Below are 121,896 nucleotides of genomic sequence, written 5' to 3' on the forward strand. Positions count from 1 at the left end.
CCACCCTTGCAGGAATTGTTATACTCACTCTACTATTTGCAGTAGAACTATATACTGTAGCACCCTCAGGGTGGAATATCAGAGAATCTCAATTACTGTAGCATTTTGCTTAATTATTATCCTCATAGCAGGAATAATGGTTACTAACAGAAAATAAACATGAGTGTTTTACTATCACTAAGTCTATTAGGACTTTTTATTGGACTAATAATATATCACACCCTTTAGCTCCTACAATATCCACGATGGCCCATTTGTACAAGACTAATTGTTGGGTCTGTCCTAAGTAGTTCACTCAATTCAATGACACTGAGGAATCTTACAGTGACCCGGAACTCATCGTCTTGGGGTTCCCTTTATTGGCTTTACCTTTAACTCTTACAGACATATCAGGCATAAATGGGACATGGTATGGGAGCTCTTTCAACTGGGTGACTAACTCCTCTCAGGTGAACACTCCACCCACAGTGGCAAAGAACACTCTCTCCAAACATAAACTTCACACCCTCAGGCTGGGAAAAGTTGACCAAGTAATAGCAAATGTCTCCCTCTGCTTTAAAAGTAGCAGGAAAGGACCACACTTGGGATATCTCAGATATTGTAACATCACACTCGTAATTGCTGACAGTTCAAAAATTTGAGGAGGAGGGTGCAACAAGGGTGACCTAAAAGGATCAGAAACTCTAGTTGGGGCCTTTCAGAATCTAGCCTCTCCTTCTGGTTGGAAGTCCCAATGGGAGTGGCATGCTCTAAATAACCATCTTGACTATAATGTAAAAAATAACACATGGGCCTCTCCAAACATGCTCCCTCATGGAACTCGAGACCCTTCTATAATGTTTGCTAATAGTAGCAGCTTACAGATCTATGGGCAAACTAGAGACATCTGGAATGACAGCCCTTGCCACAAGGATTATCTGAGATACTGGCCAGGGCATCTTATGTCTCTAATTTTTTAAAACTCTATTTGTCAGGTGGACCCTTCTCACTTGACATGTCAAATTCCAAATGGCTTCATAAATGACTATCCTAAATATGGTTATTCTTATCCTAAGGATGCCCCTATTAAATGTAAAGAAGGAAAACTTCTAAGAAAAATCTGCCAATGTAACTGTCCCTTCAAGGAACAGGACTATATTTTCTTTATGGCTCCTGGATACACTTAATCCTCACAAAACTTTAGAAGGGAACTTGTACTATAGTTGCACGAGTTACTGACTTTTTTTTTTTTTTTTTCAGAGGGATTTTTGCTCTGTCACCTGGACTGGAGTGCAGTGGCATGATCTCGGCTCACTGCAGCCTCCACCTCCCAGGTTCAAGTGATTCTCCTGCCTCAGCCTCCTGAGTAGCTGGGACTACAGGCGTGCGCCACTACGCCCAGCTAATTTTGTATTTTTAGTAGAGAGGGGGTTTCACCATATTGGTTGGCCAGGATGGTCTCGATCTCTTGACCTCGTGATTTGCCTGCCTCAGCCTCCCAAAGTGCTGGACTCACAGGTGTGAGTCACCACACCCGGCCCCATTCCTGACTTATTATTTTTGAATTCTACTGAGATGGCAGCATCATCAGGGAATATCCCCAACTTAGACTCTTTTCTAAAAACTGCACTATCTCAAATAAACCGGACAAAGAGATCTATCATTTCTATGTCCTCATATAGAGATTTAACTGAAAGGGAAGACTGGGGAGGGCATCCACATAACAATCCCATCTTTAAAAAACCATGGATGGGAAATTCTATAGCCAGAGGTACAGTCTGGTTTATGAGCATCCCTTTCCTTAAAAAATCAATACTTAACATCTCTATTATGATGCAATGAGGAAGAAAGGCAACTATAGGGGCCATAGAGGCACAACAGCAATCTATAGACTCTTTAGCCTCAATAGTAGCACAAAATAGACGGGCCTTAAATGTCCTTACAGCTGAAGTAGAAGGTACCTGTGCACTTTTAAATGAAATGTGCTGCTTCTGAATTAACACCTCTAGTAAAGTAGAGGAAAATCTACAGGTACTTAAAGATCAAATTAAAATTATTGACAGACTAAGGGAAAATGCAGGCTTCAGCCCCAGGTGGCTACAATCCCTCCTTAATGAATTCCAGTCTTCTTTATGGAATTGGTTAACCCCTTTATTAAGCCCCCTCTTGCTTATATGTCTTGTATTAATATTTGGACCTTGTATACTCAATACTGTATCTTGAATTGTTTCGTCTTGCCTAGAGGCAGTCAAACTCCAAATGCTGCTGCAAACCGAACTATGCATGGATGCGCCATTCTTCCAAGGACCTTTAGATCAACCCCAGGAGGAGCCCTAGTTGCTGTTCCCCATTTGATGCCCCTTTTCAGCAGAAAATAGCCAGAAAGAGTCATTGCCCAAAACCCCCTAACAACAGTTATGGTGACATCTCTTCAGAGAGTGAATGTTATAAGAGTTATTTAAAAATTGTTTTAGGCAGATAGAGAGGAAAAGGGGTCCTTGGGAAGTTGTTTTTCTTTTAAAGGAGCTCCAGAAACATTTCTTGCCTAGCAGAAAAGCCCCAGCTCTTAAAGACTGGCTGGCAAGCTTTATATGCAAATGCCGGCCATTAGAAACTGGGTCCACCCAAACATGGCAATTCTTGCCATCTTCTTCTTGTCCCCACATGTGTCTGGCAACATGGCCTTCCCCACATATCCCCCACATGTGTAGAACATCATGGCGCCCTGGATTTGCATATTAAAAGGCTAGAGTGGGAGGGCCAGTTTTTTTTGCAGGCTACTTGAATGACATATCTGGTCAAACCTCTGGGCCCTATGCCAGTAAGAACCATATCCTCCAGCCTCCTCATATAACTGGCTGCTTGCCACACTTGGGGTTCCCTTTTTTGGCTTGGAATCCCCCTCCCTTTGTCCCTGTATAGGAGGGCCTCTTCCTTCTTTCTTACCTCTTAAATTTTCCACTCCTTAAAACCATTCCACATGTATCCGTGTCATTTTATTCAAACCAGCATGAGATCGAAGACCCTGGTGTTCCTCCAGTCATCGGAGTCATATCATTTATATGTAAGAGTATTATTATTCATTGGATAATAAATATTTAATTTCAATAAGTATCTCCTGATACTTGTTTGGAGAACCAGAAAAAATGTGAGTACCCTCTCAAAGACAAGACTAATAATAATTTGTTTATCTTTCCAACAAACATCCATTAAACACCTACTATGTGCCAGAGGCTTTTCTAGGTTGTAGTAAAACAGTATTTTAGTAAACAAACAACCCCCCTCCCATCAAAAAAAAGAAAAAATGGAAAAGAAATCTATCTTCAAAGATCTTTAGGTTTTGCTCATTAATTTGTGATAAAAATTAAACATTTGTGAGAAAACATCACAAATGTGTGATAAAACATCAATGTTTGGCACACTATGTTAAAGGTAATGAAAGGGTCACCTTGATCATGATTCATTACTTCCCCTCATGGGCCACACGTGGCCTAGACATAGGGAAGGTACTATTCCAGTGTCTACCATTGAAAACAACTGGCAAACTAACATGAGCTAACTTCGATTTGTAGGCTCGAAATTAAAAGATGCATTTAATGATTTGTCCTCCAGTGCTTCTGTTATCTTTTGGCATTTATGAGTTAATAAGCTGCTATGGTTTCTGCAAATATAACTGGCAGTAATCCACAAGTGATTGAGTTAATTAAGCATAACAATTGTCCAGAGCTAAGACTAATGAGAAGGAAGAATTCTAATGAAATGATGTATAAGACCACAGAGCTGCACCAAGGAGTGTAGACAATCTGGAAATGTTTCCTCAATAGAGTGTGTGCGTCTGTGTGTGTGTGTGTCCTTTTAATGTATCATCATTCTGTAAAATATGGCGGCATATTCCTAACGTTTAGAGTAATGGAAAATATGTTGTTAGAAACTTAGTCTTTTCCTATAGCTTGACTGTGGAATACTCTCTGATGCTTAAATTCAGATATGATGAAAACATCTTCACAATATGAACACCCTCTTATTGCTAATTAGAATCTCTTGATAATAAGGGGCACTGATGCTGATGCTAAGGTTACATTGTTTTCTACGTATGTGCTATGCTCTAATGAGTCCAGCTACGAGATATTTGCTGCATACATCCATAAGTGCTTACTGAGTGCTAGATCCCGGATTAGTATTCTTTCCCCTGGTGTAAGCGCTAGCTAAAAATAGCCTTTAAACTTCCTGGGGAATAGAATTATAATCAAACATCAGGAGAAGCAGAAGTTCAAGGATATGGGCAGTGAATTTGCATGTCTCATATCCTAGTAGTTTGGCCATAGTCCTTGACAGTTTTCTTTCTAACGTCGTATTTATTTCCCCACTTCTACTCAGCCTTACAGTGATTCTTATCTCAACATGTCTATTCTAGAGTAATCACTATTACATTGTGTTTCAAACCACACAACTCTTAAAGACATATTTTATGCAAAGATAGAAGGTTTCAGGGGTTACAATATCTCTGGATAGGGAGATAAATATTACCTATATTATTCTCAAGTCTTGATGGAATGGGACACAGGTATGAACGTGACGGAAGAAAGAGATGTCATTGTAGTGTTGAAGGATCATGTGGAACGTCACCGAAGATTAGACTTTTTTGGAAGTATCTGTGGAATTATAGCTTTGTTGGTATTGGGACCAATGCCATTGAAGCGTGAAGTTTTAAGCCATTGCTAATTAATTTATTATTCCATCGACAACTGTTTAGCCTATCTCCTCAAGGAAGAATGGTCCAATGTTTACAGACTAGCACTGAGAGTGGGGGTGCCCTGCACCCAAATCTAGGTTCTGCCACTGCCAGCATCATCTGTGATCCTGGAATAAGATATTTAACATGAGAGCACGCATTTCCTGATCTTTGTATAAAAAGGTGTTGTTGTGATGACGTGATCAGTGATTGAGACATACAGGTCTCTGCACTTCAAAGAATAATCACTTAAAGATTACAACATTGTGACATCCTCTAGCTATAGTAGTATGATGGCATAATAGAGAAGCATATCACCTGAATGTTATTTTGCCTCAATTATTTTCATAATGGAAAATGATCATCTAATTGGAAAAAAGAGTCACTTTTTTTATTATTATTATACTTTAAGTTCTAGGGTACATGTGCACAACGTGCAAGTTTGCTACATATATATACATGTGCCATGTTGGTGTGCTGCACCCATTAACTCGTCATTTACATTAGGTATATCTCCTACTGCTATCTCCCCCCTACCCCCTCCCTACAATAGGCCCCAGTGTGTGATGTCCCCCTTCCTGTGTCCAAGTGATCTCATTGTTCAATTTATTCTAATTCTAAACATTGAAACAGAATCAGTTTGTTGTGTATGACTTAAGAGATTGTCTGGTAATATGTGGTTGAAAATTAGAGAATAGACCACTGCAAAAAGATGACAGCCCAAGATAGAACTGCAGCACTTCCGTGACTTCACATTGCTCTGATACCTCTGAACCAGGTCAGGCCTTCCCTAGATGACCACAGATCTTTATGCAGCAAAGTCTAGAAGTGGAAATGCTTGCTCAAAACATAAGAACATTTTAATTTCTCCTTTTGAAGTTATCACCCGAATGTGTAATTGTTTTATGGGCCTATGTGTGTTTTTTCATTTAAATAACAGTTCGTCTACCTAAGAAAAAAAATTCTCTAAAGAAAACTGTGTGTGTTTAAAGAAACTAGCATTCGGCAGCAGCACTGAATTGACAATCTGTTTTGCACAAATTCTAATCAAGGGACCCATTCCTTGAGGGAGAGGTAATAGAATGGTAAGGTGTTTGGGGTTCACCAATCCTGCATACCAAGATCAGGCTAAGAACAGCTTTCATTATGTTTCTTCTCAAATCTTCAGAGCCTCGTGTTAGCACTCCTCAAACTGGATATCATGATCCTTCATACTTGCATGCATTCCTCCACACTATCATGTCCTATTCTTATAGGCTTTTCAGACACAAACACAATTCTTCTGAAATCCGCTGGCATAACTTCTTGATGTGAGATGTCCTCCCCATCTCTTTCCACCAATCCAAACCCTCACCTTCACCCAGAAACCTGCTCTAACCAGTTCAGCCTACACTGAACTCACTTTGCTAAACTGCTATTGCACTTGTTTTCTGTGCCACACACGCTATTGCTTAGTCACTTGCTCTCTTGTTTGAGTATTTAGCAATTTTTCACACGGACATCTCTTCCAAGTTAAATATTAGGCAGAAACATTTATCCCCTATTCCTAACTTCTACACAAATGGTCGTAACTAGAGAAAGCCTCATCTTTCCTCATGCCCTCATCCTCCATTCACTCCTCCCAGACTGTTCTCTTCATTATGGCAAACACTCCTGTTGATGGTTCTCTTCATCATGGCAAACAGACACTCAGCATGGAGATCTGTCTTGGCCAGAGCATGCAGATCCTCACTGATGATCATTGTGGTATTGGGATTATACCTGAGTCTCAGCAGGGAAGTGATATTCAACTGTGTTCATTGTGAATCATCAATGCTAGCCCTCACACTCATGCATTATGTTTAAGTTCAACTGTTGGCTGGTAATCGATATGTACCTCATGCATTACTTTAATAAAATGTATTTCTAGATTATTTTCTAGGATCATTTACAAGACAGAAGAGATTTAGATAAATAGACAAGTGTTTCTTTGCTGCATAATATGGCCAGAATAAATCAAATTTTGGAGAACTGTTGGAGTTGTGATTGAATGTTCCATGAATTTTCAAGAAGTTTATTTAAACATTTAAGCATGTCTGCCTTTTGCAAATTCTACCAGAAAATTTAAGGAATTCTTTACATCTTCCAAAGTGCCTTGGAGTCCCTGACAATATTGTTATTTCTCAATTGGCCGTATATGCCACTCACCTAAAGCTCTGCCTTGTAGCTACATGTCAGCTGTTGAGCAGAGACACGAGATACCCTGTTATTTCACATCCAGGCCCCTTAACAAATTTCTGCCCACAGGACAAACAGGTATATTCTGAACAAATAATAAAAGGAAAATCGTCCTTACTTTAGATCCAAGTTACATTTAAAAAGAAAGAAAGAAAAATATTTAGCACCTTACAGCCTCTAACTTCCTCCCTTGAAGTAGCTTTCCCACTAATGAATTTCTAGATAAGATAACAGTTTTACTAATATAAAAGACTTAGTATAGAAATTGAGGGATTGGGTTATGGCTAGATCTGCCCACTAAGACAGAAAAAGTGAACTGGTTAGCGCATTTCTTGGAATAGACTAATAATGCAAATGTTGTCAGACCCCCCACATCCCCCAAGGGGACAGCTATGGGATGACAGAGCAAGGAACTTGGAGTGAGATCAATGCTGAAGGCTCAGCTTTATGAACCAGGGCACACTAGCAGCATGCAGTGTGCCTCAGAGAATATCACAGTGTGCTGGTCAATGCCAGGCTAATAAACTCTAAGTTGAGTTGGCAGCTGGGGTGACAGGTACAGCCACACAGGAGTCCATAAGTACAGAGTAACACCAAAACTTCCCTGGAACAGCTTAAGTTCTTCCTGAAGTCTCTGATAGTTCAGTAACTAGAGCAGAAAAGGGCCCAAAAGCAGGTGAATCTACCAATTTATTTGTGAGGAGTAGGGAGGATCAGACTCATAAATGAGGTGGGATAGGAAAAGCAAAACTTTCTGATGCACGTTTTCTGTGTACCTGCTCCTTCCACACCTTCCATGTATTACCCGGGCAATTCCTACACTGACAGACCAGGACGCTATTATTAGATTCTCTTAGGTTGTAGACATATAGCATCAAAATTGCTAGTGTTTTTCTTCTCTTCTAAAACATCAAATATGTAGAACCATTTTGGAAAACACTTTGACAGTTTCTCTTCATTTTAAGTATACAGCGTATTTACCATATGATCTAGCAATTCCACTCCCGTATATTTACCCAAGAGAAATGAAAACCTATTTCCACACAAAGACATGTATGTGAATGCTTATAGAATAGCTAAAAATTAGGAACTCCCAAGTATCCATAAATATGTATGGATAAACACACTGTGTATAGCTATACAATGTAATATACTACTCAACAATTTAGAAACTACTGATAAAATAAATAAATAAAAACTACTGATAATGCAACAATATGGATGAACCTCAAAAGCATTATGCTAACTGGAGGAAGCCAGACTCAAACACTATGTATTAATTCTTCTTGACTGTGGATACCACTCCCCTAAATCTCTGCCTTATAGCTACATGTGAGCTTTTGAGCAAACACCAGATACACCTTTATTTCCCACCTTTATCCACATCCACGCTCTTTAACAAATTCCTGCCCACGGTTCAAGAAATCAAATGTGCAGATATAATTCCCTTTATATGACATCTGTTTGCAAGACTGAAGTCCCTGTTATCTTGCTGGGATTAGTTTAGTTCAGCCCACGATAATCTCTCTTTTGATTAACTGACAGTCAACTGATTAGAGCAATTCACTGTCACTCAAGAGGGAGGGTATTGATTGTAGAAGGGTGTGCGTCATTTGGGAGTCATTTTAGGAGTCTATCTGCCACAAATAATTACTATAAAAGGCTTCTATTGTTGTATTACTCTTTCATATGCATCAGTGTAAGTGTAATTAGTAAGGGCAACTTATTCAAAATTTAAGTGCATGCTGGACACCATGGCTCAGGTCTATAATCCCAGCTACTCCAGAGTGTGAGGCAGGAGGATCACTTAAGCCCAGGAGTTTGAGGCTGCAGTGGGCTATGATTGTGCCACTGCACTCCAGCCTGGGTGACAGAGCAGGACCCTGTGTCCAGAAATAAAAATGTAAGTAAAGAATATTTTGTATTTTAAAAAGATAAGTTTAATGAAAGAGTGTACATATTGTATTACTATCAATTATGACAATATGCTAATTTCTAATAAAGGTTAAAAATGAGAAATAATAAACACTGTGAAGATACCTGCAAACTTCAAGTAGATTTTTTTTAACTGGATATAATACATTTAGAGGAAAAAGGAAAACAATTCATATGCTGAAATAGGTTCTTTATATCTGTTTTATCACTTTAGAGATGAAGAGACTGGGGCTCTGAAGGGCTGAAAAGCTTTCCTAAAATCACAGAGCCAATAAGTGGTGGCCCCAAAAATAAAAGTTTTAAACTATATAACATATATGAAAATGAGACAAACAGATTGTGTGATATATCTCAAGAGTGCAGGACTCTATGTCTAAAGATTTGGGTATACTAAGAAAACTTGCATTAGGTCCTCAACTTTTTGACCTTCATTCTCTTGGGGTTCAAGAGGAATTGCAGCATATGTTTTCTCACCAATATGTAGAACTAATGAAGACATATACACAATGATGTTGCAGATGGAGGTCAGCATGTCACCTTCCTTACTGACAAAGTCAGTACTGGAGAGAGTGGCTTAGGTCTACCAGCTAATAGTCCCTACCTGATTAGTGCAGGCCTTGAGACAGTCCACACAGGGGAAAGCCAGTGCTCTAGGACAGACACACTTCACAACACCTGGGTGAAGAGAGCAGAAAGAGACCTATATTTGTGGACTTTTATTCGGTGAGTTCCATCCACTAGAGAAATGTGGTCAATGGCTGCACCTACCAAGCAGGCAACTCACTCCATTACCAAGGAGAATAGTATGGATCAGGGCAAGAGGCCAGGGGTACTTCGAGAAAGTCTTTGTTTCAATAGGAAGGGGGGTGATAATTTAAGTAGGCAAGACATTGTATGATATACAGAGAATCTACTGATCTTATTTCCAACAAAATTTGGAGTATTTTTCTCTCAATTATGAGGATAAAGTTCCTGACATACATGACTCACAGGGTTTTTTATAAAGCCAAAGACAAGGGAAGAAGAAGGTATTACTAAACTGTAAATATCACTGTTAATTCAGATACCATCATAATTCGCATACAAGTATCTTGTGAATTGAAAGTTTATGTCCTGTCACTTGGGGCTGCTTCCTCTGCTATATAGCTTGCTTGCCTTAGCAAGTTCCTATTCAATATGACAAATTATATAAACTCTCATTGAATGGAAACTCGCTAAGAATAATTGACATGTTAAATGGGAAATAGCTAAGGAAAATAACATTTACTGGGAAGCTCCTCTGTGCCAGGGAAACCTGACACATGTTATTCATTGACCTCATGGCTGTCCTTAGGCATTAGAGAATTCCTTGGCTCCTGGGGTCATACCCACGTTCATACAGCTAGTGAGAATGAAATCAGAAAATGCAGATGCCACTGGATAATTGGTTTGGGATGATTCTGAGCCTTTGAATTTTTCTGACCCTGGAGATTAAGAATCAGGAATGCTCTATGTAACACATCTTTACAAAGAGTCTCTTTTTTTTTTTTTTTTTTTTTTTTTTCTTTTTTTTTTTTTTTTTTTTTTTTTTTTTTTTTTTCTTTTTTTTTTTTTTTTTTTTTTGAGACAGAGTCTCACTGTGTCACCCAGGCTGGAGTGCAGTGGCGCAGTCTTGGCTTACTGCAACCTCCACTTCCCAGGTTCAAGTGATTCTCGTGCCTCAGCCTCCGGGTAGCTGGGATTACAGGCGCACACCATCACGCCCAGCTAATTTTTGTATTTTTAGTAGAGACGGGGTTTCACCATGTTAGCCAGGCTGATCTCAAACTCCCAACCTCAAGTGATCTGCCCACCTGGGCCTCCCGAAGTGCTAGGATTACAAGAATGAGCCACCGTGCCAGGACCCAAGGGTCTCTTTAAGATCGATTTTTAATTATTAAAACCCAAATTAAGCTTCATTGCTTTGCCTTTTTGATGACTTTGAATGTAGCAAATATCTTTCCAATGAGTAAAAGGCAGTTCCATTTTTATTTTTTTATCACTGCAGTTGATTACTTGCAGAAACACAGGCTGAATTAATTACTAAGTATTTCACTTACTCCAGGAACTCTCTCTTTGTAAATCATTAGAGAAGTAACTATGACACTCTGATGCTCAATTGTGTAAAGGTACATTTACCCTGATTCTTTTGTGTCCCATAATATCCAACATTTCAACAAAGAGCATTATCTACTTACTTTATTAACATACATTTTCTTCCTATGAACACTTCCAGAAACCAGCTGCTGCCCAAATAAAATTATTAAATCCCAGCCTGGTGTCAAATATGATTATTTGTTACAGACTAAGTGATAATGGTGGTATGAACTGCAGAGTCACACTTTGAAAACTGCCCAAGAAACTGTATGATGTGCAGAGAACATGTGTTTCACTAGCTATCTTTAGTTTTCAACTGTATCTTCAGTTAACACCATGTACTGATGTACCACACGCTGTGCTGGTCAGAGTATATGTACTTTCTCTAATCTTCACAACCACCCTGCAGTGTAGCTATCATTATCCCCATATCTAACACAAGTAAACCAAGGCTTCATGACAGTAAATGACTTGCCCAATGTATAACTCAGGTGCACTGTCCTCCTCTTGCCTACCGCCTGAGTCCATTCAGGCTGCTATAACAAAAATACCTTAGAGTGCGTGACTTAAACAACAAATATTTATATCTCACAGTTCAGGAGACTGGGAAGTCTGAGATCAAGTTGCTTGTAGATTTGGTGTGTGGTGAGGGCCTGCTTCCTGGTTCACAGACAGCTGTCTTCTTGCTGTGTCCTCATATGGTAGAAAAGGGTGAAAGAGCTCTCTGGGGTCTTGTTTATAAGGACATTAAATTTACTCAGGAGGGCTCCACCCTCCCGAACTAATTATCTCCCAAAGGCTCCATACTTCCTAATACTGTCACACTGAGGGCTAAGATTTCAACCTATGAATTTTGGGGGGAACTACTGAAGGCAATCATTTATCAATCTTACCTTACATACTTGAAAGAGGCATTTTTAATTGAAGAGGGTAGGAGTAGGAGCACACAACAGGGGCAGATAGAAGAGGGAGTGATGTGCTGCAGAGAATAGAGCCCATATATAGGAATATGTCCAAGGCATGTGCTCAACATTACAAGATCAAGAAATAAAATGATACGTCATTGGGTAGAAGCTGGGTTTTGAAAGATGATTTGGATGTGTGCTTTCTTTTTTCTTACTCTTGTTACTTAATTGTGTGGGCTAGGAAGCAAGTCCAAAAATAATAGCTAAAACCTTATGGGTGCTCTTAAAAATCAATTTAAGTAACGTAAATAAACTTCTGCTGACCAATTCATGTGGTAACATAAAATTTTAACTTTAAAAAAGGACTAGTTTTACAAAAATATTTCACCTTCAATCAAATCTCTTTGATGAAAATCACACATTTGCCAACCCAGATGTTATTTATATATAAAAATACACATAAAAGTGCAACAGTAGGTATTTTAATTTAAATAGGAACTATTTTATAACCTATAACAACATGGATAAGAAAGTTCCTTCTCAAGTTTTCCTGGTTCGTTTCCTTTGTAATACTTTGTAAAGTGCTAGTTTACATTAAAAAAAGCCTAGGATTTCAACCAATACAGTTTCACACTATATGATCTTGGCAAAAATGCTTTCATTACTGACTGAAAAAACACAGAAATAACATGAGGCTAAATGTTAATGGTATGGTAAATTGGCATGTTGTTACATTGTGTGAAATGGCAGCGAAGAATGTATTCATTCCTTTTAGAATGGTTAGTGCTTAAATAAAAGGCCATGCCCAGGTTACCTGATGGGCATTTATTGTGTGGGGGGGGGAAAGAAAAGAAAGTCTGAAACCTATTTGGGCTTTATGGAGAGCTAGGAAACTTCCCTATTCATGAGAGGATGGGAACTCAGAGTGCTAAAGAAGTGCTGGAGACACGGGCGTTTTGTCATCTCCTCTGGAGCCTGCTCTCTCTTACTCCCTACTCTGCTGAGCACCCCACTCTCATGATCCAGCTTCCCTGTCAGTTCCTCCCTCTAGTCTCTGGTTATACACACAGAACCTGCTTCTACTGCCTTCTCTGGAAATCAAAATGACCAAGAAAGAGAATGTGACTGAATTCATAGGCATCATCCAACATGGAGCCTTTCTGTTGAACAGAGTTTTCAAATCACATCACCTCACAGGCTGCTGGGCTCTGGTACATCTAGACTATGCAGAGTTGCTTTGGGGATAAGAAAGTGTTGGATCACACAGAAGAAACTGCTTCTGGCCACTTTATTCTAAAGGGAAAACAACCATGTCAAGTTCTTTGCCTTGCCTCTAGTTCAGCTATATAAAGAAATGTTAAGAGAGTCAAAAATGAGTAAAGATAGGTCGCTGCCTTCACAGAGAAGACAGTTTCAAATTATTAATAATAGGCTTTGAGTGGAATGACATTTAGGTGTCTTCACAGGAGTTTTACATTGTCCTTCTACCTTAGCTAATAGAGTCTTCCTCCCTGAGCCATACAGCATGTTCCCTTCTCAGGGAACTTGAAATTAAGTGTTCAAGTTAAACTTTCTTCTTCTCCTTGACACAGGGGGGATGCATTATTTTACAAAGAGATTGCATCAAGTTTACATGTTAAAAAGAAAACATCTTGGTCTCAGATGGCTTATAAAATAGATACTAGAAACCAAAGATTTTTGCAACCAACATAACTCTCTGAAACTAAAAAAGTAAAAACAAATCTCATCTCTAAATTCACTTAAATATCCTTCAAACAAATCAACTAATTTTTGTCATGTTGCGAATTAAATATTCTCTGAGAATGTTTACCTCTGTCAACAAAATAGACCTCATCAGTCTTCACCTCACATCCGAATGATTATTTTACATCCAGTGCCACCACTAAACTGCAAGCTCCTTGAGGCTAGGAGTGGCATCTTTCATCTCTGCAGCACTGGTTCTAGCCAAGAATACATGTTCAATGCATGTTTTTTTGATTGAATGAGTGAAGGTCTTTCCTGGATTTAGTTGCTTTTAAAAGTGAATGTCATTTGGGCCGGGCGTGGTGGCTCACGCTTGTAATCCCAGCACTTTGTGGGGCTGAGGTGGGCAGATCACCCGAGGTCAGGAGTTCGAGACCACCCTGGCCAAGATGGCGAAACCCCATCTCTACTAAAAAATACAAAACTTAGCCAGGCATGGTTGAGGGTGCCTGTAATCCCAGCTACTTGGGAGGCTGAGGCAAGAGAATTGCTTGAACCTGGGAGGTGGAGGTTGCAGTGAGCCCAGATCATGCCATTGTACTCCAGCTGGGCGACAAGAATGAAACTCCGTCTCAAAATAAATAAATAAATGTCATTTGAATTCTAAACAGTAATCGACGTGCATTTAGGCTATTAGATTTCAAACAAGTGCTAAAACAAAGATGACCGTCACAGGAACAATCATTGAGGTGTAGAAGGCAGACTGCAAGGAGTAAGCAGAGTTAGTGTGAGGTAGCAGTGAGTGGTGTACAACTTCTCAAAGTTCTGTAATAGAGTAACTAAAACAGAAGTTAAAGGCATAGGAAAAATAAGGGGTACTTTTTGGAGAAAGAGTCAGCCAAAGACAGGAGAGTGATGGATCAAGAGTAAAAAAGAACCATCAGAAATGGCAGTATATTCTCTTTTCACTTGTCTGTCTTTTAAATTTAGAACAGTTGGTTCTTTGAATTGGAGAAATTTGAAAGCATTTTGATAGTCAAAAAAAAAAAAAAGGGCAAAAAAGACCCTCTCAATGTCATTAAAATCAAAGTCTTTAAGGTGGGGCTATTCTTATATGCAGTATAATCACTTATTTTTACAAACAACCTTGAATCTACTATTTCGATGATATAGGGACAAAAATACATAAAGTATATGAAGTGTAATTGCTTTCAAATAAAAAGCTTTTAGTGCTACTTTCATTTGGAAAAAAGCGAATTATATTCTGGAATATATTAAACTATTTCTAACTTAAGCCTCCACCTCAAAACTACAAATTCTGAGATGTAACAAAGTATTGTCAAAGAATAACATAGAAGACATTTAGGATTCAGATAAAGATGTTCGTGGTTGAACTCCGTTAGTCCCAGTGGTCCTTCCAGAGTTTCCTCTGCTCCAGATTATGTGGAAATTTTAGACTTAAGTACTTCACAGCCCTCTAGTGGCCACTGCTCACCACTACAATTTAATTTTGATTCATCTTGACTCCAGCAATGTCCCGGCAAATACCCTCTTCCTCCAACCACATGAGCAGGGACAATTGTTACAGCACCTTGCTAAGTGCCATATAAGAGCAGACAATGTGCTAAAGGTGAGAATTCATCAAGTTAAAAATTTCCTCCACCCTGGCACACATATTTTGGTAAATCTGAAATTTTTTCAATGCAACAAGCAGCAAATAACAATCAGGGCGGGCCAAATTCAAGACAACTAACTCCAAGGATGCGCTAAGGGACATTACTACAGCAATATTATCTCTCCATAACTTTTATTTTTCAGTTTAACAAACCAAAAAAAAAAAAAAAAAAAACAAGATTTACAAAAAGAAAAAAATTCTTTCAATAGGTGAAAACATCAGAAACAATTCCTAGGCCAGCAGCTACTGATTTACTCATATATCTCACTTTATGGCTTATCTCTTTCAAGACACTTCACTTGGCTCTCTACTTATTTTTCTTCTCTTTTGTTTTAGCCAAAGACATCAGAATACATGTTCTAGAACATAAGTATTTATTTATTCATTTATTTATTTATTTATTTATTTATTTGAGACAGGGTCTCACTCTATCACCCATGCTGCAGTGCAGTGGTATGAGCTTGGCTCAGTGCAGCCTCCACATCCTGAGTTCAAGCGATCCTCCCACCTCAGCCTCCCGAGTAGCTGGACCTCCAGGCATGTGCCACCACGCCTGGCTAATTTTTTGTATTTTTGGTGGAGACGGGGTTTTGCCATGTTGCCCAGGCTGATTTCGAACTCCTGAGCTCAGGCGATCCACCTGCCTCAGCCTCCCAAAGTGCTGGGATTACAGGCATGAGCCACTACGCCCAGCCAGAACATGTTTTCTTTGGGGTATAAATTGGGGATGGGAACATTGTTCCTAATTTTATCATTAATGTAATTCTTTGTGTACTCTTTTCCTTTATGTACCTATAATAGACAAAAGTTGTAACTATTGCCTAGAGTAAACGTTTTCCCTGCATTTCAAATATCTTTTTTAGTTGACATGCCCTAGTTTATACATCCACTCCCTCTTATATTAGGTATTCGTTTGTAGTGTTTTGCTATTACAAATAGTATATTACTTAACAATTCTAAAACTGTACCTACTTGTGAACATTTTAGTTAAGCGAATGCCAAAAAGCTAATCAAGCTTAGGGTATATTGTTACAGAGTATTCTGGACAAGAAAACTACTTCTATGTCCTAACACACACTTCCATGGCCCAGAATAGACTTAAATTGTAATAAACTTGCCCAAAACCAAGGTCTCATCCAGCTCAGGATGATGAGGCTTGACCAAGCATCCTTTCTGGAAAATATTCTTTAGTCTTTCAAATGACAATCTCTTAAATCAATCAAGTGATGTATTGCATGGGATAGTCTAACAGTGCTCATCACATATAAACACTTAATAAATGTCAACTACTCATGCCTGTAATCCCAGCACCTTATGGGGCCGACGCGGGCGAATCACAAGGTTAGGAGTTTGAGACTAGTCTGGCCAACATGGTGAAACCCTGTCTCTACTAAAAATACAAAAAATTAGCTGGGAGTAGTGGCGGGCACCTGTAATCCCAGCTACTCAGGAGGCTGAGGCAGGAGAATCACTTGAACGCGGGAGGCGGAGACTGCAGTGAGCCAAGATCGCACCACTATACTACAGGCCAGGTGACAGAGTGAGACTCGGTCTCAATCAATCAATCAATCAATGTCAACTATTGAGATTTTCCATCTTGCATTTCTTCAACATTAGTGGTGAACTAAAAAGGAAACAAGTAGGGAAAGTTTGGAAGCAAAACTGACATCTTGTCCTACCCCATTATGAGTATGTCATATCACAACACACAGTGAGTGGCAAAAAACTAACACTTTGCTACCTATGATGACTCAGAGTCATCTCATCCAGTGCAAGACCACTAAATCAATTAAACTTTGAGCATTTCCTGAAAGTTACTGCAACCCTAACAATGTTATGCCTGACTGCAATCTCTACAGATATACCATAAAAGCACTATAAGCTTGGTCATGTTGGGAGGAAAACATTTCATCTGTCAACTTAGATCTGAGCGGTCTAGGGCCTGTGAATTAGTGGAAAATACATGAACAGGAGAAAAGTTTATTCTCCATGCCTGAGGGAGCTCTATAAGGAGTCACTTCCCAAAGAGCCAGTGGTAAGGGTTTATATACCAGCTGAGGCTTCAGTGAAAAAGTATAAAAGGTTCTGATAAGACTCATTTACACAACTTTATTTTTTAAGGTCACATTTGCAAACATCTATCACCTCACTGTCTGGAAACTCCCTCACAAGGGGTTTATGATAACAGAACTCTTGGACAGCTCTGCTTTCGGTCAGATAAGGCTTCTTTCCGCGATTGTTTGTCCACATGTTTTCAGTTTAAAGGAATCTTTATGCCTTTCTGGTGGTGATATGGTTTGGATATTTGTCGCCTCCAAATCTCATGTTGAAATACGATCCCCAAGTTGGAGGTGGGGCCTAGGGGGAAGTGTTTGAGTGAAGGGGCAGATCCCTCGTGAATGGTTTGGTGCCATCCCCATGGTGATGAGTGAGTTCTGGCTCTGGTTACTTCACATGAGAGCCGGTTGTTTAAAGAGCCTGGCACCCCCCCGACCCTCTCTCCTGCTCCCTCTCTCACCATGTAAGATGCGTGCTCCCCCTTCACCTTCAGCTATGATTGTAAGCTCCCTGAAGCCCTCACCAGAAGCTGAGCACATGCCGATACCATGCCTATACACTCTGCAGAACTGTGAGACAATTAAGCCTCTTTTCGTTATAAATTTCCCAGCCTCCACGTATCTCTTCATAGCAATGCAAATGAGCTAACACAGGTGGGTATAAACTGGGGATGGGAGGTGGGTTGTTCGTTCCTTCATTTGCCCCATTTGAAACTTCACATGAAGTTTCACAAAGATTGGATCATTTCCTATGTAGAAAAGACTCATATTAGGAGTTGGGAGGTAACAGAAGGTAATGAAAGAAGAACATAGATTACAACAGAGAAAAATCTGAACACACTGGTCCATATTCTGTTGAACCAGTCTCCCAGTTGTGGGAATAGGTCGGTTCATCAGTTAATTGGACTATGCCTTGCCTAGTGTAGAATCTTGACCTTTCTTTTTTTTTTTTTTTTTTGAGACAGAGTCTCGCTCTGTCGCCCAGGCTGGAGTGCAATGGTGCAATCTCTGCTCACTGCAAGCTCCACCTCCTGGGTTCACGCCATTCTCCTGCCTCAGCCTCCCAAGTAGCTGGGACTACAGGCGCCCGCCACCACGCCTGGCTAATTTTTTTGTATTTTTAGAAGAGACAGGATTTCACCGTGTTAGCCAGAGCGGTCTCAATCTCCTGACCTCGTGATCCGCCCACCCCGGCCTCCCAAAGTGCTATGATTGCAGACGTGAGCCACCATGCCCGGCCAACCTTTCTTTTTAAATGATATAGATTAGACACAATTTTTCCTTTCTAATTTATATAGAAGTCGCATTGTTGCCAGTGATTGTACAAGCTCCCTTCTGGTGGGCAGTCAGCATATCTAGGACACAATTTTGGAGTACAACAGAGGCTACACTGCTAACTTGTAAATGGCATGCTTCCCAGTCTGTATAGTGGCACCAGATGCTTGTTCATTACTTTGGAATGCTTAGGATTGTTCTTTCTACATCATACATTGCCAGGCTTTGGAAAAGCCTTTTCATTACTTAGAACTTAGGGTTGCAATACACAAGTGGGTTGTCTATGATGTTTCATCAGGTTTATCTACATGGCATTAATTTATATATAAAAGAGCCCCAGTTGTAATGTGGCTAGTATTCAAAGTGGGGTATCTGGTAAGGGAAGGCACCAGATATCCAAGTTCACATTTCTCTAACCACTTAGGTAGGAATCTTTTATATATCTTATTGCCACATAAAAATGAGACCAGGTCAGGCACAGTGGCTCACGCCTGTAATCCCAGCACTTTGGGAGGCCGAGGCTGGCGGATCACTTGAGGTCAAGAGTTTGAGACCAGCCTGGCCAACATGGGGAAATCCTGTCTCTACTAAAACTACAAAAATAAGCTGGGCATGGTGGTGGGTACCTGTACTCCCAACTACTTGGGAGGCTGAGGCAGGAGAATCGCTTGAACCCAGGAGGTGGAGGCTGCAGTGAGCCGAGAGTAACAGAGTGAGATTCCGTCTCAAAAAAAAAAAAAAAAAAAAAGAGACCAGTGTTGGTTTAGACAAGGTCATAGTGGAACCTGTGAACAACCAAATTGGAATTCTGTGTCTTTCACAACCCTTATCATCAATCATGTTGGCATCTGCACATCCTCAATTCCAGTGTGCTTCTGTTAGGCTATGAGGGTAAAACAGGTTGTGAAACACCTGACAGAGAAACCCTTTAATTTAGACTTGGTAACTATAGAAATGTATTTTATTTATTGACCAAGTTAAGGTCCATCTATCCAACTGTAGTCACGGGTGTTGGTCAAGCCAACTAGGGGAACACTTGAGCTATTCCATATCCCACTATTTTTTCCTACAAACCAGGAATATTATCCTGTAATCTGATATTCACTCACATTGAAATACTTAGTTATAATCCAAGTAACAAGGACAGTGCAGGGTTGTTTAGTGCCATCTGTGAAGCCAAACCACAGAATTTGCTAGCAATACATTTTTGAAATGTTACCCAGAAAAGGTCCAGTACTCTATTTATTTTCAATGTAGAGAGATTTCCTTCCAATAGTCTTACTTGGGTAAGTAACAGACAAACAGAGAGCCAAATCATGAGTGAACCCCCATTTACAATTGCTTCAAAGAGAATAAAATACCTAGGAATGCAACTTACAAGGGATGTCAAGGACCTCTTCAAGGAGAACTACAAAGCACTGCTCAATGAAATAAAAGAGGACACAAACAATTGGAAGAATAGTCCATGCTCATGGATAGGAAGAAACAATATCGTGAAAATGGCCATACTGCCCAAGGTAATTTATAGATTCAATGCCATCCCCATTAAGCTACCAATGACTTTCTTCACAGAATTGGAAAAACTACTTTAAAGTTCATATGGAACCAAAAAAGAGCCCGCATTGCCAAGGCAATCCTAAGCCAAAAGAACAAAGTTGGAGACATCACGCTACCTGACTTCAAACTATACTGCAAGGCTACAGTAACCAAAACAGCATAGTATTGGTACCAAAACAGAGATATAGACCAATGGAATAGAACAGAGCCCTCAGAAATAATACCACACATCTACAGCCATCTGATCTTTGACAAACCTGACAAAAACAAGAAATGGGAAAAGGATTCCCTATTTAATAAATGGTGCTGGGAAAACTGGCTAGTCATATGTAGAAAGCTAAAACTGGATCCCTTCCTTACACCTTATAGAAAAATTAATTCAAGATGGATTAGAGACTTAAATGTTAGACCTAAAACCATAAAAACCCTAGAAGAAAACCTAGGCAACCATTCAGGACATAGGCATGGGCAAGGACTTCATGTCTAAAACACCAAAAACAACGGCAACAAAAGCCAAAATTGACAAATGGGATCTAATTAAACTAATGAACTTCTGCTCAGTAAAAGAAACTATCATCAGAGTGAACAGGCAACCTACAGAATGGGAGAAAATTTTTGCAATCTACCCATCTGACAAAAGGCTAATATCCAGAATCTACAAAGAACTCAAACAAATTTACAAGAAAAAAACAAACAACACCATCAAAAAGTGGGCAAAGGATATGAATAGACACTTCTCAGAAGAAGACATTTATGCAGCCAACAGACACATGAAAAATTGCTCATCATCACTGGCCATCAGAGAATTGCAAATCAAAACCACAATGAGATACCATCTCACACCAGTTAGAATAGCAATCATTAAAAAGTCAGGAAACAACAGGTGCTGGAGAGGATGTGGAGAAATAGGAACACTTTTACACTGTTGGTGGGACTGTAAACTAGTTCAACCATTGTGGAAGACAGTGTGGCAATTCCTCAAGGATCTAGAACTAGAAATACCATTTGACCCCGCGATCCCATTACTGGGTATATACCCAAAGGATTATAAATCATGCCGCTATAAAGACACAAGCACACATATGTTTATTGTGGCACTGTTCCCAATAGCAAAGACTTGGAACCAACCCAAATGTCCATCAGTGACAGACTGGATTAAGAAAATGTGGCACATATACACCATGGAATACTATGCAGCCATAAAAAGGATGGGTTCATGTCCTTTGTAGGGACATGGATGCAGCTGGAAACCATCATTCTCAGCAAACTATCGCAAGAACAGAAAACCAAATACCGCATGTTCTCACTCATAGGTGGGAATTGAACAATGAGATCACAGGAAGGGGAACATCACATACCAGGGCCTGTCGTGGGGTGGGGGGACGGGGGGAGAGACAGCATTAGGAGATATACCTAATGTAAATGATAAGTTAATGGGTGCAGCACACCAACATGGCACATTTATACATATGTAACAAACCTGCTGTTGTGCACATGTACCCTAGAACTTAAAGTATAACAGAAAATTTAAAAAAAAAAAGCTTTTGTTCATCAAAGGACACAACAGTGAAAAGGCAACCTACAGAATAAGGGAAAATATTTGTAAATCATATATCTGATAAGACGATAGCATGCATAATATATAAAGAACTCCTACAATGCAACAATAAAACAATCAAATTACTCTATTTTTAAAAATGGACAAAGCAACAAAAACAAAAATTGACAAGTAGTACCTAACTAAACTAAAGAGCTTCTGCACAGCAAAAGAAACTATCAACAGAGTAAACAACCTATGGAAATGGAGAAAATATTCACAAACTATGCATCTGACAAAGGTCTAATATCCAGAATCTACATGAAACTTAACAAGCAAAAAACAAAGAAGCCCATTAAAAAGTGGGCAAAGGATATGAGCAGACACTTCTCAAAAGAAGACACATGCAGCCAACAAGCATTTGAAAAAATGCTCTACATCACTAATCATCAGAGAAATGCAAGTCAAAACCACAGAGAGATACGATCTCATATGAGTCAAAATGGCTATCATTAAAAAGTCAAAAAATAACAGATGTTAGTGAGGTTGTGGAGAAAATGGAACACTTAGACATTGCTGATGGGAATGTAAGTTAGTTCAGCCACTGGGGAAAGAGGTTTAGAATTTCTTAAAGAACTTAAAAGTGAATTATCATTCGACCCAGCAACTCCATTACTGGGTATATACCCAAAGAAATGTAAATTGTTCTGCCACAAAGACACATGCACACATATGTTCATCATAGCACTATTCACAATATCAAAGACATGGAATCAACCTAGATGCCCATCAGCAGTGGACTGGATAAAGAAAATGTGGTACATATACACCACAGAATACTATGCAGCGATAAAGAAGAATGAAATCATGTCCTTTGCAGCAACATAGATGCTGCTGGAGGCCATCATTCTAAGCAAGTTAATGCAAGAACAGAAAACCAAATATCACATTTTCTCACTTATAAGTGGGAGCTAAACATTGAGTACACACGGACACTAAGAAGGGAATAATAAACACTGGGGCCTACTTCAAGGTGGAGGGTGGAAGAAGGGGGAAGGTCAAAAAACTACCTATCAGGTACTATGCTCATTTACCTAGGCGACCAAATAATCTGTACAACAAACCCCCATGACACACAATTTATCCATGTAACAAACCTGCACATGTACCCCCAAACCTAAAATAAAAGTTGGAAGGAAAAACAATAGGCAAAAGACTTGAATAGACATTTTTTCCAAAGATGATATATAAATGACCAACAAGCATATGAAAGGATGCTCAACACCACCAATCATCAGAGATGTACAAATCAGAACCACAGTGAAATGTCACCTCACACCCATTAGGACATCCACTAAACGCACACACACACACACACACACAAACAAGTGTTGGTAAGGATGTAGAGAAATTGAAACCCTGTGCACTCTTGGTAAGATTATAAAATGGTGCAACCACTATGGAAAACAATATGGAATTTCCTCAAAATATTAAAATTAGAACCACCAAATCATCCAGCAATCCACTTCTCGGTATTTACCCAAAATAACTCCAAGCAGAGTCTCAAAGAAGTATTTGCATACCCATGGTTACAGCAGCATTACTCATGACAGCCAAAAGGTGGAAGCAACCTGTATCAGTCAGAATTCTCCAAAGAAACAGACATATATATGATACCTATGCATCTATGATATAGATATATCTATATAAATATGAGACATCTATATATAGATGATTAGATATATAGAGATGAAGTAGATACACAGATACCATATGTGAGACATCTATATAGAGAGACATTGATATACATATGAGACATCTATTTATCTATGGGATTGATATATAGATATCATATCTATATGAAATAGGTACATAGAGGAAATTTATTATGGGGATTAGCTCACATGATTATGGAGGTCAAGAAGTCCCACAATATGCCATATGGAAGCTAGAGAACTAGGAAAGTTCATGCTGTAATTCAGTTCAAGTCCAAAGGCCTGAGAATCAGGGAAACATACAGTGAAACCGCAGTCTGAGTCCAAAAGCCTAAGAACCAGGGAAACCACTGGTATAACTTCTGGGGTCTGAAGGCCTGAGAACCAGAAGTTCTGATGTCTGATGGCAGAAGATGGATGTCCCAGCTCAAGGGCACGGGGGTGGTGGGGAGAGAATTGGTCCTTTCTCCACCTTTTTGTTTTGTTCTGGCCCATCCACATTGATGAGGGCAGATCTTCTTTATTCAGCCTGCCAATTCAAATGCTAGTCTCTTCTGGAAATAATGTTTCCCCGGCTATCTGGGCAACCCTTTGCCCAGTCAAGCTGACACATAATTAAACATCACACAACCCAAACATTTGAAGAAAAATGAATGGATAAACAAAATGTGGTATATACATACAAAGGAATAGTCTTCATCCTTTTTTAAAAAAAAGAAAAAAAGAAAAAAAAAGAAATCCTGACGCGCTACAACTTGAATGAACCTTAAGAAATTATGCTGGCTGTATGAATGTCTTCTTTTGAGAAATGTCTGTTCATATCCTTTGCCCACTTTTTGATGGGGTTGTTTGTTTTTTTCTTGTAAATTTGTTTGAGTTCTTTGTAGGTTCTGGATATTAGCCCTTTGTCAGATGAGTAGATTGCAAAAATTTTCTCCCATTCTGTAGGTTGCCTGTTCACTCTGATGGTAGTTTCTTTTGCTGTGCAGAAGCTCTTTAATTTAATGAGATCCCATTTGTCAATTTTGGCTTTTGCTGCCGTTGCTTTTGGTGTTTTAGACATGAAGTCTTTGCCCATGCCTATGTCCTGAATGGTACTACCTAGGTTTTCCTCTAGGAGTTTTAGGATTTTTATGGCTCATCATCACTGGCCATCACAGAAATGCAAATCAAAACCACAATGAGATACCATCTCACACCAGTTAGAATGGCGATCATTAAAAAGTCAGGAAACAACAGGTGCTGGAGAGGATGTGGAGAAATAGGAACACTTTTACACTGTTGGTGGGATTGTAAACTAGTTCAACCATTATGGAAAACAGTATGGCGATTCCTCAAGGATCTAGAACTAGATGTACCATATGACCCAGCCATCCCATTACTGGGTATATACCCAAAGGATTATAAATTGTGCTGCTATAAAGACACATGCACACGTATGTTTATTGCAGCACTATTCACAATAGCAAAGACTTGGAATCAACCCAAATGTCCATCAGTGACAGATTGGATTAAGAAAATGTGGCACATATACACCATGGAATACTATGCAGCCATAAAAAAGGATGAGTTTGCGTCCTTTGTAGGGACATGGATGCAGCTGGAAACCATCATTCTTAGCAAACTATCACAAGAACAGAAAACCAAACACTGCATGTTCTCACTCATAGGTGGGAACTGAACAATGAGATCACTTGGACTCAGGAAGGGGAACATCACACACAGGGGCCTATCATGGGGAGGGGGGAGGGGGGAGGGATTGCATTGGGAGTTATACCTGATGTAAATGATGAGTTGATGGGTGCAGCACACCAACATGGCACAAGTATACATATGTAACAAACCTGTACGTTATGCACATGTACCCTACAACTTAAAGTACAATAATAATAAATTAAAAAAAAAAAAAAGAAATGGTACAGTCACTTTGAAAAACAAACAAACAAAAAAAAAATTATGCTAAGTGATGTAACCGGCAAGAAAAAACAAATACTTATGAACGCATTTATATGAGGTAATGTAAGTAGTCAAATTCATAGAAACAGAAACAGTAATTACCTGGAGCTTGGGAGTAGGGGGAAAGAGGAGTTACTTAGTTTTGCAAGATGGAAAAAGTTGTGGAGCTCTGTTTCACAACAACACAGTTACACTTAACACTACCAGATTTTACAATTAAATAATGGCTAAAATGGTAAAATTGCATTATGCATTTTTTACTTCAAAAAAGCAGAGCACTGGTTGTGTGTGTCCTGCCCAGAGTCTGCAGCTGGAGTACTCTGAAAAGGAGAGCAACTACAACCTCCCACAGCTGACTGCAGGAACCCATCGCTGCCAAGCCTGGAGCAAGGGCCGCACCCAGATGGCCACCATCTGCCTCAACAACCACGAAGTGCACAGCTGTAAGAGTGGGGCCAAGTGGGCCAAGGTGCCCGAGCTCAAGGAGCACCACGGGCAGGTAACAGGCATCAACTGGGCCTCCAAGAGTAACCTCATCATGACCTGTGGCACAGGCCACAAGGCCTCTGTGTGGACGCTGATGGACTGGGCGGGTAAGTCCACACCCACTGCCTGCTGTGTGTGCTGGGCCCACAGGACAAGTTTGCTGTGGGTGGCAGCTGTGTGTTATCGCCATCTGTTATTTCCAGTGGGAGAATAACTGGTGGGTGTGCAAGTACATCAAGAAGCCCATTGACTCCACCATCCTCAGCCTGGACTGGCATCCCAGCAACGTGCTCCTGGCTGATGCCTCCTGCGACGTCAAGCACAGGATCCTCGGTATACATCAAGTGCGTGGAGGAGCGGCCGGCACCTCCACCATGGGACTCCAACATACCCTTTGGGGTGCTGATGTCTGAGGCCAGCAGTAGGTGCGACTGGTACTCAGGTTGGTTTCTCAGTCAACAGGTGCCCTACGGCCTGGGTCAGGCAAGACAGCACTGCGTGCCTGGCTGATGCCAACAAGAGGAGGGCCTTGCAACCCTGGTCCCCAGCTTCATCACAGAAGGCACCTGGTGGCAGCAGGCCACGACTGCTTCCAGGTGCTGTTTTACCCTGGCGCTTGGTGGGTGGCTGGATGGACGAGGCCAGGTAGAGCTCCTAGGGTGGCTTGCCACCCGCCAGACTCCAGAGCCTCAAGCGAGCGGGAGGGCGGCAGGGCCCTGGGAGAGGCCTCCACTCGCTGCACAAGCACAGTCTCAGCCAGGTCTGGCCCAGAACCACGGTTCTGCACCCCAGGCATGCCCAGCGCCTGAGCAAGGACCTCAGGACCAAGTGACCTGCGAGGAGCACTCTGACCTCATCCCAGCTAGGGAAGGGACCCCAAGGGGCTCGGGGAGGCCACGGCTCCGGGTGTGACACGAAAGTTCCTAGGGACCAGTAGGAGACCCCGTGGGCGCTGCTTCCGCGGAAGGCGGGAGGACAAGTGGGGAGCTCTTCTTACCTGTTCAAGGAACCTGTGCCTTCTTCTTGAAGAAATGCTTTCGTTTACCGTAGAAAAAGAAAAGAAAAAGCACTATGCTGGTGATAAACTGCTTCGAAGCATAAAAAGGTCATTTTCAAGGGAAAAATCATTTTTAAAAACTCTCCATTTTTTAAAATATTAACCCAGGAATTTTATCAGATAATTTCTCTCCAAGAAACCTGTGGGTGGATGGGGACTGGAGAGCTGGCTGCCTCCCGAGCCACATCCGCTCCTCCCGCCCAGCACGAGAACATGGAGGCAGCGACTGGGCGCCCCGCAGATCTGCCACCTCCCAGTCTCCCTGCACAGCTGGCCACCAGCCCAGCCACCTCTCAGGGCACGCTCTACCCAGTGACCCTCGCCTTCCCTTGCATGAACCCAGGCAGGGGATGGGTCTCCTGGCTTCGTGCCCACAGGTGTGAGTTCCTGTGGGACGGAAGCCTCCCCTCGCGTAGGGGGACCTTTGGTCCCCTGGAGCACGGAGGCACTGGCAGAGGAGAGCCCTGCCCATCCACAAGCTCGGCCAATCGCAAATGGAAGAGGGCGGGACTTCTTCCTTTAGTGCCCTATCAGAAGAAGAAGGGCAATGCTGCTTGCCCATTATTGGCTGAAATGAACTGTGGGTTTACCTAAGTTACGGATTCTCCAGTGGTTAACCAGGAAGAGAACAGAAGAACAGAAAGCGACACTGCCAGGCCAGATGAAGCAGAATAGTCTGGAGGCAGGGAACCTAAGGCCGATTCAGAGTGACTCCCTTTGCAAGCACCCTCCTCCCTTTTCTGCATGGCAGACGGAAAATTTAAAGTATCTCTGATTGACTGCTTTCTGCAACCAGACATTGGCATAGGAGTGTAACTTTGTAACTTCACTTCAGCCTCTGATTGGTTGCTTTCCACAACCAATCAGATGCTTGCATAGGCTGTAACCTTTGTAACTTGAGCTTCTGATTGGTTGTTTTCCACAACCAGACTTTTGCATAGGGTTTAACCTTTCTAACTTCACTTCAGCCTGATGGGTTGCTTTCTGCAACACATCAGACTGATTGCAGGCCACTAATTCATTTACACAGGGTGTACACCAAGTAACCAATGGGAAATTCCTAGAGGGTATTTAAACCCCAGAAAGTTCTGTAACGGGAGCTCTTGTGCCCCAGTGCTCCAACCCTGTGGAATGAATGTACTTTCGTTTTCAATAAATCTCTGCTTTTGTTGCTTCATTCTTTCCTTGCTTTGTGTGTTTTGTCCAATTCTTTGTTCAAAACGCCAAGAACCTGGACACCCTCCATCAGTAACACAGAGACTAGGCTTGCAAGACAAACTCCATTTCCTTTTGTTGTCAATTTCTTCAAGCAGATTCAAAACTAAGTTGAGTAAGCAGATTCTCAGTTTGTTAAGATTTCTTTATTTACATTACAAGTCTCCAAAAGTTCAAAGCAGTTATCTTTTAAATAACGTATCAATCATATAAAATAGCTAGAACCAAAGTAGAGAAATATATACAATATAATACATTAAGTACTTTCAATATAGTGGCATTTTTCATATTAAATTAAAAGAGGCTACTATGATTTACAATGTCATTTCTCTCGTTTAAAATTCAACATGTCAAAAGACAATGTACATTTTTTACAAAACTGACACAGCAGTATTAAAACTGCTAATGATTGTAGTTTTTATTTTTTCTATAATACATTGCACCTGTGTTACAAAAACAAACAAAAAAAAACAAAAAGGGATTGCACTAGATGGTTTAAATACTGCGTAAGTCAGTATATTAATACTTGAGGAATAATGAATGGCTTGATCCGTTTTATGATCAGGCTCATTCACAACACTTTTCACTCTTCAAGCTCAGCAAACTCCTACAGATAATTACTTCCCTTGGCAGTTTTACACAGGGTCACTGCAAATGGGTAAAATGTCATGAAGCTGATGACCACAAAGTCATCACAAAAGCTGATGTCAATATAACCCTAGTATTTACAATATCTAATAACAGCTAAAGCTAGAAAACCACTCACTGCTAAATCATGGAAAAAATTATAGTTTGTAAGAAATTTTGAATATAAAGTATTCAATAAACTACAAAAGAGCTTGCAACAGCTTATTCCCATTATTTTTCTTATGTCAGAATTAGAAAAAAGTAAATCCTTCCTATTTTTTAATAAGTTTTGATGGCATCAAAAAGCTTCACATTTATAAATAAGATTTTTGTACAAAGCAACATGTTACTGACATAGTTTTCTCTTGCTACTATCAATTATTCTTGGGACTCATATTGTATGTTAAGGAAGGAAGTATTAAGATTTCTTCCTCATTCCTAAATTTTCAGAATTAATATACTCTAGGCCTTGAAGGAGAGGAAAACAGCCATTCAATATTTAACACTGAGTAGTACAGTATTTGAAATATCTCGTATCTATGATAGTGGCCTAAACAAGAGCAGCAAGGGACCAGACATACAGTTCTACCACTCAACAGAAATAGTCAAATTTTACATTTCCCCTTCATTAATGTTGTCCAATTTTAAAAGGAGAGATTACCTTTGCAAGGCAGCAACTACTGTTTCAGAATGTATTATATTGAAAATTTTTGCCACAAAGTTACCTACTAGACAAAAGTACTTTAAAACACAGTTGTTCAAGCCATGGGCAAGGAAAACAAAATCAACAGGACACATTATTGTCAGAAGCCATTCCTATTGAGCATTCCTGCTATGCACATAGAATTGAAACTAAAAGAAACAACCTTATTGCACCTAGTAGGAGACACCTTATACTTCAAGCGTTCATGACTAGGGGAGTACAGGAAATGGACAGGATAAATAACACTAAGTATCCTCACAGAAAAAATGAACAGAGACAAGACACTGTTGGCATTTTAAGTCAGATACAAAATCCATTGTTCCTGGACACAAAATAAGTGAATAATGTTCCACATTTATTTTTTTACTTCTGTACAGCTCCTTTACTAGTCTTTGATTTCAAAACTAAAATCCTCAGTGTTTTGTGTATCTTTAAAAGGCACATACACATTTTTAAAAGGGGCCAAGCGGAACTTAGCATCACATTAGTCATAAGTCCTTGGTCAAAACAAACCACATTTTTAATAAGCACCAAATACCAACCTACTGCCTTCATTCTCTAAAGCAAATTTTCTATAATGTTCCTACTCAAGTATTCATCATACTGTGTAACTGAACTTGTCCAGATTTCTTATTATGTGAAGGCTAATGTGCTATTATTATAGGCAGTCCAAAAACAGTGAAATCCTTACAACTTTATAAATCCCTAAATTATCCTTGTTACAAAAAGAAGTCAAGAGGAAATATTCTGGGGTTACAGTATTTCCTTAAAGATAGTTTACTTCTTCTGATCACTTTTTAAACAAAAATGCTATTAAACAAGAAGTTCCTTACTAAGAACTTTTTTTTTTGTTTGTTTCATTTTGTTTTTTTGAGACAGAGTCTTGCTCTGTTGCCCAGGCTAGAAAGCAATGGTATAATCCCAGCTCACCGCAGCCTCCGCCTCCCAGGTTCAAACAATTCTCCTGCCTCAGCCACCCAAGTAGTTGGGGTTACAGGTATATGCCACCACGCCTGGCTAATTTTTTGTCTTTTTAGTAGAGGCGGGGTTTCGTCATGTTGGCCAGGCTGGTCTTGAACTCCTGACCTCGGGTGATCTGCCCGCCTCGGCCTCCCAAAGTGCTAGGATTATAGGCATGAGCCATCGCACCCAGCCTATTTCTTAACATTTCTTAGCAGTCAGAACTAGCCATTATGTAGAAAGTTGGAAAGGGGATGTCCAAGTGGAAATTTTTTTATTTTATAGATGCCACTAATAAATTGCTGGTTATACTGAAAAGACACTTTGCCTCTGTGAAAAAAACAAGTGTTTCCCTCTCACTCAATTTCTTGGATTGGGCCTAATTTATTTTATATTTTAAAAATCCTTCATTAATAATTATTTCATTAGGGTTTAGTAACTACAGACTCATTTACTAATGATTTATTATGATACCCTGAAAATAGAGAAAAAACCCTAGAATATGAGCATATGCAAGTAAATGCAGTTTAATATATCAATTGCACAAAAGTTTTAAACAAGTTTTAAAAATATCGCAAAAAGAAGGCTTAAAGTTAATGGCTGTAGCCTCCTGTCATCTACAGAGAAAACAAAATTTTAAAAACATAAAACATACTCAAAAACAGGCAAGCTGGAAAGATAAAGAACATGACAGGATTCTCAGTTTAAGTCAAATTCCTCAATAAAACAATAAATGCCCACGTGTTTAACTGGCCATTAATGGAATAAATCAGAATTTTTGTAAAGGTTTCAGAAATTCTAATAAGTAACATTAAATTATTACAGAAAAACACAAAACAAATTCAGCAGCTCTACAAATGCTTTCTAAGTAGAGAATGTATTAAATGTGATGCCAGGATAGTCAATTTATGAGACATTGTTTTCTTCTTAAAACAATTAAGCTAGCAAATTTAACCCATTTTTTACCCTATCTACTCATCTCCAACTTTAGCCCTTTGAAACATGCCTGTATTTTAGCTTAAGAAAATTTTCACGCCACTTCCCAACCTATAGACAGCTAATCCACAGGTATCAAAAACCAAAGTGCAATTCATGGGAGTTTTTACCATTCCATTACAGACAGTCTAAAGAGCCACAGAACTGAAAAGCCTTTGTATACAGTGGTGAACACGATGAACAAATAAAACATGTAGCTTATTTTTGGTCCTTTGTTCCTGTCCCCTTTTCCTTCACAGTCCATTTCAAAATATGCGCTTGATTTCAGCAATTCAGACCCAAGCCTGTCCAGTGGTCTGGTACCATTAGGAAATACTTGTCCATTGCCTCACAAAACCTAGTCCTGTATAACTCCGGAGACACCACTGTTGGCATTTTACCTAAGATTATGAAAGAGAAAAGGGGGGGAAAGCTGTTAAATGATTGGGCAACTGAAGTCAACTGACCATGTTCTTTCATATAAACTGCCATAAAGACACACATGCAGAAGCAGTCTAAGTGAGCAGCAAAGGTTATCTGCTATGCCACATGGCATGGGACAAGGTCCTACCTGGTAGGAGTTTCTGTTTAAAAAGACTAGCTCCTGCCTAGAGATGAGAGATGTCTAGAAGCACAAATGAGGCTAACAGTGCTTAGAGAACTTGGAAGTCTCAAGTGTTAATTAAAGACAATCTCTTATTCAGAACATCTGGCTTTTTAAGAAATCTTTTGGAGAACCTCTGACATTTTAACTCAAATGTACACCCAGTATTTCCCCACCTATACAATTCTCATTATTGTTTGGTCACTTTAGAAATGACAATGAAATCAATGATAATCACTTATTTTTTACAACTAAAAAAAAGAATCAGTATCCACTTTTAAAATTTTAACTGATAAGAAATATATGTGAACAATTTAAACAAAACAAAAATTCTGCTCACCTTGTCCGCCTAAAATTCCTGTTGATTTCACAACCATCTCAAGCTTTTTGTCCCATGTAAATGTTCGAATATAATCTGGGGGTAGAAGGAGTGAAATTAGCAATAAAGCTATGTTAATAAATATAATCAAATGACAATAGCAATGACTATTACTACTACTTCTATGACAGTTAACTTTTACTGAGTGCTAATAATGTGCCAAGTGCTGTGCTCAGGGTTTTCTCCACACTAACTTGTTTAATCCTCACAACAATCACAAAGGGCCTCATTTATAAGTGACTTTTTGAATTCACATATTTTTGGTAAAGATAATGAAAATGAGGAAACTGAGTAGAAGAGACTAGAATAAAAAACTGTTATTTGTGAAATTTCAAATGAAAGTTTGTGAAAATATTCAATAAGCTATTAGACCAAGTTCAACAGAACCTTTAACATTTGACTCTGACTTCAATCATGATATATAAGTAGGATACTCATTGACTTACCTATAATTCCAACTACTAGCTCATTGCTAGTATCATCTCGCCCAACCAGCAAAGAATAATCTATAATGAGGTGGCTAGAAAGGAAATGGGAGTCACTATGGATCGAGGTTCTCAGCACAGCTTTGGAATGAGAACGAATGTATAAAGGGTTGTCTCGAACCATCTTTAGGAGATTTTCATCTAGCAGGACCACATCACAACTCTCTTTTCCAGTGTCAGTTTTTACATTCCGATTCCTAAGAGAGCCCTTCAAATCAAAAACCTAGGAGAAAGAAAATGCTTTGTCACTCATGTATGGGTTGCCACAAATTAGTTAATGTAAGTAAATCAAAAAGGCAGAAAGACTCCTTATAGTCAGTACCATTACATACACTCCAAAGTTTAACTGAAAATTGAATCATAAGTTTTTAAATGCATGTTGATATCATTGTATAGTACATAAAATACACAGTAATATAATTCTATCATTTAAAATTAACACCTAGGTACTCAATTACTGAAACATTTCCGAAATACACTGGCCAATTTAATCAACTTTAAGATACATTAACAAGTAACTCCAGAAATATATCATTGGATCACAAAACAGTGTTTAAAAGAGAGACAGAGAGAGATGCAAATAGTCTTAAGAAACAAAGTTTTGATACCAAACTCTGGACACTTACTTACAGCAATGTAGAAGAGCATAACATAGGAATATTTGGGTGGTAGGAAAAGCAATGCACTCAAAGGACAGGGGACTTGAGTACCAGGACCAGTACAACCTGTAGTATATTCTACAGACCAATGCTGGTCAGTTGCTCCTGGCTCACTACGACATTAGGGAACTAGTGCCAGAATATAAATCAATTACATTATTAAGTATATTATTTAGTTCAGCTGACATTTTTCTCATAGAAGGTGTTCTCAGTGAAGAAAGCAGTGCACTGAATTACATTCTAGCACACACGTTCCTTATCTCATCACAGACTACAAACAGTTCAAGGACTAGCTCTTTGAAGAGTACTGTTTTAGAATCTAGACTAACCTGAGTCTAGGAATAACTGAGTGATTTTGATTAAGTACTTAATTTCTGTAGGTGTCAGCTTCTTAATCTTTAAAAAAGATGTGGGAAGTAGATCTGCCTTCTTATTCTACCAATTCTGTGATTCTAGAATATTGGATATGCTGTATTTTAAGACCACCCCACAAGAATAATTCCTCTTCATTCTTTCTCCAAGGCTGAGCAAGTCAAAAGTTAAATATGGGCTAGTAACCAAAGTTAAATATTTACTATAAAATAGGATGTTACTCTCTGATTCACTGTATTTAAGAACCAAAGGTACAAAAGGTTCCAGTAGCTAAATGCTTCACATAGTCCAATACCCTTACCTGTGCCATCTTTCTCCCATAGAAAAGATTTTCCATGACAAGGAGATCTAACTTCTTCTCAGTGTTGTTCTGAGAGTTCTTATAACCAATTCTGTAAACTCCAAGAATTTTGGCCAATGCCGTGGGCCTCTAATCAAGAGAAGGTCAAAATAAATTCTTATCAAAAAGGGTTATTTATAATTTAATACCAATGTAAGGATTATCCATGTAATAACTGAACATAATTTTCTATTAATATGACCAGAGGACTTTGAAAAAAACTCAAACTCTTGAATCTCAGAAGTGAGTATACCAGCAATGCCAATAAAAATATTAGATCCTTAACATTCTCCCAAGGAATAATCCTTCAGTTGATCAAATTCAAAAACTTCATTATGACATGTAATTTCCCCCAAAACTATGCAATAAACCATGATAACTTCAAAAAAAAAACCCCAAAACTATGTAACTCTTTCATGATTCTAAGATGACAGTTGGGTTGGGGTGGGGGGCACTGGTGGCTGCTCAATGACAAGTGGGCAAACCTGGGCCACTGGCTGCCTCTCTTTCTAGCTAAAGGAAGTATCCCCTTGTTTCTCAATACATGTTTCAGTCTCAGCAAAATTACCAAGTACTGAATGTGCAGCTAATTTCATCCAGTCTTAATGTCTTAAGTGATTTTTTTATATAAACTAATTAAAGGCAACTTGCTCAAGATCATTTGGTTCCTCACTAACAAACGCAGGAAATACAGAGTTTAAGATCTCTGAGTCCTATAATACCTCAATAGCATAACAGAGATCGATTCCTGTCCTGCATATATCTTACCACAGAGAAAACTGCCATTAGGACTGTTACAGTTTGGATGTTTGCCCCTGCAAATCTCATGTTGAAATGTTATCTGCAATGCTGAAGGTGCGGCCTGCTGAGAGGTATTTGGGTCATGGGAGTGGAACCCTCATGAATGGCTTGGTGTCCTCCTTGCAGTAATAAGTTCTTGCTCTGAGTTCACACAAGATCTGGTTAGTTAAAAGAATGCAGCACTTCCCCCCACCCCCAACCCCACTCTCTTGCTCCATCTCTCACCATGTGACATGCTGGCTCCCCTTGCCCTCCACCATGCTGGCTCCCCTTGCCCACAGCCTGCAAGCACCATGAGCCAAATAAACATCTTAGGCCGGCGCGGTGGCTCAAGCCTGTAATCCCAGCTGAGGTCAGGAGATCGAGACCATCCTGGCTAACACGGTGAAACCCTCTCCAGAAAAAATACAGACGCTACCAGCTAAGGCTTATGCTTTGTGATACACGGCCTGCAGCAGCGACTGCACTCCAGCCTGAGCCAAATAAAAAACATCTTTTCTTTTCTTTACAAATTACCCTGCCTCAGGTATTTCTTTATGGCAACACAAGAACCGACTAACAGAAAGACTCAGGATGTGAAAAAAGCCACCAAACTTTGATTACAGACCACGGTTTTAGATTTCTACCTTTTGTTGAACAGCATTTGTAATATAATTGAAGTAATGTGGTGCAAAGTCGAGGAAAGACTGGACTTCCAGACGAGGCATTTGCTTCAAAATAAATCTATCATCTAAAAGGCAGAAATTTTATGTGTTTACTCAATCACGATATATATTGTAATCTATAATACATCATTCCAAAGATCCTAAATGATTGGGTTGTTTTATGATTTTAAGGGAAATTTTCTAATGTCAGTGAAAATTTTCATCAGAACATAATTCTCAATGAACTGAAGGGATCTATGGATTTATGTAGTCAAATATCCTCTACTTTTGTCAATAACACATCTAAGTTCAGTTCTAGAAGATCTACTTTTTAAAACTACCAAACAAAACTTTATAAACACCTGTTAAATCTAGTAGGTCATAGTTATGAAAGTTCTTATTAAGCAATATCCTTCCTGCTGCATTTTCTGAGGGAAAGAGATGGAGACTACTGAACCAATCAATAAACAATGAGAAAGGCTCACCTTCAGTTGCATAGAAGGCAGCTCCTGATTTGCCTCCCCGGGCCTGCCAGGGGGATGAGTGGGAGAGGGAACGAATGAAATCTTCCTCACTGCTGTCCAGAATCACTTCACGCATCTTATGAAACTCTCCCGCATAGTAGAGCCGACAGTAAAACTTGGCATTAGCATCGGAAAATTCTATAAACAACAGAAGTTTTTTAAAAAAGCTTTACGACTCAGAAAATATCTTCCTCCTCCGCTCCCACATCCCCTGCCCTGGCCAAATACAACCATTTAAGTTTCTCCATGATGGCATTTTGCATGTTAGATCCAAATCCGTATTTATCACAATTTTGTTAAAGTGATCTTCAGGGGGAATTAAAGAACATCATATGACCATCCTTACATATTTTCCAAAAAAAGAGAAAAGAATGAAAATCACACACAAAAAAAATATGACTGAGTTCTAATTTTACTCTTATTACCTACCATATTAATATCATTGTACTTTTAGAGCAATGCTTAATAAATATCTTAAAATGTAATGTACATACTATTCTGGATAATACATTTCTGGCACCCATATACACAATTCTAAATCCAATTGTCAAAATTCTGTGGCTCTAGATTACATAAGTAAATGTTTTAACTATTAGAAATGAAAGCAGGCCGGGCGCGGTGGCTCAAGCCTGTAATCCCAGCACTTTGGGAGGCCGAGACGGGCAGATCACGAGGTCAGGAGATCGAGACCATTCTGGCTAACACGGTGAAACCCCGTCTCTACTAAAAAATGCAAAAAACCAGCCGGGTGAGGTGGCGGGTGCCTGTAGTCCGAGCTACTCGGGAGGCTGAGGCAGGAGAATGGCGTAAACCCGGGAGGCGGAGCTTGCAGTGAGCTGAGATCCGGCCACTGCACTCCAGCCTGGGCGACAGAGCGAGACTCCGTCTCAAAAAAAAAAAAAAAAAAAAAAAAAAAAGAAATGAAAGCATAATTTACAAATACATTATGCTTTTGATAAAATTTCTTTATACATTAAATGTATATTTTACAAACTATAGATTAAATATACCTCACATCAGCACACAGACTTAATATTCATTTCAAGAACTGGGACATTTATTCAGTATGAAGCTAGAATTCTCAAATAATAGAGTTGGCTCAACTGTAGTCCCTCTCCCCAAACCAATGATATAATATCTCATACTTACGAAGTTCCACATGAGGATTTATGAGTTGTTTCTTTTGTGTATCTCCTCCATCTACTTCATCTAAAAGGTTTAATATCATTAGTAAAGCCAAGGTTTTGAGTAATTATCAGTTCATTTTGTCCTTTCCTTTCTCCTTGATGTAACAAAAAAACTTAGCAAATTAAAAGCAAAAATATCCTACTCAAGTCACTATCAAGCAAGCATAAGATACACAATTAAACTGTCTAAATAATTACAATAAAAATGTTGTGTTTTTGGAATTTCAGTTTTTAAATTAGAAAAATAGAGAATTTAGGTTGAATACTTTTTCTTACAACTGAATGATTCCTACAATGGCAATATAGTAACTCAGTTCTTATACCAAGAACTTCCATGGCTTCTTCATTATGACTATTTTCCCCATGTGTGTAGAATAATGTTTCCCCAATCGTTTGCACTGCTTTATCATGTACTAAGCTATATAAAATATGTATAAAATATTATTTTATAAAACATAATTTTAAAACAAAATTATATACCAGTTATATAATATATAACTTTATTATTAGCATATAACATATATAATTATACAACATAATTAACATATAATACAATTATATATTAATATACTTAAAATATATTTTTATACATAAAATATACTAGAATCTATGTCAGAGCTATTTTTTTAATATGTTACTGACTTGCATTGCAAGCCTACTACTTTCTGTTTAATTATTAGAGATTTGAAATACATCTTAATATCTAGAAGAACAAATAGTCCCCTAAGTTTCACATTTCAAAATAATTTTTGAAGCATCTAGGCCTTCCAAGGATGCCATTATAAACAGCTACAGCCCAATAGCAAGCAGCCTATAGAATACAAAACAGGTATCTTAATTACTAGTCAAAGTTTATTATAGCAGTTGTTTTTTTTTGTCTGTCTGTTTTTTTGAGATAGAGTCTTGCTGTCACCCAGGCTGGAGTGCAATGGCGCAATCTCCGCTCACTGCAACCTACACCTCCTGGGTTCATGTGATTCTCGTGCCTCAGCCTCCCAAGTAGTTGAGATTACAGGCATGCGCCACCAGGGCCGGCTAATTGTTTTATTTTCAGTAGAGATGGGGTTTCTTTATGTTGGCCAGGCTCGTCTCCAACTCCTGGTCTCAAGTGATCCACCCACCTCAGCCTCCCAAAGTGCTGGGATTACCATACTGGGCCCAGCAGTTGCTATTTTTAAAACTACTAATTCATAGACTAACCCAGAGGACACCAAACTATTTCTGTATAGAGACAGAGTAAATATTTCACTCTGAAAAAGTTCCAACTACTCAACTTGCCAATATAAGTGAAAGTAACCAGATGATAAGTAAATGAATGGGTGTTTTCTCAATAAACGTTAATTTACAAAAAGAGGTCATCACAGTCTGCCTATTCCTGATCTAAACCTATATCCAAACACAATGAGGTAGATACACACATGCATACATACACACACACATTTTTTTTTTTCCACACTTTATTGCTCAGGCTGGTCTCAAACTCCTGGCTTCAAGTGATCCTGATGTCTCAGCCTCCCAAAGTGATGGGATGATAGACATGGGCTATCTCACCCAGCACTAGACATAATTTTTAAATGTCAAAACGAAGGGCAACATAAATAGCTGCAACTTTACAGGGACTTGAAAAGAAAGAAAACATTTGAGTATATAATATGAGTTACATATTGAGACAGATGTTTTTACACGTGGAATGTCACATCCACCTTGGAAGACATTGTTTTTGCCACTTTACAGGTTATGGAAACTAAAGATTTCTGATTCTACCACACAGTACACGATGGCAGTGAAATCTGAAACTAGTTGGACTCTCCCAGTGCCATGCTTTTTCCACTCTAACACACTGACAAGTGAGAACAAAAGGAATGCCACAGTTTCAGCACTAATAATTATCTATTTAAGGCTGTAAGAAATATATGCAACTAAAATAAAAAAATCAAAGCCTAGAATAAGCATATTTATTCTTCTTTAACACACCTTGAGGCTCAACGCCTTGATTCTCGGTTCCCTCCTTGCCCGTCTGCCCAACCTGGTAGTAAGCACTATCTGCTCCACGTAAGGTCTCTCTCTTCTGGGAAGAGAGATCAGGGCTTTTCCCTGCTGTCCCTCTGAAGAAGGACAACATTCCAGAAGCCTTTTTGGCTAAAAATAAGAAGTTACATATTAATTTTAGTACAGGTCACTGCAGATGGAAAATAAAAATTTTCAACTCATTTCTTTATTAGCAGTAACCACTATATGAAGTTAATCAATCTGAGTAATGCAGATACTTTTGTTTGCACATTGTCCCACATGTTGTTACTTATTGTTCCACATGTTGTTTTTGCATAATCAAGCACCCTTTTTAACACAAACCACTATTAATAAAAACTTAAAAAAAGATGGAGGGTTAACACTCAGCTAGATGAATATAAAAATATGGGGAATTATCTAGAAAGCCTTTCAAAAATATCTTTCAAAGGCAGTCACAGCTTAAGCAACAGGATTAAATTAGGGCTGAGTTCTTACAGTACTGCAATATAGTTAACTAAACGAACACAAAACAATTTCACAAGCTACAAGAATTCAGTTAAAGGTAACATCTTTGTGTCATTTGTGTTCCTACACTCCAACACAGGAAAAGATAAGATTTCCTTTTTAGCATCTTTCAAAAAAGAAAAAAGGCCATCAAACAGCCAATAATTTACTAAAGCTTGCTCTATACTTTTACTTCTAGTTTTGAGCTTCATTCATTATACTATTAATATGATTCTAATTCTTGCAAATTTACCATTTACAAAATCACAGAAAATGTCAATCATAAATGTGCTTACTTGGGTAACAGACACTAGTATTGCCTCCTTAATATCCACTCCTACCTGGTTCCCTACTAACAGAATGCCAACTTGGGGGAAGAGGGGAGCGGGGTGGGGTGTGTGACTATGTGTACAGCACCAGGAAAGGATCATGATTTGTATAACCCAACTGGGACAATGCTGCTCCCTACTTTCTCTGTCTCTTTCAGTCAGGAGTGGCCATGAGCCCCAGTTCTGACCAATGAGATTAAAGGAAGAGCCTCTGCTTTCCTAATGAAAGAGAACAGCTGCAGTTTGCAACACCCTGGTTTCTGCCTCAAATTCAAACAAAAATGGAACACTTTTAATATGAGGAAAACTTAAAGGAATCATAGAGAAACTATTCCCCTAACGGTGTAACAATGGTGAGCAGCTAAACAAATGTCAGCAACTGCCAACCTCCAGGTTTGGTTATGTTAGAAAAATAAGCTGTCATTTGTTTAAATCCTTACAGTTGAATTTTTTGTTACTTGTAGCTGAATGTATTCCCGACAAAGTCAGAGAAACACAAATTCAAATCCCAGCTTCACCACTGTCTAATCTTAAGCAAGTTACTAAATCTAAATTTTAACTTCCTTTCTGAAAAATAAGGATATGTCAAATAATTCTTACTTGGTTATTAGGGGGATTAAAGGAGAGAATGCATGAAAATTTATTTTCATAGTGCCAGTAATACTGTAAAACTAAAAAGGAAAAAAAATGTATCTTGCATCTTAGGTTGTATATTTTAAACTGAAAGCTCTTCTAGGAAGCAGATCCTCCTTTTTGCATAGACCAAAGAGCTTCTAAAAGTTTCCAATCCAATACCTTGAACTTACATTTGAGATAAGAATCAACGAAGAAAAGCAAAACACCTATAAAGAGGACATATAAAAATATCTAAATTTATATTTCAGAGATCAGAAGTAGTAAATCATTGCCAGACGGTACTAATTTGTTTTTATGTATTTTCTTTTTCAAACCATAATTATAGGTAAATCTAATTATAAATATTCCTCCATGTGTAATCTTACTTGGTTGTGGTTCTGTTTCTGCTGTACGGTTTGTCTGTCCTCCACTCATTTCAGGTAATCTGATAGGGCTGCTACTCTTTGGTCTGCTATCTAAAGTACTAAAATGAGAAAAAAAAAACAAGGAAAAATTAGTTTTATACAAGTCAAACAGAAAATAGTAGGTACTCTACACTAATTACGTTGTATACTGATTTACTTCCTACTTAACCCCACCTACAATATCAAAAGTCTGATTCATAATTTACATAAACACAGGCTAGAACACAGAAAAAAAAGTCTGAAATATCTAATATCTACTAGACTGAAAGTGAAATGCTGTAACTATAAAAATATATGGAGGAATAAATTATGTTTCCCAAGTCCATTAACACTATATCAGCACCCATAAATCAAACAATTACAGAAAATATCAATTCCTTTCTCTCACACTAGTTATCGCAATGATGATTCAGATAAAATTTTATCATGTTAGTAGAGTTGGAAACTCTATTTCAGTAAGAATCATAATAATAAGCATGTGACAATTTCTGTCTAAAAGTCTAAAATACTGAACATGCCAAAAGAACTGGTTTGGATTTGGTTTTTGAAGTATTAGGACCTTTACTTATTATAAACAATTCACAGATACTTTAAATTGCCAAGTCAAGCAGTAGCTTACCAATTTTACAATTTTATAAAAATAAAAAATAAATACCAATTTAGTTTTTAAATAAAAACATTTTTTCATTTTTTTCAAAAATGTCATTAAATCTGAATATACATTTAACTGCTATTGCAATTATCATAAAACTGCATTCTAAGGGACTGTTTAGTTCTTTTGCTATATTTGAGCTTTGTTGTCTCAATTATTGGCTGAATGAGTGCCATTATCTGAATCCTAGAAATTTTTATGCTGATAAAATGCTATAATAAAACTGAAGTACAAGCATATAGAAAATGATAACTAAATTAAAATAGTTTCTACTCAATCATGAATCACCTATTTGTTGGAAGCCCTTCTTCAGCACCGTTCCACTGAGTCGCTTTAGACAATTCCTCTAAGGCATTTCGGTATTCTTTACAACTTAGGGTAAAAATAGGTTGAAAAATGTTAAACATTAACTTATTCTTTAAAAGCAAATCATATGCTTTACAGTAAGTATTGCATTATAGAAGCACAATCATTATAACTTTCCATAATTAAATAATTTTGGTTAACTAACAAAAGCAATCAAGTAGAAGCTTCATGAGGAAGGTCAATGTCTTCATAGAAGGTAATACAAAATATGACCCACTGACTCATCAATCAGTATCAATATCCTCAACAAAGATTTTAAAAGCCTATTTACTAATATTTACATCAAATGACTTCAGGGACTGAACAGGTAACTTAAAAGTTTGAAGCCTCAGTATTTAGTACAATAGAGAAAAAAATAATATGAGAGTGCTTTTCTACTTAAAGTACTAAACTTTAAGGGAAAAAAATGTTTAATGTTCTATTAACAAAAAAGAAAAAAACAAAAACAAAAAAATCTGACTCTTAGACTAGCAGTCTGGGAGCCCTGCTTTAGATAGGTCATGCAAAAAGAGAGGCATGTTAGGATGTGTTATTTTTCTAAGACATTGAAAAAATATCTCAACTAGAATCCTTACTTCCTAATGGTATAAAAAATACTTTTCTCCAGCCTGGGCAACAGCGTGAGACTCCGTCTCAAAAAAAAAAAAAAAAAAAAAAAAAAAAAAAAAAAAATACTTTTGATTTGACTGACTCTCCTACCTTTCTTACCTATTAATATATTATGACTAATAAATAAAGTGAGAAGCTTATACTATGTTCACAGAGGCCAAAGGCAAAGGTTAAAAATGTATCATATGGAATCCTATCAAGGAAAAAATTCCTCATTATCTACATAGTAAACTCTAAACTCCATAAAGGCAGAGGCATGTAAATCTATCTTATTTACTCCTGTATATCCAATACCTAGTATATCACATTTTGTAAACATTCAAATATTTGTTGAATAAATGGACTCCTTGTAACCACTATCTAAAAAGAAAAATTAAACATTGTAATGCCTTCCAGTGGGAAAAAATTGCTTTAAACGTCTTAGATTCTACTTAAACTAAGTTCAGTTACCACCAAGATATTCTTAAAATTTAAAAGCTTTGCCCTTTTAGACATACTATATATATTTTTAAGTGGATATATCTTTAAGATACATAACTGTATACACTAAAAAGTCAGAAATGTCTACAGAGTAAGGCATAAGAACAGCATTACAGTAGTACCTCCTCATCCATAGTTTCACTTTCCATGGTTTCAATTACCCCCAGTCAACAGCAGTCCAAAAACATTAAGATATTTAGAAAGAGAGAGAACACATTCACGTAACTTTTGTTATAGTATATTGTCATAAAACTGTTCTATCTTGTTATTGCTGTTGTTCATCTCTTATTGTGGCTTGGCTAATTTATAAATTAAACTTTATCACAGGTAGGTATGTATAGGAAAAAACATAGTATTTACAGGGTTCGATACTATCTGTAGGTTCAGACATCCATGGGGGTTCTTAGAACATACCCTCCATGGATAAGAGGTGACTGCTGTTTTCTAAGCAGAAAAATTTTACCTCGTATGTAGAAAATGAGTGAATGGTACAAAAAAGATATTCAGACTGTACAAGGCAGGATGTTCCAAGTACTGTGTCAATAAGTAAACTGAGGGAAGGGATACAAGGGAAAACATATTTTAACAGAATGGATAGAGGATTCGAGGCTCTGTAAATAACTTGCCAAGTCAATTTAGTTATTAGGAGCTTACTTAGGAAACATCCTTTACTCCATTATTTGGGTACAAAGAAGATTTTTATGGACAAAAAGAACAAGCTGCCAGGCGTGGTGGCTCACATCTGTAATTCCGACACTTTGGGAGGCCGAGGCGGGTGGATCACCTGAGGTCAGGAGTTCAAGACCCGCCTGACCAATATGGTGAAACCCCTTCTCTACTAAAAATACAAAAATTAGCGGGGCATGGTGGTATGTGCCTGTAGTCCCAGCTACTCGAGAGGCTGAGGCAGGAGAATTGCCTGAATCCAGGAGGCACAGGTTGCAGTGAGCCGAGATTGCACCACTGCACTCCAGCCTGGGCAACAGAGTGACACTCTGTCTGAAAAAAAAAAAAAAAAAAAAAAAAAAAAAAAAAAAGCTACCATGACTAAAGAGCATACATTTTTACTTATATTTAATTATTCTGCTTTATATGAAAGATTCCAAAAATAAGGGATTAATAGACATACATAAAATACATAGATATCATCATAAGTCAAAGTCCCATACCTGAGAGCAAAAGCAATGATGGAGCTGGGTTCCTTCTCACAGACTGCAATGGGCACTCGTTCATGTTCGTACATTAAATAGTGTTTATCTGGATCACTATGAAAATTTTTAAAATACATAAGTTAACTAAGTACTGTAGAGTTAAGAATATAATTAAGAAAGCCAAAATGTATGCATATATGATAACTTGAATCATTAAGAAAGAAAAAGATATCACAAGAAAGTTTTTGAAGGCAATTAGAAAATTATCAGAATTAATCAGGTTTCAAATCAGAGGGTTCTGCAATAGTCACTCCAAACAAACCTCTCCATACTGCCAAGACTCTGGCCATACTAACCTCAAAAAAAAATCTACAATCAACAGCAGAAGTCTAAGATATTTTGTTCCATTATAAGGTAGAGAGAAAAAGTCTTCCAGAAATTGTGGAAAAGACATACTACTAGTTCAATAATAAACAATGCAACACAGCCACTCTACCATTATCATACAAAAAACCCAGTGTAGCTCCATTTCCACTTAAATTTTGCTCCCCTGACTCCGACCCTAACTCACCCAGGCACTGTTAGGCACAGTCAATTTTTATTTAGGTGCTATTTACTGAACACCGAACATGCCAAGGATACAATATGAAGAAAAACTATTTTTAAGGATCTTACATGTGTGAGATGTTAACAATATAATGGTGAAAAAAAAATTGGCACCATAGAGTTTATAGTGTAGTGGGGGCAAAGAAACAGACAATTCTATAAATAAATAAATATAATCTCTGTATAAATATATAAATATTTAGAGATTATAATAAATATAATCTCTATAGCTCTGGAATTGCTATAGAATGAATGTTTATCCCCCCAGCCCCCACAAAATTCCTATGTTAAAATCCTAACCCCCAATGTTATGGTATAAGGAGGTAGGGCCTTTAGGAGGTAATTTAGGTCGTAAGGGTGGAGTGTTCATGAATGGGATTAGTGTCCTCATAAAAAAGATTGGAAACAGCTCTCTCAGCCTCCTTCCACCACATGAGAACACAAAGAGACAATAGCAATCTACAACCCAAAAGAGGACCCTTGCCAAAACCCAACCATGCTGGCACCCTCATCTCAGACTTCTAGCCTCCAGGACTATAAGAAATAAATTTCTGTTGTCTATAAGCAACTCAGTCTATGGTAATTCATCATAGCAGCATGAACAGACCAAGATAGGAATCATAAGAGCATATAATAGAAACCTACTATGACTGGAGCAGGAGGTAAGGGGAGGGTCTAGTACATTCTTCTGAGAAAGAACAGGACTGAATGATTAAAAAAGAATGCGTTTCACAAAAAGCAGTTTAGAGAGAAGAGAAACAAATAAAAAGAAAAAAACTATATTAAAAAAAATTAAAAAGGGCCGGGTCCAGTAGCTCAGTACTTTGGGAGACTGAGGTGAGCAGATCACCTGAGGTCAGGAGTTCAAGAGCAGCCTGGCCAAGATGGTGAAACCTCATCTCTACTAAAAACATGAAAATTAGCCAGGTATGGTGGTGCACACCCCCAGCTACCTGGGAAGCTGAGGCAGGAGAATCACTTAAATCTAGGAGGCAGAGGTTGCAATGAGCTAAGATCACACCACTACATTCCAGCCTGGGTGACAGAGTGAGACTCTGATTCAAAAATAAAATTTAAAAAATAAAAATAAATGTGAGAGCATGAACAAAGACCATAACATAACAGGGATCCCAGCCCAATCAAGAAACTCATATATTCAGGTCTAAAGTAGAGAAAAAAGGGAACTTTTATATTTTACTATCATGTAACATATCACATACTGTACTGAGAGTCCTAACTGTATCTTCCCAAAGATTATGAGCTCCTAAGAGTGATGGCTGTTCCTTACAAATCTTATTCTACATCATAGGGCACTAAAATAGGCACTAAATAAAAGTTTAAATACTGACTGAATAAATACATCAGTCAGTTAATAAAAAAGCAGAAGTCCTTATTAACAAAAATGTCCACTTTTTGGATACACTTGCTCCATAACAAGGGCAGCATTTGAGAGCCACATCGGTCAACCAGTGGAAGAAAAATAAACTTTCACAGGCAGTCAAATTTGAGGGAGCCCCATACAAAAAAGATGACATGAAAACTTGGACAAGTCACTATAGTTCATCATCAGTGCTAGGACAATGCCATGTCCCCGTAAATCATTAGACGAGTAATACCAACCTCATATATTACCAGCAATAAGTTTTTATAATTATTACATCAGTAGATACAGCCATGTATCTTTGAAAAAAGATATACAAACAAGTGTTTCCAGAACAAGTAATTCAAACATTTATAAGTAACATCGGCTAGTGCTTTCTTTATCCATTCATCCACTGTTTTATAATGATTATGTGTTCTACAAACTACATTGTATCAAAAGACATCTCTTTTACTATGATGAAATAAAATTGGGATTGAAAAATCATGCATCAGATAAATATATTAAAATACGCAGCAAGTAATTAAGGAAAAATAATCCCCCTGCTAAGAGCCACTGGTTTTAATAATACTTACAAAGGAAATGGAATAGGATTATAGCTATTTCCTGGAAGCAAATTTGCAAAGATGGCTTTCATGGTTGACTTTTCCTTCACTTGGCTGTCTGTGGATCCCAGCAAATGCCCATCAAACACATCTAAAATGAAAAATAGTCTACTTATATATTAATATTCAGAGAGAATAAAAAATATAAGCTGCTGACTTTGGTTCTTTTCCTTTCTGGAATATGGACATATGTATACTATACCAATAACAGTTTAAAATTTCTGATCAAGGGAAAAGACCACTATGGGATAAAACAGGTAACAACAGTGACGCATACACAGCATTGACTCCAAGGGACACCTGTTTTTTTAAACATCTCTGAAGCACTGTGGCTATTATACCTGAGTTAAATAGCAATTTTAAAGTTAATTTCAAAGTTTATACTATAATTTAGTAGTCACCGCCTAAACAGAAAGCAAGGCATGAATCTGTTATCATGAAGCAAATATCTGTCCTTAGAGAAATGGTTGTAATTCTCTTATTTTCGTACAAAGCAGTAATCATGTGCCTTATGAAACCTAAGAAAGGAAGATCCCCAGAAGGTAGATGATGATAAGTGACATTTTGATACTAAGATATTTACATGTCAATTAATGTAACTAAATGAAGTAACAATATGATAATAAGCTAAATCTAAAAAACACTTTCGGTAAGTGTAAACAAAACTTCTAAGGGATAAGAGTCTTATGTCAAAGAATCAGCAGTTTTTCCTTCTTGGTGACACATGTAAATCAATGATACATCTTTCAGTCTTAGATTCAGTGAAATATGGTAAAAGTGACTTATCCTCTACCTTCAGAACTGCTGGCTGTATCTAGCTCAGGGGGCCCTCCTACTGACTGCTCAGACATGACTTCAGGTGGCGTAGGCAACTGGAGATGAGTAGAACTGGTGGAGCTCTGGCTGGACAAAGTTGTTAAGAAGCGATCCTCTAAAGAAAAACACAATCTTAAATGAGTCATTTACATACATATTAAGTCCATGTCTACCTAATGTTTTTTAAATGCTCATTCATGTTCCTACTTCCTAAAAGGTAAAATTTTCACTTTTTAAAAATCATCTAGCTACAAAAGTCATGTAGCTCATGTCATAGAAATGGACACAAAAATCCGGAAAAATTATGTATGACTTGACTACAATCAAATCCTGGTAGCAGTACTGCAACTGTCAACCAAGACTGACTCCTATCCAATACACTATCCATTATACCACAATGCCTACCTAAATATTAGTTTTTTAGTTTAATAGAGAATGAAATTAGGACACTGTGAGAAAGGCTGCACGCTTATTCTGGGAGAGAAAAAACAATTATAGTAGAAAAATGCCAAGAATTAAAAGTTGAGCTCCTGGTTCTACAGTCCATGTAAGTGTCCCCACAAAGTTTCTATGATGACACCAAATTATTCAATGAAATATTGTGAAAGACATCTTAAGTCTAGACAATATTTTAGTGACATTAAAACTGTAAATTAAACTTTACAAGATTTTTGCAATGAAACCCGAGGACTGACTTTGTAATAAGCAAAACAAATTCAATTTACTTTTTTCTGTTTTTTCTTCCCCTAATAGCAGCCTTCTTTATATTTCATGTATTTCTATAACCTGATTTATCTTATTGCAATAAACTGTATGATAATCTGATAGGATTACAAGTGCTCTACAGGAAGGAAAGAAAGTCTATGAACGACAGAATCAGAAAAACTGCTCAAACAGTTTAAAACAACTTATACAATAAGAAATTTCTTTAAATCCAATGGCAAGTGATCACCAGACTCAGGACCAACCTTTTTCTCCATTCTGAAGTCCTGGAGAAATATTCCGTGGAGAGGCATCCATCGCACTTACCTGTAGAGAAGTAAATACTTTATTCTTATGGAAAACAAGAAAATCACATTCAAAAAAATTTTTAATCAGTGAATCTTAAACTTTTTGGTCTCAGGACCCATTTACACCCTTAAAAATTACTAAAAACCCCCTTAATATTTTTAATTAGCTTTTGTTTACCTTAAAAATTTTTACCTTATTAGAAATTAAAACAGAGAAAGTTATTAAATCTGCATTAACTTATTTATAAATAAACTCATTAATATAAGTAACCTATTTAAACATGCAACATACCGTACACACTATCTACCCTTTAGTCACTTAGTAGCTGTCCTGGTTATCAGATCAACCATCATAGTACGGCAGTGCTTATTTTCAAGTAATCCTTATTTTAATGGTCCCAAAGCGCAAAAGCAGTGATGCTGGCATACTATTATAATTGTTCTCTTTTATTATTACTATTGTTAATCTCTTACTGTGCCTAATTTATAAATTAAACTTTACCATAGGTACACATACATAGGAAAAAAACAGTACATACATGGTTTAGTACTATCTGCTATTTCATGTTTCCACTGAGGTGTCTTAGAACATACCCTCCTTGGATAACGGGGGACCATCCACTGTAAATATTAAGGGCAGTGCTACAGAATTTCAAATCAACTTCAATCTTTCAAAAAAGATGATCACCTGTTCAATAATTTTGTATTTTCAATTCTGTATCTAACTACATGTTTACACTACTAGCTTTGCAGTTTCTTCAGTGAGCAAATGGAAAGGCCACCAGAAGTCTGTGCTAGTCATTAACAGCTCCACACTAGTTGGCAAATACCAACACACAGATCTTCAGTAGCCTTAATTCTTACTCTCACCTAAACTTCCTTTTTGTCTCACAAACATCTGTGTGTTTCTACACAGTTGTTTATGAGACAAAAAGGAAGAATTCACTATATATTACTAAATAACAAAAATATCTTAAGTACCTGGATCCATCATTCCATGAAAATATTCTACAAATACTACACACTGTACAAAAAGAAAATACTCCCTCAAAGCCCTCATGATATCAGAACATGAAGCCCTTATAATAAGCTGACATTAATTCATGTGAAACGTGGTGTCATAGGCAGAATTCTAATATGGCCCCAAGATTCCCAGCCCTTGGTGTATACACATCTCTTCTCCATTAATCACATACACATTCCCTGACTTATGATGGTCTGACTTAAGATTTTCCAACTTTACAATGTCACAAAACCACTATGCATCCGGTATGCTCCTCAACTTATGATGGGGTTACATCCACATAAACTCATCATAAATTGAAAATATTTAAGTCAAAAACATACTTTTGTATGTTTTCAACTAATGATGAGTTTATCAGAACATCAACCTCTCAGAAGTTGAGGAGCATCTGGACTAATTTAGGTACTTCTGTAATTTTGCAGATGTAATTAAGGCCCCAAATCAGATGACCTCAAAATAGGAAAATTATCCAGATGGATCTGATATAACCACATGAGTCCTTAAATCTGTGTCTATAGATCAAAGACAGAGAAAGTAAGTGATTCGAAGCAAAAGAAAGGTTTGACACATTGCTGTAGGTTTTGAAGATGGAGAGTACTGAATGGCAAGAAATGCAGGCAGCCTCTAGGGGTTAAGAATGGCGTCCGGTGGACAGCCAGCAAGAAAACGAGGACATCAATCCTACAACTAATAGAAACTGAATTCTGCCAACAACCTGAATGAGTAGGAGACCCTGAGTCTCAGATAAGACAGAAGCCCCAGCCAAAATCTTGAGTTCAGCTGTGTCAGATTCTGAGCAGAGAACCTAGTCATGCTTGCCAGTCTTCTGACCCACAGAAACCATGAAATAAATTTGTGGTTTTGGCCAATGTTTCGGATAATCTATCACCGAGCAAGAGAAAACTAACACAGTTGAAAAAGAACTGACGCAGTTCAAATACCTTAAGAAAAACCTCTTATTTAAGCACAGAGATTTTAAAAACACCCAAAACTGCAGAGTATAAAATAAATGAGGACCCTATTATATACTCAGAGTATCCACGACTTTCCTTTGTAGCACTTGCTGTCACCATGATGCCACCCCCGGTGATGCCAGCAAACTGTAGCTTTTAAAAACATTTCAAATAAATAAATTATAACCGATCATTTTATTTCAGGTTATAACATAAAAGTAATCCAGGTCACAGTTCCTTGAAACCTCACAAATTCAAAATGGAAAACCCTACTGGATGTCATTACTAAAGTATGTATTAAACTATCCCTGCTAAGTATTATAAATGGAACTAACTATATTTTATCTATTAAGGACCAAAGACAAGATTACACTTCACACCTTGCTTTCTTCCCCTTGTCTCAGTCTTCCAGGACTTGGAGGAACTGAAGGTCTCTTTCTACCCTTTTCCTGTTGGAAAAGGTCCTGCAACCTGTGGCCAAAAGCAAAACAAAACAAACAAACAAAAAAAAAATATATATATATATATATATATGGTTTGTTTCTGCACCTTGAGTGCTGTTTATAAATTTTCTCTTTACAACTTTGAAATCACAAAGTTTTCCTGTTTGGATTAACCATAGTCTTTAAAGTTATATATAAATAAGAGTAAGTTTTTGTCATATCTAATTAACCAGGAGCATTTGTTATCGACCATTCCTATCGACTATAGTTGTAAAAAAAAGAATAGCAAATTATTATAAAGAAAAATACTTCTAAAAATAAATATTGAAATAAAGGCATAAGATAAATATATCAATATATTTGAAATTGCTGGCCAAAAACCAACAGTGACTCATGGCATACTACTTCAGTTAAAAACAATTCAACAGCACACACATCTGAACAACACTGTTTCAAATTATATTAGAAACAGTATCAAAGGCTCTTCTCCTCTTTGGTTTTTACATCTTCACAAACTACCTAAAATATAGCACATACATTTTAAAATATAAAGAGGAAAGGAGGGTGATGGAAAACAAAAGCTTCTTTAACTTGAGCACAAAATGAAACATCCATAATTAAAGATTTGTAAGTTGTAAGATATCATATTAGAACAAATGTAGCAATAATATTAAAGAAAACCAGATTGCAAAATCACACCTGTTATTCCAAGCTTGCAGCACTTCACAGAGACTTTGTTTCTTGGCAATGAGTGACTCAAAGACCGACTGTAGTTGCTGAGGGGTATCTACAGAGGAAGACATGAGCCTTGCTTGCATCTTCTCAATCCAGTTCTTGAACTCGCCTTCTTCCATCTACAAGGAACAGAAACAATTTCCGGAGACAGAGACCTATACAGACATGCCCCAAAATAAACTTCTATTAAGTTAATAAGTAACTTTTGAATTTTCTACCAAAGAAATAAATTACCTCTTTCTGTGCAAAGATATCTTCCATTTTTTCCTCTCTTGTTTTACTAAATGTATCAGTTTTCAAAGATGCAAGTCTTTCATCAATGGCAAGATATACCTGTGAAACTCTAACAATAGAGAGAACATTGAACACTTTAGAAAGAGTGAATCAAATTTTCTATTTCACATAAATAGAAAAAAAAGTTGTGCAAAACGTAATTAAAATAATGTTTTACCTAATTAAGAATTACATACAGTTTTGCAGAGCAAATAAGACCTAAAAGGATGTACTTCAAAATTTTAAGTTGCTATGTCTAAAAGAGTTTGGCTTCTTTTTTATTATTTTTCCATAAAGTCTACAATTTTCTTTTTGTACACCACGCATGCATAGCATACAGTTAGAAAAGCTATTTACATTTTCAAAGAAAGTAAAATGAACAAACCTGATACTTTAAAATAGCTGTAAATAAACAAAAAAAAAGACGATAAAAGAAACTGAACTTACTTTTGAAAGAAGTCCTTCAGATCCTGAAGAAGGGACACTTTTAATGGGGCCTGACGCTTAATGAATATTTTGGGGAGTGGAACACATACTTCAAGAAGCCGAATGGGAGAATAACTGACAGAAAAAAATACAAGGACCAATAGAAAATGAAAAATAATTTAATATCTTGAATAGAGCTGTATCATGATGTTCAACTAAATCCTATGAGGCATAAGAGAAAAAGTTTCTATAAAATGGCATTTTAAAACAATCACAAAGATATTAAAGATAATTTTTAGCTCTTACAATAAATATCCTCCCCAATTCTGGAGGGATTGTATCTTTCATTACACTGTAGTACCATCATTTATCCCTTGAAGTTATCTTTATCTGCTGTAAAACCAAAAATGATGGCTATAAACCATCCCTATTAATAAGGAAACTAAAATACCTACATCTAATTGTAGGCATTCAGTACCTCTCCAGCTCCTGAAGATTCTTCATGAGTCTTTTGTTTCCTTTCCACCTGAGGGTTTATATTGACCAACAAATGCTACAACCCCACTCCCTGGCAAGGCCCAACATGCACGGTTAAAAGCTCTTGCTTAAAAAAGGAAATAAGCTCTAATTAGCAAATATCTCCTGAGGGTCTATTATGCGCCAGACACTGTTTCAGGTGCTGAGGATATAACATTAACAATTCCTGTTCTCCTAATTCAGGAAAAACAAGATTCAGGTAACAAATAAAACAAATTCAAGTAACAAAACATATCAGAGGTTCTGTATATGGAGAAAAATATAGCAAGAAAGAGAAGCAGAGTGCTAGGATGGGAGAGTGTCAGGGCAGGTGAAATGTGAGCAAAGACTTGTAAGAGGCAAGGAAGCAACAAGCAGGTATCTGGGAATGAGCAATTCCAAGAGGAAGAACAAGCACAAGGCTCCCAGGCAGGAACCTACTTGACATACCTGAGGCCCAGTCAGGAGGCCAGTGGGGCAGCAGCAGGATGAGTGAAGAGAGAGTAGTAGGAGATAAGAGCAGAGAGGTCCTAGGCAGCCAGAGCAGGTAGACTGAAGGCCAGTAAATGGACTTTGGCTTTTACTCCAGGTGAAACAGACACCCTTTGGAGTGTCGAGAGCAGAGGAGTGGCCTTAGCTGACTGCCCCTTAAAAGAACCACTCTGACTGCTGTGTTGAGAAGAGGCTAAAGGGACAAGGCCAAAGGGAGACTGGCTAAGGCCAGGTGAAAGATAACAGAGGCTCAGCCCAAAGTGGTAGTGGTAGAGGTGATAAAACGTGCTCAGACTCTGGATATATTTTGAAGGTAGAGCCTGAAGGCTTTCTCAAATTATTTAATACCACAATGGCAACTATCAATTCTTTGAACACAGACTTTTGGTTCTAGAAATATGTGGTTATCTTTCTGATGGTTAATGTCTTGGCAAACATTCTGACAGACTTTCAGATGCCATCAGATGCCAAAACAATGGTTAAGAGTTAAGCCAGGGCCGGACATGGTGACTCACACTTCTAATTCCCACAGTTCGAAAGGCCGAGGCAAGATCATCACCTGAGCACAATTCAAGACCAGCCTAGGTAACAATGAGATCCTGTCTCATAATTTTCTAAAATTTTTATATTAAAAAATTTTTTTAAAAAAGAGTGAGGCTGGTAGTAGATCGACTAGGGTTCAAATCATGACTCCATCACCTGAAAGCTCTGTAAGTGTTCAGATCGTAAGCTCTGTAAGTGAGGATAATAACTATTTCGTAGGGTAAAAAGTAAATAAAATAATACTGAAAGTTCTTAATACAGTCTGGTCCTCTGCATTTATAAGTGTAGAAATGGGGAATCCCACAAATTAATTCAATCCAGTAACAAGTGAAAATGTTAAAAAATTCTTAACGGATTATAAGATCTGAGATCATGTACAAGATTCCTAGGATTTCTTACCTGAAAGACGCCACCATCTGGTTATAGGAGAAATACTGGTGATAATCATGATGGATGGAGTGACCACAGGGCTCAGCGTTGGCTCTGCGAGTATACTGGTGCCCATAAAACCTAAGTTCAAGGTATTTTGCAAATGACATAGACCAGGACTCATTGGAAAGAGCAACAACTGGTGTTACCTGGAATTCAGCAAAAATAGTTTACCTAATCACATATTGAGAATCTCTTTTTAAAAAATTAACATTTTCTTTTTTTTTTTTTTTTTTTTTTTTTTTTTTTTTTTTTGAGACGGAGTCTCACTCTGTCATCCAGGCTGGAGTGCAGTGGCATGATCTCAGCTCACTGCAAGCTCCGCCTCCCAGGTTCACGCCATTCTCCTGCCTCAGCCTCCCGAGTAGCTGGGACTACAGGCACCCGCCACCACGCCCAGCTAATTTTTTGTATTTTTAGTAGAGATGAGGTTTCACCATGTTAGCCAGGATGGTCTTGATCTCCTGACCTCATGATCCACCGGCCTCAGCCTCCCAAAGTGCTGGGATTACAGGTGTGAGCCACCGTACCCAGCCAACATTTTCTTTTCTAATACAAATGTAACATATACTGACTGCAGAAAATTGAGAGAAGAATGAAAAGTTCAAAGGTGGGTGGAGTTGGGGGTGGTAGAGGAGAGCAGCATCACCAATAAACCCACCAACAACATCAGTATACTAGTATATGTTCACTTTCGATGTATTTTACTATACATATATAACACACACACACACACATATACATATATACATACACACATGGACATGCACACAGCCAGTACATTTGTAAATAAAAACTCCTATAATTAGTTTCATAATCTTTTACTTAGCAATATATCGTGAATATTTGCCCACATAAAATATTCTTGCACAACTTTTCAAATGGCCGCAGAGTATCCTATTAAATGGACATGTATTTAACCAATCCTTATTGATGTGCCTTTAAGACATTACAAGTTTTTCCATACTGAGATGATGTTCTGATAAACGTCCTTGTATATACATATTTACAAATATCCACAATTATTCCCTTGGGATAAATTAATAAAGGTGGGAATTGGTAGGTCCAAGGGCATAAACATTTATATGGTCTTTGATAATTTTTGCCACATTATCTTCCAAAACAAGTGCACCAATGTATACAGTCTCCAACAGTATTTAAGAATATCAATTTCCCCCACTTTCTCATCCAATCCTAGGAATTAGAATTGAAATTTTTGAAATGTAATCCCATAAAGAAAAAATTTTAAAGAGATTTTACTGGTTTTCTTTGTGCTTATTTGACTACTAATGAATAACATTTATTTGTACTAGTAACCATTTGCATTAAATTGCATTGTCATGTCCTCTGCCCATTTTTCTATTACCATGGCTTATAGAAATTTGATATTACATATATTTATGGTTAGTCATATATGTTGTATTTTTCCTTGACACTGGAAGTTTTTCATTTTAGTGTAACAAAACTTACCTTTTCCTTTCTAGCATAAAAAAACACAAGTTTTTGTTTTAAAATAAAGTGCATATAGCAAAGCATGTAAGTCATAAAGATCAAATTTAAGTTATTCATTTACAACGATGGTCAGTCTACCCAGTTAACATATTCTACAACAAACTATTATCAGCTATCTAATAGGAACTAAAGTCTGTAAGAACAAGTATGAAACTAAGACTGAGAATTGCTAGAAATAATTTTATGTCTATATGTTTGTTGATGCAGGTGCAACTTTGATTTTGCCCTTCTCTACCACTGATTAATGTAGGTCATGCTATTTTATATGTAATTCCCACATGTGCCGTCCAAAAGCACACTTCAAAATAATCCAATTAAGGCCAGGTGCCATGGCTCACGCCTGTAATCCCAACACTTTGGGAGGCTGAGGCGGGCGGATCACCCAAGGTCAGGAGTTTGAGACCAGCCTGGCCAACATAGTGAAACCTTGTCTCTACTAAAAATACAAAAATTAACTGGGCATAGTGGCGTACACCTGTAGTCCCAGCTACTCCAGAGGCTGAGGCAGGAGAAGAGCTTGAACCTGGGAGACAGAGGTTGCAGTGAACTGAGATCACATGACTGTACTCCAGACTGGGCGATAGAGCAAGGCTCCATCTCAAAAAAAAAAAAAAAAGGAAATAACCCAATTAAGGCAATGAGTTAAATTTGGAACATTTTATCCAGATTGCAAGCAGTCTGGATAAAAATCATATATTAAAAAAAAAAAAACAATATTGGCACCAAATATTTGCCCCAGAGTTAGAAAAGTAAAGAAAGGCACAAAGAAAAAATAAAACATGTGCCCTTTTCTCAAGAATGTACATAAAAACCAGTAGACATCAATTTCAACATGGTCTCACCTGTATGTGGACAGAAATGTTGATATAGGCTCAAATCTGTTACACAAATATCCTACTATACTGCAGTTATTGCTGTACAAATCTGTCTCCTCCCCTAGAGAACAGAAGTCATTCCTTATTCTTTTTTTTTTCCTAGGGCCTAGCACAGTATCTGGCACATAAATGGTGCTAAATGTTTGCTGAATGAACAAACATAATTGAGAACTGTCAAGATACAACCTCAAGATACTTTACTGTACAAGGTGCTTGTATTTTATTTAATGACTGATACATTCCTAAGAAGAGATCTTCAAAAAACAAATACTAGATTGAACATACAGCAATGGGAGGTAAAATAACAATGATAAATAGAGCTCAATGACAAATGACAAATCCAATACAATACAGGAAACCTTGCCCTCAAAAAAAAACTATACAAATAAAGAAATAAATGGCAAATAAAATATAGTAATACGGTCTATTTACCTGTTTGCAGATTCTACACCAGGAATATGTAAGAATTGTATGTTGATATCCAGGTACTGGAGAATCCAACTCCTTCAGGATTATCTGTACACAGCCTTGGCCATGAACAAAGCGCCGAATGTGATGTACCATGGGGGTATCACAGAACATGCTTGGACACTGATAAGAAGGCCTTTGACAAACAAAAGAGCCCTTCTCATATTAAGCATGAAACAGAAATCAGAACCACTGTCAAAGTGCAGCATGACTAGTGGGCAATCTGCACAAGGTACTCATGCTGCTCTGGGCCTGCAGCTGAACATTCTGTCTTCAGCTATAGCATGGTGACGGTTTCCACTTGTTAAGCACCTTCTATTTGCCAAACAATTTTAAAACATTTCCTTTTACCTTCTGACAATTCTGGGGATTGTTATTCCCTATAAAGGGGACCAGTAAAGAGCTTTGTCATGTAAGTGGCGAGTGATGATGCTAAGACTTAAACTGAGGTCTAGATGATTCCAACATTTTACCTCTCATTTGAATCACTGTAAAAAAACAGGTATCTGAAAAATGTCGAGGGTAGGGTAATTAGATGGGCAGAGATATGAGGAATGTTCTGGATAAGAGATCTCAGTCTAAATATGAAATAGATTACTTCTTTGAATTATATACTCTGATATGCACCATGAAAGTGAGGATTATGTAACAGTCACCTGATATCCAACTCATGTTTACATTTTAGGTTGAAATTTTCAGTGCCAAAAATGTGTAATGGAACAGAAGGAAGAAATATGTTCTTACCTGAAACAGTATCTCTCTAAAAATATTCCTAATGTAAGATCATTCTTTCCATAAAATTCCATTGTTACAATCCTAAAAGAAGAAACCACCTCTTGGAAACATAAGAATTACCATGCACCAAAGACATTTCATGAGACCACAAATTATAATTACCTATTAAATGTATGGTTCTTTCAATGAAGTATTAAAGCAGGTAATGTTCTTTGTTGTTATGAAGCAGGTTTTAGCTCATCCAATAAAACAAGTTTAGACTTGCCACACTATAGCAATTTTTTCACTCCCAATCCACTAGTATCTTATGAAACTAATGAGGATGCGTAAATTATAATATTAATTGAGTAAAACTGATTTGAGTTAAGAAGAGGTAACGGTTTCCTTACAAAGGCTTAAGCCCTGTCAACACAAGGCGGGACTCCTGTCTCCTACTCTTGACCATGCCTTTACTGAGCACAGAAAACAGCAGCTCTTGCTAAAGTGCCAGTTCCTTTTTATCTAACCTATAAATGCTCACAAGACTGTCTGGCTATATAACTGCTGAAATCCACATCTTATTCAAGCCTTGACCTATAAACTCCCAGAGAAAATTCCTATGGGCTCTGCCAGCCCCAAGTCTGCCTGCTGAAGCTATACTACTGGAAGAAAACATGAGCTCACTGTTGGAAATAAGTGTTTCAGGTATCCAAAATTAAAACACAGAATATGTTTTGGCATGGAAACAGTGCCCCCAAAAAAGCAGTTATGTTCCATAGTACTTTTAAAACTAAAGGTGAACTATGTAATGTAAGGCTATGTACATCTGTGTGAGGTTTTCATGACAGTAATCTGAAACAAATAATTTAAAACACAAAATATACTTCAGTTTTTATCAATCTACTTAAAATTAAGTTTTAGACTAAAACCCACTAATAATGCAAAAGGTTGACTGCTTTTATAAAAATTATGCCTGAAGGAAACCTGCCTAAATTGTACATACTATCATCAAAATGCTTCTAAACAAGCTTTTGTGTGTCAACTTTCTCGCCTTTTTAAGTACAGGTTGGGCATCCCTAATCTGAAAATCCAAAATCCAAAATGCTCCCAAATCTGAAACTTTTTGAGCCCTGACATGACACCGCAAGTGGGAAATTCCACAACTGAAACCTTTGTTTTCTGATGGTTCAATGTATACAAACTTTTGTTTTATACATAAAATTATTACAAATCTTATATAAAATTAACTTCAGGCTACGTGTACAAGGTGTATATGAAACATAAATGAATTTCATGTTTAGACTTGGGTCCCATCCCCAAGATATCTCATTAAGTATATGGAAATATTTCCAAATTTGAAAAAATATTAAATCCAAAACACTTCTGGTCCCAAGCATTTCAGATAAGGGAAAGTCAACCAATACAAATTTCTCTTCTATCCCTCACATTTTTTCACTCTTAATGTACTCTCATTTACTTCTACTCATGAATAAACATGTATTTTCACATTTACTTCACAAGTTTAAAAGTTCTATCAATTCATATATGACCATGTACTTAAATACAGGTCCTAAGGACTGTTTTGTTTTTGTTTTTTTTTTAATTGCTGGAATTCTGTTTTTAAGTGGAATAGTGTAGGGTGAAAAAAATCCTACCAAGGACTGACACAGGCACTGGGAGCATTGCTGGACTGGGCAGAAGAGCTGCTGAAGAGCACACACAGTCTCTGGTGGTTAATGGGATTCAGACAGTCCACCTAAATTTAAAAGAAGTAATGAATGGATGAGCAAGCGACTGCAACCACATTCAACTCCACTGTACCAAATACACTCCACTCTATTTGTAAAGCCTCCAATTATCACTGTAGGGGCTCTGGTCAAGACTTACAACTACAGGAAACTAAATAAAAGGAAGAAGGGCAGTTGGTTTTTGAGAAAAGACAACTCAAAAAGTTTAAGTTAAACTTAAAAACACAAAACGATGTCTAGATAGCTTGTTTTCTTAACTTACTCTTTAATTTACAAAACTGCACTATATTATTTTAGAAGAAAAATTAAATATATCCATATTTAACAATCTGAACTGATGGGATATAATAACATCAATCTGAGACACCCAGAAATCTAAATTCTAAGGTGTATATTTATCTATGCTTATGCCTGTTTTTGATCATTACAAAGGGAAAACCAGCTCTCTGTTAAAACTGAAATAGTATAGAAGCATTTGAAGAAGTTCATAAAATACACAAAACCTCTCCTCCTATGATTCTCCTCTACCACTGAAGCTGAGCAGTTTGACTCTGTGGTTTTAAAATATCTATTCTTTTTGCTAGTTTACACACCTGTCCCACATACACACATCACTTCCTACCTAAGTACACACAGGGGGTTTTGTTTTTATAAATATGGAATAATGCAAAACATATTAAAATATAACTTGCTTTTTAACACTTCAAATATATCATGGGCTTTATCCAAGTCATTAAATGACTTGAGATCTTGCTCATCATTAAACTGTTTCAATAAACATCTTTGTACATATATTCTTACAAAATGAAAGCACCCTTATATAAGCACACTTAATTATTTCTGCAGGATAGATTATAAAAAGTTGGAGTCCTGGGTCAAAGGCATATACATGTATGTGTAAATTAATAAGAGACTTTCCTATCACTTTCTATAAATTTGTATAAATTTATACAAATGTACATACACATACATTTGTATAAGCTTACATGAAATTTATGAAAGGTGTTTTTCCATGCCATCATTAACCATGGGTCTTTTATCACTTTCCTTTTTGCCAGTCTCACAAATAAAAAATTATTTAGCACTACTATTATTTAGCACTTCCTTGACTACTAGGGAAATTGAACATATATTATTTAGCACTTCCTTGACTACTGGTGAAATTGGACATCTTTTCGCTTTATTAAACGATTGCATTTCCTTATCTAGCAATGGATTTGTTAATTAGTTTTACTGCATTATCATCAATAATAGATCTATAAACCTTCCTTAATTTGCTCTCAATTTATGCCTAGAAAGAAAAAGGTCACTGTCGTAGTTAAATAACAAGGTAAAATGTTTTATGTTAAAGAAAAAAAATAGAGCTAACTTTTTTTAGAAAACAAATCTATTTCCTGCTAACTTTTTTTTAAAAAACACATCTATTTCCTACAATAAGCTTCCATCTCTCACTCCCTGACACTAGGATCCAGGATTATCATACCACATCCAAGTCATGTTGTCAGAAATTTTAAGCAGCTCCCCATTTCCCTTTACTTCAAGGATCTGCCTAGCTTACTATAAGCTCATCTTAAAACCCTGAAACCCAGTTTCATTACAATTCTGCTTCATACATATTAAAGTAACACATAAGCCAGCAGACTCAAGACAAAAACAAAAATAGCATAGGAGAAGAAATATTTCACAAATCTGCATGCAGTCTGCCAAACTGATTTTTTAGCCTGCCTTAGAGGAGTTATTCAACACATCCTAATGTACAGGAGCATCAAAAAGTGGTCTGGCTCACCTTTGTTGACCACACAGCATCATTCGGAATAAGCCCTCTCTCTTCATCACCCTCATTTTTGCTTCCTGATTTGCCACTTGAAGTACTTGATGCATCCTTTGAATGAGCAAAAGGGTCTGAATTTTTGGGCTGAATTCTTCCTCCTCTGGCTCGATAATCAGCCAGCATTCTACCCAAGCTCTGGCTATCGCCCAGATGCTCAGCAATTCTAGTGCTCACAAGCTCATGTGAGGGTAAGACTTGAATACACTTGGCCTGAATACTTCCGTTCATGCCCTGAAGTCCAGAGAGATCCCTGAGCAGCTGTTTCTTCCTCCTGTTCTCCATTTCTTTGAATTCTTTATTGAGGAGAGGAGACCAGTAAACCTGCTCTGCAAAATAATCTCGGGTAGAGCATCTCATCCCCTTTTCAGTTAAAAGAAAGGGTTCTCGGAATGTGATTACTGGGGAGATACAGAGGATCACATCTTTCAATTCCTGCTTAAAGGCCAAAGAATAAGTCTTTCGTTTATCTTCAGAGGAGGCGACTTCCTCAGTAACATATAATCCAGTGTCATCCTGTAGAGGGTCTCTAAAGGCTCTTATCTGGCTTTTGGGATCCTGCAGCACAACTGTTTGCTGCAAACTCTCTGGCTGCTCGCTGCCTAAAGCATCTTGTTGGTCATCCACAGGGAGTGGCAACAATGATTCCGGTACAGGTGGAAAGAAAGCACAAGCGAGACCCGCCGGGCAAGTTGTTGTGCTATGTTCCTGATGCTTCACAGAGGCAACAGCCTGTGGAACATTTTTATTTTCCTGCTCACCCTTCTCAAACACAATCCTCGATTCCAGCAAACTGCTATCATCACAGGGCAGAGACTCAGGAGGGATGTCAGGATCCCAGGGGAGGGAACCTCCACCGTACTGCTCTTGGACAGTCCCCTCATGCCCTCGTCCCTCAATCAGGGAATGGAATGAAGGGTTTTGCATTAATGTGGGAGGCATAGCAAATTCATCCATGAGAAAGGAGATTTCTAGTTGAGAATGATAAGCAACACAGATCATAAATATTAGGATCTCCTTAACTCGAGCCAGCTCATAATCAGAGCCTCCTCTCAGCTTGATTGTACAGCCTAGGTGCTGTGGACAACCTTCAAAAAACATCAGCGTCTTGGTTTGCTCTACAAATAAAAACAAACAAAAAGTTCAGATGGTGGAGGTGGCAATCCGGAAGTCCAAATAGAATCAATTCACTCTCTTAACATCTGTAAAAGAAAAACTCTTACATGAATAAGACCACAGTTGCCTATCCTCGCCTACTATTAATAGATATTTCCTAGTAAGTAAACATTGTAGTAGTGATAAGTTAACTCTTTTCCTCAGGTCAACCTATGCTAAAGATCACTCACCATTAGGCAACTGAAATATCTGCATATAAAATTTGTGACAAGTGCCCAGGTGTGGTTTCGTAAGCAGCTGGTCCATCGACATCACTAAATCACCTTGGGTCATTCGACTGATTCGTTCCAAAACTTGCTACAATACACAAAAACATTATATTACAAAACTAGAGAAGAATAAAAATCTTTGTAAATTTAATCTGGAAAAGTGATGGAAAAATTAAAAAATAACATTCACAATAAATTTCCTTTTTAATAAATATATGATGAATTTTTTTATTCCGGATTCTTCTATATTTAGTTGCTTAGTAATCAATATGTGCCCACTGAAACCTTACTCATATTAATAACATTATCAAAATGCATTTAAGCATCATGGATTACCACAAGATGCTGTGAGGAGAAAAAACAACTTCCTAGAATTGGCCCCTATTCTGCAGAGGGTAAACTTTTGAACAGAGAGAACATTTTCTGCTTGAGCAATTCTCCAACGAAGACGAAGCATCAACGAATACCTAGTGATTAACTAATGTCCATTTCACTTTTGGTCTTGTAGACATCAATAATAAGCATTACATAATCAATTACACTTTCTTCCAGTCTGAGATTCTCAATCTTAATGAAATAGGTGCCGTATCTTCTGACCCACTTTCAATACGTATGGAACAGCAAAGACTAAGATTCTTTTTTTTTTTTTTTTTTTGAGACGGAGTCTCGCTCTGTCGCCCGGGCTGGAGTGCAGTGGCCGGATCTCAGCTCACTGCACCGCCTCCCGGGTTTATCACTGGGACTACAGGCGCCCGCCACCTCGCCCGGCTATAAACCGTTTTAGCCAGGATGGTCTCGATCTCCTGACCTCGTGATCCGCCCGTCTCGCAAAGTGCTGGGATTTTGAGCCACCGCGCCTGGCCAAGATTCTTGTATACCTACCATAGGTACATATAAATTCAAAAGCTGCAATTTTTTAAAATAAATAGAAAAAATAAAATAGAATAATAAAAACACTCACCGATTTTACATTAATGACCAAAGTAATACCATGTTCCAATAACATGTCCTGGGCAATCCGAGACACTGTTTTCTCAACTAGAACCAAGGTGGGTCGAACATCAACTATTCGCTGAACATAATTCTTCAAGAATTCTCTTTCCTAAGTAAGATAAATCAGAAATATCACACCTGGTAAAACGCAATATCTGGACATATTAAAATATCAAGATAGCTTCACTATTATTATCAATCTTAGTCTAAATTTTCTTCATCCACAAATAAGTCTGTAAGCAAATTAATTCAAACAAAGTAAGAATCTCATTCGTCATTCTAAACTTGATTATGCTGACAAGAGTTTCAGAAGAAATTCCATTCTCCAACTAATTTTCCTTGAAAGATTTTCAATTCTTAATTTAAAAGCCAAGAATGCAATTAGCTAGTTCAGAGGTTAAAAAAGCAAGAACAAAAAAACCTAACCTCAAAACTCCCAAAATAAAAGCCATTTCTAAGTTTGTTTGTTTGTTTGTTTGTTTTTAAGAGACGGGGTCTCATTCTGTCACCCAGGCTGGAGTACAGAGGTGCCATCATAGCTTACTGTGACCTCAAAGTCCTAGGCTCAAGCAATCCTCCTGCTTCACTCTTCTAGGACTGCAGGCACACATCACAATGCCTGGCTAATATTTTCTATTTTTTTTGTAGAGACAGGGTCTCACTATGTTACCCAGGCTGGTCTTGAACTCCTGGCCTCAAGCAATCCTCCTGCCTTCAGCTCCAAAAGTGTAATGATAAGTGTCAGCCACTGTGCCCAGCCCTAAGTGGTTTTAATATGGTTACAAATTCTCTCCTCTACATTCTGAAACCAAAATGAGTTATCTCTCTTTCTGGATATCTGAATAAATAACTCTTTAACAGATGCTACTTCAGCAACTTCCTAATTCCAATTTCCCAACAGATCATATAATACCTAGAACAGCCACAGTTAAAGATCTCAAACATAATGCTAATATAATTTTATCACAAAGGTTTAATTTCAAAAGAAATGAATATTGTGGCTAGGTACGGTGGCTCACGCCCATAATCCCAGCACTTTGGGAGGCCGAGGCGGGCGGATCACCTGACGTCTGGAGTTCAAGACCAGCCTGGCCAACACAATGAAACCCCGTCTCTACTAAAAAATACAAAAATTAGCCGGGCGTGGTGACAGGCACCTGTAATCCCAGCTACTTGGGAGGCTGAGGCAGGAAAATAGCTTGAACCTGGGAGGCAGAGGTTTCAGTGAGCCAAGATAACGGCACTGCACTCCAGTCTAGAGGACAAGAGCAAGACTTCATCTCAAAAAAAAGAAAAAATAAGAAAGAAATGAATATTGTAAATAACAACCAGAGTTAAAACAATACAATTCACTAATTGCTTCATAGTATTTCTGGGCTCCAGATGGGAGACAACTAAAGATGAGCATGTTTGCCACTCCTACTCCATGTGCCCAAAGTGTTTTCTGAGCAAGACTGTATTCATGTCCCTTACCACCCGTAATGGATGAGCCTACTCACTGCAGTAAACTTGCCCTATTATGAAGTATATTGCTTCTTTCCTTTGTTTTACTGATACTATTTATTTCAAATTCTCCCATTATTAACAAAATGGATTTTTTTCCTAAAATGTGTTAATTTCCTACTCTACTTACTAACTTGCAATTTAACAGCATTTAAAATAATTTTATTTGTGCAGCTCTAATAAAGTACAATCAGAATCTGTTTTTTTGTTTTTTTTTTAAGTTTCTGCCTGTGGTAGTACAAAGATGGCAAATAACTTTCCTTCCAGTTCTAATTCTAATCAACTATCATGACTACTCATGAAATACCATGTCAAAAAGGAGGCCTTGTCCAAGCTCAGCAAGGGAAGAGTATCAGAAAGTAGGCCATAAGCACAGCAGTGGTGAACCAAGAGATCTAGTAGACCTGGCCTTGTAAAGAAAGTAAAAAGTCACAGGCTAATTATCTCCTTGACCTTTGTTTCTCATCCTCCTTTTTCTGAATATCTATCTTTCAGCTTCTTCTCTGATTCGTTATTCCACATCAGATAAAAAAACTCAAATGAGCTGGTACTTTCTATCAATTCAGAAAAAGCTCAAATCAGCTGATATTTTCTATCAATTTAAACTAAGAAGTTTAAGTAGGGCAGGAGTTAAAGGTATAATAAAAACTATGTTTGAAAGTTTTGATGAACAAGATGCTTTGTTAGTGAGTTAAACCATGTTTCCTAAGTACAATCCCCCACAGCATACCTCTCTAACAAAAAATCTTTAGTCTATTAACCTGATTGTAAACATAGAGTAATAATAATGTGAATAAATTTAGCTGTAACTTTAAGTAAACAAACACCTGTAGATTACAATTAACCTAGTTCATCAATTCCAAGACATACAACTTTACGAATTTTAACATCTCTGCAACCAGGATGCATCTCAGTCAAAGCAATTCTGATCTATCATGTGAAAGTCTTCTGCTGACAATCTTCTGTGGAATCAACAAAACCTCCTTTGATGTTAAGCATCAAATTATCTTAACATAATTATTGTATTTCCCTTTATTCCTTTAGAGTTCTCTACTAAAATGTCTAGTCAAAACCCATCGTTTTTACTGATGGCACAGCTGAATTCCAAAGAGAAAACAGCCCCAGCTCACAGAGTTCTTAAGTAATACAGCAGAGTTTTATAAAGCACTGTCCCTTTTACTACAACTACAACTCAGTTTCTCTTATTGTTATCTATGAAATCAGGACAAAAGTGATTGCTCCTATCACTCTTGAAAAAATGTATTTACCTAGGAATTTTCAAGTAATACTTTTCCTAAATGTTTCTGGAACCCAATATAAGTGTTTCCACTGTAATATAATACACACATTCCTAAAAAGCTTCCATTTTGAATAACCACAAAACAAAATTAATAGCATTTATGGCAGAAAAGGAGCTGGGGCAGAAAACTTAAAACCTATGCAATTTTATATCTTCAGCACTAACAAAAATAATAACTGGTACCTTAAGAGGAATCACGGAGAGCCCAGGCAGAGAGCTTCGTATGGCATGAGGCTGCCTCAAGTGAAATTAAATGCACAAAAACTATTGCAATGCTACAACTGGAAATGGAGCTCTGAGCAGTAAAGCTACCAAGAACCAGAGATGTGGGTGTACCTCCCTGGGGAAACAGCCCTGCAAGCAAAAGCTCACTTTTACTTTCTTAAAATAGAGCTGGAAGGGTTTCTGCCTGTGTAGCAGCTGAGCTGAGACTGTTTTCCTTTCCGGCTGAGGGTTATAACCTACTGCAGCTATTCGGGGCCTCCTTGCTTAGGAAAAACCACTTAGAAACCAACACAACTTCCATCTGACATTATTCTGTTTGCCAACTACATATAAGCTAACTGGTGTTCTAGAAATGTGTTTTAGTAGCATAAACTGTATTACAAACCAGAGATTCCATTAGAAATCTGGTAAGTTCAAGAAATTCTCACGGTCTGATTTACTGTGAGAATTAAATACTTAATCCAAACTAGTATTTGGATTAAGTGGGAAAGGGAAACCAGTATTTGGATTTTCACCTTTTCTTCCTTATATTCTTGAACAGTTACATGTTACTTTTAACACTTTGAAACTTTAAAAATAATGAGTGACAGAGGTTTTGGTAAGCTATCAAGTTTGCCTATCCAATTTAATCAGTTAGAATTAAGTCAAAATCATTAAGAATTTATAAGCATCATGATACACAAACATCCCTCCAAATTATTATTTTCAGTAGTAAATTCTTACCTGAAGCACAATAGGATCAATGCAAGTAAACTTAGTTTCTTCTCTGTAGAGATACTCAATGGAACACTTCAACAGAAGAATTTTGGGGTTTTTAATACAAGAATTCATCTACAAAGAAAAGAACAGTTTGTTAAAGTTTTTAAAGGTTTGCATTTTACAGCCCTCCTTTAATTATAACTTTAAATCTATATTGTTCATAATTCCTACTAACTTAACGTATCTCATATTAGTATTAGTATACTCTCATTTAGTTCTTTTACGGTATTAAATTTTTTCAAAGCAAATAATATGTTCAGAACAATACAAAATTCTTCAAAAACTGGCTTTGCTTTCTTAATACTACTTTGATCTTCTATTCTCTTAACTTTTTTTTTCATTTCTGATGTTGTAAGAAGAGACATCATGCCCTGAGTGTGCACGGAGGGAGCAGTATTTAATAACGGGTTACTTCACAAACTCCAAGAAATAAGCAACTTTAAAAGCATATTTCAGTCTTTCTAAAATTCAAGAGGAGAAGAGGGAGAAAAGAATTAAAATGCCTCCTGAACATATTTCTAACAGAAAACATTTCCAATCATTAAGGCGGCAAGCTAAAATAGGTAACATGAAGTTCAAAAAGAAAATGTGAAAGCATCTCAAGCAGAGACTCTAACAATATACCCTAACCTTACAGCCACAGGCAGAATAGCAATTGAGGTTTCAGGCTGACCAAGTTTATGGACCCCAAACAGCAAACAGTTCCAAAAACAGTGACTCACTAGCTGGGAAACTCAATTCAGGACACTTTGTAGCAACTACAAATCAAAGACTATCTCTAATCAGTGGGACAAGACAGTCATTCATGCATATGTTTCCACCACACCTACATACAAATTTTCTTCACTTTCTGAGAAGGCATAACATATTTACCTCTTAATTCAACAAATATCATTTAATTTGGTTTAAAGTTCTCCTTTAAAGGGTAATGTGTGGTTTTAGTAAGACTCTGTGTAGAAATACTGACTAATGTGGAATTACTGCAATAAAATATGCGATAAGTAAACAATTGAAGCCAAGCATATTTTTATTTATCTATGGTCACTAACAATTGTCACGAATCTTTTTTTTGTTTTTTTGGAGACAGAGTCTCGCTCTGTCACCCAGGCTGGAGTGCAGTGGCGTGATCTCAGCTCACTGCAACCTTCACCTCCCGCGTTCAAGCGATTCTTCTGCCTCAGCCTCCCAAGTAGCTGAGACTACAGGCACACGCCACTATGCCTGGCTAATTTTTTTGTATTTTTAGTAGAGATGGGGTTTCACCCTATTGGCCAGGCTGGTCTCAAACTCCTGACCTTGTGATCCGCCTGCCCCGGCCTGCCAAAGTGCCAGGATTACACGCTCGGCCTAGTGCCTACTTTAAATACGGTACCACCATTTCCCTAACATCCATACATTCCCATTGCCCTTAACCTACTGAATGAGAATTTCTAGGGGTTAGGCTGGGAACAGACATTTTTAAAAGGTCCACATGTGATCTCAATGTATGTACACTACACTTTGAGAACCAAAAGACTTCAGAATAAAGTTCAAGACCTTTAATGAGATACAAAGCCCTTGCCTGTTTCCTCCAGCTTCATTTATATTGCCCATATTACACCTTAGGAGCTCAGAGTCTCCGTAACACCCCAGGTTATCTCACTCCACTCCTTTGTGCTAGTGCTACAAAGACATAAGATGAGAAGGATAACAGAAGAAAACTGACAGCTCTGTAGCCTAGCACTAGAAGAGCTATCAGCTTTAGAATGCTAAGCCTCTGGAAGGACTCCAGCCTACTAAAGAAACCCTGTCTCCCTAAGATGTAATGGGATCAGGAGATAAATAATGCTAGTATCTTATCATTCTGCTGATCTAGAAGCCTGATCCTCCCCACTTCCTCCTTCTGTCTGGTGAATTCCCATTATTCAAATTCCAATCCATTCATCCTCAGCTCTGGGAAATCTTCCCTGAACCTACCAAATTTCACCCCTATGGCAGACACAGCTGCCTTTCATTGTCCATTGTCCATTTCTTCCATGACTAAGGTGCCCCAACTTGTTACCTAAGCACACAGCCATGGTTTGCTGAACTTCACTGCTGAACTGAATCACATTACCTTTTTATGTGCAATGTTCTTGGTACAAACAAAGCCATTGACAACCACAGAATCAAACTTCTTTCCACCTGGGATCTAATGGAACAATTAAGAAAACAATAAAATTCAATAATAACATGCTTAGAATCTAGTCAGATGTATGCTATTATTTCTTTCCATTTCTTTTTAACTATTGTGTAATCAAATAAGAACAAAAAATTTCAGGAAATAATTGTTCCTTTCAACCAATGATCAATGGCATCTCTGCATGACTCTGTTTTCCCATCCCCTATTCTCTAATGTACTATACTAGGACTCTAAAGTACTCACTGACTGAATAAACTAGTGCCATGTGGCAGTTAACACTACTGTTTAAGTTAAATATCACAGGGAAAAAGCACACACAGGACTCCATTACTATCTAAATCAGAGGTGTCCAGTCTTTTGACTTCCCTGGGCCTCACTGGAAAATGAATTGTATTGGGCCACACATAACATACACTAACAACAGTGGATGAGCTTAAAAAAAAAATCACAAAAAATGTCATAATATTTTAAGAAAGTTTACGAATTGGTGTTGGGCTGGATTCAAAGCACTCTTGGGCAGCATGCAGCCCACAGGCCACGAGTTGGACAAGCTTGATCTAAATAAAGCAAATTACCCACTGCTTTTCCTCAGAACAGTGATCATAATCTGTGAGAATAGGGTTTCTCATAGCTGACGTGTCAAGAAGAGGAAGTAAGTAAGGAAGAACCTGTATCGGTTTGAGTTCCCAACCCATCTCTGATATAACTCATCCTTTCCATTCACCTCTCACTTCCTATGCGTGGCTTCCATGACTCCTAAGTGCACTGCTAACAAACAAAGCAGACAGCAAAACCTCCTACTCCTCATCTAGCAACCCTCAGGGTAATGACTCCTTTTAGATTACCATTAAGAGAAAAAGTATAATCAGTCCTGCCTCATCACTTCCTAGCATTAGTAAAACATTAGCAGAGCTCACTTTTTTGATGTGGACAAACTGACGGATATCCATGTCATCATCCTGGTTCTTGACATCAGGTCGGACTGTCTGAACAACCTGGCAGACCAATGACACGATGATGTCCCTCCAAGATGATGACAGTGAGTCACTATGGAGCAACTGCTGGAGTAGTGCCATCATGTGGTTATGATTAGCTGAACTATAAAAATATTATAAGAAAGAAGTTTGCATAGTTAATACTGCCAGAGACAATAATTCTGATGATAAAACAGTCTACAAAGAAATAAACATTTCAATTACGGTTCACAGATAAGATTTTCTAGGTCAATATCATTCTTTCATTATATCTGTACCTTAAGGATTTTGCATATAAATGAAATCTGAGTATCTTCCACTAAGAAGTTCCCTGCAACTGACTGAAATGAAATTTTAACACGTAAAATGGGGACAGACAAGCAGAGTTTGGGGCTCTTGGTTTTTCTGTTTTTTTCTCTGAGACAAAGTCTTGCTCTGTTGCCTAGGCTGGAGTAAGTACAGTGGCGTGATCTCAGCTCACTGCAACCTCCACCTCTTGAGTTCAAGCAATCCTCCTATCTCAGTCTCCCAAGTAGTTATGATTACAGACTCACACCACCACGCCTGGCTAATTTTTGTATTATTAGTAGAGACTGGGTTTTACCATGTTGGCCAGGCTGGTCTCAACCTTCTGACCTTGTGATCCTCCCGCCTCGGCCTCCCAAAGTGCTGGGATTACAGGCATGAGCTGCTGCACCCAGTCGGGGCTCTTGGTTTTATAAGAAATGTAATCACAAGTCAAAATAGGCTTTATTTCCTAAGTAATCTTAGTATTTTTTACTTTCTAAGGAAAAAGAAAAATACCTCCCTTTTTAAGAGGAATGATGCATACGCTTATCAAGTCACTGAAGATAATAAAAGTGAAAAATTAAAATTTAAAATTTCATTGCCTTACAGCAACCTCTCCATGGCTTGTTTCTCCCCATTCTCCTCCCTCAGGAGCTCCAGGTTGTTATGATGCCAGCCCAAAGGTGTGAAAGGCAGCTCTTTGGATTTTTCCTCTACTCGACGATTAAATAAGGATTCTAAGTACAATATAAAATAAGAAGTTATTACTTCATTGTCCTGTTTTATACCACCTACTCATGTATTTAGAAATTGCCCTTTCTCTTTATAAATGTTTTAAGTTAGCCAACATAAATTATTGGCGTAAAAAGGCAAGAACATGTAATAAACATATAAATAAAATGCATAAGAAAATACACACAAATACGTAAAATACGCTAAAAATACAGAAATGCAAGAATTAAGAAGAGCAATAATTGGCAACCGCCAAAATCAGAAACAGAACTGTGAAAATCAAATGTACGTAACTAAGACTCTCAAGCCAATAATTATAAGCACAGCTTCTGAAAAGCAAATAAAATGAAACTTTTGCTTCTCTTTTTAATTTTTAAAAAGGAGGGTGTTAATATCCCCTTAAAATCACAAACTGGGCAGGGCATGGTGGCTCACGCCTGTAATTCCAACACTTTGGGAGGCCGAGGTGGGGAGATCACCTGAAGTCAGGAGTTTGAGACCAGTCTGGCCAACATGGAGAAACCCCATCTCTACTAAAAGCACAAAAATTAGCTGGGCGTGGTGGTACATGCCTGTAATCCCAGCTACAAGGGAGGCTGAGGCAGGAGAATCACCTGAACCTGGGAGGAAGAGATTGCAGTGAGCCAAGGTCACGCCACTGCACTCCAGCCTGAGTGACAGAGCGAGACTCCATCTCAAAAATAGAAAAAAAAAAATCACAAACTGAAAAGTGCATTCAACAGAAATCTAAATGCTGGCAGAACACATGATAGCGTGGGTGATGAATTTTCAAGAAAGAAGCTCAGCTCAGATAATCCCAAAACAACAGATGACAGTGCAGAAAGTCTATTCAGACAATCTTCAATAGTGTTTCTCTTTCAATATTGGCACAGAGGTTTTTTAACAAAATTTTAGCAAGACAGACTCAAAAACATAAATATTAAAACATAATAAATAGCATTTATGTAGAATTTGTGTAAAATCTTTAAATTTTTTAAAGATGAGTGAAAACAGATCAAGACAAAAAATTAATAATAAATGCTTAACAAAAAAAAATATGTTCACTAAATAACTGTTGAATAATCTGACCAAATAAGTGGAAAGAAAAGAAGTAGGAAATGCTTACAAAAATTCTCTAACCTGTCCTCTCTTAAAAGCAAAACAAACAAAAAACTTCCAACAGCCCAGCAGATTACACAGTAAAGTATATGTCCATGACATGTGAAATACAAGAACTGCGCATTTCAATTACATAAAGGGCCATTCTGTAAACTTCTAGCTGAACCAGATGCTTGGAGGTGAATTTAGAAGCACTGTCAAGCTATCAGATAAGCTGCAGTGGCCTCCTTGTACCAGCTTGCCTTCTCTCTTTGATTTGAAACCCTGGGAGCCAAGAAGGAAGGGAAATTTTCTCCTATTATCTGAGGCCTAACCAGTGGAATACTATGGACCAATTAAGAATGTCTTTACTCTAGGAAGCTAAGCTAAGTGGGGAAGGAATAGGAGAAGGCTAATACTTCTCTATTCTCCTTTTGTGTCCAAAAGAAATTTATCAGCATAGTTCTTTATCCTCTCCTGCCTACTTCTCTTCCTCACTCCACAGGACAAGCAGCATCCTTAACTGGAGATCTGCCTATGGGCTTTTTGACAAATTTGGCAATCCTTGATGAGATGTATATCAATACTTAATATTATATTCACAATATAGTTAAGTGTAAACTATGTCTTTAAAAGAATTAAGTTCAAATTCTACTTAAAAGTTTTTAAACAATTACTTTTCACATCAGAGACCTCCTTCTTGCAAACCAAGTCCAAGTTTACATTCTTGGTTCTCAACACTCTCAAAATCATTATACACATTAAAAATTGTGTTCCTATACTACCATAATCAAATATATTTTCAGCACCTTCTCTATGCCAATCAATGTGCTAAGCCCTAAGTATACCCTCATGAACAAAAGAGACACCATTCCACATACAGCTTTTTATAAACTTACCTTTGATGAAAGCGTCACTTATTGAGAGCTGTTGTCCTCCAGTGTCAGAAATCAAATACTCTGCATACCAGGGAGACAACAGAGAGGGGGAAGGAAAGCAGAGACATATGACTATAAATATGTCAGCATAATTATATAGCAAAAACACCCACACACAAAATATTACTCATACTAAACCCATCACTGCCCAGCAAATTCAAGAAAGTTTTGGGTCAAAATGCCTCTTGATACTTGTTCTATGCACTTCATACTAAACTTAAGCAGACTTGCATTAATAATGCAATAGAGCCGTGAAACAATTCTCCTTAATTCAAATGTCAGATAGAGAAACATTTTTCTCTTACCAAAACCAACCGGTTTATGAACATTAAGATCTTCAGATACTTGTACGACCATCCTAAAGCATTACAGTTCTTTTCACATGTAACTTGATGATTTAACAAATAATCACTTTGCCTATGCACAAAGTAGTTCACAGAGAACCCACCTGATAAAACAATACAAACTTTTTTAAAATTTCAGAATATAAGCTATAAAACAAATTAATACAGAAGTGACATTGGCAGGAAAAAAGATAAAACTCATCAGTATTTGTACTAGTTCCGAATAAGCATTTTTGTTTTTCAAAAATTATACCAAACACTGCCGAATTTTTGCTAGACATTAACTGAACACATTCTGAAGGCTTTTAATAAATAAAAAAGTTTTCTTACTAGTGAAACTTACTCTTTACTTCCCCATGAACTTTCTCTAGGTCTGTGACCAAGCATAGCTCAAATGGGGTTCTTTCCACTATGCAAATTAAAACACGATGCATGTTAACTCCTTTAAGGTAAAGGTTCTCCACAAAATTTTCTCCAAGTTCATTTATAAACAACTGGGCTTTAAAAGTTACTATGTTTATAAGCCAATATGCTCATCCTTCCAACCAGGAAACAAATAAAATATTTTATTTAGAAAGTTCAAGTGCACTATGCCAAATATAATAAAATCGAGTATGTGGACAAGACAGATGTTATACTTTATTTCTACTCTTCCCTTACAGAAATGAGTAACACCAAATTCTCTCAATTCAATTAATGTACTGTTCTTTACCAGCCTTCTCACACTAAAGCTTAATTGTATCTATGAGACTCCAGAAATGGTGGATTTTCCTCATTTAGTTATGAAAAAAATTAAGCCTACAGAAAATGCTGTATACCATCCACCTGAGTTCAACAATTGTTAAGGATTTGCCATATATGTGTATGTTTCTTCCCTCCAATCACTCAAAGTTACACACATCATGACACTTCACCACTAGGACATCAGCACAACTCTCATAAAAATAAGGGTATTCTTCTCTATAGCACAGTATTATTTACATATTTGAGAAAGTTAACAATGTCTTAATAGCACAGAATTAACCCATACTCAAGTTTATCCAACTCTCCCCAAAATGTTTTCTAATCAACAGTTTTTTTCTCAAGCCTCGATGCAATCAAGTTCACACATGGCATTTGGTTCCTGTATCTCTTCATTCTCTTTTAATCTAGAACAGATCTCCTTTTTTCCTTTTCATAAAATGAACTTTAAAAGAACCCGGGTTATTGTTCTGTGGGATGTCCCACATTCTGAGTACAATCGTTTTCTCATGGTGTGTTTAACTTGCTCCTCTATCCCATGTTTTCCTGTACACAGAAAACTGCATCTAGAAGTTTACAGAAGTCATGGTTTTCACCTTCTTCTCTAGGTTCTACTTGCTAACTTTCCAAGAATAGTTCAGAATCCTGCTTGCAACACATAGTAAAATATATTTTAATTGTATAATTCCCTAAGACCAATAATGAAAAATTAAGTTTGAAAATAGGGTTTTCTCACTTAAGATAGAAAGCATAAGTAGTATTTTTTAAAGTACAGATATTTCAACCAATTTTATAAATCCAATTTTCCTCAGCCTTAAACAATATAGGACAATCCATAAGAAAATATTTAATAAGTACTACCTTTAATTTCAATGTAAAGATTTTAAAAATTCCCATTTGTTTTTATACAAAGGGAATGAAAACCAGAGGCAGAAGAATTCTATTATTCTTTCACATAACTACCAGTCTCCCTGGAAATCTTTATTTTCTTGTAATCAGTGTTCATCTTGACTGTAACACTGAGCAAACTATTACAACTTCACAAGAAAAAAAAAATGTAAGAATAACTCTTGTTAGTATGTTAAAAACTAAGAGAGAACTGTGAAAGCCAGCTATATTTATTAAGAGATTTATGAAGTCTTCAAATTATAAGGTTGCAAATGACCTAAGACGTCAATTTAATAATTATGTTCTTCCTAATGCTGGAACCTTCTCTATAATATTCTCACTGAGTAGGTTAAAAGATCATAATTTCTTTTTAATTCTAGATCTAGGTTTTTCATTTCACAGATTTAGAATTAAAAGAAAATTTAGAAGTCCCCAAGTCTATGTAACCCATCACCCAATGTGGGTATCCGTCCTCAGTAACTATGACAAGTGATCATTCAGACACAACCTGGACACTTCCCATGCACAGTGGCAAAAGTTCACTACTCCTGACTACTGAATCTATTTCTTCCTTCAGCCATATGCAAAATAAATATAATTTCTTTCAGGTACTCTTCAGATACCTAAAGGCAACACCAAGTCTTCTTTTCTCCATTTCAAATAGTCCAGATTCCCTTATCACGGTTTTCAGATGTCTTAGGATCCTGGCAACCTCGCTCTATTCATAAATCAGAACTGGACACAAAACATTAAATTGGATCCTCATTCTAGACATTATATGGCCACTAACGAAATCTATTATTGCACTGGGGGGTGCGGAGGGGTTGATACATCACACTCTTAAATTTGCAAATAACTAAAACTTAGATCTTTATCACACAAATTATTAAGAGTGACTTTCTCCAAAGTACTAATAGTAAATGTGTTAAGCCTTATTATTATATTATGTTTAACTGTGTTAACTATCATCTTGTTAGTCTCAATCTATTGCTTGAGAAAATCAAGATTTTTAAATGTCAGTTCTGCTATCCAACACACTAGCCATTCTTTCCAGATTTTAATTATTTGTGGATCTAAAAAACATTAAAAGTGCTGACCAAAAAAAAAGTGGTGAACAACACTAAATACAGAGAGTCAAATCCCTATAACATAACCCAGGAGCAACCGCTTCCTGTTGACATCAAATTATTAATTATCCTTTCAATATTTTGTACAACAAGCTACAAATCCACGTGTTAACACCAGTAGTGGGCCAGGTGCAGTGGCTCACGCCTATAATCCCAGCACTTTAGGAGGCCGAGGCTGGCGGACTGCCTGAGGTCAGGAGTTCGAGATCAGCCTGACCAACATGGTGAAACCCTGTCTCTACTAAAAATACAAAAATTAGCCGGGCGTGGTGGCTGGTGCCTGTAATCCCAGCTACTTGGGAGGCTGAGACAGGAGAATCGCTTGAACCCGGAAGGCGGAGTTTTCAGTGAGCCAAGACCAGGCCATTGCACTCCAGCCTGGGCAACAAGAGCAAAACTTTGTCTCAAACAAACAAAAAAAACAAAAAAAAAAAAAAAAAAAAAAAAACACCACTAGTAGTGGTATCATAAACTCTTACATTCACCAAACACACTACACTCTTTGTGTTTTTCATATTAAAAGCTCACACTAAGTAGAATGGTGGTTACCAGAGGTTGAGGAAGTGAAGGGAATGGGGAGATGCTGGTCAAAGAGTAAAAAGTTTCATTCAGACAGGAAGAATAAGTTTTTGAGAAATATTGTACAGCATGACGACTATAGTTAATAACAGTATATTGTATATTTCAGAATTGCTAAGAGTAAATTTCAAAGGTTCTCACCACTAAGAATAATAAGGATTTTTTTTTGTTTTTAAGATAAAAGTCTCACTCTGTCATCCAAGCTGGACTGCAGTGGCAAAATCATGGCTCACTGCAGCCTCAACCTGCTGAGCTCAAGCAATCCTCCCTCCTCAGCCTCCCAAATAGCTGGGACCACAGGTGCATACCACCACACCCACCTAATTTTTTTGTATTTTTTGTAGAGATGGGGTTTTGCCACATTGCCCAAACTGGTAGTTTGTTGTGTAAAATATTGAAAGGATAATTAATAATTTGATGTCAACAGGAAGGGGATGCTCCTAGGTTATGTTATAGACTCAAGCAATCCGCCTGCCTCAGCCACTCTAAGTGCTGGGATTACAGGCATGAGTCACTGCACCCTGGCCCAACAAAAAGGATTTAAAATGATGAATATGTTCATTAGCTTGGTTTAATAAACATATCCATCATTTCAAATCCTTACTTGTTCCTTAATCATTCCATATTTTATACATATATTGTAACATCTTTTTATATCCCATAAATACAATTAAAATTTGTCAATTTACAATTTAAAAAATAAAGCTCATACAGACTCCAAAGCCTGTGCTTTAAACAAATAAATATGACCATTGCCTTTGCCTCTTTTAACATATTTCAAGTACGAAATCGTCCTCTTTGTCTACAAAGCTATTGAGAGATCATTAAATGTCTTATTAACATCAACAAAGATAGTATCTCTCATAGTCTTCTGATTTATCAATCTTGTATCACCATAAAAAATGGAAATGGGGTTGTTTTGGAATGACTTATTTTGGTTAACCAACACTGGTGCCCAGTTACCACCAATTCCTTGTCTAAATACCACAGACCATTCTGTTCACTACTCTTCTCTACATTTTTCCAGCCTTCAATGTCACATCAAGAACCCATCTTTAAAAAATAATAATAATAATGCATCTATCACTACAGTCATCTAGACTCTCTCCTACTCTTTGCAACTCTTCAAAGATAACAAACTCTGGCTCCATGATCCCAGATCCAAAGTCTTTCAATAACCTGGTATATAGTTTGCCTAAACCTGGCAACAGACTTATTTAAAAAACCATTAATTCTCTATCTCTTTATTACCCTGGACTTCACTTTCCTCTTAACCACGTGTATTCTTTTCTGATAAGATTAGTCTAAAGAGTGGGGAGGAAAAAAAGCCTTCTTTCAGTCATCAATCAATATTACATAACTTTCCCAAATAACTGCCCTAGTTTTTCTTTCTACTAAACTTTAAATCTTTCTCAGATATCCTTGGCATTTTCTCCAACCTTCAGTGCAAGCTGGACTTCTATTATACTGTCATTTTTCTTAAAAGTGCTGTCCCCTCTTTCAGATTTATTCCCCTATGCAAGTTGCCACTTACAACTTTGATAGGCAATCTGTTTAAAAGATTGAGGGCCAGGCACAATGGCTCATGCCTGTAATCCCAGCACTTACGGAGGCCAAGGTGGGTGTGGATCACTTGAGGCCAGGAGTTCAAGACCAACATGGTAAAACCCCAGCTTTATTAAAAATACAAAAAATTAGTCAGGCATGGTGGTGTGCACTGGTAATCCCAGCTACTCAGGAGGTTGAGGTGGGATAATCACTTGAACCTGAGAGGTGGAGGTTGCAGTGAGCTGAGATCGCACAACTGCACTCCAGCCTGTTGTCTCTTAAAAAAAAAAAAAGGGATTGAGATCAGGGAGGTTCGAAAGGAGTCATATTTTTGTTAACTGCAGGTGTTTCTCCTGTCAATTTCCTTGGAGACACAATCTGGGGTTGTTACCATAACAATGTCATTTTTGGAGCCTCCTGTTCCATTCCACTCCACATGTTCTCAAGTTAGGTTTTCAAAAGTAAGTATCTGACTGTGCTCAGCAGTCTATCCTTTGCTATTACAAACTCTATGATGACAGGTCACTCTTCAAGATTTTCAGAACTCCTTTAACATCCCAAGAGGTGAAATCATCAGCAAGTCAAAAGTGTACTTCATATTCTGCTTACAGCAAAATGCAATTGCCAACAGATGTGTCCACAGAACAGATGTTCATCATCTGTGTGCCCCTGACCCACATCTGTAAGTTTATATTCAAAACCTTCATAATATCCCCCATGTGACCACCATCTATAGTTAATTCTCACATAAGTGTCATATCTGCTTTTCCATCCTTTCATACTCACCCAAATATTCTCCATCATTTTTCCAGTTTCCGTTTTGAGGATTTCCATAAAGATGTCTATCTTATTCATGTTCAATGTTAGTCAAGTCTCCTCATTAACACACCCTCTCTAAATTTCTTATTTTTAAATAACATATTCCTTTTTATTACTATAACTCTTAAGTATCATTTTACCACATTTTGATAATAGCTAATACTGACAATTATGAGAAATTTGTTGGAGAAATACAAACTTGTATCAAATCATTTTAGTATAAATGTTTGGTTCAAAAGCTTCTGTTTTCTGATCTATTTTTAGGCTCAAAATAGAGTGCGCAAAACTTAGGCAAGCATTTCAGATCTAAGTAAGGAGACAATTCTACTTTAGACAGTTATATGTTTAAAATACAAACTCCAGGTAAAATCATGGAATAAAGTGCTTCATCTTTATAATATTGATTTTTCAGTTATTACGACATAACGAAATCCCACATTTATTTATTTACTCGTGCATTTTTTACTTATTCACTTTTACACAATCCCATGATAGGACCATAATTTAAACTGGCTTTTAATTATATCCAATAAAGTAAGCCTCATCATCCATTTTAACAACAGGCATTTCTTATAAGCTGCTATGTTAGATTTTAGTAATGTTTACCTCTTTCTCCTTTTACACAAAATGTCTTTTGAATATGGTCACTACTATTTTTGAGCCAACAGACTAAAGCATCAAATAAGATAGCTAAAAATAATGAATTCATTTTACATTAGAGAAGAAATTGTTTTAATACATATAGAATATACATAATAAGCATTATGAATTATTGTGGAGGTATTCTGGAATGTGTGAATGATTTTCCCCCAATCTAGTTCAAGCATCTTAATGAGTTTAGTGAAATATTATGTTACTGGGTAACAGCAAAGGCAAACAGGCTTTAAAATGTTAAATGAAGAAAGAGAAAAGAATAGAGCAGAACATCCATGTTATAAATGCAAAGAAATGCCACCTTGGAAGTTGCACATTATGGGAAGAGCAGTCAGATGTGGTTCCTTTTAAAGACTACAAGCTTTAAACTGGGCATGGTGGTGCTGAGGAAGAAAACAAGAAATAAAAGGAATCAACCAAAAAAGGTATGGGGAGGAGGTGTGGGAGAAATGAGAAAGGGTAGAACAAAACCCACACCAAATCCCCTCAGCCACATGGGACAGAGGAAGCCAGAAAGACAGGCTGGCATGAGATCCTATGGCCCAGCTGTCCAGCCTGTGTTTGGATTCCAGATGGTGACTACCTCCTACCTTTTTGGTCAGCAGGGTGAGGGGGCACATGTGGGTACTTGGAGGGCTTCTTGATATGGAAGTTCACGTTGTCCAGCTCCACGTTCAGGCTGATAGAAGCGGCTGAGTCACTGTCCACTGTGGACTGGAAACTGCTGACTGATGTGCGCTTGCTAGGACTGGCAGAATCTTTTAGTGTTGGGAAGGGGAAAGAAATATAGGGAGAGGAGGGGAGTAAAAATGGGTTTTATCAGGGTATTGGAGGAAAGGAGAAAAATGTTTTTTTAATATACAAGCCCAATGTGCAATACCAAAATGGATACAGTATTTTCATGTACTTCTGTGTAGACTTAATAAAATTTGAACAAGTTAAATGTAAAATCAATTTTTAAAATGAAGAAATATATTGGAGGTTCTGCAGAGAGAAAGTCTGATATCATAGTGAAGAGATGAGAAAGTTGTCTGCTGCCATATTATTAGTTCAGTTATTTTTAAGCTGCTGCAAACTACAGACTATGGTAAAATCTAGAAGTGTCAGCCTAACAAGTTGGTTTAAGAAAATACTGTATCTAAGACAAAGACTGCTATCAGATGTTTCCATTTAGTTGGAGCCATAAATCATAAAGCGGAATTATTTCAACAAACAAGGTAATCATTTTATCATTCATACACAGTGACAACCCATCAACACTAAAATGTTAGAAAGTTAAACTCACTAGCCAAATTATCGTCACCTTCTTCAGCTATCTGTTCTGTGTCACTGTCATCAAACTTTATGTCTTTAAACCAGGATGGTTCAGAGTGTCCTTCCACGGAGTTCACCGAGTCACTGTCTGGAGAAGGCGTCTCAGAAAATTCTGTACTCTGAAAGGATGAAGACAGGATCCAAGCAATTGGCCCTCCATGGCAACAATGTTAAGGCTGTCACACTACAAATAAATTGTAGTCCAATATTTCTATGAACTTAACAATTGAATTTATATAAAAATAAACAAATTAGCAAAAACTAAGTTATAAACCAGAATCATACTGACGATTCCACTCTTTAAAATTGTAATTTTCGTTAACTAGAAGACTTAAGTTGTATATTAAGAACAAAACATTTTTTTAATACAGATTTTAGAGTGTTTTATTTCATGCCTTAGTCCTGAGAGTGAAGATAGCTTAGAATTTATTTTAGCTCTGGGGAAACTCTCTCCAGAACACGTATTGGAAAATAAATTTTAATCAATCACACCACACCAGTATTTGGAGTCATTTGTCTCTTCTAACCATTGACTTTCCAATTTTAGTTCACAAAGGTGTTACTAAACATGACACAGCTGACCCTTGAACAAGGGTTTAAACTGCACGGGTCTACTTATATGTAGTTTTTTTTTTTCTGCCTCTGCAGACAGCAAAAGCAATCTCTTCTTTTCCTCCCTCCTCCTCAGCCTACTCAACATGAAACAATGAGGATGAAGACTTTTGTGAGGATCCATTTCCACTTAATGAATAGTAAGTAAAGTTCCTCTTCCTTATGATTTTCTTCATGTTTCCGTAGCTTGCTTTATTGTAAGAATATGGTATATAATACACACAACATACAAAATATGTATTAATTGCCTGTTATTAATAAAGATTCCAGTCAACAGTAAGCTATTAGTAGTTAAGTTTTGGGGAAGTCAAACATTGGTGAATTTTCAACTCTTCAGGGGGTCAGTATCCCTAACTCTTAAGGGTTGGCTATATATACATGTGTGCCTGTGTGTATATATATGTATATATATGTTTATATGTGTGTGTGTATATATAACCCACATATTGTATCAAATTACATAAACCAAGAGTGAACGTATATCTTTTTCTGAAGTTATATCTTTAAGTAATTTCCACTTCCCTAAAGCAAAAAAATATATATTCATCAGTATACCATTGTTTTTGTTTGTTTGTTTGTTTTGAGATGGAGTCTTGCTCTGTCATCCAGGCTGGAGTACAGTGGCGCAATCTCAGCTCACTGCAAGCTCCACCTCCCGGGTTCATGTCATTCTCCTGTCTCAGCCTCCCAAGTAGTTGGAACTACAGGCACCCACCACACACCTGACTAATTTTTTTGTATTTTTAGTACAGACGGGGTTTCACCGTGTTAGCCAGGATGGTCTCGATCTCCTGACCTCAGATGATCTGCCCGCCTCGGCCTCCGAAAGTGCTGGGATTACAGGTGTGAGCCACCGCACCTGGCCATCATCACTATTGTTATACAATAGTGCTAGAGTCAAAATTATTTCAATAGATGTCATAAAATTTTTCATTGTATCACTTATACTCTCAGTTAGTTCTAAAAACATAGGCATAATAAAACCAAAAACCATTAAAGTTAAATGATAAGCAACTATAAACACCATAAAGCCAAATTTAAGAACTACCACACCAACTAAAAAAAGTGTTTGATTCTTATTCTTTTCCTTTTTACTGTCTGATCAAATTTAAAGTAAACAATAAAATGTTTGATTCTAATGGCAGCTTTTTCATTATTGCTGCCTGCCAAGTAAAAAAAAATGTTTTAACTTTCCTCAAACAGCAGGAAAAAATGTTAGAAAAAATGATCTTCTAATAAACTACTTTTTATTCCCACTGATAAAGAAAGACTATAAAATAAGCTTGCTACATTCTAATTGGCAGTAAACACTGAAAAGTACCTGCAGTGGTCTATACAGCGCATACTCATCTCGGAAAAGCTGGTCGTGATGACTAACACAATCCAGCCAACGTCCATCAACCATTGCTTGTCCAATCGCTATAGCTTGTGCCCTGAATCAAGACCCACAAAAATGAAAAGTTTTAAAAGTCAATCAGAACAGTTAAGTACCAGATAAGACACAACCTTAAATTTTTTTTTCAGTTCTAATCAGAGTTAGAATTTCATATGGCCCTTGGATAAGTAAGGGACAAAACAAGAGAGAGTTAAAGCAAATTACAAGATTCTTCCAGGTACTATAGTAAAGGACAAGAAACTACTGGTAAGGCAGTCCTAACAAAACCTAATTTTAATAACAGCAAGCATTGACTGAGTATTCAATGCATGCACAACCCTGTACTTAACAGATTTAAAAAATGTTGAGAAAAGCTCCTACCTTCAAGGAACTTAGTTTTAATAAGACAATACCAAACATTACAGATACAGGCATAAAATATGTATACATATATACATGAAATAGACACTTAATGACACATTACATTATATGGCATTTCACAATTCATAAAGCACTTCAGCCAATATTATTTCATCCCCCCCAGTTTATTCACAGGACCACATAATTTTCCTCATATTGAAGAAGTCTCAAAGAGACTGAATAATGTGACTAAAAGCACAAAGCTAAAAAATATATACAGCCAAAATTGCAACCAGGGCTTTACTGCTTAAAGCTATTTCTCTCTTTACTTCTTTACGTACCTTTTTCTTCCCGTGAGAGGAGTAGTAGCTAATCTGAGAAAACAGTAAAAGCTAGGGTATATGTGTATTTGAAAAGCAGGACCTGTTACTCTTTTTTATAAATGATTTGTGAGGCAAGCTAGGACCTGACAGGCATAGCTCACAGACTAAATACTCAACACAGGTTACAACCTGTCTAGATTAGTGAACAGTAGCTGAGGAATTCTTTGGCCTTAGGTTCCAGCTACATTCTCTAATCCTGCTTTGCTAGAGAGTTCTTCTGCTTTTAATAAGGTAAATTAAGATCCCATTTGGCTCCTTGTACTCCTTGCATCTGTTCTCTGCTGGTTAAAACTCAGACTGGAGGAGGGTTAAATAATTAGCACAATAAACCATCAATCAGATAAAACAAAAAGCACCCTAACTCTACAAAGAAATCTGTAACTCTTACTATCTTCAAATATGTTTTCTCATTCGAAACATAGAAACCTCTTTCTAAGATCAGAATACCTTGTGGCAATGTGCCCATTTCGGATTAGCCAGTTGACTAATTCCTTTCCTACAATGCAGTTGGGATGCGTTCTCAACCAGTAGCGGTGATCCTGAAACTCCATTCCACTGCTGTGATGGCAGATTTTTTTCCACAGGTCCTTTAACTGAACACTGTCCTGCAATCACATTAACAGCAAGTAGTTACTCTTTAGAAAAATGTTATATACCTTTTCAGATGTTTTCCTGTGATTTTGAGACTCATAAAAGGAAACCTAATTTGGATTTCTTTATGGTAGCTAACTCACACAATTTAATACAAATGACATATACATGGGAACAGCTTGAACTCAGCTCATCTAATTCCAAACATAACTTTTTCTCTTGAAAACCAACTATTCCAAATACTTCTTTTTTCAATCAATGGCACATCTCCTATTTATGTATTCTTCTTTGGAGATGGGGCAAGGCAGAGGGAGACAACAGTTAATCACACTAACCTAAGGTAACTGTTCCTAGAGGCTTTCACTCCACCAGATCTCACCATGTACCCAGATGAGTTTTTTTTAAAGGAAGACCTTCAGTAAATTACTCCCTTCTCAAAAAAATTCTGAATGTTCCTCAGCAACTAAAGGTTCAAATCTACATCTGTAAGTACAGAATTCATTGCCTTCCACCAGGTAGTCCCAAATAACTTTCCTTTCTCATTGCCCCCAGACTGCTATTTAAACTCTCTCCCAATTAAAAAATCCTACTTCTGGCCATGGAAAATGTTATGCTTATTCTTACCTCTATATCTTTCTTCACACCTTTAAATAAGATTCACCTTCCTAACTGCCTATCCAAAACTATTCCATCTCTCAAGGTCCAGTTCAAGTCCTTCAGTTTAAGCCTTTTTCTGATTCCCTCATTAGTAATGAGCTGTTTTTTGAATTCTTACATGACATATAGTCATATTATTTGACACTTTTTTATTGTTAAAGTAATACTACTTCCACTATTAAGGATCTTCTCCCTGATCTTATTTCTACCTTTTGTGAGTTTGTTGGTTTGTTTGTTGTCTTAGAGACAAGGTCTTGCTATGTTGCCCAGGCTGGAGTGCAGTGGCTATTCATGGCCATGATCACAGCACCCTACAGCCTCAAACCCCTGGCCTCAAGAGTCCTCTTGTCCTGGCCTCCCAAGTAGCTGGGACTACAACTGCGTGCCACCACACCTGGCTCTTACTTCTACTTTTGAATTATAAGCTTAAGGACACAGCCATATCTTCCATTTCTCTGAGTCACTCTTAGAATTGGACACAGTATTTTATGCACAGATAAATTCAATAAGCAACTGATTATTTCATATAAACATATAGCATTAAATGTCTGAAAAGTGTTACATGTGTATAACAAACATGCTTCAAAGCTTAGCAATATGGGACCTAAGAGTTAAGCTCTCTTATTATGTAGGTAACTGAATTCTGATTTTACCAGGCAAAAGGGGTAAAGAAAATACTGGCCAGGCATGGTGGCTCACACCTGTAATCCCAGCACTTTGGGAGGCTGAGGCAGGCAGATCACGAGGTCAGGATATCGAGACCATCCTGACCAACATTGTGAAACCCTGTCTCTACTAAAAATACAAAAATTAGCTGAGTGTGCTGGCACGTGCCTGTAGTCCCAGCTACTCACGAGGCTGAGGCAGGAGAATCGCTTGAACCTGGAAGGGAGAGACTGCAGTGAGCCGAGATCCCGCCACTGCACTCCAGCCTGGGGACAGAGCGAGACTCCATCTCCAAATAAAAAAAAAAAAGGAAAAAAGAAAAGAAAAGAAGAAAATATTAATGCAATGAGTACAGAATACTTGACCCATCGCTCAGGTGATCCTAGTAAAACTGAAGCTAAGCACTTCTGTTTAACTGATACACTATTTCATTTATATGTTTCTTTTTAAAAAGACTCAGTGACAGGCTGGGTGCCGTGGCTCATACCTGTAATCCCAGCACTCTGGGAGCCAAGGTGGACAGATCACTTGAGGTCAGGAGTTTGAGACCAGCCTGGCCAACATGGTGAAACCACATCTCTACTAAAAATACAAAAAATTAGCCAGGTGTGCTGGCACCTGCCTGTAATCCCAGCTACTCAGGAGGCTAAGGCACCAGAATCGCTTGAGTCTGGGAGGCGGAGGTTGCCGGGAGCCAAGATCACACCACTGCACCCCAACCTGGGCGGCACACCGAGACTCTGTCTCAAAAAGAAAAAAAAAAGACTCAGTCACACAAACATTCTCTATGCTCAAAACTAGCAATAGGTCGAAGATACTGGACCAGTACCAGAAGAATTTTGCGTTCATCCTCAGTGGTCTCTGTCCTAACATATGTTCGGTTAGCCTGGGGACTGACAGATGTCTCATATGAAGGTACCATAGGAGAACCAGATCTATCCAGTGACAGGTTAGTAATGCTGGCTGATCTGGAAATAAAAACAAAAAGTGAAATCACAGGTGTAAATTCTTCTTCAATAAACAGAATTATAGAGAAAATTTATTTTTAAATAAATGATTATTTACCAATGTTAAGGGTACTTTTAAAAGTATTTATGATGGTTATGCATGATACTATCATTGGAAGAAATCTGGTAAAGGATACCCAGAAACTCTCTGTACAATATTTGCAACTCCATGTAAGTCTACATTTTGCAATTCTATGTGTGTCTAAAACTAATTGGGAATAAGTTTAAAAGAAAGTAGCTATGGAAAGATTACAGGAAAACAATTATATAGCTCATATATCAGTAATATTTCAAAGGGAATAGATACAAAGTCTTCTTGTTAAAATGCTGTAAGTTAGTGGATTTTTTGTTTTTTTTAAATAACAAATATAAAGACTGAAACTAAATGCAGAAATCATCTTGCAGATCAGGGTCAGGAAACTATGGCCCACAGGCCAAATCTAGCCTGCTTCCTGTTTTTGTATAGCCCATGAACTAAGAAGGTTTTATAGTTAAACATTTGCAATGCAATCAGTCTGATGAAGGGAACACCAATTTTGACGTCCAAATAAGCAAAATGTTATGACCAAAAAAAGAATTCCTTTCTTCTCACTAGTAGACCTATATTTAAAATATTGTCTTCAAGTATTATTACATTATGCTATTTTGTCAGTAAAAAAATTACAAGAAATTTGTTTCTTCTCGTAACATCAGCATTCATACATATCCTTTATTTTAACTCTTGGTAAAGTTACCAAACAAATGACTTAGAAGTGGAATACCAATTGCATCAAGGAAACTTTAATTTATTTAAAAGAAAAGGTAACTAGAAATTTAGTTGGCTTCTATCTAGAAAAAAATTAAACCCAATTTTAGCTTCCGCATAAAGGATAACAGGCAAAAGCACCTATGATGTGTTAGACTATATATATATAACTCATTCATTAGGGCAGTATCTGTATCTTCCCACATTTAATCTTCACAGCATCCTATGGAATATGTATTACTAGCTCTATTTTACAGATAAAGAAATCAAGAATTAGGGATTAAGTAATCTGCCTAAAGTAGCTCGACTAATATGTATCAGGGCTGCCACCTACAATTAGGTGGCAATTGAAAAACCATATTTCCCCAGTATAAGATAAAAATATTTTTAAAATAATTTAAGAAAGTATTCACAGGTTTAGCAAAGTGTCAGTTAATAGGAAACCACTGATATCAAATAGTCAATAAGCAATTTTTTTAAATAATTGGTTATTTATTTCTTGGCATAGTCTTTTAGTGAAAGCTTGCTATTACGTCTTAATTTAATCTCTTTTCCAATGGGTACATTATCCATACATTCTATTTCTCTATCATTCTAACCATTCCTGCACATATTCTAATACAGTGGCAATAATAAAAGAAAATTAGTCAATTTTGCTGTCAAAAGCTCTAATAAGTAGGCTAGTAGCAAGAATCCTGATTAAAATTATATTTAGAGATAGCACTCACTGACTAAATTACATCTTTCCTAAAGACTTACATCAATCTTAGCATTAATTCAAAACACATACATTGTAAATTAGCACAGGTAGCCCTACACTTCTACACGTGCCAACAGGAATACTGTAATTTTCCCCATCTTTTTAAAAAGCCATCTCTTGACTCCACATCCCTTTGCTGCATTTCCCTCTACTTTACAGCAAAACTCCCATCTCCAGTAATTCTTCCATTATCTCTTGAACCCCAAACCCACTGACTGCCTATCAAGATTACCAATGTGTCGTTAGTTTTCACTCTTCATCTTACTTAACATATCAGCAGCATAACTCCCCTTCCTTGAAAAGCTTTCTCCACTTGACTAATAAGATAAATACCCTCCTGGTTTTCCTGTCACCTCACTGGCCTCTCCCCCGTCTCCTTTTCTGGCTTCTCTTGATTTCTCCAATCTCAGTCCTTAGTCCTTACTTCCTTCCTCCTCACACTCATTCTCTTGATGATCTTCATCCAAGTTCATAGCTTTAAATACCATGCACATGATGACAACATCCAAGTTTATATCTCTACCCTGTAGCCCTCCCCTAAATTCTGGATTCATATATCCAATTATTTGACATCTCACTTGGATGACGATATCTCAGATTCACACATCTAAAACCAAACTGTTCCTCCCAGTTGGCAATTCCACCCCTCCAACTGCTCAGGCCAAAGACCTGAGTCATCTTTGATGTCTTTCTGTTGAAGCCTACATCCAGTTGATTAGCAAATCCTATTAGCTCCACAATCAAAATATATTTAGAATTTGTCTATTTCATCCAGGCATAGTGGCTCACACCTATAATCCCAGCACTTTGGGAGGCCGGGCCAATCACCTGAGGTCAGGAGTTTAAGACCAGCCTGGCCAACATGGTGAGACCCTGTCTCTATTAAAAATACAAAAATTCACCAGCCATGCTAGCAGGTGCCTGTAATTCCAGGCTAGCGGAAGGCTGAGGCACAAGAATCGCTTGAACCTTGGAAGCAGAGGTTGCGGTGAGGTGAAATCGCGCCATTGCACTCCAGCCTGGGCAACAAAGTGAGACTGTCTCAAAAAAAAAATGTCATGTCATCCTTCCACAATCCACCCAAAACTCTCCAACAAAGGAAAGGTTTTCAGAGTAGAATGTCAACTAATAAATGTAAAAGCAATGATAGACTTAGAAAAGTCACCATTTTGCAAACATAATAACACTGCATTTCAACAAGTATCATAAATGAATGCTAAAACTATTGACTGAAAAATTAGTAAGATATAGGGTATTCATGCAGTTTCAAAGTATCTCCCCCACATATTACTTACTAATTACAAAGGATAAAATAGTAACTTTACATTGGAGAAACCCAACATGCAAGAGATCAAGTCAGCAACACCAATGGGATAAACTTGTATTGTGTCCTTTATAACATAACAGATTGAGAAGGATGTAGCACTCATGTAGTATTTCTGCCCCAAAACTGCACAGCCCAAATCTAATCATAGGAAGCCTTTGATAAACTTAAATTGATGGGCATTTTACTCAACAATTTGTCTATCTTATTCACAAAGAAAGACTAAGATACTGTTACAGAGTAAAGAAAACCAAGACATATGACAAATAAATTCAAAGTATGATTCTGAACTGGATCACAGATTGGGGGGGAAATCAGTACAAAAAAACATTATTAGGACAATTGGCAAAATCAGAATACCTGCAGTATATTACATAATAGAAATTTACCACTGTTAAAATTTCCTAAATTTGTTATGTAAGAGAGCATGATTGTTGTGAGGAAAAACACTGAAGTATTCAAAACTAAAAAACAGGACTTTCTACTTCTGGTCTAGCACGTGAGCATCTTCACTCCATCTCAACAACTAAAACCTGAACAAACAGAAAAATCATCAATTGTTCTTAGGTCCATTAGAGAAGTGAGGTCGCAAGCCAAATCCTGCTCCAAATACTGCAGAGACAGACAAGCAGATACAGAGGATCACAACTCACTGGAGCAGAAGCTTCCATGGGAACCAATACTAGGGTAGGAAAACCTAAAATCAAATTGACAAATTCCTCAAGGCTCAGTGTAGACATACCAGAGATACAAATTCTAGGTGAACCCAGTCATGGGGGTAGTGGGGATGTTTTTGGGAGTTTCACTTCCAGATCTACCATGTCCTCACAGTGAATGTCAGAAAAATTCCCTCCAGCTTCTGGCTTCCAGCAGAGGGAGAGAATAAACAATTTAAAAATACGTCAGATCATTCTGTTCTTCCTAACAATTCCGCCCTGAGGAGAAACTATTTTACCAGAGTCTACTAACCTGCTGGAGTTATATCAGAGCTTAACCTACCCAGGGAGAAGGAAATCCCCAACCGCAGCCCCTTCTAGCCTTCCACATGGGGGAAGAAAAATCCCCAACTCCAGCCCCCTCCAGCCATTCTGTCTCACCTAAAGGGAAAAAAAAAAAAAAAAAAAAAAAAAAAAACCAGAAGCCCTGATAAAGTTTACAGTTCAGGGGCACAGGCTCACTTGTGAGAATGACTCACTGAACTAGAGACCACTTCACCTCCCCTTCACATCCTATCACTACATCACTAAAGGCCTATTTACCATAGTTCCTTTTACCCAGTACATATGTCCACCTTTCAACAAAAAATCACAAGGCATAATGAAAGCCAAAAAACACAGTTCAAAGACACTGAACAAGCATCCAAAACAGGCTCAACATGAATGTGGGAATTATCAGTCTAGGAATTGTTTTTAAACTATAATTCATATGTTAAGGGTGTTAATGGGAAAAGTAAACAACAGGCAAGAACAGATAGATAATGTAAGCAGAGAGATGGATATCCTAAGAAAGAAACAAAAAAGAAATGCAAGAGATCAAAAACACCATAACAATAAAGAAGAGTGCCTTTGATGGGCTCTTAGTAGACTAGACAGAGGTAAGGAAAGAATCTTTGAACTTGAGGCTATCTCAAGGGAAACTGCCAAAACTGAAAAGAAATAGAAAAAAGATCCAAGAACTGTGGGACAGCTAAAAAAAGTATAATATAAATGTAATAGGAATACCAAAAAAAAAAAGAAGAAAGAGAGAAAGGAACACAAGCAGTATTTGAAGCCATAATCACTGAGAATTTCCCCCAAATTAATGTCAGATGCCAAGCCACAGGTCCAGGAAGCTCAGAGAACACAAGCGTGGATAAATGGCAAAAAACTGCACTTAGGCAAAACTAAGAGTATTCAAATGGCAGAAAGTCAAAAATAAGGAAAAAGATCTTGAAAAAACCACCTTAAAGACCAAGTGTGGTGGCTCACACCTGTAATCCCTGCACTTTCGGAAGCCAAAGCAAGAGGATCGCTTGAGTCCAGGAGTTTGAGACCAGCCTGGGTAACACAGCAAGACCCCACCTCTATTTAAAGAAAAAAAAGAAACCTTACCTATAGAGGATGAAAGATAACAAATACATCTGACTTCTCCTCAGAAGCCATGCAAGCAAAAAGAATGAAGTGAAATATTTAAGACATTGAGAGAAAAAAGCTGCCAACCTAGAATTCTGCACCTGATGATACCCTTCACAAGAAAGTAAAGCCTTTCTTAGACAAACAAAAACTGAGGGAAATTTTTGCCGGTAGACCTGCCTTGCAAAAAATGCTGAAAAGGCAGAGAGAAGGAATATGATACAGGTGAGAAACTTAGATCTATTAATACACAAAGAAAAGCATCAAAGAAGGAATAAGTTAGAGTAAAAACTTTTCTTTTTCTTACTGTTAGTTGATGTAACAGATAACTATTTCTTCAAAATAATAGCAACAATGTATTCAATTATGTATATATGCATGCTTATATGTAAGTGAAATGAATGCCAATGATACAACAGATGGGAGGGAAAAATTGGGAGTATTTTATTATAAGGTATTTGCATTACCTGTGAAGTTGTATAGTATTATTTCAAAGTAAATGTGGATTAGTTGTAAGTTACATTGCAAACTCTAGGGCAATCACTAAAAAAAGTAAAAACAATATAACTGCTATCTTTTAAAAAGGAGAGAAAATGGAATAACATAAAATAATTAAATGCATAAAGGTGGAAAAGGTACAGAAGACAAAAACAGGAAGAACGAACAAGAGCAACAAGTAGAAAACAGTAACAAATACGGCAGATATTACTCTAACTATATCAGTAATCACCTTAAATATCAATAGTCTAAATACACCAACTAAAAGACAGAGATGGTTAGAATGGATCAAAACATAAGATCCAAAAATATATTGTCTACAATAAACCTAATTTAAATACAAAGACACATACAGATTAAAAAATAAGTAAACGGTCAAAATGTCACTATTTACCCCACAAATATGTACAATTATTATGTGTCAATTTTAAAAACTAATTTCTAAAATTTTAAATGAAATCAAAACAGGATACATGAAAAAAAGTAAATAGATGGAGATATACCATGTTAACGCTAATTTTAAAAAACGAGCAGGAGTAACTATATTAATTTTCAGACAGAACAGACTTCAGAGCAATCAAAGATAAAAAGGGAAATTACATAATGATAAAGAAATCAATACTCCAAAAGACAGAACAATCCTTAATATGCATGCTCGCTCCTAACAGAGTACCAAAATGTATGAGGCAAAAACTGATAGAACTGCAGGAGAAATAGATGAATTCATTATTATAGCTGGAGACTTTAATCCCTCTATCAGAGATGGACACATCCAGCAGAGAGAAAATCAGTAACAACATGGCTGAACTCAACAACACCATTAATCAGGTGGATATAATGGACATCTTATAGACTGCTTAATTCAACAACAGAATACACATTCCTCTCAAGTCACATGGAACATTCACCAAAACAGACCACATTCTGGGCCATAAAACACACCATAACAAATTTAAAAGAGTAGAAATCATACAATGTCTGCCTTCAACAACCAAAATGAAATCAAACTAGAAATCATTAACAGAAGGACAGCTACAAAATCCCAAAATCCTTGGAGAGTGTGTAAAAAAAATACATGAGTCAAAGAAGAATATCAAGAAAAATTTTTAAATATTTGTAACAAAATGAAAATGAAAATACAACTTATCTAAATTTGTGGAATGCAATGAAAGCAGTGCTTAGCGGGAAATTCATAGCACAAAGTACATACATTTAAAAAGAAGATTTAAAATCAATCATCTAAGCTTCCACCTTAGGGAACAAAGGGGTTAAAAAGCATATTAAATCCAAAGTAAGCACAGGAAAAATAATAATAAAGATTAGAGAAGAAACCAATAGAGAAAATCAACAAAACCAAAGCTGGTTCTTTGAAACGATCAATAAAATCAGTAAGTATCCAGCCAGGCTAAGAAAAAAAAGGGAGAAAACACAAAGTACTAATATCAGAAATGAAAATCGAAATAGACCTATTTCTCTTAAAGAAATTGAATCAATAACTGGTAACTTTCCAAAACAGAAAGCACCAGGCTCAGATGCATTCACTGGTGAATTCCACCAAACATTTAAGAAATAAATTACGTCAATTCTCCACAAAATTTTCCTGAAGATAGAATCAGAGGGAATACTTTCTAACTCAGTCTATGAGGCCAGGATTTCCCTAATACCAAAACCAGACAAAGACATGACAAGAAAAGGAAACCACAAACTATTATCCTCAACAAAACAGTAACAAATCCAATCCAACAATGTATAAAAAACTATATACACCACAACCAAATGGAATTTATCCCAGGTAGGCAAGGTTGGTTCAACATTCAAAAATCAATTAATATAACCCATCACATCAACAAGTTACAGAAGAATAACTACATAATCATATCATTGATATGGAAAAAGCACTTGACAAAATCCAACACTCCTTCATTATAAAAACTCAGTAAACCAGGAATAGAGGAAACTTCCTCAACATGATAAAAAATATCTACAAAAAACAACACATAGCTAACATCATACTTAATGGTGAGAAACTCAAAAGTTTTCTCACTAAGATCATGAACAAGGAAAGAATGTCCCCTCTCACTACTCCTTTTCAACACTGAATTAGAAGTCTTAGCTAACAAAATAAGACAGGAAAAGGAAATAAAAGGTACACTGGGAAGGAAGAAACAAAACTTTGTTCACAGATGACAAGACTGTTTATATAGAAAATCCAAAAGAACTAACAAACTCCTGAAATTAATAAGTGATTATAGCAAGGTGGCAGCATACAAGATTAATACACAAAAGTCAATCACAAGATAATACTACACACCCACTAAAACTGCCAAAATCCAAAACTGACAACACCAAATGTGATGAGGATGTGAAACAACAGGAACTCTCATTCATTGCTGGTAGGAATGCAAAATGGTAAAGCCACTTTGGAAAAAAGTCTAGCATTGTCTTACAAAATGAAACATAATCTTACCACAGGACTCAGCAATCATGCTCCTTGGTATTTATCCATATGAATTGAAAATTACACCCACAAAAAAACCTATACTCAGATGTCACAACAGCCTTGCTCATAACTGATAAAACTTAGAAGTAATCAAGATGTCCTTCAGTAGGTGAGCAAATACATAAACTATAGTGTATCCAGACAATGGGATATTATTCATCACTAAAAAGAAATGAGCTATCAAGCTATGCAAAGACATAGAGAAAACTTAAATGCATATTACTAGGTAAAAGAAGCCTATCTGAAAAGTCTACACACTGTGAAATTCCAACTATATGGCATTCTGGGAAAAGTAAACCTATGGAGACAGTAAAAAAGATTAATGATTGTCATGGGTTAGGGAGAGTAAGGGATAAATAGGAGGAGCCCAGTAGACTTTTCGGGCAATGGAACTATTCTGTAGGATACAACAATGACAGATGTATGTCATTATACATTTGTCCAAATCCATAGAATATTCAACACCAAGAGTGAATTCTAATGTTAACTATGAACTTTCAGATGATAATCATGTGTCAAAGCAGGTTCACTGATTACAATATGCCACTCCGGTGCAGGACACTGATAGTCATGAAGACTGTGCATGTGTGGGGACAGGGGCTACAGGGGAACTCTCTGTACTTTCTGCTCATTTTTTTCTATGAACCTTAAAACTACTATAAAAAATAACAACAAAAAAAGGATAATGATGTCTGTAACTTACTCTCAAATGGTTCAGAAAATATGCACATATGCATTACAATATAAAAAACGATGGCCAGGTGCAGTGGCTCACACCTGTAATCTTGGCACTTTGGGAGTCCAACGTGGGAAGATCATTTGAGGTCAGAAGTTCAAGACCATTCTGGACAACAAAGTGAAAACCCATCTCTATATTTTATTAAAAAATAATAGGCTGGGCGCAGTGGCTCACGCCTGTAATCCCAACACTTTGGGAGGCCAAGGCGTGCAGATCACGAGGTCAGGAGATCAAGACTATCCTGGCTAACATAGTGAAACTCCATCTCTACTAAAAATAAAAAAGAATTAGGTGGGCATGGTGGCAGGCACCTGTAGTCCCAGCAACTGGGGAGGCTGAAGCAGGAGAACGGCATGAACCCGGGAGGCGGAGCTTACAGTGAGCTGATCAAGACTCCGTCTCAAAAAATAATAATAATAATAACAATAAGAAGATAAAAATTAAAAAAAGAAAAATGAGAAAGCAAAGGGACAAAATATAAATTACCAAATCTTAATGAAGAATATATGAAGATACATTTTTCTATTCTCGCAACTTTTCTGCATGTTTGACATTTTTTCAAAGCAATTAAAAATTAACAACAAAAAATGTAAAACTCTCCAACAGCTTCCCATCTCACTCAGGGTAAATGACAAAGTCCTTAAAATTAACTCTAAGACTGCTCTATTCCATTACCATAGGAATGTTATTCCTTGCCAGGTGTATTTCCTCTCAGGAATTTGTTATTCCTGTTTTCTTGGGACACTCCTCCACAAAATGTCCACATGGCTCATTCCCTCACATCCTTCACATCTTATTTAACTAGAAGAGAAAGAATGGTATAGGTTCCAAACCCAGAAGCCAGTGGAGAATACTGGAAAGAGGAGTCACTGAGAGAATGGAAACAAGAGCTGAATAGCAAAAAGAAAATGATAGTTTAATTCAGCTTTTAGAGCTAAGAAAGTATATGACAATCAATCCCACCCTTTTTATCCATTTGTTCTTCTTATTAACATGAAAAGAAATAAACATCACAGCACAGTGTTTTCATTCATCAGTTTACCTATTTCGAGCAGGAGATTTCCCAGCATCCTCTTGCACAGATACAAGTCTTGTTGAAAGAGGAGTATTTGAGGAATCTGGATGAATCAAACTATAAACAAAATAGGAAAATACTGAAATAATTCAGGACAGTAAAAGGGAATTTCAATGAGGCACTTTAACATTAAAAGCAGATTAAATCTTTTTCCCTGCAATAATGACATTATGGATCATTTTTGTTCTTCCTTTAATTAGGGTGTAAACGGTATGAGTAATAGTTTTTGCAGTGCATGGCTTTTAAGAATATAAAATGCCAAAAGGACAATTTTAAAAAGTTTTTAAGTATATGGAATGTAAATAAAATTACTTGGATGGGTGCTTTCAAAACTTCTAACATTATAAATACAAGATGAAAGTTATTTTGGAGGGAAATCTGAGTTCAAATATTTTATTCTCAGTCCCCATAACCCACTAGAATAGCAACATAGAGTCAGACAAACCTAGGTCCAAGTGTAGGCTCTACCTCTTACTAGCTGCGTAACCTTGTGTTCATTACTTAATCTCACTAAACCTCAGCATCCACATCTGTCGAAAGGAGAAAATAGTGCCTGCCACAGAGATATGCTGACTAAAAGAGAATGAACATTAAGCAATTAGCACAGAACCTAAAATTTAACTATCATTCTACCTTTGACATCTATTGTACATCTCTCAAGAAGCTTTCTTACCTGATTTGTTTTGTCAAATCACATCTGCCAATTACGACAGGGCCAGTCACAGCAAAAAGCATTACTAACTAAAGTAAACAAAAACTAAAAAATCTCTATACTTTGTATTAATTAAACGTAGAATCAATGTTTAAAATTTATAAGATATATGTAAGGTATAAAAAATCACAATGCCATAAACACCAAAGTATTCATCAAGCAATGTAAGAAAAGGCTGGGCGTGGTGACTCATGCCTATAACACCAGCACTCTGGGAGGCGGGCAAATCACTGCAGCCTATGAATTTGAGACCAGCCTGGCCAACATGGCGAACCCCATCTCTACTGAAAATACAAAACGTAGCTGGGCATGGTGGCACAGGCCTGTAATCCCAGCTATTTGGAAGACTGAGACACAAGAATCACTTGAACATGGGAGGTGGAGGTTGCAGTGAGCCAAGATCACGCCACTGCACTCCAGCCTGGGTGACACAGCGAGACTCCATCTCAAAATAAACAAATAAAAACTAATGTAAGAAAAAGAAACTCCGGCCAGGCGCAGTGGCTCACACCTGTAATCACAGCACTTTGGGAGGCCGAGGCAGGTGGATCACCTGAGGTCAGGAGTTTAAGACCAGCCTGGCCAACATGGTGAAACCCCATCTCTACTAAAAATAGAAATATTAGCCAGGCATGGTGGCGGGCGCCTGTAATCCTAGCTACTTGGGAGGCTGAGGCAGGAGAATCGCTTGAACCCGGGAAAAGGAGGTTGCAGTGAGCCGAGATTGTGCCATTGGACTCCAGCCTGGGCAACAAGAGCAAAAAAAACTCCATCTCAAAAAAAAAAAAAAAAAAGAAAGAAAAGAAAAAGAAAGAGTACACTACGACTGACTGAAATTCCCTTACTCAGTCCTAATCCGTTCCCTTCCCTTAGTGAAACCACTGTTACAACTTTCATATCTATTGTCTTTCTTTTCTTTAAGTTTTACCACATTTCAGTCCCTAGACAGTGTACTAGTTGTGCGTATTTTTAAATTTCATATAAATTAAATTTTACTGGTTACATGATTAGATGATTTGCTTTTCTACTCCACTTTATGTCCCTGAGATTCATACATATTGAACGTAGCTGTAATTAATTCATTTTTTACTTCTATTTAAATTCATTACATATTAATTTCTCAATTCCTTAAGGGGTAACTGAGAAATTAACTTATCAGAGAGATATTAGTTAAAACTATAAGCTCTTTGAAATGACCAGATTTGGTATTATGCTTAACAAAATAATTCAGCTAAAGAAAATAATCAGAGGCCAGGTGCAGTGGCTCATGCCTGTAATCTCAGCAGTTTGGGAAGCTGAGGTGGGAGGATTGCTTGAAATCAGGAGTTCAAGATCAGCCTGGTCAATATGGCAAGACCCCGTCTCTTTTAAAAAAAAAAAAAAAAAAAAAATAGCCAAGCACAGTGGTGTGCACCTGTTGTCCCAGCTACTCAGGAAGCTGCGGCAGTTGTCCCAGCTACTCGGGAGGCTGAGGTAGAAGGGATTCAAGGCTGCACTGAGCTATGATCACTCCACTACACTCTAGCCTGGGTGACAGAGCAAGGCCGTCTCAAAAATAATAACTAATAATTTTTAAAAATCAGAAACTGATGAAACTAAGATTCTAATTCAAACAATTCTAGGGAACTTCCAAGAGTTAGCACCCTCTACTACCAAGCAGCGCAGTATACTTAGAAAAAAACATGACGTAGCAGTGCAGTATACTTACAGAAAAACATGACATATTCCTTCAGAAGGAAAAAAAATCTAATTTCATTTGGAAATATGAATATATACTGTATTGGGCATTCTTCTTCTCACAGAAGGCTACATTAGAAATTAATAATCTCAAGATTATATACATGCCATGCACTGTTTTTGGTGCCTGGGATAGAACAGTGACAAGAAAGGTGTAAAGTCTCCTCGCATGGAGCTTACATTCTAATTAGCCAATATCATCACTATCCATAAACATCTGCAAACATTCTGGAGGCAAGCCAAAGAAAAAGGAGAACACAGTGAACTGACAGGAAATAATTCAAAGAAGGTAAGTGTTAACTGAAAGCACTCACAGGTAAGACAACTATTGGTATTTCTCAATTTTAAATAAAATTATATTTAAGGGACAATACCTTTGCCAGGCCAAATCATCCTCTAAAAATATGTTACGGCTGGCTTTCCTACTCCCAACAGGTGTTCGGGGTTCACTTGGATCAAGTACAGACACAGAGCAAGCAGAATCTGAAAGAGCATTCAAGTCTTCCCCAATAGAATTACTGTCTGTGGAATGAGCATAACTTAAGGCTATTTTTCTACAATATGTGCAAGCTCGGAGGTCTCCTAGGAGAAAGAAAAAAAAAAAAAAAAGAAACAAGGAAAATGAAGGAAAAGATAGCAGTAACATATTGCTTAACATAACTTTTTTAACTCCTTGGGTCAACAGTTCATCTAATAACAGGGAAATGTCTTCAAGTACAGACTCTCAAAAAAAGACATTTTAAAGAGTGAAATAACTGTGTTAGCTCTATTATATGTATTTAAGGGCCATTTTGAATTCTGGCACTAAAAATAAAAAGTTAAAAGAAAAAAAAAAGAGCCATCATTATGATAAATCCATCCAGGTGTCCAAACTACCGCAAACATTTATAATGAGTTTAAAATGTAATATACCAGGCCGGACGTGGTGGCTCAGGCCTGTAATCCCAACACTTTGGGAGGCTGAAGCAGGCGGATCACCTGAGGTCAGGAGTTCAAGACTAGCCTGGCCAACATGGTGAAACTCCGTCTCTACTAAAAATACAAAAATTAGCCGGGCGTGGTAATGCATACCTGTAATCCCAGCTACTCAGGAGGCTAAGGCAAGAGAATCGCTTGAACCCAGGAGGTGGAGGTTGCAGTGAGCCAAGACTGTGCCATTGCACTCCAGCCTGGGCAACAAGAATGAAACTCCATCTCAAAATAAATTTAAAAAAATCAAATAAAATAAAATGTATATCCCAATGATACTAGAAAATTTTGCTTAAAAGAGTATTTTTTTTCCAGGTTGTAAAAGTGAAATAAGGGATGTAGGCCAGCCACAGTGGCTCACACCTATAATCCCAGCACTTTTGGGGGGCCAAGGCGGAAGGACTGCTTGAGGGCAGGAGTTCAAGAACAACCTGGCCACCATACCGAGACCCTGTTCTATAAAAATATAAACATACATAAAATAAAATTTTGAAAAAGAAATCTAACAATGACATGAGTTTCAAGGAATAACAGTTTTTAATATAATAAATAAACCAACACAAACGGAAACAACATATTTTCCACAGGCAAATTAATTAAGGAGGAAAATATTATTAAGGTCTTTATTGTGAAGCCCTGAAGAGTACCCTCCACAGAATTTCAAAAGCAAACTAATAGAAAATGAGCTTACATGCAGTATAACATATGAGTAAAAACTATAAAAGAATTCTTATTAAAAAAGTTAGGGCCAGGCGCAGTGGCTCACTCCTATAATCCCAGCACTTTGGGAGGCTGAGACGGATAAATCACCAGAGGTCAGTAGCCCAAGACCAGCCTGGCCAACATGGTAAAACCCTGTCTCTACTAAAAATACAAAAATTAGCTAGGCATGGTGGTGGGCGCCTGTAATTCCAGCTACTCGGGAGGCTGCAGTGGGAGAATCGCTTGAACCTGGGAGGCAGAGGTTGCAGTGAGCCGAGACTGTGCCACTGCACTCCAGCCTGCACAACAAAAGCGAAACTCCATCTGAAAAAAAAAAAAAAAGGATAGAAATGAAATATTCTTGAGAGGACAAACAAGGTTAATATTTCTAAATACATATTTTTTGAGGGTGCAGACCTGTCCAAATATAAGTTTTCATTTCTACCCTATTTTTCTATAACATTGTTTTGAGTGATTCTATAACATTTTAGATATTAAAAAAGGAGGTAAAATAATTAAATCTTACTAAATAACATGTTGTTTAATAATTCTACCTAAAATTTTCCCACTAATAATAGAAAATTGAAGTGATACAAAATAAAAAACTTCTAAAAGTTAACTGTATCGTGTTTTCACCATAATCACTACCAAAATGGCCTTTTACTTTTTCATTTTAAGACTACTATTATATAGTACTCAGTTTTATTAAATTATGCACGGAGGCCAGGCATGGTGGCGCACACCCGTAATCCCAACACTTTGGGAGGCCAAGGCAGGCAGACTGCTTGAGCACAGGAGTTTGAGATCAGCCTAGGCAACATGGTGAGACCTCACATCAATAAAAAATACAAAAACTAGCCAGGGCATGGTGGCATGCACCCTGTAGTCCAAGCTACTTGGGAGGCTGAGAGGTGCGAGGATTGCTTGAGCCCAGGAGGCTGAGGCTGCAGTGAGCTGTGATCGTGCCACGGCACTCCAGCTTGGGCAGCAGAGCGAGACTCGGTCTCCAAAAAAAAAAAACAAAAGAAGTGAAAATTACTCCCTGCAGAAAGACTTTCAATTTACTACAACAAAGACTTCATTTGTTTCTTACAAAAGGAAATCTCCCCTAACCAGTCAGCTATTAGAACTAACATTGTCAAATCAATAAACAGAGCCAAGCCTAATCCGAAAAGTTTTCATTTCATGAAGAACTTTCATCAGCAAGAGCCTATTAAGCGCATGCCTATATGGTGTGATGGGAATACAAAGACTGATGAGATACAGTCCTGCCATTAAAAAACTCATAGTCCACTGGAGGCAACAAACATATAATCAAAAAGCTGCATGACAGATGCAGATACTATTGCTACTACCATCAATAACAATAGTTTACTGTTCATTAATTCCTTTCCATGTACTAGACATTTTTCTAGGTATTAACATTTATTCAGTGTCACAATGTATAATTGTGCCTAGCATATATTATCGCAGGGGTCCCCAACCCCAGAGCCATGTACTGCTCCCCATCCATAGCCTGTTCGGAAGCAAGCCGCACAGCAGGAGGTGAGTGGTGAGCAAGCAGCACACAAGCCATACACAAACAAGCATTACCTCCTGAGCTCCACCTCCTGTCACATCAGCGGTGGCATTAGATTCCTACAGAAGCGTGAACCCTACCGTGAACTGAGCATGTGAGGGATCTAGGATGAAACGTTCCTTATGAGAATCTAATGCCTGATTATCTAAGGTGGAATAGTTTCATCTCAAAACCATCCCCCATCCCCTACACTAGTCCATGGAAAGACTGTCTTCCACAAAAGCGGTCCCTGGTGCCAAAAAGGTTGGAGACCCCTATATTATCCCATTTGTGATTAACCTTATGTGTCAACTTGGCTAGATTAGCTGTTTGGTCAAGCTGAGATGCTGTGAATGTTATTTTTTTTGGATGTGATTAATATTTACAATCAGCTGACTTTAAGTAAAGCAGACTGTCCTCTAGAATGTGAGGAGGTCTCATCTAATCAGTTGAAGTCCTTAAGGATAAAGACTAAAGTTTTCAGAAGAAAAAGAAATTCTGTCTCAACACAGCAAGATAGAAATCCTGTAGGAGTTTCCAGCCTACTGGCTTGCCCTGAGAATTTCAGACTTGCCAGTCCTCAAAATAACTTGACCGATTGTTAAACATAAATTTCTCTCTATATTAAGTGTGTGCTTGTGTATCTTACTGGTTCTGTTTCTCTGGAGAACCCTAACACATATTTTGGCACCAAGAATGGCTTTAGAGCAACAGAATCTTAAGGATAAGTTTTCTGAATTGGTTCTTACATTTCTGGAATTGGTTCTCTAAGCTGATTAGATTTAAAGGCACTAATGACTCTATTTTCAGTAGTAAAGAGAACACTGATACTCCACTGTGTAATGTGGCAACAAAGACATGCAAAATATCACCTATAGATACTCCTAATCAAACATTAATACTTATAAAAGGCAAAGTGCTGGGTGACCAAGTATTTAATACCTTAGAACGGTTTTGTCAAGCTAACAAGTATAATGACATGGGCTGGATCCTCCTAACTGCATTAGACAAAAGTAAAAAAAGAAATGGATTACCTTAGGGATTCAAATTCCCAGCTGAAGAACTGTATAAATTATCTGAAAGTTTCTAGGTCTTCCTTGAAAGAAATCCTTACCTCCTGCAGTTTCAGTGCTAAGACTGCTAAAAATCAAATGACACTTTCATCCTGCAAATGGCTGAACTGAAACACAAACTGAATCACCAACCTTGAAGTTTGTCTGCTATTAAAGTGACGGCGTTGAATGGGAAGGGATGGAAATATATAGGAAGATCCTGATGAAGCTGGGGATACTAAACACCAAAATTCTGAGTCTTCTTTGCCAGCAGAAGCAGTCTTTCCAGCTCATTTGAGGAGATTAACCCGGCTTTGATCAGACAGTCTGTAATGACCTCCCCTGAGTTAGCTGCCTTGCAAGACACTGCTAATTTTACTCAGGATCTACTCCTACTACTCCTCTTTGCTACCAGACCTATAAAGAAACTCAAGCTCAGGCAGACCCTGAAAGGTGAGATACAAACTGTGACCCATGAGAAGGTGCACTGCACTCCAGAAGAACTACATGATTTTTCCAATTTATACAGATAAAAAGCAAGGAAATACACGTGGGAATGGATAATGAAGGTATGAGATAACAGTGGAAAGAATGGTAAAGTTGGATCAAACTGAATTTACTGATATGGGCCCACTAAGCAGATTCTATATTTATTGTCGCAGCTCAAGGGGTTAAAAGGGTCTCCAACAGTCTGTTTAGATGACTGGCTGAAACACAGACCAAAAGGTGGCTTACACTAAATGGGGCTGAAATGTCAGAAACGCCCTATTATATTATAGAGGAAGGCATCCAAAGGTTAGGGGAGATTGAAACATTAAAAGTAGTTTTACCATGTAAGACTTGCTGACTCACCCAAGGAGGACATACCTTTCAACCACGACTATGAGAAATAAATTTGTGAGGGGAGGCCCAGCATCCTTAAAGAGCTTTGTGGTTGCTCTTCTTTGTAGATCAGAAATTACAAAAGGAACTACTACTACTGGGTCAGGAAACCTAAATGCAATGGGGATCACTGGATCCCAGGGTGGCAGGGCCAATAGGCAGCACTTTAATCGCCAAAGACAAGGTGGGCATGGTTACTGTAATAGACATCAGAAGCAAAGCAGTAATCAGAATAGATTAAGAGATTTATGGCATTGGCTAGTTGATCATCATGTCTTCACAAGTGAAGTAGATGGGCAGTCAACAAAATTCTTACTTGATTTGTATAAGGGAAATAACTCTACATCAAGCAGCTGTAAGTCCAACTTGAATAATGAAAACAGAGTCATATGATCCTTCAATCAATTCCCAGACTTGAGCCATTTACCGATTTACCATTTACCGATGATCCAGAACTCTTCTTCATTCTGAAGAAGAACCCCACTACACTGCCAGAAATGTACACTGTTAATCTTTCTACCAGCCATCCCCAAAGAGACCTATGCTTGTACCAAGGCAACTGGACACTGAGGAAAAGGAAATAATGAAATTTTTCAGGGGTTATTAGACACTCACTCTCAACTGACACTAATTTCAGGAGACCCAAAACATCACTCTGGTCTGCCTGTCAGAGTAGAGACTTACAGAGGTCAGGTGATCAGTGGAGCTTTAGCTCAGGTCTATCTCACTGTGAGTTTAGTGAGTTCCCAGACTCACTCTATGGTTATTTCCCCAGTTCTAGAATATAGAGATAGAACAGACAACCAGGAGAATCCCTACATTTGTTCCCTGATCTGTATTTTGGTACTTCTGGCCTCCAGAACTACGAGACATACATTTCTGTTGTTCTAAGCCACTCAGCCTGTGGTACTTTGTTATGGCAGCCCTAGAAAGCTAACATACCAACCATATTAACAAGAAACGTTTTATCCTGGGGGCAATGGGAGCACTGAAAGAGTACTATGCAGGGAAATACCCTGACATGATCAAATTAGCATTTTACAAAGAATGCTGACTAGGATATGAAATATGAATTCGAGGTAGGGAGAAACTAAAGGTAAAAAAAAAAAAAAAAAAGTCTTTTAAAAACTGTAATCATGGTCACTGTAGCCTTAGAGTACAATTTGAAGTCAGGAAATGTGATGCCTCCTGACTTGTTCTTTTTGCTTACAATTGTTTTGACTATTCAGGCTCTTTTTTGGTTCTATATGAATTTTAGAATAGTTTTTCTAATTCTATGAAAAATGGCATTGGTAGTTTCATAGGAATAGGCTACAGTAACAAAAACAGCATGGTACTGGTACAAAAACAGGCACATAAGCCAATGGAACAGAACAAAGAACCCAGAAATAAAACCACACACTTACAGACATTTGATCTTCAACAAAGTCAACAAAAATGAACAACAGGGAAAGGACTCCCTATTCAATAAATGGCACTGGGATAGCTGGCTAGCCATATGCAGAAGAATAAAACTGGCCCCTATGTTTCACCATATATGAAAATTAATTCAAGATGGATTAAAGATTTAAATGTAAGACCTCAAACTCATTATGAAAGTCCTAGAAGAAAACCTATGAAGCAGGATTCTGGACATCAGCCTTGGGAAACAACTTATGACTAAGTCCTCAAAAGCAATTGGAACAAAAACAAAAATTGACATGTGGGACCTAATTAAACTACAGTGCTTCTGCACGGTAAAAGAAACTATCAACAGAGTAAACACACAAGCCACAGAAGAGGAAAATATACTTGCAAACTATGCATCTGACAAAGATCTAATATCCAGAATATACAAGAAACATAATTCAACAAGTAAAAAACAAATTACCCCATTAAAAATTGGGCAAAAGACATGAACAGACACTTCTTTAAAAAAGACCTACGAGCGGCCAAAAAACATGAAAAAATGCTCCACATCACTAATCATTAGTGAAATGTAAATCAAAACCACAATAAGATACCATCTCACACCAGTCAGAAGAGCTGTTATTAAACAGCCAAAAAACGAATGCTGGTAAAGCTGCAGAGAAAAGAGAACGCTTATACACTGCTGATGTGAATGTAAGTTATTTCAGCCACTGTGGAAGACAGTTGGAAGATTTCTCAAAGAGCTTAAAACAGAACTACTACCATTCGACTCAGGAATCCCACTACTGGGTATATATCCAAAGGAGAATAAATAATTCTACCAAAAAGACATATGCACTCGTATGTTCATTGTAACACTTTTTATAATAGCAAAGACACAATCAACCTGGGTGCACCAATGGTGAAATGGATAAAGAAAATGTGGTATATATAGACTATGGAATACTATGCAGCCATAAAAAAAAAAAAAATTATGTCCTTTGTAGCAACATGGATGCAGCTGGAGGCCATTATCCTAAGTAAATTAACACAGGAACAGAAAACCAAAAGCCACAAGCTCTCACTTACAAGTGGGAGCTAAACACTGAGTACATAAGGACATAAAGATGGCAACAATAGACAAGGGGACTACTAGAGCAGGGAGGGAGGAAGAGGAGCAAGATTTGAAAAACTAACTACTGGATACCATGCCCACTACCTGGGTGACAGGATCAATCATATGCAAAATCTCAGCATCACTAAATATACCCATGTAACAAACATGAATCTAAAATAAAAGTTGAAATTATCACCAAAAAAAAAAAAAAAGAAATACAAACAATTTTCAAACAAAAAAGCTGCTGTAAAAGCTAATGGGGTTCTTGATAGATAATGGGATTCTGAACTCTGTAGTAGTTTAGCTGTTAAAAATAATGAGCGGACAGAAAGATCTTCACAATAACAAAAAGAACATGAGAGAGATATCAGGAGTGTTCTTTTTCAGGTAATTTCTGCCTACCTTCCACTCCCAAATCACTATATAAATCAACACACCATTGTTCAGTTTTTTTCTCTTTCAACAAGTAACTTAAATTTTCTGTACTGCTGAAATCTGACTATGCTCCTTATGGAAGAATCTGAGTATGGAAGAATGTGAGTAAGACACAATTCACTGCCAAAGCACAGTGTCATGTAACGTCAAGGAAGATCTGTACTTGGTAAAATGAAAACTCTCATTGTGATTTAAATTAGTAATCTACTCTAACGATCTTGTCTAATAAATTTTAATGTTCCTATAGTTTTTTTGCTAGCATCTACAATAAATACACTTTTACTCTGGTTATTTATGATAAGTCCCATCTACTCTATGATTCAATAGTAAAGTTCTTAAAAGCAAAGCTGTGTCTCCCTCACCTTTGTGTCCCCATGTCTTACAGATAAAGCCCAAAATGAAAATTGGCTTAACACTATCCTGTATTATAAGTGTTTTATAGTTATGACCTTTAAAAATTGTAAACTGGCAATAAAATGCATTTACCTGTATAGCCCATAAATTTTCCAGGGATTTCTTGATTACAGCAACGACTGCAGAAAATCTGCCCACATAGTCGGCAATGGTGTCTGCGCCTAAAGGTTGTAAATTTCTCACTACAGTCATAGCACTCTTTACATTGGCTATCTGGCATCCAGTATTGTTTCAGGTCACTATCCTATAACAATAAAAATGTGTGAAGGCTTCTTGAAAATACTGATTATTAATAAGCAATGGCAAATGAAATCCTCAAAGCGTTCTTTTGCAGAAAACAAACTAATTCAAAAATTCATATGGGAATACAAAAGGTCAAAATAACCAAGACAATCTTGAAGAAGAACAAATTGAAGGACTTAATATTACCAGCCATCAAGACTTATTCTAATGCTACAATAATTTTAGACAGGGTACTGGTACAAGGATAGAAAAAAATAAAGGTATGGAACAAAAAAAGAGAGCCCTGACACACCCTCACACATATATGGACTTATGGTGAAATTTATAATGCAATCAGTGGAAGATGGTCTTTTCAAAAACAATGATACTATATCCAACTGGACATCCATGAGGAATAATGGAAGCCTGACCCCTATACTTGACAGAAATAATAAACCTTTTTGAAGAAACCATAGGAGAATATCTACTGCCCTGAACTAGATAAATACTTCTTAAACAGAACACAAAAAGCACTAAGCATAAAGGGAAGAAACTGATAAATTAGACTACAATAAAATTAAGAACTTATGTATAAAAATAGGGTGCTCACAGCTGGAGGAAGCACTAATTAAACCTTCTTTCAGTGGCATTAATGCCATTTTCATTAGGTATGGCATGATCCCCATAAGCGCTTAATAAGTAATCTTCCAAAGCCTCTAGACAGTACCTGGCTTTTCCCCTCCATGATTTCCTTGAGGCGTTTTAATACTGTGCTGAGGCTTCGAAGCTGAACAGCTGTACGAGGGTCATGACCTCCAAAGGTAGGTTCTGCTTTCCTTCTTGTGTCTGAGTTGGATTAAAAAAAAAAGCAACCTTGTTAACAGTCCCTAGTATCTATATACAACAAGGTATATATGTGATGGAAACTGCCTCTTATGGTTAGCATATAATTATGTTCTCCCATTCAGTTATATGAATTGAGAGTTAAAACAAGTCTTTACAAGGGTAAGAGGCTACTAGAAGTATTTCTTCTCATGTAAAATGCTCTTTTACAAACAAGTAAAGGCTACCTAAGACAAGCATTGTCTAAGACCATTGATGGTTTTCAGACCTGAAATGGGAACATCTCTTAAATGGTCCAAAATTCATTAATGACTTCTTAAGCCCTTTGGTCCAACCTATAATAAATGCTTGCTAGAAATTTAGCAGAAGAAAAAGCAATCAGGGAGGGTTAACTGAGCTTGTTCTCTAAAGTCAAACAGGTAAGCAGTAGGATCAAACAGTTCAGTTCTGTCTGCAGACCATATATCCAAAGTCTCATGCAGAAGATGGTCAGAAAGAAGTTTAATAGCTCAGCCTTCAAAGATTCTGACAGACTTCACAACACCCAGGATGGTAAATTTTGCCATGGTAAAACTTGACCTATGTCCAAGCATATTAAAACTGCCAGAAAATTGCTAAAACTCCAATCTTATCCCTCCCTGTCACTTCCCCAACCCTGCAGCTCCAAATTGGAAAGGATCATTTATACCTGACATAGCAATACTGAACCAAATCTATCACTAATAAGCCCAAATTCCAGCCTCATAGCCAAAATAGGATATGCCCACCAAAGCTGTCACCTATTATTTCCTTAATGTAGACCAAAGTTACAATTGAAGTTTCTGCCTATTTCTAGCAGTTACAAAACCTAAGGATGAAGCGAAGATAGTTTGACAAAAAGGATGAACATCCTATTAGCTTAAACCCATCAACCTGATAACCTATGGCAAAGTAAGCTGGAAAATACCCCACTGTGAATCTTCCTCAGATTCACCATTTGCTAGATAGGTGTTGTTTTGGCTGGGTGGGGAAAAAAAGAATTACAAAGAAATGAGAGGTTGGGATCTAAAGTTTACAAAGCATTTCCCAAGATAATGTAATCACTGAAGTAACTATCAAAATTGTACCTATTTTAGAAAACTCTGGAAACTTCTATCTTTCTATAAAGTTATATCTTAGTTTTAGCACATACCTCAGATGTGTTGCTACTGTATTAGAATAACTAAACTTGAGTCTCAAAACAAAAAGCAACTCTCCATGATATACAAGTTGAAAAAGGAGACAGATGAAGCTACTGGAAACATAATGGCTGTGCTCCTGAGCAGCAGGCAACAACTTGTTAAGTCCCTTGCATTTAGCCAATTAGGAATATAAGAAACTATTAATAGCATCATCCACTGAAAAAGGATGAATGAGACCCTTCTTGGAACCAAGAGAATCACAGATGTTGGCTGAAGATGAAAGAGACCCAGAGAGAAAATCTGGTCTAGCTTTATGCCCTTAGGCAAATAGCCTTAGCTGCTTCTCTTGCAAAATGAACATTAGAAAATTAAATAACTTTCCTAAGGTCAGAAAGCTGGCAAATGGTAGAATTACAGCCCTTTTAATAGAGAAAAGAACGTGGCTGGCCAAACACCAGGCTTCTGAAGCTCAAATGCCTTCAAGATAGAATCAAATAATCAAGTAGACTTGAGAAAGAACAATAAAGAAACTAGACATTAAAGGCTCCACCTGGAAATATTAAAGTTCAAGTTGATCATAACACCAATGGCAAGGTTTGGCAGGCTGCCAATTTGTAACTCCTAAAAGATTACTTTCTAGTCTAACTTGGTTTTAGGTAAAACAAATCCTACACTCAATTCAGCATGGGATTGAGTCAAAAGAGCTCCCTCAACAAAAAGAGTGTTGTTGTGGGTCAGACTCAAGAGCTAAGGAGAGTTTACTGAGGCTAAAAGTTAAAATAGAGATTATGTAGAACAAAAGGAGAGCTCCTTTCTCCCTCTCCCACTCTCCATCTTCTGATTCTTCCCTCCAAATGGCTGATGTAACCCTGGCTGAGGCTCACTGCCCTAGAAAACCTGTGCAGGTGATGCAGCCAGCTCTGTGCCAGTCCTTGGGTAGAAACTCTTCTTTTGCTTGGTTTATCTTTGCTCTGGCTGACCAAGTCTGAACTCACAATAAACTATCCTTCTGCCAACCACCATTACCTGGGGGAAGACCAGCCAGACCAGACGGGATCTGGTGTTCAGGGGCATCTAATTCCCAATGCTGCATCCCTTCCTCTCTACCATGCCACCTCCCACTTCCTTTCTTTTGTCACCTTGACTTGGGCAAACCACTCCACCAAGTTGAAAAATCTGACAGAAATAAAACATAAACCACCTCTCTTTCTCTAATCTCTCAATTCTGACACCAGTCCCCAGCCCATACTCATCAGAAGAGCATGAAAATGAAGGAGATGACTGTGTAGTAGACCAGAATGGAAAACAGACAGATGAGAGGAGCTCAGCTTATTCAGCCACATTGACAGTTTGCACCCCAACAAGGACACAAGGCCAAGAGCAAGTGGCAGCCCACTAATGGAGTTGACAGAGTTCTGCAGCCAGAGGCATGCATATCACATTTCACTAGCATCCCAAGAACATATGCAAAATTCATTCACAAAGTGGAAACTAACCTGTGTTCTCCTGGGGATGTTGCAAACTGTTCTCTGCTGAAACCCAAGCAAGTAATTAATCAAAAAATAGTCAAGAGATCTGTGCCTTGCCTAAATTAAAGTTTAATGAGACGTTTAAGAATTTTTTCAGGTGCCAATAAATTCTTTCACTACCTAGGTAACAGTTTTATTTACTCTGAACGATACCTGACTATTCCAAATAGTACCTGACTACTCCAAATAGCAGGAAAGTTAAGTCCTGCTATAAACAACCTAGGAAACACAATGACTGTGGAAAAATCTAGCATATAGAAGGGAATGAAATAAGAACACTATTTTACCTAATGCTGAAGAGCGTCGCTGGAGTTCCTCATTAAGCTGTTTTTTATAAGGTGTGGGTGACCTAACAGACTGTGTCCTTGAAGGGAGCTGAGGGCTGGTCCAACTTCCACTCAAAGGCTGCTGTTCTCCCTGGCCTCCTTCTGCTCTCTCTGTAGCAAGGGAACACTAGGCATTACTTAAAAAACTAAAACTAAGAGTTCAGCAATGAGAAGGAAGTAGATGAAATTTTCGGGCAACAATGTATATGTGTATTATATGCATAACTAAAAATTTTTTTTTTCTTTTTCATGTATTTAATTTTAAATACAGGCAGGTCTCCCCATGTTTCCCAGACTGGTATTGAACTCCTGGCCTCAAGCAATCCTCCCACCTCAGCATCCCAAAGTGCTGAAATTACAGGCAAAGGCTACTGTGCCCAGCCTAGATTTTAAAAAAAGAAAATTCAAAGAAGGGGGCAAAATTACAGGCCAATAATCACACCCTTGGTATATATGATCTTCTATTTGTTTCACTTTTCATTAGAAATTTCTTATGCATATTAAAGGAAACAAAATATAAGCTTCATATGAAGGCAGGGATTTTTGGGGTCTGTTTATGTGACAGATCCCTTACACTATTAAAACAGTTTCCAGCACAAAGGAGGCACCCAATAAACATTTGCTAAACAAATAAAAATTTTATTGCCTTATGACAACTCAGTGTAACGTGGTATGATAAACAGGATCCTGGAACACAAAAAGAACAAGTGGTAAAAACTCAAGAAATCTAATAAAATATGTAATTTAGTTAATAATCTATCAATAATAGTTCATTAATTGTAACAAATGTACCAGACTAATGTAAAATGTTTATATAAGGAAAACTGGGTATGGGAGTATATGGAAATTCTATCTTCCCAATTTTTCTATAAATCTAAAACTCTTCTAAAAAATAGTTTATTTTTTTAAATATTGTCTTAAAAATGTACTAAAGGGTTTTCATAGCACTTTAAACATGATCATAAATAAAATCCAGTTAATATTATTAAAGGTTCTACTGAGCTAATTAATACTATTAACCTCCCCAAATGCTTTACAAGAATTACTTTCTAACATACTTCAAGTAATACAGACAAACGAAAGACAAACGACATAGGCCATGCTTTTTTTAATTCTTGTTCCAAATAAAAGACATATTACTTAAAAAGAGCTCATTTTAAAAGTATCTTTTCATTTGATGTCATTACATGTACACCTTAGTCTAACAGTTTTAAGTCAACAAGAATCCTAATGACAGCTTCCAGTTTTTGAAAAGTATAAACCTTTCCTCCTGCGTACTGTTCCTTTTAGTTTCATTGCTTTAAATATTTTAGCTATTAACCCCCAAAAGAACAAAGTCCATTCTATGAACTAATTTGAAGTATATTAACAAAAAAAGGGCCATGCGCAGTGGCTCACGCCTGTAATCCCAACACTTTGGGAGGCCGAGGCGGGTGGATCACGAGGTCAGGAGATCGAGACCATCCTGGCTAACATGGTGAAACCCTGTCTCTACTAAAAATACAAAAAATTAGCCGGGCGTGTTGGCAGGCGCCTGTAGTCCCAGCTACTAGGGAGGCTGAGGCAGGAGTATGGCGTGAACCTGGGAGGCGGAGCTCGCAGTGAGCCAAGATGGCACCACTACACTCCAACCTGGGCAACAGAGCGAGAATCTGTCTCAAAAAAAAAAAAAAAAGAGAGAGAAAACAAGAACAACAAAAAGAGACGACTACTTTCTCTATTAAAAGAAACCTCCTTTAACATTTAGTTTTTTATTTTATTATTTTTTCTTGAAACGGAGTCTCGCTCTGTCTCCCAGGCTGGAGTGCAGTGGCGCGATCTCAGCTCACTGCAAGCTCCGCCTCCCAGGTTCATGCCATTCTCCTGCCTCAGGCTCCCGAGTAGCTGGGACTACAGGCGCCCGCCACCATGCCTGGCTAATTTTTTTGTATTTTTAGTAGAGACAGGGTTTCACCATGTTAGCCAGGATGGTCTGGATCTCCTGACCTCGTGATCTGTCCACCTCAGCCTCCCAAAGAGCTGGGATTACAGGTGTGAGCCACCACACCCAGCCTAACATGTAGTTTTTAATCCAGACCTTTAGTTACCAATAATTAATGATATTACAGTGAAAATTCTAGCTTTCTCTTCAGCAGTAAAACCTGGTGACCTACGATTAAAGCTATCAGCTTGTTAATATTTCACTTTCTTACAGACCCAACATTAAAGCTGAACAGACTACTGACCACTATATGATCATGGTGAGCTAATAGAGACAAAGGAGTATTTCAAAGAATCAAACCTGAATCAAACCTCTCATATTTAATATGTCTTACCTTTGTTAAAACGAAAGAGATTTACAAAAGAACTATAAGCTGATTTAAAAGGGGGCTCATCTTGATCAGGAGTCAAAGGTTTAAAGTGTGTGAGATGAGAAGGACTAGTAGGAGATCGAGGCAAATCATTAGCAGAGTCCAGTGTTGGGGACGTCTTATCATCTGTGGCCATTTCATGAGTCTGAAAAACAAAAGAAACAAGCGAAAGATCTAAGTTCCTCAGGAAGCTCAAAAGTTGATTCCAAACAGCATCCCAATATCTAGAAAATCCTATTCTGTGAAAATTCAGATCTATGAAAACAAACAGTAAATAAATCTAGCTTCATATATTCCAAAGGACTGAAAACACTGCTGTCTAAATCATAAGAGCCTCAATCATCTAAAACTATGATCTGATAGCCAACTCAATTTTAAACATTACTATTCAAATTACAGAAAATATTTAAATTAATAAAAATTTGGAGGTAAAGCGTTAATGTGAGCAGGCAGAAAGAAAAATAAGCATTTTCACATCATTTCTATCTCTTTCATTTTAACATGTTTCGGAAGAAGGGATACACAACTGCTTTTTAAAGTTATGGGGGGAAGCTAGTTATACAACACACATATAAATTCTTCAGTCTTATTTTACTTATTTCAACTTTTTTTTTTTTTTTGAGACGGAGTCTCGCTCTGTCGCCCAGGCTGGAGTGCAGTGGCCAGATCTCAGCTCACTGCAAGCTCCGCCTCCCAGGTTTATGCCGTTCTCCTGCCTCAGCCTCCCAAGTAGCTGGGACTACAGGCGCCCGCCACCTCGCCCAGCTAGTTTTTTTTGTATTTTTTAGTAGAGACGGGGTTTCATCGTGTTAGCCAGGATGGTCTCGATCTCCTGACCTTGTGATCTGCCCATCTTGGCCTCCCAAAGTGCTGGGATTACAGGCTTGAGCCACCTCCCGGCCTCAACTTTTTTTTTTTTTTTTGAGATGCAGTCTTGCTCTGTCGCCTAGGCTGGAGTACAGTAGTGTGATCTTGGCTCACTGCAAGCTCTGCCTCCCAGGTTCAAGTGATCCTCTCACCTGAGCCTCCTGAATAGCTGGGACTACAGGCGCGCATCACCACGTCCAGCTAATTTTTTGTATTTTCAGTAGGGAAGGGGTTTCACCATGTTGGCCAGGCTGGTCTTGAACTCCTGATCTCAGGTGCTCCACCTGCCTCAGCCTCCCAAAGTGCTGGGATTACAGGCACGAGCCACCATGCCTGGTCTCAACTTTTACATTTTAAAAAATAATATAAAAATCATTATATTTCTAAAACAAGGACATGAAAGTCATCCTTTAATGACATTTCTACAAAACTTTAACAATTACCTCAAGCTACACTTCATTCAAATCAACAAGTTGTTCCCCACTATCTTTGCTCCTAAACACATGAACCTGTGGTTTTTCCTCCCTTTAAGCTTCAATTCATAGAGACATTAAGAAGAAGATCTTCTTAAAGGGCTTTTTTTCTCAATAACCAAAAAACCACATTTCAACCAAAGCAATAAAGCTAACCACATCACCAGATGAAAGTTACAGAAAAGTACTATTTTCTGCCATATTGATTCATATTTCAAAGAGAAGAACCATGGATAACTCAAATCATTAACATACTGTAGACTGGGCTGGGCACGGTGGCTCACACCTATAATCCCAGCACTTTGGGAGACCGACGTGGGCGGATCACCTGAAGTCAGGAGTTCGAAACCAGCCTGGGCAACATGGTAAAACCCCATCTCTACCAAAAATACAAAAATTAGCTGGACATGGTGGCAGGTGCCTGTAATCACAGTTACTCAGGAGGCTGACGCAGAAGAATCACTTGAACCCAGGAGTCGGAGGTTGCAGCGAGCCAAGATCATACCACTGTACTCCAGCCTGGGCAACAAGAGCAACACTCCGTCTACAAAAAAAAAAAAAAAAAAAAAAAAAAAAAAAAAAAAAAAAAAAAAAACACCGTAGTCTGGCCCAGACATGGACCCCGCAGGAGATGGGTGCCCCCATCCACACACTGTCGTTTGGCCAGCAGACATCATGCCTCCCAAGGATATTCTGGGGAGGAACCAGCAGGGCTCTCCATCTCCAAAGCAGCTGCCAAGCCAGCAGCAGCATGAGCCCCTCCAGCCAAGACCAAAGCTGAGCCAGCTACCCCATCCCCAGGCCCCTGAGAAAATCCAGGAGCCCCCAGTCGATCTCTCCAAAGTGATGATCAAGTTTAACAAGGACCACCTGGAGGAGTTCAAGGCGGCCTTCAAGCTGTTTAACTGAGTGGGGGCTGGCAAGATCCTGTACAGCCAGTTTGGGGACATGATGCGGGCCCTGGGCCAAAACCCCACCAATGCCAAGGTGCTCAAGTTCCTTGAGAACCCCAAGAGTGATGAGCTGAAGTCCCAGCATGTGGACTTTGAGACTTTCCTGCCCATGCTCCAGGTGACAGCCAAGAACCGGAACCAAGGCACGTATAAGGACTACTTGGAGGGGCTTCATGTGTTTGACAAGGAGGGGAATAGCAAAGTCTCGGGAGCAGAGCTCAGACAAGTCCTCATCACCCTGGGAGAGAAGATGGCTGAGGAGGAGATGGAGACTGTTCTGGCAGGACATGAGGACAGCATCAACGAGGAGGCCTTCCTGAAACACTACGAGGCCTTCCTGAAACACATGGTAAGCCTACTGAGCTCTGTAGATCCCTGGGGCCCAGACACTGGGCCCCCGCAGGCAGAAGCATGTTCCAACCACCAGGAGGCTACCTATTGTTTCAAAATAAAGACAAAGTTCTTCACTTGGAGAAAACAATATATATACTATAGTTTATAATCTAGTCTCCACTTTACAAAGACGACATTACAGTCGTGGTAAAATGCTTTTCACATTCAAAATCATATCTACCATCTCATTTTCTTCTTACAATCCTGGAAGGCACACACAGCTGGCTTTATTACATTTTACCTTTGAGGCAACCAAGGTTCACTGAACCTAAAACAACTTTCTTGGGGGTCAGACAGTAGTAGAACTATCACTATACCCCAAGTCTCACCCCAAAAGTATTACATCAAAATTACTTTTGTAGCTCTTCACACTTTCCTTTTAACCTATCCGCATTCTCTACTTAAGGCTCTGTCTGATCAATAATTTAATTAACAAATTAAGGCAGAAAGGAAACCACTGACTTAAACAGAATTTGGCAATACATGTTTATTTGGGGGGGAGGGAAAAGAAAAAGAGGAAGAGGAAGGGGAAGGAAAGAGGAAGGAGAAAAGGAAGAAGAAGGGGAAGGAAAGTTTCTAATATCTTCCATTGAGAAGAATAATCAACAATCCTTCTGAAGTGTCATGACAATTCAGCAAAAAGTGTTGGGCAGTAAGCTGATGACTGATCAACTATACACTCAAAAAAAAGTTTGCGGTTCTTTATTTAAAAAAAAAAAAAAAAAAAAAAAAAAAAAAAAGAGGCCAGGCACTGTGGCCTCATACCTGTAATCCCAGCACTTTGGGAGGCTGAGATGGGAGGATCGCTTGAGGCCAGGAGTTCCAGACCAGCCTCGTCAACATAGCAAGACTTCATCTCTATTTTATTTAGAAAACAAAAAAAAGAGCACTGGAGAGAAACAATAATGTGATGGCCGTAACAACCACCCCCGGAAAACAGCCTACATTCTGCTTTAACACAAGTAACATCAGAAGCAGAGATGGCATTCCACCTAAAGAATCTTAGAACTACTTCTAAAGGTTATCTACACAAAAATTATACTTGGCTTTGGAAATAAGAAGATAAAAATTCCCATGAAAACACTTAGCAAGTGTAGTCGCTGAAATATAAACCCAATCATGTAGTTAACCCTAATAATTACATAATGACACCAGGGCCCTGAAAAAATTATCTTACAACTCTCACTCTTTAGCAGCTTAACAACGCTTTAAAATATAAATTAGGACTCCTTCCTGAGAGGTAATCAGTCCTATTAACCTACCTACCCAAAGCCTTCTGATACATCATCAATATTTTACTCTTTCTAATTAAGGCTACTAATATATGCAGACCTCCTACAAACTATGAGAGGCCAATCAGTAAAGGCCGGACCTGGCGGCTCACACCTGTGATCCCCGCACTTTGGGAGGCCGAGGCAGGAGAATCCCTTGAGCCTGGGAGGCAGAGATTGCAGTAAACCGAGATGGCACCACTTCACTCCAGCCTGGGCGAGGGAGGGAGACCCCCGGCCCGGTGGTTCACGCCTATAATCCCAACACCTTGGGAGGCTGAGGCGGATGAATCGCCTGAGGTCAGGAATTCGAAACCAGCTTAGCTAACACGGTGAAATCCCGTCTCTACCAAAAATACAAAAATTAGCCGAGTGTTGTGTCGCGCGCCTGTAATCTAGCTACTCAGGAGGCTGAGGCAGAAGAATCGCTTGAACCCGGGAAGGCAGAGGTTGCAGTCGGTCGAGATCGCGCCACTGCACTCCAACCTGGGGGACACAGCGAGACTGTGTCAAAAAAAAAAAAAAAAAAAAAAAAAAAAAAAAAAAAAAACTGGAGATTTAATAATTTAGGAAAGTTTAATATTGGAAATGTTAGCTTCTATCAACAAAGATTTCTTGTTACATTTTTGACCAACACGCCTAAAGGAAAACCAGAGCACGATCCACAAAGCAGAAAAAGGGAGAACATAGGAAATTAGTTTTGCTCCACAGAAGAGATTTAACCTACACAATCTTTGTCACCAACGCAAAATAAAGAAAGAAAGAACATTTTTTGTAAGAATACTGACAGAGTGGGAGTTTTGGAGTGCCAAAAAAAAGGGACTCAAATAAATCAGAAATAAGTACACCGTACCAAGCGACTACCTCTATTGTCAACATGGGACATATTTTTGGACACAGGATGCACTGCGTCAATACTAATGAATGATATATACGCATTACATACACACGAATAACTTGCTTTATACAAAATTCTATCACTTATTTCTTGACTGTCTCAGGAATAACCTCTGATTGGGCAGAAAACCCCTAAGTCCTAAAAGTTTCCAACACATTCCATTCTCATCCTTTTGTTGGGAACATTCTAAGCAAAGGATAAACGCTAATTGGGAATAAGCCTCCTCAAGAGACTCCGAAACCTAAGTTAAAATGGAATCGTCTCAAATAGCAAAGGCAAGCATTTAAGACAAACACACATTTGAACCCCACGGTTGGTATCGCTTCTGCAGCTCATGAACTTTCTTTTCCAGCCTACGGATGCACCTCTAACAAACTGAAAACTCATGCACTCAGAGGGAAAAACAACTGGACTCTTTCCCTCCTAAATAAGTTCAGGCGTAAGGGTCGAGAAAGAGGCAAAGGAACTTCAAATGTTTCCAAGGAAATCTCAAGGGCCCCACCCGGCTTCCGTCCCCACTCGCCAGACGGGTAAACGGCAGGACTAGCTCATTCTAAAGCCAGGTTCTCTGCCCTTCCTTGTTCAGCAGCAGCCAGGCCCTAGCCCCCAGCTGTGGAACGCCGGTTCTCACCTTCACCTCAGTTCTGGCCCAGAAGCTCCCCATACCGGCCTCCTTCCCATGCTCAGCCCGAGAGGGCTAAGCTCCAGGCCCCCTCCCTTACCTGCGCCTCCCGCCCCGGCCGCGCCGTTTGCCCCCCGCCCCAGCCACCGCTTCACCGGCTCAGCCCCCGGAAGTCGGCCCCAGAGCCCGGCAGTGGGCTCCTCAGGCCGCGGACGGTTGCGGCAAGAAGCGAAGCTGCTTACATGGTTGCTGCGGCTTCTTGCTTCCCCCCCAAGGCTCCGCCCTCTGTTTTCCTGTCCCCCAATCCGCAATCTTTCCCGGGGGCCGGCTCCTCCCAGCCCGCCCGACGCTCGGATCAGATGCTCAGGCAGAAGAAGTCCAGCCAGGATCGAGTCGTCCTGATCTTTTGGCCGAGATTAGGCCGCTTCAGCCTTCCTGGAAGAAGCCAGGGGGACTGCGCTCGTGAGCGTCACGCGTGCGGGGTCACCGAATCGGTGCTTGGTGCTTTGCACGGGTGCTGGCTGGACTGCGATTACCGTATGTGTTCGATACTGTGGGCACTCAATGTCACTGCGTTGTTGTAGACAGTTCACTCGTGTAGCACTGAACCGGAGTTAGCGAGGACTCTGTTTCCAGACTTGCATGACTCCGCCAATAACCAGCCATATGATCTTAAACAAATTGCTCATTTATTTAGGCCTTAGACCTCAGGTGTGTAAAGTCGGATTAATAAAAGGACTCACTTCTTAATACTTTATTGAAATTAAGTAAATGCACTTAAAGCGAATGGCACAGTTCCCTGACCCGGAGTAAATGATGTTGGCTTTATAGTTAACTTTTTCATTTAGGTGTTGTGTTGCAAATACTGATGCAAATAAAGTTACCAAGCCCTATCTTGCTCAGCTTGGCTAGCGTTATTCGTTATTTCTGTCCTGCTAAGAGCGCAGTGCGGTTAACTGCAGAAAACATGCCCGCCGCAGTTGTGGGGCTTGGTAGGGGAGGATGGAAAGGAGACGAAACCTAAAGGGAAGTACAGCTTTAAATTCTGTAAGTCGTTTTCCTCAAGAGTTTTGTCAAATCCCAGGCCAGTTTTCCTTGAGTTGGAAAGTACCATCGAAACCTGCAGGTTGATTCCAGTGCAAATCCCAGTCACCATCCTCAGCTGGGCCCTTCGGCAATCTTTCTGGGGAGTCTGTAGTCAGCTTCTCCCATACCTCATTACTGCTGCGCCAGACCACCACCACAACCCCCACATTACCTTGACTATCATTCTCAGCAGAGAATCTTATTTTATACCCAAGTGAAATATCCCAAGTTATCTGAGCATGACCCT

At 37.9% G+C, this 121,896-nt stretch overlaps 1 protein-coding gene and 1 pseudogene across 16 annotated transcripts; one reads left to right on the plus strand and one right to left on the minus strand.

Moving 5' to 3' along the window:
* Positions 1–28,249: 28,249 nt before the first annotated feature.
* Positions 28,250–120,921, minus strand: PIKFYVE (phosphoinositide kinase, FYVE-type zinc finger containing). Of its 16 annotated transcripts, none has more exons than XM_050752590.1 (43): positions 120,806–120,921; positions 115,051–115,231; positions 112,697–112,846; positions 112,377–112,412; positions 109,605–109,723; positions 108,728–108,899; positions 100,512–100,719; positions 97,656–97,745; positions 87,759–87,897; positions 85,463–85,620; positions 84,219–84,330; positions 82,257–82,404; positions 81,562–81,729; positions 74,233–74,292; positions 72,111–72,240; positions 71,159–71,339; positions 70,176–70,250; positions 68,045–68,152; positions 64,262–64,402; positions 63,262–63,388; positions 61,874–63,033; positions 59,995–60,095; positions 58,370–58,441; positions 57,590–57,761; positions 54,741–54,919; positions 52,812–52,925; positions 52,326–52,434; positions 52,056–52,210; positions 51,294–51,384; positions 48,895–48,955; positions 47,904–48,041; positions 47,081–47,201; positions 44,537–44,632; positions 42,201–42,284; positions 41,222–41,319; positions 39,352–39,516; positions 37,340–37,399; positions 36,152–36,328; positions 35,649–35,752; positions 34,183–34,311; positions 32,812–33,073; positions 32,327–32,401; positions 28,250–31,783 (listed from the first exon to the last, which is right to left on the minus strand). In XM_050752590.1, exons 2-43 carry the CDS (start codon positions 115,220–115,222, stop codon positions 31,668–31,670), a joined length of 6,333 nt encoding a protein of 2,110 aa, XP_050608547.1. In that variant the 5' UTR covers positions 115,223–115,231; positions 120,806–120,921; the 3' UTR covers positions 28,250–31,667. The 16 variants fall into 16 exon arrangements, with proteins under 16 accessions (XP_050608547.1, XP_050608549.1, XP_050608548.1 ...); XM_050752592.1 differs by lacking the exon at positions 120,806–120,921 and adding an exon at positions 120,719–120,742; XM_050752591.1 differs by lacking the exon at positions 120,806–120,921 and adding an exon at positions 120,664–120,742.
* On the plus strand, positions 116,594–117,881 carry LOC126932476 (myosin light chain 6B-like; annotated as a pseudogene).
* Positions 120,922–121,896: the final 975 nt, after the last annotated feature.

Source organism: Macaca thibetana, chromosome 12 (assembly GCF_024542745.1).
Source record: "Macaca thibetana thibetana isolate TM-01 chromosome 12, ASM2454274v1, whole genome shotgun sequence".
Lineage (NCBI taxonomy): Eukaryota > Metazoa > Chordata > Mammalia > Primates > Cercopithecidae > Macaca > Macaca thibetana.

What these genes read in the sequence shown, in the direction of transcription:
- PIKFYVE (XM_050752586.1), bottom strand. Translation starts at nt 118,615, where the DNA reads ATGTTGACGAGGCTGGTCTGGAACTCCTGGCCTCAAGCGATCCTCCCA. An exon ending in AATGGGCACATTGCCACAAG is followed by an intron (nt 84,331 to 85,462) that starts GTATTCTGATCT and finishes GTCTTGATTCAG; the next exon opens with GGCACAAGCTATAGCGATTG. An exon ending in GGTGTAGAATCTGCAAACAG is followed by an intron (nt 54,920 to 57,589) that starts GTAAATAGACCG and finishes GCTGAATTCCAG; the next exon opens with GTAACACCAGTTGTTGCTCT.